At 42.6% G+C, this 144179-nt stretch overlaps 1 protein-coding gene and 1 pseudogene across 1 annotated transcript; one reads left to right on the forward strand and one right to left on the reverse strand.

Moving 5' to 3' along the window:
- Positions 1-48827: 48827 nt before the first annotated feature.
- On the reverse strand, positions 48828-92021 carry LOC145400709 (ATP-binding cassette sub-family C member 10). The gene is made up of 28 exons (XM_080273145.1): positions 91680-92021; positions 88687-88902; positions 87391-87518; positions 86099-86282; positions 82435-82720; positions 81941-82038; positions 80780-80902; positions 79594-79705; positions 77846-77971; positions 76725-76850; positions 75292-75434; positions 74327-74620; positions 71150-71267; positions 68944-69037; positions 67144-67282; positions 66215-66404; positions 65088-65281; positions 61789-61973; positions 59384-59531; positions 58688-58879; positions 57816-57948; positions 53747-53957; positions 53123-53292; positions 52089-52311; positions 51439-51630; positions 50230-50473; positions 49771-49910; positions 48828-49016 (listed from the first exon to the last, which is right to left on the reverse strand). Exons 1-28 carry the CDS (start codon positions 92019-92021, stop codon positions 48914-48916), a joined length of 4854 nt encoding a protein of 1617 aa, XP_080129271.1. The 3' UTR covers positions 48828-48913.
- A 7531-nt stretch (positions 92022-99552) lies between these two features.
- Positions 99553-99671, forward strand: LOC145400857 (5S ribosomal RNA; annotated as a pseudogene).
- Positions 99672-144179: the final 44508 nt, after the last annotated feature.

Genomic DNA, 144179 nt, shown 5'->3' on the forward strand with positions numbered 1-144179 from the left:
TTTGTGGGCAGTGATATGGCCAGAAGGCCCGGCGGACCGGGTAATGTCTTTCCCGAGCGCACAGGCACGGCAAGCTTGAATAATTTCCTTGGCGAGGGTGGAGGGGTTCAGGGCCCAGTAGATGTCATTAAATACCTGTAGCAATTTTTTGGTGCCCAAATGGATGCTGTTGTGGGCGTGTAACTGGCGCAGGGTGTCACGTGCCGCATCGGGGGCCAAGAGGATGTGTCCGGACGGGGTCAAGAGGTGGTCGCCCTGTCGGCACAATTTGGGAAACAGGTAGGCTGGGATCCAGGGGGGGCGTTCTTTGTGGTGCCAGAGTTCTAGCAGGTCCTGATCTGGTTGGACGGCGCGGATGGGAAGGCGGGAGAGGGCATCTGCGTTAGTGTGGAGCTTCCCGGGTCTGTACGAGATTTCATATTGAAATTCCTCTAGGGTGTCACGCCATCGGACGGTTTGGGCGTTCTGGGAATCCGATTGTCGCAGCCACTGGAGTGATTGGTGGTCGGTTATTATAGTGACTTGGGTCCCAGAAAGATAAGCTCTAAAATATTGGAGGGACCAGATTATGCCGAGGCATTCTCGCTTGGTGGCGGCATAATTTTTCTCTGCCGGGTTCAGTGTGCGGCTGGCACAAGCAATAATGTGTTCCCGACCGGCCTGTACCTGGGCTAGAACAGCGCCAATGGCGTCCAGGGAGACGTCCGTGTAGAGGCGAAAAGGGAGGGCATAGTCGGGAAAGGCCACGATGGGGGCCGAGATAAGTTTGTCTTTCAGCTGTTGGAAAGCGGTTCGTCGGTCCTCTGTCCAGAGGAAAGGTTCTCCTTTCCTCGTCAGATCGTGAAGAGGTTTAGCAATTTGTGCAAACCCCTTCACGAAGCGGCGGTAGTAGGATGCGAGCCCCAAAAAGGCACGAATGCCGTGAACATCTTACGGAGGTGGTATGTCCGCTATGGCGCGCAGCTTATCGGGGTCTGGGGAGATTCCTGCTTGGGAAATGGTATGGCCTAGAAACGCGACGGTATTTGCGGCCAAGACACATTTGGCTGGATGTAACTTGTGGCCTGCCTGGTGAATTCGGGTGAAAACTCGGCGGAGGCGCTGCAAATGATCGGCCCAAGTTTGGCTAAAAACGATGACATCATCAAGATAGGCCAAATAGATCTCCCAAGTGAGGCCGCTTAAAACAGATTCCATCAGCCTGGAAAACGTGGCTGGGGCATTGCAGAGGCCGAATGGCAGGACATTAAACTCATAATGTCAGCCATTACTGGTAGAGAAGGCCGTTTTGCCTCGATGATCCGGGTGGACTGGGACCTGCCAATATCCAGACTGGAGGTCAAGGGTAGAAAACCAAGACGCCCCATATAGGGAGTCTAGGGAATCGTCGATGCGGGGAAGGGGAGTGGCATCCTTAATTGTGATGTCGTTCACGCGGCGGTAATCGATGCAAAACCGCATCGTGCCGTCTTTTTTTTTTTACTAGAACGACGGGGGAGGACCATGGGCTGGTGGAGGGGGAAATAACGCCCGCCTCTTCCATTTCGCGCACTTGGCGGTCTTCCTCTTCTCTCTGTCGGGGGTTCTTCCGTCGGGAAGGCTGTCGTATCAGGGGGCCTGTCGTATGGATCTCGTGAGACAGGTATGTAGTGTGTCCTATATCTGCGGGCCCTGCCGCAAACAAATCCTGGAACTCCAGGAGGCGGCGGCGTAAGGCGTCTGACTGTTGGTCGGAGAGATGGTCAGGGATGGGGGGAAGGGGGGCGGGGCATTGGGGGGGGAAGGGACGCAGGGCTCGGCTTCTTCCATCTCTCCGACGATAAGCCCTTTGGGAAGGGTGAGAGGGGATGGTGCGAGATTGGCGATGCGAATGGCAGCGCGGTGGGGGGGGAGAAAGGTAGGGGAAACGAGGCAGGTGGAGAGGGGTCCGGCAGGGAGGAGGGGGGAGAACAAAACGGATTGGCCTGAGGGCCTGTTCAGGGGCACCCAGGCCTCGTGGTGTGAGGGGATGGTAACGGCGGCGGAAACGGTGGCAGGGAAGGAGGGGGCAAGAGTGGGGTAGGGTTGCGCGGGGGAAGGGGGAGGCAAAGAAGGGGAAAAGAAGGAGTGCGAGGGGGTTTTTTTGTGTGTGTCCTCCGGCCGGGGTTGCGGCGTGCAGGTACAAACGGCTGGGGTGGAGCGGGGTAGGGGGTGGAACTGGAGTTGTCGGTTGCGACAGTCTATAGTGGCTCCGAGTTTTTGAAGTAAGTCCAGCCCTAAATAGCCGTTATAGCTCCGGCAGGAGGAATAAAAAATGATGAAGGGGTGCTGGGTAGATACTGGTTGGTGGGTGTCGAACCGTAGGGCCCAAGTTTCCCCACGGATGGGCAGGGGGCCATCCCCCGCATCTATAAGGTGGGTGGTAGTGGGGCGGAGCGGGCCAAACTGCGATTTGTAGCGGGAGAAATAATGGCTGTAAAGACAGGATCTGGCTGCTCCCGTATCGACTAGTAGTCTGGCCTTCACGCCGTTGATTTTCATTTTGTGGTACACTGGGGGGCAATACTTAGGGGTGATGGACCCCGCCACCGTGGGTTGGTGCGGGGGCGGGCCTAAAAAATCCAGCTGGTTAGGGCTCTTGTGTTCCTGTTCCTGCTCTAAGTCTCCTGGTGGGGGATCGTCCGCTGGCGCCAGCTTGTCCCCTGGGGCCTCGCCTTCTAGGGCGGAGACCTTACGCGGACCCGGGGTTGGGCTTTTGCGGCAAGCAGCTTTCAGCTGGTCCCGTACGTCATGAAGGGGGCAACGGGAGTTGCAGGCTGTGAATTCCCACGGGTTGATGAGAATTAAGTTTGGGTTTTCTCGTGGGGCGGGGCGCCGACGAGAGGGGTACGCCCTGGGTGGGCTAGGCGTCGGGGTCGGGCTGGTGTGGGGCAGGGGCGGACATGGTGCGGCTGGGGGAGCCGGGGGCCGAGTGGGGAATTTCTTGACAACATTGATTTGTTGTGGAGGAGGGCAGGCGGTCAGGAGGCGTTGTATCAGCTGTATATCCCTATCCATGTCTCCTGTCGGATCGTGGATAGTAAAGTGTTGCTTCACAACACTTGGGAGTACTCGGAGCAGAGTATTGAAGGTGTGCTGGTCCCGGGTTTCTTCGTCTGATTCCGGGTAGGCAGCAGTAATCAGGCTTCTTGCCTGCAACAGGGTATTTTCTAAATCCCCGTTATAAGTAAAGCTATCCAACTTGAATAGAGCCACCACTTTCCCTAATGATGGGGTGATGGCTTGGACTGTGAACTTGGTAAAGTTCTGCCAGGTGAGTTCTGGGACAATTTTTGGTGCAATGTTAGCTGCGGCTTTACCCAGTAGTGGAAGTGTGACTGCAATTTTTTGTTGGTCATTATCGAAGCCAATATCCAATAAGGGTTTAACTATTGCAAGATATGTTTGTATGTCATACTGGTCAGGGTCAAACATGGATAACTGGACGTGCGGTTTAGTTGCCATTTTTCCAAATATTTCCTATTTACCTCTCTTCTACGCTCGGATCTAGAACCACCGCTGGCCACCAGTGTAATGCTGAGTAGAATTTGGCTCGACCTCTCGTTCCAAATCAACTCAACACTGAGTGGGGTCCTCTTTCGAGACCGGAGCTAGTGCAATGAAGAGAGGCAGGACATAAAAACTTTCGGCAACACCATACACGTATATTATTTCAGTTAGACACAAGACATTTCAGTAGACATTACATCACAATATAGAGCAATACAAAACCTTATTTAAAATATTGTGTATCTCGCAGGATACTAGCTTCTTAGATATTAATGACAATACAACAAATCTTAGTACTAGGAGTACAGTAAATACCCGTGCGCGCGGAGCGCGGGAGGGGAGAGAGGGGGGGGGTTTGTGATTTACCAGGAAGGGGAGGGGGGAGGTAGGGAGACACGGAGAGTGACTTAGAACGGCGAGGGAGAAGTTATGGTAATACTTAATGAGGCCCGATATTAACAAGGGAGTTTAGGTGTTTTCTATTGGCAAGAATTCTTTGATAATTAACTCTGGTTCTTATTTGGACTTCAAGAGCGGGGGTGAGGAGTGGGGAGGGTTTTCAGGGATAGCGTGCAGAACAAGGGAGTACAGTTATCACTCGCGGTCCTCGTAGTTTTGGCAACACTAGATTTCCGTCAGCACAACTTATATACTACACATCTCCCTGGTAGGTTATGTAGGCTCGCACTTCCCAACGCGTAACAAAGTCGGAACCCTCGTAAATTCTATTCCACTGTATTACTCAGAGTTTAACCAATAGCACTCTAATGATGTATTATCCTTTCCTTGGGCTCTAGAGAGAAGTCCTTAGTAAACTTGGGATGACACTCGCACGTATCTTCACTTGGGGTCTCTACCCCTATTCTCGCCCGTTAATGTAGCATTATGTCCTGGGTTACCCCAGTGGAAATTACATGAAATCACTGCACTAGTCTTATTCTAAGAAAAAAGGAGTCACACTTAACCTACTTCACAATTGCGGATCCTCGTATCTCTGGTGGAGAGAAACACAGTTACCTCGGCGATGATCCGGTCGGGCTGAGGGTGTCGCCAGGGTAGGGCGAGCCGGGAGGGCACGGGGCGACTCACTAGGGCGTCCTCTCACGTCCGGGGGCTTCCGGACTGGGGCCGAAGAGGGCTAGGAACCTCTGGGTCAGGTCCCGGCGTCGCGGGGGCGTGGTGAGGTCTCGCCCGGGTGTCCTGGGGCGGGCCGGAAGAGGCGACGGACTGCGGTCTCCTATGGGCAGGGGCGCCGGCAGGGAAGGACTGCGGCAGCGGCTGTCACGTGGGCCCGACAGGTGGGTCTTCTCAAGGGCCTCGCGCAGGGAACAGAGGCCGGGGGAGACAGGGAGGTCTTTCCTCCTCACTATACCCTGGGAGCGACCGTCGATCGTCTCCACCGGGGTGCTGAGGGAGCGACTGTTGATCGTCTCTACCTTAGCTTGCAGGGAGCGACCATTGATCGTCTCTACCTGATTTTGTTGTGAGCGACCATAGATCGTCTCTGTCTTTTCTTTATGGGAGCGACCATAGATCGTCTCTACCAGTGTGCTGAGGGAGAGACCGTTGATCGTCTCTACCTTAGCTTTCAGGGAGCGACCATTGATCGTCTCTACCTGATTTTGTTGTGAGCGACCGTAGATCGTCTCTGTCTTTTCTTTATGGGAGCGACCATTGATCGTCTCTACCTTGTTGTGGAGGGAGCGACCGCCGATCGTCTCTACCTTGCCACTGTTAGAGGGACCATAGATCGTCTCTGTCTTTTCTTTATGGGAGCGACCATTGATCGTCTCTGCCTTGTTGTGGAGGGAGCGACCGCCGATCGTCTCTACCTTGCCACTGTTAGAGCGACCATAGATCGTCTCTACCTTAGGGGTGCTGTCTGGAGTACAGTTTCTGACTCCACCCCTAGCTAACTCGGTGATTCCGCCACGCGAAGGTAGTGTCTTTTTCCTACGGTGGTGGCGGCGCGGTGGTTGCGTTTCACAAGGGCGCACGGCCTGGGCTGACGTATGCCGCTGTTGCCCGGAGTGGTGGTGGCTGGTGGCGGGTACCCCGGGGAGTCCGAGTGGGGGTGTCGGCATTCCTGAGGGCAGACTCCACTGCTCCTGGTCCGCCTTGATGTCGGGGAGACTGCGGTATTCTCCGGAATATTCCGGAGAATCGATGCGGTCAAACCCACGCATTTCACATACGCTATTTTCTTAATAGAAATAAATAAGTTAAAACACTCACGAGTGGCAACATCCAGATCCATTGGAGGAAGATTTAAGCTTCTGTCACGTGCTTCCACTGTTCACTTTCTGTTATATATATATAACTTAAATTATATTTATAACTTAAATTAGTTTGTCTTTACACACACACACACACAAGTGGGTGAAGTCATGTCAGGCCAAGTGGCGAGGTGTGACCGGCGAACTCTAACGGTGTCAGGTCAGCCACTAGCCAATCAGAGTATAGGAAACAAGGCAACGCTGTACGCCGGGAAATCCCCGGCTGGACTCCACCCAAACCTTGGTTTTAGATTGGTGAGACTTTAACCTCACCGGTGTGTCCTCCTGGGGTGGTGGTGGGGTGGCGGCTCGGTGGTGGTGAGGTGGGAGGTCCTGCGGCGGGCATTTTAATAAAATTAGTTAGGTTAGTCTCAAATAGGTAACGTTAGGAAAAATAAAGTTGGGTTGTTACGAAAGTTTAGGTTAGGTTTGTTTAATTAGGCCTGCAAGGGTAATTTCGATCGTATGTGGCGCTCTAAGATGGCGTCCATCGGTCTTCATGCACAGCAAGATAGTGGCTGTCCATGAACAAACACCGCTTTTTAAAGCACTTTTTACCATATTTAAAAGAAACAAAAAACACCAACTTGAAAACACAATTCGAGGGTACATGAAAATTCCATGAAGAGCTAAAGCAAGGAAAAAAGCCAAAATAAGGTGGTCCTATGTCTCCTTAACGATTACCAAGAATTATGAATAGAATGCTGCTGATATATAACAAAAAATGATATAAGAAAATGAAAAACAGTTTGCGGTGCCTGAGATTAAAACGCAATGATGATCCAATGCTGGCACGACGCTTCATACAGTAGTTTGGCCTATGAGCGAAGAACAGTAGTTTGGCCTATGAGCGAAGAACAGTAGTTTGGCCAATGAGCGAAGAACAGTACCTTTCTCGTTACATATATTAACGTATATTATTACCTTTTGCATTGACTGAACGTTCTATATTCAGTTAAATCACATGAGTAACATATAAAAGTGGTTTATACATGTCAATTTTAGGATCTCGTCTACTGTCAACTACTCTTAAAAAAAAGGACAGTGCGTGTCTCCGCCAGGGCAGAGACGGACCCGGGTTTGACCTACTACTCGGTAAGGTACAGCCCGCGTGTTTAACCAACGGTTCAGTTCCCGTGTATGTTTGCATTGCACTTTTAGCAAGATAAAATATTTTTTATATAAACTATTTACATTATTCTATGCGTTCTGGAGGTACAGAGTTACTTTGTTACGAATAATAAATGTAGGGTTTGCGAAAGCCAAGCATTCCTTCCCTTAAAAAAATGTTGGAACAACCCTACATATTGAGGGAAATCTTTCCCTACTTAAACTTTTAGCATACTGTTTTGATATAGGGCCCTTAGGAAAGGCCCTAGATTAGCTTTAAGCATACGGCCGTAAGTGCTTTAGTTATTGTGCAGTTTATATATATATATATATATATGTATATATATATATATATATATATATATATATATATATATATATATATATATATATATATATATATATATATATATATATATATATATATATATATATATATATTTATATATATATATATATATATATATATATATATATATATATATATATATATACATACACACAGTACATCCCCGCGGCAGAGGAAGTTGCGTACTAGGAATTCACGTACTGTGACTACATAAACTTATGGGAAAAATTACATAGGGGCGGCACCCTCCTTCATGGGCAACCATTGAGATGCCTTTCAGACCTAAGTATTGTACTATACAGGGAAACTATCTAAGACATATTACCTAAGATAAAGTAAACCAACAAGATTATGACTTTACTAAATCACTGGTGGTAGGTGGTGGCGACCATCATCCACTCACTTGATGTAGTCCTGCCTACTTCTTCCTTATCCTTTTATCATTCTTTTTCTGTGCCTGCCCTCCTCTCTTCCTATATCTCCCATCTTTCCTGTCACTTCTTATTGCTCTTCTTTCCTCTACAGGTGGCTTTACATTGACAAGCCAAATGGTTTCCTGTAAGCCAAGAAACCATTTACAATGGTGGGTGGTAACCATATAACCAACCCATGCGTGCTTCCTGCGTGTCAACAAGTGGGTTGGTGGAGAGTTAGTGCCTCGCCAGAAAACCAATAACTGAAAGTCAAATGGCCACCCCTTAAGGGATTATGGCGTCTGGCAATAGATAGATAGATAGATCTTTACCTGTTATCGCTTCTTGGGGGGGCAATGTCACGTACCTGGGGTAACTTCGGATTTGAGCCACTCTTTGCTGCCAGTCTCGCTTACTAGTTCAATCGCGTACTTTAAAAAAAAAAAAAAAAAAAAGGTCCTCACATACAAGGGGGATCGCGTACTCGGAACTCGGAGTGTGGACATGTATCATGTGTGTGTGTGTGTGTGTGTTCTTACCTAATTGTTCTTACCTAATTGTATCTTTACAGGAATGAGTCAAGCTCGTATTGTCCCGTGTCTTAGACCATATTTATCGTACATATCCTTAAATTTGTGAATTGTTTTGGCACACACTATTTCATTCGGTAGTGCATTCCATTGATCAATTGCTCTGTTTGGGAAACTGAATTTCCTTACGTCTTTATCACCTCTCTTCTTATGCAGTTTTTTGCAGTGTCCTCTTGCTGATGCTTCTCCATATGTTAAGTAATCATTTATGTCTATTTTCTCCTTTCCTGATATGCACTTATATAGCATTATCATGTCACCTCTTTTCCTTCTCTCCTGTAGTGTTGGTAGATTCAGTTTATTTAGTCTTTCTTCGTAGCTTAGGTCCCTTAAGCTTGGTATCCATCTTGTAGCGGCCCTTTGAACTTTTTCAATCTTGTCTATATGCTTTTTGAGATGAGGACTCCAGACTACTGATGCATATTCCAGGGTTGGTCTAATGAATGATGTTGTTATCCTTTTTAGCATGTCTTCATTTATGTATGTGAATGCTATTCTCATATTTGCAAGCAGTGTATACATGTTCCGTACCTTCTCGCTGATGTGGTCAGCCGGAGATAGTCTGTTATTGATAATCACACCTAGGTCTTTCTCTCTTTCTGGTGTGTATAGGGTTTTATTTCCTAACTTATAATCCCAATCAGGTCTTTTTCCACTTTTACCAAACTTGATTACATGACACTTGTCCACATTGAATTCCATTTGCCATGTACTACTCCATTCATGAAGTTTATTTAATTCTTCTTGTAGCTCTTTACAAGAGTCTGTGTTAGTAATTCTCCTTTGTATTTTTGCATTAATTCTTCTTGTAGCTCTTTACAAGAGTCTGTGTTAGTAATTCTCCTTTGTGTGTGTGTGTATATATATATATATATATATATATATATATATATATATATATATATATATATATATATAACAATGTGTGTGTGTGTATATATGACATGGGGTAATAAAATCCTGAGAGAGATACTGGCACTGAAAGGTTAACACTGTTTTACGATTTAAGTTCATGATAAATACAATTTATATGTAGAAGTGTAAATGTTAAACAGATATTCATAAGGAATAATAAATTAAACGTATGCCATGCAGGATTATTTGTACCACATTCAAAGCCAAAGTGATGAAGTTCATAGTCAAATTTATCCTTTGACTCAATTTGGTTTATCCTTACTTTGAGTACTCGCACTGTACAAACTGACAGTAACTGGATGTTGTGCCCAGTGTATTTATAACTGGCAGTGAAAAGTTTGAAAGCTTTACTGGTACCAGAAATTTTTACTGCCTTGGAAATTTTATTGAGCAAAGTTGCCAGTTTACATTACCAGTTGTATGGATTTTTTGTCCGATAACATTGGCAATGAGGATTTCATGTACTTGGTACTTATTTGGTGTATTCTAATTTCACGTCAGTCGTGTGTGTCTTTCCAAGTTTACAATAATTTGAGGCGTTAATAGATGCAACTCATTTCTTGTGAATGTGACTTGTGGACTGTAGGTTGAACTCAAGTTGTATAATTAGGGACCTAGATGTTACACTGTTGGGCAATGATTGATTCAGCCTTTATGACTAACATTAAACAGTAAACTTTAACCTAATAGTGAAGATGGCCACAGTTGAGGAAAAAGGAGAAAAGGCAAACTCATCAAGATTGGTAGATGCTGTGAGGCATGAAATTAAATGAGCCATGCATTGTATAAAAATCAGTGACGTCAGTTAACTGCATTGAAAGGGATAATGTCTGTCAGGTTAATATTAACTTTTACAATGATGAGAACTTCACTGCAAGATTTAGAAACAACATGGTTTATCTACAACGAATTTTATGAAACACAGTGATGACCGTTCATTTGTTAATGGTTATTTTACTGAGCTTCATTATTTAGTTGTGTAACTAAAAATTGTCAAGAGTCCAAGATACAGCCCATGTCCAAAAATGTCAATTTTGAGTTTGATCCATGAAACCCCATCTAAATGTGATATACTTTTGTGGTATGTGTTACTGTCTATTCCCACTGGTTGAACTGACAGTAGACATTGTACTGGCTTTGCAGTTCAGTCAAAATCGGTCTTGCTTATCCTGATAAATTTTTTGGATATTGGCCGTTTTTGCATTCACCTGGAAATTTAAGGCAAAGAGTAACTAGAATTAAGTCCTCGATACAACTGTTTTGATGTTCCACTTTGTTATACAGAAGTCATTGTTACATGTGATAGGTTTATTTTATACTTTAGGCACTTCCACCCAGGTACAGTACCATTTGTATGGGAATGTCGGTATTTTTAAACTGATAGATTGGCTGTATTTTTCAAATGTCCTGTCACTCTTGATGCTGTGTGCATTTGAGTTACAGTAGTATTAAAAACATTTTCTAATGATGGTACACTGGGAAGCAAATTAAACCTGAAACTGAACCAATGGTTTAAGGTCCTGGGTGTCCCCCCCCCCCATTGTTCCTTGACACTGAGTGTAAATTGTAACCTATCTTCTAGATTTTCATCAGACTGCTGTTTTTGCATTACAACATTTTTCAAACCTGAAGAACTAACTCAGGCACACTTGTCAAGAATGGAAGGCTTATTTGCAAAGTGTTTATTTAAAGCAGTAAATGATGAAAATGTGCAGGGAGAGTGAACATGCTGCAGTGTAGCTGTTATTGTAACAATGCTATTCCAGGTAAATCATTTGCCCTCCTAATTGCTTATGTTCTGTTGCCTTATGAGATATACAGCCGTTACATATACCCCTTCAGCTTCAGGCTGAGTAAATTTTATATTAAGTACAATAAGTTAATGACAATAAAAGCAAATCTGGTGATCCTTGTGCTAATACCACCCCCTGCTGGGGCCTGTGAATGCTGTCTTGTTAAATGTCAGTAATATTAATCTCCAATAAAACCTGCACCGGAGAACAAGTTTTTTTTTATGTACCTTGTACAAACATTATGTATTGTGACAAGTTTTTGCATTAATACGTAAGTTGATATATTTACTTTCCTTACCCATGATATTTATGTAAAAAAGAAAAAGTGGAAAAAGAAAAAAAAGAGGAGCAGAGGTGGATGAGCTCGAGAAGCAGTACTGGAGGAGGCAGGACAGGGTGGGCAGCAGGGGAGGGGTGGGGCAGCAGGGGAGGGGAGGGGCAGCAGGGGAGGGGAGGGGCAGCAGGGGAGGGGAGGGGAGGGGTGGGGCAGCAGGAGAGGGGAGGGGAGGGGTGGGGTGGGGCCGGGCCAGGAGCAGGGGGTGGGGCCGGGCCAGGAGCAGGGGGTGGGGCCGGGCCGGGCCGGGCCAGGAGCAGGGGGAGGGGCAGGGCAGGGCAGGGCCAGGTGGGCAGCAGGGGGCAGGGCAGGGCAGGGTGGGCACCAGGGGACAGGGTAGGGCGAGCAGCAGGGGGAGGGGCAGGGCAGGACGAGCAGCAGGGGGTGGGGCAGGGTGGGGCAGGGCAGGGCGAGCAGCAGGGGGTGGGGTAGGGCAGGGCGAGCAGTAGGGGGTGGAGCAGGGCAGGGCAGGCCAGGGAGCAGGGGCCAGGGCGGGGCCAGGGCAGGGCTGGCAGCAGGGGCCAGGGCGGGGCCAGGGCAGGGCTGGCAGCAGGGGCCAGGACAGGGCAGGGCTGGACAGGCAGCAGACCAGGGCAGGGCAGGGAGAGGTAGTGGAGGAGGAGGTGGAGGGGGAAGGGGAGGTAGTGGAGGGGTTGGCAGTGGAGGAGGTGGAGGGGGAGGTAGTGGACGAGGTGGAGGGGGGAGGTAGTGGAGGAAGTTCAGGAGGAGGTAGTGGAGGAAGTTCAGGGGGAGGTAGTGGAGGAAGTTCAGGAGGAGGTAGTGGAGGAAGTTCAGGAGGAGGTAGTGGAGGAAGTTCAGGGGGAGGTAGTGGAGGAAGTTCAGGGGGAAATAGTGGAGGAAGTTCAGGGGGAAATAGTGGAGGAAGTTCAGGGGGAGATAGTGGAGGAGGAGGTGGAGGGGCAGGCAGTGGAGGAGGAGGTGGAGGGAGAGGTAGTGGAGGAGGAGAGGGAGGTAGTGGAGGGGCAGGCAGTGGAGGAGGAGGTGGAGGGGCAGGCAGTGGAGGAGGAGGTGGAGGGAGAGGTAGTGGAGGAGGGGGAGGTAATGGAGAAGGTGGAGGGGGAGGTAATGGAGGAGGAGGTGGAGGGGGAGGTAATGGAGGTGGAGGGGGAGGTAGTGGAGGAGGTGAAGGGGGAGGTAGTGGAGGAGGTGAAGGGGGAGGTAGTGGGGGAGGTGAAGGGGGAGGTAGTGGGGGAGGTGAAGGGGGAGGTAGTGGAGGAGGTGAAGGGGGAGGTAGTGGGGGAGGTAGTGGGGGAGGTGAAGGGGGAGGTAGTGGAGGAGGTGAAGGGGGAGGTAGTGGAGGAGGTGAAGGGTGAGGTAGTGGGGGAGGTGAAGGGGGAGGTAGTGGAGGAGGTGAAGGGGGAGGTAGTGGAGGAGGTGAAGGGGGAGGTAGTGGAGAAGGTGAAGGGGGAGGTAGTGGGGAAGGTGGAGGTAGTGGAGGAAGTAGAGGGTGAGGGGGAGGTAGTGGAGAAGGTGGAGGGGGAGGTAGTGGGGGAGGTGAAGGGGGAGGTAGTGGAGGAGGTGAAGGGGGAGGCAGTGGAGGAGGTGAAGGGGGAGGTGAAGGGGAGGTAGTGGAGAAGGTGGAGGGGGAGGTAGTGGAGGTGAAGGGGGAGGTAGTGGAGGTGAAGGGGGAGGTAGTGGAGGAGGTGAAGGGGGAGGTAGTGGAGGAGGTGAAGGGGGAGGTAGTGGGGGAGGTGAAGGGGGAGGTAGTGGAGGAGGTGAAGGGGAGGTAGTGGGGGAGGTGAAGGGGGAGTTAGAGGAGGAGGAGAAGGGTAAGAACATGACGATAATTGGGAGGTAGTGGAGGAGGTGAAGGGGGAGGTAGTGGAGGAGGTGAAGGGGGAGGTAGTGGGGGAGGTAGTGGAGGAGGTGAAGGGGGAGGTAGTGGAGGAGGTGAAGGGGGAGGTAGTGGAGGAGGTGAAGGGGGAGGTAGTGGGGGAGGTGAAGGGGGAGGTAGTGGAGGAGGTGAAGGGGGAGGTAGTGGAGGAGGTGAAGGGGGAGGTAGTGGAGGAGGTGAAGGGGGAGGTAGTGGGGGAGGTGAAGGGGGAGGTAGTGGAGGAGGTGAAGGGGGAGGTAGTGGGGGAGGTGAAGGGGGAGGTAGTGGAGGAGGTGAAGGGGGAGGTAGTGGAGGAGGTGAAGGGGGAGGTAGTGGAGGAGGTAGTGGGGGAGGTGAAGGGGGAGGTAGTGGGGGAGGTGAAGGGGGAAGTAGTGGAGAAGGTGAAGGGGGAGGTAGTGGAGGAGGTGAAGGGGGAGGTACTGGAGGAGGTGAAGGGGGAGGTAGTGGGGAAGGTGAAGGGGGAGGTAGTGGGGAAGGTGAAGGGGGAGGTAGTGGAGGAGGTGAAGGGGGAGGTAGTGGGGGAGGTGGTGGAGGAGGTGAAGGGGGAGGTAGTGGGGGAGGTAGTGGAGGAAGTAGAGGGTGAGGGGGAGGTAGTGGAGAAGGTGGAGGGGGAGGTAGTGGGGGAGGTGGAGGGGGAGGGGAGGTAGTGGAGAAGGTGGAGGGGCAGGCAGTGGTGGAGAAGGTGGAGGGGCAGACAAAGGAGGAGGTGGAGGGGCAGGCAGTGGAGGAGGAGGTGGAGGGGCAGGCAGTGGAGGAGGAGGTGGTGGGGCAGGCAGTGGAGGAGGAAGTGGTGGGGCAGGCAGTGGAGGAGGAGGTGGTGGGGCAGGCAGTGGAGGAGGAGGTGGTGGGGCAGGCAGTGGAGGAGGAGGTGGTGGGGCAGGCAGTGGAGGAGGAGGTGGTGGGGCAGGCAGTGGAGGAGGAGGTGGAGGGGCAGGCACTGGAGGAGGGGTAGGCAGTGGTGGAGAAGGTGGAGGAGTAGGCAGTGGAGGAATGTGGAGGTGGAGGGGCAGGCAGAAGAGGAGGGGGTGGAGGGGCAGGCAGAAGAGGAGGGGGTGGAGGGGCAGGCAGAAGAGGAGGGGGTGGAGGGGCAGGCAGTAGAGGAGGGGGTGGAGGGGCAGGCAGAAGAGGAGGTGGTGGAGGGGCAGGCAGTAGAGGAGGGGGTGGAGGGGCAGGCAGTAAAGGAGGAGGTGGAGGGGCAGGCAGTAGAGGAGGGGCAGGCAGTAAAGGAGGAGGTGGAGGGGCAGGTGGTGGAGGAGGAGGAGGTGGAGGGGCAGGTAGTGGAGGAGGAGGAGGTGGAGGGGCAGGTAGTGGAGGAGGAGGAGGTGGAGGGACTGGCAGTGGAGGAGGAGGAGGAAAATTAAGGTTGAGATAAAAGGAATGGATGGTAAGAGGGAAGAGGAAGGTGAGGGGGAGGATGCAAATTTAAATAATAATAATAATAAACTAACATATTTACATACAGGGTGTCTCATAAGTTTGTAATGACAGGGAGAGAGCCACTGCCTCCCATTTTTAGTTATTTATTTAAACAAAGGCTCAAAAATACTGACTGGGTATCTCATTTGAATTTATGAACCAGGAATAATGGTGGACCTGTCGGAAAATCTATAAATAAATGCTTTTTTGTTGGTAGTTCTGACTTCAAACTTGTGCACCACCCTGTATCTATTAAAAAAAAAAAAAAAAAAACAATTAAAGCTTCCATAATTATCTACACTGATCAGTTCCTCTTAATTACTATCCTGCTATGATGCCTATTTGTTTCCTTGCTACTTCCAGACTATCTATCTATGTTTATCTATTTGCCTGTCTACCTATCTTAATTTTAAACCTCCTTAAAAAATCTCTGTTCACTTCCTATTAACCACTACTGTCCAATGATGTATATTTATTTTTCCCCAATATAGCCACTCTATTTACCTATCAGTTTGTATACCTGTCTCTCTCTTAGTTATATCTATATGCCTGTCTATGTTTCAGTTCAGTAAATGATGACTTTTACTGATTTCCTACAGCATACTGTATTAACGCTGCATGTAACCATATCAGTTAAAGCAAGTGAATGAAGTACTGCTATGCAATACAAAGTCCCCTACTGGATTTTTTTTTTTTTTTTAATGACAATAGAGGAGGGAAAAACAAATAAAAATAAATAATCCATACACCAGATAACCAGACAGCCATACAAATGTACTGTGTATCAATCTGGGTATGATAGCAATGCGCATGTTACAAAGCGGACATGAATGTACTATAGGTATGGTTGTTAAGTATGACAGCACCCAACCTTGTCTGACCCCCAAGTGTGACACTGACCCTGGGAGTAGATGGCTGGTTGTTGCATGTGACACACCATCATGGTATTGGGAACAATTGTGTGAAGTTATAGTGAAATCTGTCCATGCATGAGGAAATTACAGACACGAAATTGCAAACAGACTGATGGAACTGCGCAAACTTATAGTCCGTGATCGGTTTGACTGGTAGGAGACTAATAAGCCTCTCTGATTTTAATGAACTCCTCTGGGGATGCCTACAAAAAAAAAATAATAATAATAATAATAATAAAAATAACAAAATCAAATAATAAAAAATAAAATAAATAAAACGCTTCGGGTGAAGCTATTAATGATGATAGCTCTGAAGGGAAACAACTAAAGTATAACTGACAACCAGCTCTATGTGACAGAAAATCCAACAGCCACCTCCTGGATGTGAACCTTTGCATATAAACCCATTTTTTCACCTAACAGGACTGGGTCACTCGAGTAAAATATGATGAGTCCTACTCACGAGGTAGGAATGAATCTCCTTAGTTACTAGCCAAATCAACCCTCCAGTCTGACTACATTTGGCCATCAACTGAGCTGAGGTTAGGGATCTTTGTCCCACCTAGGAGTGGGCAAGAAGATCTGCATGATGATGATGATGAATGTAATAATAAGGACTAGAACGCCATAAAATTGTCCAAGGATAATTATGATGCAGAAAAACTTCCCACAGCCATTGCCTATTAGATGCCGAGCCATAAAGGGACCTCGAGGACAAGGTCACTAATCTTGTGCCTGTCACCTCAGGTTATTGCAGTCGATAAGTCCACGAACTCTGATGGCTCTAGCTTTCATCCTTCAGGGAAAATTAGCTGACATCCAGAATACTGGGAAAGGTTCCAATTTTTTACCCCAGGCGATCTCAGAGAATAATCAACAGATTGGAGAACCATACTCCCCTCCGGCTACATCCACCTTAAGGCTATTTTGAAGTAAAATTTCAGCTTCCCAGCTTAATCGGTTCTTGGATTCACTTTTCTGTGTTCCTGATAATATCCATAGAGCTGGTGTGCAGATTGCCACCATATTTTGCCAAAAGCAGTGGACTGCTGTCTAACAAAGTTGATCAAGGTTGAATCCTCGAGGCCAAATAGCCTTTGAAATATTGCAACTTTAAAATGAGTAGTAGTAGTAGAATTAATAATCTATCTATCTATTGCCAGACGCCTCAATCCCGTTTGGGGTGGCCACAAACAAATCGCCTCCAAGTCGCCCTGTCCTCCACCATTTCACTGCCCTGCTCCCAACTCACACCCCTCTCTCTCATATACCTCTCCACCCCATCTCTCCATCTCATCCTCGGCCTCCCCCTCCCTCTTCCCCCTTCCACCTCACTCACATACACTCTCTTCGTCCGTCTTTCACCCTCCATCCTCTCCACGTGGCCAAACCACCTCAGTGTGTTCCTCATAACGCTTCCTATCACATCCACATCCACACCACAACGCTCCTTTATATCCTCATTCGTCAGCCTGTCTCTCCATGTGACTCCACAGGCTCCTCTTAAATAACTCCTTTCCACCGCTCTCACTCTTGACTTGTGTCCTTCCAACAATGTCCAAGCTTCACTTCCGTACGTTAGAGTTGGTATCACAGTACTGTCATGTAGTAACTTTTTCACTTCCATGCTCACTTCCCTGTTTCTTATCACTGCTTTCAAAGAACCAGCAACCTTTCTTCCCTTCTGTACCCTTTCAAGCACTTCACTCTCCAACCTCCATCCTTACTCATCACACTACCCAAGTACTTAAACGTACTCACATTTTCCAATTCCTCACCATCCAACCTCGCTGTACATTCACTGACTTCACCTCTCTCAAAGACCATCACTTTACTCTTCCCTACATTCACCTTTAGATTCCATTTCTTACACACTCTCCCAAACTCATCCACCAAGCCTTGCAGCTCCCCTTCGTCTTCACTCAACAACACAGTATCATCTGCAAACAGGGAGTTTCCAAACACTATCCTCTCTCACCAGGGCCACTCCAACATCCACTACCCTACCTTGTACCTCTTTTATTACCCCATCCATGTACAGATTGAACAACCATGGAGACATGACACATCCCTGTTTCAACCCAACTTTCAAAGAGAAAAATTCACTTAGTTCACCATCCACACGCACTGCAGCCTTCGCACCAACGTACATACTCTTCACAGCATTCAACAACTTCCCATCTACTCCATATATTCTTAACACTTTCCACAATCCTTGTCTATCCACCCTGTCATATGCTTTCTCCAAATCCATGAAAGCCGCATACAACTTCTTTCCCCTCTAGAAACTTTTCCACTAAAGATCTAAGAATGAATATCTGATCTACACAACCACTTCCCTTCCTAAAGCCTCCCTGTTCTTCAACTAATTCCTCTGTTCTTTCTCTAACTCTGTCTATAAGTATCCTACCATACACTTTTCCTATTATACTAAGAAGACAAATGCCCCTGTGATTACCACACACTTCTTTTTCCCCTTTTCCTTTGTACAAGGGAATAATTATACCTGACTTCCAATCCTCCGGGACTCTACCTTCCTCCCAGGCTAATCTGCACATCTTCCACATCCATTCTAGTATTAATAATAATAATAATAATAATAATAATAAAAGAAAAAAATTCCCACAGGGATGTGGGGTTTCAAAAATAATAATAAACTGATAAAACAGTAATAATAATAATAATAATAATAATGTTGCCACAAGGCTTGATACTTTACGAGGAAAAAAATGGTCGCAATTTATAATACCTGTCTCTTTTTCTACTACCGTTAACTATCTAAAATTTCCTACCTCTATCTCTTCTGTCTAAAATTTCCTACTTCTATCTTTGACTTAAAATTTCCACCTCTATCTCTTCTACTTAAAATTTCTTACCTCAATCTGTTTTTAAATTTCCCACCTCAATATCTTCTACCTAAATTTTCCTACCTCTCTGTTCTACCTAAAATCTAACATGTCCTACCTATCTCGTCTATCTAAAATTTCCTACTGCTTTCTTCTAACACTTCCTACCTCTTATCTCTTCTACTTCATGTCTTACCTCAATCCCTGCTGTCTACAAGGTCAAATCTCTTACCTCCCTATATTTCTTCTGCTAGGTGGGTGGTGGTGGCAGGTGTGTGAAACGTGGGTGATATTGCTCCTGATCCAGCAATGTAATCTTGGCTAATACTGTACTGCTGTTGGTCTTGTAATGTGGCAGACAATTACACATACTGCAAAGGGCCTGGAAAATATCACATTTATTAACAGTATATTCTTCAGGAGACCTAGATACATGCATATATACAGACATACACAAGATATCATACTTCCACTTTACGAATTTTAATACCAAGGTTGGCCATGGCACAGCTGATGTTTTCTATACACTGGAAGCTAAACCTAGTGCAAAAGCCAGCCAATTACTTTTATGCTGCAACCACTGGGAAAAAGAAATGTCAGCTATTGAAGTGTTCAGCTCTTCTTCCTTAATTCTGCCTATTAGAGTTTCTTGGTGTCTTCTTTATATCAATACATAAACTGCACAAATAAAATACAAAACTCATCCATTCTTTGCCCCATCAGTAGCACAGGGGTCCAGGGCTAGGCAATTCAGGCCAAGGCAAGGGTGACCATCCTCACTGGCTACTGACAGATATTATGAGGGCAATAAACTCCAACTACCTCTCAGATGTGAACCCTTACCAGCCTCATTCACTTGGAACACATTAATCCATTATGGCAGTATTGTACAGTAAATTATTTCCTGAGACACAGCAACCATTTGGCTTATGGTATGGTCATCACCCAGCATAGTAAGTGTCTTCCTGGGCTTGTCACTCAGTGCAGTCACTTATGGCAGCACTACATCTGATGGATGGCACCTACTCATGCCTTAGAAATTGTTGGCACTCAGTGTAGAGGCAACCAAAAGCAGCATAACACCCACAGTGAATGACAGGTGCCCTCATAATAACTCATTAACACACACACACACACACACCAGCAAGGTAGAAGTAACATACAATTTTAACATACTATACACACACACTTGTAGAGCCGAAGTGCTAGAGTACCTCCTTCACACCTTGAATCTGCTAACACTGTATATACTGTATTTATCTGTTGTTGCTCCTATCATCACCATATCCCAACCAAAGGCAAGTTTTTCTCAGCTTAAAGTCTCAAGTAGTGAAGTAATAAGACTACTGTATTTCTAACACACACATACACAAATGTAAAATGAATACAACTGTCTATAGATAGCAAAAATAAACTAAAAATTAAATATCACAGGGTTGAAGGGGTTAACTGATGAGAAGAATGACAAAACTTATGAATTACCTGCTCGTACATTTTTTTGTCGATGTTGTTGTCATTGCAGCGGCTGTCATTACTGCCGCTGCTGTTCTTGTTATTGTTACTGCTTCTGTTAATCAAGTTTTTATTCCTGCTTCTGTTCTTGTTCATTACGCTACTGCTGTTCTTGTTCCTGCTTCTGTTAGTCATGTTTTTGTTACTGCTTCTGTTAATCAAGTTTTTGTTACTGCTTCTGTTAATCAAGTTTTTGTTACTGCTTCTGTTCTTGTTCATTACCGCTACTGCTGTTTTTGTTACTGCTTCTGTTAGTCATGTTTTTGTTACTGCTTCTGTTAATCAAGTTTTTGTTACTGCTTCTGTTCTTGTTTATTACCGCTACTGCTGTTCTTGTTACTGCTTCTGTTAGTCATGTTTTTGTTACTGCTTCTGTTAATCAAGTTTTTGTTACTGCTTCTGTTCTTGTTTATTGCCGCTACTGCTGTTCTTGTTACTGCTTCTGTTAGTCATGTTTTTGTTACTGCTTCTGTTAATCAAGTTTTTGTTACTGCTTCTGTTCTTGTTTATTACTGCTATTGCTGTTCTTGTTACTGCTTCTGTTAGTCATGTTTTTGTTACTGCTTCTGTTAGTCATGTTTTTGTTACTGCCTCTGTTAGTCATGTTTTTGTTACTGCTTCTGTTTTTGTTTATTACTGCTACTGCTGTTCTTGTTACTGCTGTTGCTGATGTCTTGCTGTTGCCAATGTTACGATGGATGTGGAGTGCCATTCTTGTTTGCTGGATGCCAAAGTATAAAACACAGTCACAACCCTGGAAACACACAAACACAATACATAATCATCACCATCATTACCTTATTTCCCACTGCACACCCAAAGTGCATCTCCCTCTCATCATCATCATCATCATCATCACCCTAACCCCACTTTCCACACCTGACTAGGATGGGTAGTGTACAATACAAGGGAATCATAATGGCATGATAGCTACCAAGAGTGGCCAGTGACATGGCTCACACACACACACACACACACACACACACACACACACACACACACAGGATATGTATGATAAAAATGGTTTAATACACAGGACAGTACAAGCTTGACTCATTCCTGTAAAAATACAATTAGGTAAGAACACACACACACAATGTTATATCCCTATCATCATCATCCTACCTCCATTCCCACTAGTAAATGACATGGGTATGGATACATGAACATGAATGCATAAGTGAAAGAAGAACATTGACCAGACAGCATACATCTCTATTATTATCATTATTATTATTATTATCATTCACTCACTAATCATTAAAACTACTGGTATAATTGGCTCAAACTCAGACATACGTTCTACCATCATCATCATTACCATCATCCTGACCTCTTTTCCCCACAATAGGATGGAGTGTGGGAGGGCCCAGAAAGCATGGTAGAAAAGACTGAAATGGGTCACAGACTCACTCACTTATCCTTCAAGTCCCTGGAATCCTGACACTACTTTACAGGCCTAAACATATGGACAGACAGTTTTTGTTTTCTAGACTTTTTTTTTATTCTAACTAGTTTCTTTATCTTAATGTGATGGAGATTTCTGTCCTCTGGCATTTCCTCCAGCTTAATGCCAGAATAATAATTAAAGACCTCACCATCATCATTATTATTATTATTATTATTTTTTTTTAAGCTGCAGTGAGGGAGGAATCAGAAACAAAGTGAGAAAGTGTGGCCAATATTCTTGACAGTTCATGATGCTCCCTAACATTTATTTTTCAAGCAATTTATTTTGTTTTACACTTTACTGTCCCCTTCTGTGTTATATACATCCTTTTAGTATTGTCATTCTGCATCACAATGTACACAAGGATATTATTCAGCCATGTTCAAAAATAAATCACTTAGGAAGAGATGTTAGTCTCCTTGGTTACTAGTCAAATCAAGCCTCCCACATGACTACACCTTACCATTAAATAAGCTCAGAGGGAGGTTAGAAATCTGTCAGGTTAATAAAAACACACTATAATAAATTTTTCTGGTGTCTGCCTTCCTGTGCAGCAACTACATCATATTTTCACCTGACAAAACTGGGTTACTCCCACTACTTCAATACAGACTCATGGCTTTAGGAAATTCTGAGCCTTAGCTATGAGGAAGGAGTGAGACTTGTCAGATCCATCCCTCCAGCCCACTATACATGGACAATAAATAAGCCAAAAGGGGTTAGGGAACATTGCTGGTTACAGGAAACACCTGTACACTATAAACTTACCTGGTTGTTAGCCTTTCTGTGAGTCAGCCAGGGTTGTGATGAGGTGAAGGCTTGGATGGCTGGGTGTGTGCCATGGCTTGCTGCTGTGGGTGTTGTGCCACCGACACAGGGAAGTCAAATGTGCTGCCCATATTCCACATCAGGTGACAATCTGCATTGGGATAAAAGCTTAGATGAGGTGATGACCTGGGTGAGCTGTGGAGTGTTGTGGTGTGCTGCTGTGGGAGTCTTGTGATGCCTCCATAATACATCTGAGAGGTAGTTGGGATTTATTGCTCTCAAGCAACGTTGGGTCTGGTTAGTACTTGGATGGGTGACCGCCTGGGAACACCAGATGCTGTTGGCATCCCTACGTGTCAAGTGGGGTTGGTGGAGGATTAGTGCCCCTCCCTGTAAAACAATTAACTCTAAGCCATTGGCCACCCCGTCTGGGATACATGGCGTCTGGCAATGAATGAATGAATAATACATCTGAGAGGTAGTTAGGGTTTATTGCTCTCATAATACATATGAGAGGTAGTTGGGATTTACTGCTCTCATAATACATCTTAATGGTTGGTGGTGTCGACCATCATCCACTCACTTGATGTAGTGCTGCCTACTTCTTCCTTAGCCTTTATCATTCCTTTTCTGTGCCTGACCTCCTCTCTTCCTTTCTCCCATCTTTCCTGTCACTTCTTATTGCTTTTCTTTCTTTTACAGGTGGCTTTACATTGAGTGACAAGCCAAATGGTTTCCTGTAAGCCAAGAAACCATTTACAATGCTGGGTGGTAACCATATAACCAAACCATACGTGCTCCCTAGAGTCCCTACGTGTCAACAAGTGGGTTGGTGGAGGGTTGGTGCCCCTCCCCGTAAAACAAATAAGTCAAATAGCCACCCCTTGCGGGACAGTGGCGTCTGGCAATAGATAGATAGATAGACAGATATTTAATTGATGTTAGGTTGTTAGACCAGGCTGTCATCTGAAAAATTTGAAATATTGCTTTTCAAACACCTGCAACACAAACTGGCCAATTACATACCAGTACCCATTTATGAAACAACCAGTACTTTATTTTAAGCAAGGAAAAAGGAACCAAAGGCCAAAAGCCCACAAGATTGATTCCTCCAAGATAAAAGCAAGAAAACAGAGGGCCAAATTCATGATCTGTTATTTCGAGATGCCTGGACACACGGCGTTTGAAATGATGGGGGTCACAAGCAATGGGAAATAGAGAGGGAGACAATTCGACTGAAACAAAGAATACCAAAAAACTGCATGCCCCCCTCTCCCTTTCTTCTCTTACCTGGCCCAGATTTTAGTTCTTCTGCAGCTAATTCCACATAGCTCAGTGGCAGAAAAAGGCAATATTGCAGAGCGACATCTTTTCCACTGCAGTTCTTTGTGACAATATCTATGTTTGTCACTAGTAACATGTCCTAATGTTAATCTGCTGTGACTCAAATTCAAGATGCAGCCAAGAAAAAATAAGAACTAGCAAAAACATACTGACTGCTAATACAACTGCTCAGAATTCATCACTATATTATCACCCGCCAAATTCAACATTCAAAATATCAGTCCAACAGTCACTTCAACATTAAATTAACACTACACATGTAATTCCATACATTATGCTGGTAGACCCAAACATATTCCAAGCACCTTATGTTTGATCACTATTTAAATTTTTCCGATAGAACCTGCATAATTTACTTACCTCAAATAACAATGCATGAAAGTCAGCCGCCATTACTGGCGAACGAGCGGTTATTCTAACAAATTTCTTTAAACAGCAACTCCCTCATCAGCAGCTTCACTTGCCTGGTTCTAGAATTCATTATTCAGTAATTTTCCTCAAACTATTACGATCATATATGGTTTAATATTTTAGATGAGCTGCACTCCTCAGTAGTCTAGAAAGTTTATTTTCGAGCTAGTTTGAAACATTTATTTGAGGGAGCTCATGTGGGATGACGAGAAACACATAACAGAGGGAAAGATGCTGGGTCCTTTGTGTTGCAGTGGATTGACTCGGACTGATGATGATAAAGATGATGGATGTGTGAACCATGACAAATTTTAGTAAGGTATACTAACGTAAATCAATTCAGCGGAGAGAGAGAGAGAGAGAGAGAGAGAGAGAGAGAGAGAGAGAGAGAGAGAACCTTAAGATTATGGGAAGTTAATACAGCGTTTGAAAAAAAAAAAAAAAAAAAAAAACGGCAATGATGTGTATCAGTGTTTGGTGTATTATATAGTTTAAATGTCACGAATACTGGAACATCAGGGATGCTGGATGTTTTCTGGCATGCCTTTGAAATTGTTCCCCTTTACTGATACAGAATTCTGGTAACAATAAAAAGAAACTGGTACCATAACTCAAGTATAAATGCAATGGGTGTATAATAACGTTTTTCCTAAGGTTTTCAAACTTTAAAAGAGTTGTACGTACCCGAATGAGTGCACGGTCATCGTAACAATACGAATACGAGAAAGCAGAAAGGCCGCACTTGCACTGGCCTGGCGAGTGACTTCCATTCTTATACCGTGTCCGATTTTCATGATGAACCATCGGCGCCGGTGATCTCCCCAGCTTGAAGACATCACCGAAACCTTCCTTCTGAGGTGGCCAAGGTTTCTCTTCCACCATGCACTTATTCGTGACTGGTTGGCATCTGTGGGGGTGACCTATTTCTTTCCTGCTGGGCGGAAATGTCAACGACCGCCGGTTGCAACAAAGCGTCCAATGTGTTGAGGTACTGGAACGAATGTCACTACGTTAGCACAGCAAAGTATGTTATTATTAGCTCTTACTGCCTCAACTTCATCTGAACGTGAACCCAGTGGGCTGCAGGTTGGCCTTCCTCTTGCAGCCCACCATCGTCCTTTCGGGGGATAGGGATATAGTTGAGGGATTTTTTATTACCGGGCAGATCAGCTTGGTTATATCAGTGTCATCACGTGAAAGCACCCCTTTCCAACACCACATTAAAATTAGGTTATTGGGATGGGTTAGGTTATGTGGTTTAGGCTCTGTACCACTTTTCTAGGCAGTTTTGGTTCATACTTAACCTCATGTAATATATATATATATATATATATATGATGTGAAGCCTCCTGCGGCACCTTGCGATAAACAGGTCTTGAAGGGAAACCTGTAAAAATGAGATAAAGTGTATTAATTTTATTATTTAAATATGTATTCCCAGGAATCCTGTGGCTTGAATGACGATTCAATGAGTGTATGTTTCACTTCCCTGGGCATGCTGGTGTTTCATTGTATCTCTCCTTGCTTTCTGACCTTACCCCATCTGTATGTGGGAAGAGAGAGAGATGATGATGATGATAATGGTACTGCAGTTGTGATGGTGGTGATTATAGTAATGTAGTTGTGATGGTGGTGATTATAGTAATGTAGTTGTGATGGTGGTGCTGATACTGCAGTTGTGGTGGTGGTGCTGAATTAATGTTGTATATTTTTACAGGTGTGGAGCTGACGACCCCAGCCAAGCACTAAATCCCACAGTGTTTTGACAGCCACAGGAAGTTTCTCGGATCCTCAAGAGTACACTCAGGATTCACACGCCTCGGTTAATCTAGTGGGATTTATTGCGAGGTTTGACTGTCTCTTTAACACCTACCATACCCATTGCATTTTTTTTTTTTTTCTTTTTACATAAATGTTTTCTATTGTAAAAAAAATAAAAAATCAATTTTTTATATTCTGGACTTAAGTAATTGCATTTTTTCTTGACACTGTGAACATTAGTTTCTCTTTTAAAAATAATATAATTTTTAAACATATAAACTGTGGTCTTCCATTACATATATAACTTAACTTTCTTTGACCTGTATATGTACGGTATGGTATAGTAGTTTCACAGCAAATCCTCACCCTTGCTTACACTCTCCATACTATCAAGCCCATAATTAGATGCTGGAAAATTGACATGCTCCATTGTTGACTAGTAAAGCCAATATGAAAGTTACCAAAATTTACCAGACCAGGATCGTAAGCACATTTTTTAATAAACTTGTTTTATAACACTTGGAAACATTTGTAACATTTTTTAATGCTCTGGGAAATGTTTGCAGTATTTTAAAATATACTTGGAAGCATTTGCACTATTTCAGAAAACATCATAGCTTATTAATGTCAGTTATGTGGAACTATAAATTATTAATATAAGATATATGTATGTATGTGACTTGTATTTTTCAACATCACTTATGACAAGGACTGTGTCTATCCGACTGAGGTTTCGGAATACTTACATAAGGTACTTTTACAGTTAAATCTTATAAGGAACCTCATATTTGGGAAACTAAACCCACGCTCTTAATCATTATTGTTTTCCTGCTGTCTTGAGGTGATTCTGTGCAGCTTTGTGTGAATAATGAGATGGATATAGTCTACATTAATCCCTTGTGTGCTATGGTTGAATAAAATAATATGGTAGTGTGAGTGAAGTGTAAATAATTGTTACTGAGTGGTAGGGACAGAAGGGAAAAGAAACTCATTCATAACACCTTGTAATGAGTTTCAGGTAATGAATTAATCAGTGTGTATACTAAAATTATAGTGATGAAAGACAGCACAACCATAGATGGCTTACAGAACAGGCTTTGGTGGTGAAAAGGAATATATTAAAGTAATTACTGTGCAGGAAAAAGAATCTGTCATACCAAGCTTAGATTACAGAAATTAAAAAGAAAGTATGGTATACCGATAAGGTGATGAAAAAGAATATGCATAAAGTGATGATGGAAAAAAAAAAATACAATAAAACCTTGTATAAACTGTCAGCTTATGTTTCTTTCTGGTATTAAGTCCAAGGTAAATTGCACACAAAAGTTATCAAAAAATTCCACCAATACCTATAAACCTGAGTAGCAACCTTCCCCCAGTTAACAGTACCAGCCTGACTGGAATAGATGTGGTTTTTTGAAACACAAATAACATAATCAGGATTGTCAGTAGTCCCATCATACCAGTCTCAAAGTAAGGAAATTGCAGGTCAGACTAGGAAATTTCAGTGATACAGTAACAAGAGAAGTACTGTCTTGTTTTACTCAAGTGACAAAACTGAAAGGACAAATTAAGAAATTTCAGTGATGAGAGATAAAGTGGTCTTATTATACCAAAGTGAGGATCAAGGTGAGACTGGAAAATCTCAGTGATAATGAGAGAAATACAATAGTTTTATTGTACCAGCCATAAAGTGAGGACAATACAGTAAACGCTGCCACGATGGAAGTGGATTGTGACGACAACATGGAGGTGGAAACTGACAGCCTGAATAAGAAATTTCAGTGCATGGAGTGTGGCAGCCACTTCACAACAAAGGGCAACCTCACCCAGCACATGAAGATCCACACAGGCAAGAAAAACCATGAATGTCAAGAGTGTGGCAAAAGATTCATGCACAAGAGCCACCTCAACCGACATGTGCTAACCCACACGGGGGTCAGGGACTTTGAGTGTAATGACTGTGGCAAGACTTTCAGCCAGAAGCAAAACCTCATTGAACACACGCTGACTCACTCCGATATCAAAAATTTCAAGTGTAAGGAATGTGGGAAGACATTCAGGACCAAGGGCCAACTCAAACGGCATGCACTCTCCCATGAAAAGGAGTACCAGCTCAACAAGCCTCCGGTCCAGAATGAGAAGAAATTCAAGTGCATAGAGTGCGGAAACGTGTTTACGTCTAAGGGTAACCTGACCACACACATGCTGATTCACTCAGGTGTGAAAAACTACCAGTGTCCCTTGTGCCAGAAGCTTTTCATCATTAACAGTCACCTCAAACGACACATGCTGACCCACGTGGGGGTGAAGGAGTTTGAGTGTGAGCTGTGCGGCAAGTCGTTCTCTCAAAAGCAAAACCTGGCACAGCACAGACTGACTCACACTGGGGAGAAAAACTTTGAGTGTGACGAGTGTGGGAAGAAGTTCAAGCTTAAGAGCCACCTCACCCGTCACCATCTGACTCATGTAGGTGTGAGACAGTTCGAGTGCGAGCTGTGCAGCAAGTCGTTTTCTCAAAAGCAAAACCTAGAGCAGCATAGGCTGACTCACACTGGGGAGAAAAACTTTGAATGCAGCGAATGCGGGAAGAGGTTCAAGCTTAAGAGCCACCTCACCCGTCACCGGTTGTCCCACCAGGGGATCAAGAAATTCCGGTGCGAAATTTGCGGCAAGGGGTTTACACAGAAGAACAATCTTAATTGCCATATGAACTCCCACACTGGAACAAAGAAATTTGAGTGTGGAGAGTGTGGGAAGACGTTTATGGAAAAGCGCAGCCTAACGGAACACGCTCACATCCACACAGGGCAGAGGAAATTTGAGTGTGACCAGTGTGGAGAGTGTTTTAAGAGTAAAGATGCCATCAGAAGCCACATACAGAACATGCACAATTTTGAATCAAGACAAAAAAGGCGGAAGGTTTTGAAAAGAGCATCAAAAGCACCTAATACTGGAAGTACACAATCTGAGTTTGGGGCTACAACGTCATCAACATCAACAGATAATTCTGAAAGTGAAGATGAGTGGTGGGCTGCATTATCATCCACATCAACAAATAATTCTGGAAGTGAACAAGATGAATCAGGTGCAAAAACTTCATCAAAAACACCTAATTCTGAAACAAAACAAACAGAATCTGGGGCTACAGCAACAAATAATTCTGGAAGTGAAGATACATCCGGTGCAATGACAACAGCAGCAGCAGCACATGTTGAAGAGCCTAAAATTACAAAACCTGAGCCTGGAAGTAAACTAGATGATGGTGAACAAGAAAAGCCTGAGGAAACAAAAATAATAAAGAATGAGCATGGATGTGACCCAGATGTTGCTGCTGCTGATGATGAGCAAGATATGCCTGAGGAAGCAACAATAATAAAGAATGAGCATGGAAGTGAACTAGATGATGATTATGATGATGAACCAGATAACTCAGGGGCCACAACACTAAAGCAAGAGTCTGGAAGTAAACAAAATGATAATGATGATAAGAGAGATGAACCTGGTGCGACACCAACAACCCATGATGCTGGAAACGAGTTAGATGATGATGATGAACTACATGATCCTGGGGCTTTTGCAACAGCACATTATTCCGGAAATGACTCAGACGAACCTGAGACCACAACAGCAGATAGTTCTTAGTACTGTGGAACTTTGTATCTAGAAGTAATTTTTCAGGTACCAGATTCACAAATAGACTTACAGCCCATTCCCTTCTGCCTCCCAGAACTACATTTCACAGACATAAAAGCACAGCCAAACACCCAGTAGTTCACTCCACACTCAGTCATCATCCAACACTATGCTTTCCCCACAGTCCATTTGGTTCACATCCACATGAGCCTGGAGACACAAGAACAACAAATCTAGGATTTGATCTTGTTGGAAAAAAGTGACATGGCAAGACTCTATACTTTCCTAAATCTGACATCAAATTGTCATGCATGAAGAGTTGTGGGAATAGATTAACATAAAATGAGATGCTATCCACAAAGAAATGCTATGGAAAGTATATAGGCACAACATTGCCCTTATCTGCTACAGCTATGTGGAATAAGCTGCAAAAGGGTGAAAATCTGGGCCAAGTTAAGGTGAATGAAATTAACATGTCCTTCCTAACAATAATAATATTGTGAGGGAGGGTAAGGAACCATACAGGGTAGAGATGTATGTGCTATGAATGTGGGATGTGTTGTTCAGGGTGAGGATGGTGTCAGAGACCATACAGTAAGCAGACCTAGCACTACACCTACACACTATTATTGCCCGGTCTCCATGCTCGTGGTTATATGATGATGATTATTGTTATTGATGGCAGTTTAATAATAAACATTTATACAGTACAAAGTGATGCATTTTGTTATCATCATCATCTAATCCTGTGTTACCCTATGGGAAGCGTAGGAGCCCTGGTCTAGGCAAGTTGGTCCCGACATTTAAGATGACAGTGACCAGCCTCACACATCCGAGTGGCATTACATGAGCAAAAAACCCTAACCACCCCTTGGATATAAACCTAAACAGGCTCAATCCAGTTTGAGTGCACGATTTACCCACTAAAGCACTAGGTGCCATACACTGATTATATTGTTACCACCCAGCTTAGTAAATAATTTCTTGGTGTACAGGAAACTTATTTTTTTATTACTATTGGCATTGCCAGATGGGGGTAGCAAATGTGTACATATTGGTGCTTTTTTTTATTTATTTTTTATTTTTTATAAACTTGGTTACTACCAGGTCCCATTTTCTGACACTGTTTTTAGCTATTACCTTAAAAGTACAGAAATATTGCCCGCTGATGTTCCTCTGCTACTTATAAAACTAAGTTGCTCTACTCTTCGCTTTAACTTGGCCTAATACTGTTCTTTCTCCATCTTGATTGCCAAGTTGTAATGACATTTACATAAGAATGGTGCTAGTAATGAAGAAGTGCTGTGGAAAGGATGTAGAACTGTCAGTTTGTCACCCAGCTACATGAAATAAGCGGCAAAAGGACAAAACTCTGGGCCAAGCTTTTCGAGTTCAGCTTTCCCAGTTTACTGTATAATACCACCTGTGTACAAAAAGTAATTTTTTTTTTTTCATTTATTTTCTTTTTTTTACCCTACTGTAAAATGATGTTTGCTGTATAAACATCCTGAATCAGAAATTTTATATTATTATAAATACCAAAAATACTGTACTAAGGATAAATATTGCCCATACACCAGTGCTTGTACCTAGTGATGTGGTTGGTAAGTGTGCTGGACTCCAAATCAAAATGCACCAAGTTCAAGCTTGCTGTGTGTCACACTGTTAGTGTGGGGGAGGTTGGGTCTTACCTATATGTTTAGCCCAAGTCCACTATAGTAAAAGACCCACAAGGGTTCAAAGCTTGGGATGAAGGACCGTGGAACAGTGCTATGTCTGTGCATTTATGCATGAAAGCCTCTTTAGGCAGAACTGCAGCTGGTGGCTGATGGTTCCTAAAAACCAATGCTATGTCTGTGAGGCTTGGTAGTGTCAGTGCTCTTTAGGATTTTATACTACAAGCCAGAAACTTGTCTGTAGAGCTGCACCCTCTTACCCACCATTTCAGACTTGTTATACATCAGTGTAATATTTATTAATATTATGAACATAGTGTGTGACAGAAATCACTTTGGTAACAGGAGTAAAATTTCTGTTGCTAAATAAAGGGTGACTGATAGGATGAGGTGTGAATATAGGGACAAGTTGACTGGTGCAAAGTATAACTTAAGAGTGTATATTTTACTATACATCAGAATGTTTTGTATGGTAAGGGATGTGATACTTGTTCTGAGGGGTGTATGATGGTGACTATTATTCAGTTACCAGATCCATATACATATAAAAAATGGGTTTTACCTGTACTGTAATGCAATATATATTGACACGGCATTTGTCTAAGTAATGGCTGTATTAATTTCCTAATAAGGGGATGTTGGTGTAATTTTAAGTGAATCAGTTTTGTTCCCTCCTTCCCTTTAGTATGTCCTGTCTTAGCCCTATTTTCTCCCTCTCTTCTCATGCTTTGTTTGTAAAGGCTCCAACATGCTTGGATGTGACAGCCTTGTTCACCCACTGGCAGCCCTCCACACTACTTGATCTCTGGCAGTCTCTCTAAGCTGTCCCTGAACCATGATGACATACTGTATGACCTCATCATAAGGCTTTGGTCTACCGCTTGCAACTCTACCCTCAACATCCACACCTCTCACCCTCTGCACTCCACCTCCTCACAACACTTACACATTCAAGTCTCCTCCTTCCTAGCAACTCTTGATTTGTAATCCTAATCCTGTCCCAGGCCTGTCATTCAGGGACCCACAACACAACATACAAGGGAATGTTAAGAGAGAGACTGTGAAACCTTTGCCACTTACACAATGAGGCTCAGCTGTAAATACTGAGATATAATAAACATCCAGCACTAGGCAACAGAAACCAAGTGGCACTAAGGCATTATTGATACAAACTACATCCTTTTTACTTTAACTTGGCTGAAAATTGCCACCTCTCCATCTTGCGTGTGAAACTGTAACAACAGATTAACACCAATATATGGTGCTAGTCACGCAGCAGTGCTATGGAGAAAATGCAGAACCATATAGTAATGTCTTTTTCTGTCACTGAGCTATGTGACATAAGCTGCAGAAGAACAAATCTGGACTGTTTAAATGAAAAGGGTATAATTTTATTGAACCAATCTAAAAGTAAATATAAAAAAACACTAAAAGAGGCAGAAAAAAAAAAAAAAAATGCAAAAGGAATGCTATGGAAGCAAGAAGATGGACATGACCAAGGAGGGACATGAGGGAACCGGTAAATAAAATGACACAGCAGTAAATAAAGCTGGAGGAAAAAAATATATAAAAGACATAAAACTGCCCTAAATGAAACTGGTTAGTGGCATAAAAAAAAAAAAAAAAAAAAAAAAAAAAAAAAAGAGGATGGACATAAGGGTAAAAAAAGACAACCCTAATGGATGCAGTGAAAATACTGAAAGCTATTAAACCTTAAATGGAATGGGTTTAACGCATGAGTAAATAAACCGAGACACTGAATACTAAAAGGGCTGGTTAAACAATATATATGATGATATGATTCTGTAATTATGATGGTAGTGGTGGTGGTGATAATGATACTGTAGGTGTGATGGTAATGATGATATGATCCTGTACTTATGATAGTAGTGGTGATAATGATACTGTAGGTGTGATGGTGGTAATAGTATGATACTGTAATTATGATGGTAGTGGTGGTGATGATGATGATACTGTAGGTGTGATGGTGGTAATGATGATATGATACTGTAATTATGATGGTGGTGGTGATGGTAGTGATGATGATACTGTAGTTGTGACTGATGGTGATGGTGGTGGTGATTATGAATTAATGTTGTGTATTTTTTTCAGGAGTGGAAGTGACAACCCCAACCAAGCACTGAATTCCAGAGCATTTTCAAAGCTGCAGGAAATTTCTCAGCTCCTCAAGTCTGCCTCCAGGAATCACAAGCTTCAGTTAATCTAGTGGGATTTATTGTGAGGTTTAACCATTTCCTGCTTAAGCTCCACCCCTCCCCCCCATGTGAACATTCTTTTCTTGCAGTAAATGCATTATTTTTTAAAACTGTGAACATCGTTTTCTTTAAGATATATATACCTGGTACTGTATATATTTTTTACATATAGTATTGTGGACTTCCCCTACATACATACAGTACCTTAATTTTTTGCAGTCTGTTTATGTATGATAGTTCCACAGCAAATCCTCTCCATTTCTCACACTCTTTATACTATCAAGCCCATAATTGGATACTGGAAAACTAACATGCTCCAGTGTTGACTATTAAAGCCAGTATGAAAGTTCCCAAAATTTACTAGATCAGGAACATTTGCAAATTTAAAAATAAACTTGTAAATATTTGGAGCATTATATGCACTTGTAAGTTTTTGAATAGGTATATGGTACTTTTACACATCTTATAAGGGAACTCATTGGTAAACTAAACCCAAGCACTTTCATTATTATTTTCTTGCTGTCTTAAGGTGATTTTGTGCAGCTTCAGATGGGGTGGATGTAGCCTACATTAATCCTTTGTCTGCTATGGTTGAATGAACTAGTATGGTATTGTCAGTGCAGTGTAAAGATTGTTATCGAGTTGTAGAGGTCAGACAGGTTAAAAGAAACTCATTCCTAACAGCTTGTAATGAGTTCCAGGCAATGAATAAAAGAGTGTATACTGAAATGATGATGAGGGGAGAAAGCATTATCATACATGATTTATAGAACAGATTTAGTGGTGAAAAGAGTGTACGATGAAAAGGCTTTAGTGATGAGGAGGAAAATATTAACAAAGTAATTACTGTACAGGAGAAAGAATCTGTATCATACCAAGCTTAGATTATAAAGATGAAAGAGAAAATATACTGATACAGTGATGAAAGTGAATGTGCATACGTGATGAACACTTTAGTGATGATGAAAAAAAATACAGTAAGACCTCTAACATAAACTGTCAGTTTTTCTTTTTAATATTACACCCAAGGTAATTAACAAGGAAGTTACCTTCCTAAAATTCTGCTGATACCTATAAACCTGAGAAGCAACTTTCCTCCAGTTAACAGTACCAGCCTAACACACTAGAAAAATTCTCATGATGGAAGTGGATTGTGACAACAGCATGGAGGTGGAAATTGAAGGCCTGAATAAGAAATTTCAGTGCATGGAGTGTGGCCACCTGTTCACAACAAAGGGCAACCTCACCCAGCACATGAAGATCCACACGGGCGAGAAAAAATACGAATGTCAAGAGTGTGGCAAAAGATTTGTGCACAAGAGCCATCTCAACCGACATGTGCTAACCCACACGGGGGTCAGGGACTATGAGTGTAATGACTGTGGCAAGACTTTCAGCCAGAAGCAGAATCTCATTCAACACACGCTGACTCACTCCGACATCAAAAACTTCAAGTGTAAGGAATGTGGGAAGAGATTCACAACCAAGGGCCACCTTAAACGACATGCACTTTCCCACGATGAGGAGTACCAGCTCAACAAGCCTCCAGTCCAGAATGAGAAGAAATTCAAGTGCACAGAGTGTGGCAATATGTTTACGTCTAAGGGTAACCTGACCACACACATGTTGATTCACTCAGGGGTGAAAAACTACCAGTGTCCCTTGTGCCAGAAGCTTTTCATCATTAACAGTCACCTCAAACGACACATGCTGACTCACGTGGGTGTGAAGGAGTTCGAGTGCGAGCTGTGTGGCAAGTCGTTCTCTCAAAAGCAAAACCTGGCACAGCACAGACTGACTCACACTGGGGAGAAAAACTTTGAGTGTGACGAGTGTGGGAAGAAGTTCAAGCTTAAGAGCCACCTCACCCGTCACCATCTGACCCACCAGGGCATCAAGAACTTCCGGTGCGAAATATGCAGCAAGGAGTTTACACAGAAGAACCACCTTGATCGACACATGAACTACCACACGGGAACAAAGAAATTTCAGTGCGAAGAGTGCGGGAAGAAATTTACAGAAAAGCGCAGCCTAACGGAACACGCCCACATCCACACAGGGCAGAGGAAGTTTGAGTGTGACCAGTGCGGGAAGTGTTTTAAGAGTAAAGTTGCCATCAGAAGCCACATAAAGAACATGCACGATTCTGAGTCTAGGAAAAAGAAACGGAAGGCTGCAAAAAGAGCCTCCAAAGCACCTAATACTGGAAGTAAACAATCTGAGTCTGAGGCTACAACAACAACATCAACAAATAATTCTGGAAGTGAACAGGACGAGTCTGATGCAAACATAGCATCACAAACACCTAATTCTGAAACTGAACAAATCGAATCTGGGGCTGCTACAACAAATAATTCTGTAAGTGAAGAAAGTAAGTCTGCTGCTATGACAACAGCAGCACATATTGAACTAGACAAAACAACATCAAAACCTGAGCCTGGAAGTAAACTAGATGTTGAAGGAGAAGAAGAAAAGTGTGAGAAAACAACAATAATAAAGAATGAGCATGGAAATGAACCAGATGATGATAAACAAGATAAGCCTGGGACCACAACACTAAAGCAAGAGTGTGCAAGTGACCAAAATGATAAGAGAGATGAACCTGGGGCGACTTCAACAACCCATGATGCTGGAAGTGAACTAATGGATGATGATGATGAACTGCACAGTCCTGGGGCTTTTGCAACAGCTCATTATTCCGGAAGTGAATCAGATGAACCTGAGGCAACAACAGCAGATAATTCTTAGTACTGTGGAACTTAGTATCTTCATGTAGTTTTTCAGGTACCAGATCCACAATTAGATTTACAGTCCATTCCCTCTTGCCACCCAAAAACACACTTCACAGATATACACACTCACACACCCAGTAGTTCACTCCACAAACATATACAAGCAGTCATCACGCTACACTACGTTTTTCTTATAGTCCGCTAGGTTTACATCCACATGAGCCTGGAGCCACAACAACAGAGTAACTAGAATTTATTTTTATAGGGAGAGAGAGACATGGCAAGACTGTTCTGCCCCATCTTTGTCCTTCCTTTCACCCCTCGGATCTTTTTTTTTTTTTTAAAGGTGATTCCATGTTCTGTAATTTTTTCCAGCTTGAGATATAATGCACAGTGCCCAGTCTGTTTTTCTCTCTGCACCCAAACACCATATTCCTGTAAGGGATGGCCACAAACAAATCACTTTCTTGTCACCCTGTTCTCTACCATTTGGTTGCCTGTCTTCCAACTTACACACCCCTTTCTCACATACATCTCCATTCCATCGCCGCCCATCTCATCCTTGGTCTCACCCTCCCCCTATACCTCATTCACATACACCCTCCTATAGTCGTTCTATTTTATGAAGGCAGTTTGGGTGGGACGCTCTGGGACGTCACACTGTTAGCTCTGTTGTCACATCGCCGCCGACACACGTGTAATTATTTGTGTTCACCTCTCTCTATCTCTCTCTCACTCTCCTATTTTAAGCTAGTAACTACTTATAAATGAATTTTAAACACTCTGTATAGATGTAATTCAATAAAAAAGCTGTAGTATAGTATACATCTCATAAGACTTGTCAGCGTTGCCTTTGAGACATTGTCAGGTGGTGACACGAGGAACAGCCCTGCGTGAGTGGGTCATAATCGGTCAGTCTTCCGCCATGGAAGCTATTAAAAAAAAAAAAAAAAAAAAAAAAAAAAATGCACCTATAGACTTTTACCTCAGGGGTGGTGTGGAAAAAAAGTCGAAAACAAGAGAAAAAATTAAGAAAATACAATAAGTAGTAGTTAATATATAATATGAGAGAGAGAGAGAGAAAAAGCACGTGTGTGGCGACGATGTGGCAACAGAGCTAACAGAGTGAGGTCCCAGAGAGCCCGACCCAAACTGCCTTGATAAAATAGAACGACTGTAGTCGGTCTCTTGTTCTCTATGTGGCCAAACAATAATGCACAGTAAAATCTGCCACTAGATTCCACAAGGGCTAAAACGAAGTCCTTATAGCTCAAAAATATGGCACATTTAAGGACAGCATTAGTTCCCCATGACTAACTTGGCACAAAATTGCCGTCTCTCCATTTCTGAGAGTTGATGTGTAACAACGGATTTTACACAACCATATGACGCTAGTCATGAAGAAGTGCTATTGAAAGGATGTATGGCCATATGACTGCCCTTCTCTGCCAATAAGCTACATAATCTTCAAAAGAATGAAAATTTAGACAAGTTAAGGTGAAAGTACCGCAGCAGACTATAGCTGGAGGGGTAAGTGCAAAAGTGTGGATGTGGATGTTTGTGGCTGCAAGGTGTAGTCAGGATTGGAAGAGCTTTATTGGCAAGTAAAGGAGTGTGTGGATCATTTATTTAGGCAGACTTTTTGACAGTTATCCTCCATTTTCTTCCTTTTTTTTTTCTCTCTCTCTCCAGTACACTATGTCATCCCATCCTTCTGTGGGGAAGTGGTTGAGATAGTGGTGATTATGTTATGTATATAGCTTTCATTAGCCATTCCACAGCTATACCTACTTAACTTTAACTTGGCCAAAAACTGCTCCGAGAAGAATGAAGTAGCACCATATCAATAGATTAACAGTAGCATGTCATCCTGGCCACAAAGAAGTGTTATAAAAAGGATGTAGCCACAATATTGTCCTTTTCTGGGGAGCTATCTGCAATAAGCTACAAAAGTTAAAATGTGGCCCAAGTTAAGGTGAAAGAACTATAGGTGCCCTTCCTAACAAGAATAAAATTGTGTGGGAGAGTAAGGAACCATACAGGGTTTAGAATTGTACATGCTGTGAGTGAGAGTGAGGATAGTGTCAGAGACCTTACAGTAACCACACCTAGCAGTATACATATGCTATTATTATTACTGGGACCCATGCTCATGTTAATGTGGCAGTGATGATTATTATTAACTGCCACTTCATGATAAACACTGGTTATACATTTTGTTATTTTTAGTACTACGGACATTGCCACAAGGGGTAGCTATTGTGTGGGTACAGTACTCCTGGTTAATTCATTATTATTTTTATTATTACTATATTCTTGCTGTTTCCAGAACAGGGTATCTATATGTCTGTATTGGTGTTTCATTTTTTATACTGATGACCTGCCATAAGATTTATATATCTGTATAATGACTTAATCTTTATATACTCTGTCCCATTCTCTGACATTGTTTTTAGCTTATGTTAAAGGACCGAAAAATTACCCAGTGAAGTTCCTTTGCTAGTTGTAACACTAAGTTGCTCTACTCTTTGCTCTAACTTGGCCTAATGCTTGTTTGCTGCGTTGTAAAGACATTTACACAAAAATGTGGCGCTATTAATGAAGAAGTGCTGTGGAAAGGATGTAGAACTGTTATGTCTGTCTGTCACAGTGCTACATGAAATAAGCTGCAAAAGGACAAAAATCTGGGCCAAGTTAGGATGATAGTCTAGTTTTCCCAGTTTACTGTACAGTACCACTCATGTAGAAAGAGTACATTTTTTTTTTTTTTTCTTACCCTTATGAAGAATGATGTTTGCTGTATAAACATCCTGAATCAGAAATTTTATATTATTATAAATACCAAAAATACTGTACTAAGGATAAATATTGCCCATACACAAGTGCTTGTACCTAGTGATGTGGTTGGTAAGTGTGCTGGACTCCAAATCAAAATGCACCAAGTTCAAGCTTGCTGTGTGTCACACTGTTGGTGTGGGGGAGGTTGGGTCTTACCTATATGTTTAGCCCAAGTCCACTATAGTAAAAGACCCACAAGGGTTCAAAGCTTGGGATGAAGGACCGTGGAACAGTGCTATGTCTGTGCATTTATGCATGAAAGCCTCTTTAGGCAGAACTGCAGCTGGTGGTTGATGGTTCCTAAAAACCAATGCTATGTCTGTGAGGCTTGGTAGTGTCAGTGCTCTTTAGGATTTTATACTACAGGCCAGAAACTTGTCTGTAGAGCTGCACCCTCTTACCCACCATTTCAGACTTGTCATAAATCAGTGTAATACTTATTAATAAATATGAACATAGTGTGTGACAGAAATCACCACTTTGGTAATAGGAGTAAAATTTCTGTTGCTAAATAAAGGGTGACTGATAGGATGAGGTGTGAATATAGGGACAAGTTGACTGGTGCAAAGTATAACTTAAGAGTGTATATTTTACTATACATCAGAATGTTTTGTATGGTAAGGGATGTGATACTTGTTCTGAGGGGTGTATGATGGAGACTGTTATTCAGTTACCAGAACCATATAAATAAAAGAGGGGGGAGGGATCTGTACTGTAATGCAATATATACTGACATGACATTTGTCTACGTACTGGCTGTATTATTTTCCTAAACAGGGATAGATGGTGTAATTTTAAGTGACTCGGTTTTCTTTCTTCCCTCTTTCTTATCCATATTTTCTCTCTCTCATGCTTTGTCTATAAAGGCTCCAACATGCTTGCATGTGATGGCCTTATTCACTCAATGGCAGCGCTCCTCTCTGCTTGATCTCTGGCAGTCTCTCTATTCAGTCTCTAAACATGAGGTCACACTTTACGACCTCGTCCTGTCTTTCAGTCTACCTCTTGCAACTCCACCCTCAACATTCACACCTCTCACCCTCTGCACCCAGCTGCCATCCTCTCCATATGCCCAAACCATCTCAATCTACCCCTCCTCCTCCTCCTCACAGCACTTACACATTCAAGTCCCCTCCTTCCTCACAACTCTTCACTTGCAGTTCCAACCCCCTCCCAGGCCTGTCATTCAAGGACTCGCTACACAACATAACATACAAGTGAATGTTGAGGTATAATAAGCAGAATACACCCAGACCCCGATATCCGGCAGTGTTGAGTACCAGTGGGCATGCTCGGTCAGCGAATATGTTGGATATTGATGCAATTTTCCCCATAAGATACTGAAGAAACGTCAAAGATGCATTCCAGACCCAAACCCAAACTCTCATATACCTTACTCAATCAAGAGAGACTGACACAAACACCACAGGTGTTGTTATCCTCATAAACAATACTATTTCTAAAAAATGGCACATCAAACATCACATGCAGGAGGGTAGGCTGGTGGCACGTGTGGTGTTGAAAGGCTTCAGGGGGCAACTAAACAGCCAGGCAGGCAGCTGGCAGTATGCCAAGTGGGGGTTGGGGGACAGGGAAAGAGACAAGATAGCCAACCTGCTCTACTACCTCTCCCCCCAAGTCTCACTCACTCTGTCACTCACTCACCACTCTAACTCAATCATTCACCATTCACACACATGGGATACAAGCAGGGGTGGGGAAGGGCAAGGGGACATGGAGGGATATATGCATGGCAGTGGTGGGGGATAGAGGAAGAAGAAAAAGAAGACAGGGGATGGAAGGAGGAAGGGAGGACCGGGAGAGCTTTGTTTCAAACCTAGGGAGAGGTGGAGTGTCGGACTGGAGAGACGAGGTGTCGGACTAGCAAGATGACGGACATTCAAACTGTTCGGATTGTGGGAATGTTCCCGTTTCTTGTGCTCGATCTAGTGAAGTGCCGGTTATAAATGTGCCCCCCCCCCCTTTTTTTTTAAGTGTCCGACTCTGGGCAAAGGCTCAGAGCCTATTTCTTGGGGGCAGTGGCCTATCCCAAGGCCCAGTAGTCCTCCTACACCTCCACATGTCACCACTTCGGCGCTAACACCCACCGTCCATATTGAATACATGCTAGGGCTGTCTCATACAGGACTGGTGTACTGGTATTAGCAGGGGTACTTTTACGACATGTCGGCGGGTCATCTGGCAGATCAGGAAAGTCTGCTTTTATTTTAGGAAATTCAAATCCTTAAACTGTTCCCTGCCCCAGCCGGGATTCGATCCTGGGTCCATTAGGACTGCAAGCCGCCTCTCTACCGATTCAGCCACTGCCTCCCCCAAAATAACAAGGTATGGGTGTAAACAGCTTACAAAGAGGCACTATGAAACCTATGCCAAAGACTACGAGGCTGAGGTGTACATACAGTACCAGGATAAAGATATAACAATCATCCAGCACTAGGCAGCAGAAACCAAGTGGCAACAAGGCAAAATTTAAACAAACTACGTCCGTTTTACTTGAACCTGACTAAAAATTGCCACCTCTCACTTTTGACTGTGAAGCGCCAACAACAGATTAACACCAGCATACGATGTCACAATAAATTAACACTAGTTAATGATGCTAGTCATAAGGCAGTGGTAAGGAAAAGATGGATAGTATCACCTTTTTCCGTCACTGAGCAACGTAAAATAAGCTGCAACATAACAAATCTGGACTGTTATTGTGAAAAGGGTATAATTTTGCTGAACGAATTTATTGCGCTCCAATCGGACTGAGCCGGTGAAGGTTTATGTCCAAGGAATGATTGGGGTTTATTGCTCATGTAATGCCACTCAGGGATGAGTGAGGCTGGTCACTCTCATCTTAAATGTCGGGTCCAACTGCTTAGCCACGGGCTCCTACACTCCTCATATGGCAATGTAGGACTGGATGATCGATGGATGGATGGATTTAAAAAGTAAATATAAAAGAACACTAAATGACCCAGGGGGAAAAAAATGCAATAAAAGTAATGATATGGAAGCAAGAAGATGGACATGGCCAAGGAGAGACATGAGAGTACCAATAAACAGAATGACAATGAATAGACCTTGGGAGAAAAAGTAAAAGATATAAACAACACTAAATGAGATGGACTAATGGCATAAATTATAAAGAAGAAAGAGGATGGACATAAAAGCAAATAAGACATAACCCAAAAGGATCCTGTAAAAAAATATGTGAAGATATGAAAACACTGTACAGTATAACAGGTTAAAGGCATGAGTAAATAAACCTAGATGCTGAACACTACATCAAGTGAGTGGATGCACGCTGCCACCACCTATAAATAAAAGAGATAGTAAAATAATAAATAAAGGGAAAAAAAGAAGATGAACATGATCAAGAAAGGACACAAGTTGAGCAACATGAAAGAGAGAGAAATGTCCAAGAATAAAGGTATGACAGAGAATAGCTGAGAGACAGAAACAGAAAAGCATGACTATAGTCGCGGCACGTGACTGAGGTTGTTATTATCGTGCTCTGGCAACCTACCATTCAAAAGCGCGTCTGATTTCGTGTATAATACGAGACGCATGTGATTCGTGTATAATACGTTCGTGTATAATATATTTGTGCATAATAATATGATTCGTGTATAACATGACATGAAATCGGACGCACGTTTGAATGGTAGGTTGCCAGGGTACGATAATGACAACCTCAGAGTCGTGCACCGCGACTATACCACCAACTATTACGCATCTACCTCCCTCTCCTATAATACTGGATAGGTCTTACTACTCTCTACTACTATCTACCCATCTTCCTCTCCTATACTGTTTTGGATAGGTTTACTACTACACTACCATATACTATTATGTATCTACCCCTCCTTCATGGTCTTCTATTAGCCTACTACTTCATGTACTACCATTTACAAGCACCATTATGTATCGACCTCTTCCTTATTATATTGGATTACTACATACTGTACTACCTTCTACTACTATCACCCACCTACTGTTGCCTATCACCCACCTTCTACTACTGTCCATCATCCACCTTCTACTATTGCCCATCATCCACCTTCTACTACTGTCCATCATCCACCTTCTACTACTGTCCATCATCCACCTTCTACTATTGCCCATCACCTACTTTCTACTATTGCCCATCACCTACTTTCTACTATTGCCCATCATCCACCTTGTACTATTGCCCATCATCCACCTTGTACTATTGCCCATCATCCACCTTGTACTATTGCCTACCATCCACCTTCTACTATTGCCCATCACCCACCTACTATTGCCCGTCATCTATCTTGTACTATTGCCCATCATCCACCTTCTACTCTGTACTATTGCCCATCATCCACCTTCTACTACTGTACTATTGCCTATCATCCACCTTCTACTATTGCCTATCATCCACCTTCTACTACTGCCCATTATGCCCATCAACCACCTTCTTCTATCACCTACCTTATACTATTCCCCGGCTACCATCCACTCATTTAATGCGCCACCAGAACAGTAGAGACCATGGGTAACATTCTCAGCCCTGACACTGTAGATGGAAATGACAAAAGGGGATGGCCAGTAGGGTACATATCAGACACAATCCTAAAGCATCCAATAAACAATTTTAAAAAGCATGAAACCTATCTATCTATTGCCAGACGCCTTAATCCCATAAGGGGTGGCCACAAACAAATCGCCTCCACATCGCCCTGTCCCTCGCCATTTCCTTGCCCTGCTCCCAGCTCACACCCCCCTCTCTCATATACCTCTCCACTCCATCATAAAGCCTGAAATCACTAACTTGAATAGGTTTAAAGCATAATAAATAAACTAAGATACTGAATACATTGTTTTGAGATGCAAGTCCCAATCATTCCTTAGATGTAAACCCCTGGAGAGAGAGAGAGAGAGAGAGAGAGAGAGAGAGAGAGAGAGAGAGAGAGAGAGAGAGAGAGAGAGAAAATACAGTACTATAATTATGAGGAACAAGACCCAATCATTCCTTAAATGTAAACCCCTGGAGAGTGAGAGAGATTACATAACAACATGCTATTGCTTCTCATATGATTATTACCAGACACTGTACCTATAATGGGAACCTTGCTTATAACTGGCTTGTTCAGTGTCACCAGAAGAGCACTACACTGTGTGAGTGGATGGAAAGCAACACCCCCTCCACCATTTTTTTTTTTTTTTTTTTAACAAACAAGGAATAGATTAGAAAAAAATTACTTCAATGGGTATTGTATTTATAGTTACTTTTATAAACAAAATACAGTATATATTTTGACTGTGAAAAAATGCCACTTGTTATTCCTATATGAACATGTTTTGCTGCTAAATTCAGTGGAAAGTCATCTGTCATAATACAGTAAAGTTGTTGCTGTGACCCAAGTTTAGCTGATGTGTGAACCTGGTGGACTGCAGGCTTAAGCTGCCCCTTGTCCTGCAGTCCATCACTCTTACTAGGGTCAGGGAACTATTGTGGGCCATTTGCATATCCAGGCAGTTGAGCTGAATGTTTATATCAGTGCCACCACATGAAGGCATGGCCCAAGAAAAATGATAATTCAAAACACTGCAGTAAAGGTTTATGTATTTTATGTATAACTCCTCTCAAGGTATACAGGGTACGTAAATATGACCACTTTTATATTATTCTAACTTTTGTCTATGGGTCTAATTCTACTTGATTTTGCAGATATTGTTACGCCTCTTCTTTAGTACTTTATCCTGCAGATTACACCTCAATATTTTGTCTCATTTGTAAGGGCTCCAACAATCCAGCATGCATCAGCCTTGGTCACTTTTTTGTAATAGTTAGTGCAAATTACGCTGATACTGCAGAAGGACAATTGGCACAGAAGAGAATATTAAGGTGCAATATACTAAACAATTAAGGAAGAGGTGGTATGAAGGCTCCCACGTACACCACCCTGAACATGAATATGAGGTTGTATGTGGATGGCGCAGCACAAGTGTCAGAACAAAAACTATGAAGGCGTGAGTGAGGACATTCATGGCTGTGAGGCAAAGTCAGGATTCCAGGGCGTGAATGGTCTGTGAATGTTAACTGGGCAAACTTTTGATACTTTACTATTATTATTTTTTATTATTACTGTTTTTCACCCCCCTCCCCTCTCTTCTCTCTCTTGATCCTACCTTACCCTGATCTTAGGTGGTGAAGGTAAGAATGATGGATGATGATGATGATGATGATGATGATGACGACGACGACAACGATGACAATGATGATGGTGGAGGTGGTGGTGGTGACTACTACTCCACAGGCTTGCCTTCCACTCCTGTCTGCCTTTCCAAATTCCCTAGCCATACACATCCCATTAAAACAACAGAAAACTGGACTATGATGATGACTCTACACTGAATTTTAGCATAAATGTTTAACTTGTCCCTACAAAAAAAATGCACAGAAATAAATACAATAATAACACTGCATAATATAAAAATAGGCATTAAATGTACACCAATAAAAGGACAAGGACTAAATAAACTGTACTGTACACATGAAAAAAACAAGACAACATAGAGGTGTACAATAAAGGACAGCGGTATACATGTAGCCACATGAACCCAGTGGACCGCAGGCTGAGTTCCCCTCCTAGAGCAATCCACAATCCTCCTTTAGGGGGATAGGAAAGTTGCTGTGGGATGTTGGTATAATCAGGTTGTTGGGCCACCTAGTTAAAGCAACTTCACCACATGAAGGCCTCTCTCTCTTCTACCTGCTTCCTCTGTACTTCCTGACCTACATATTCAACTGAGTCTCCTGATAGTGAAAGAATTAATACAGGCTACAGGATACTACAAAATGTGTAAGTGTAGATGTGTATACCTGTGAGGTGGGTGTCAGGATTCCGGTGCCTTGAGTGGTGAGTGAGTGTAGCCTACTTAACTGGGCAGACTCTTGCTAGCTCTCCTCCTTTTTCTTGCTCTCTGGACCCAACCTCACCACATCCTTAGGTGGGTAAAGAAACCTAGATGATAACTGACTGACTGACTGATTGATGATGACAGTGATAATGATACCTAATGTATTTAACTCATCTCTCTAGGCTGAATAACATCTGAGGGTAACAAGAATATCAAAACTACATCCTAGGGTTTAAAGTACCGATTCTCACTGCTAGGGAGTCATTTTACATTCCCTCTAACATCAGATAAATCCTTGGGGGGGGGGGTCAAAAAGCTTAAAAATTCTCCTTACTATGAACACACATAGTACAGCTGATCAAAAAAGTATGATCACCCTAATATTCAGATCCTAAAGTTCTCCAAGTATAAAAAAAAATAAAAAATAAATATAAATATAATCGGTGCAAACTTCACACAAAACTAAGACACTAGATGATGGCTACTGCAAAATCCACGATGATTCTTCCCATTTTTAATATAACGCCGTTTACTCTAAACTGGCTGCTTTATATTTCCTGAGAGAGAGAGAGAGAGAATGAATGGTGAAATATCATGGGTTAGGATATTATCAGTCTCCTGTGCGTAATACATTAGTCAGATCAACTGTACTGGTATCATGGGGTCTTGCTGAAGGTTCTGTACCAACTGGCATTATGAATATCACACCTTAACACCACGAAATACCTTTCTAAAATTATAAATCCTAATCTAACAATTTTATTCTCCTCTGAGGATATCTCTTAGTGAAAGTATTACCCTATTCTGCTACTTTGCCTCTTCTGTGCATAAAATCCTAATCTACACTAACGATGAGATTCACAATGCTTCAACTGTAAATTTCAAGGTAACGTATCTTGAGCTGTATCTGTTGTGGAAAGCACGACACTGGATATGATGTTGAGAATGATGACCATGATGATGATGACGATGATGATAATGATGGAATGTGTGTAAATTAGTAAAGAGTATAATATGAAATGTGCTGTCAGTGTTGGCTTTGAATCCTTCGAGCTTTCTAACACAACTGTCATCAAATTTGCATCCATGTGGAATGCACTCACACACTCCAAGGGATTCAGTGCAGATAATTTATAAAGCAGATTCCCTCACACTGAATAAAATTATACAGTTTAAGCAAGTGTGTGAAAATTTCTTTGCTGAATAAAATTATAGTTTAGGCAAAAATTATGTAAAAATTCCTTCTCACTAAATTAAATTATATAGCTTATGCACAAATGACTTAAAAAAATAAAAATATACAAAATGTTAAAGTGTAGTAAAACGTTTTTGGCGAGGATAGTCGACCAATCTTTGTATCACAGTAAACCTAACTCACACAACCCAACAGTCACTCTGGGCTGTTATGACACTGCTATGGCCATCACAGCTAGGATCTCCAGTGTGGAATGAGATGGTACTTTAACACCTGCTTGTGGTGATGCTGTTATGTTCAATCCACTGTAACCCACCTTTTGTGGTACGTATAGCTAACTGATCATATTTATTACTCTGCTATACCCTTTTTACTCTAACTTGGCCCAAAACTGCCATCTCTCCATCTTGAAGGCAGATTCGTAACAACTGATTAACACTAGAATATTCTGTAGTCAAAAAGAAATGCTGTGGAGAGGATGTACAGCCACAGTAATGTCTTGTTCTGCCAGTGACCTACAGGAAATATGCTGCAAAAGGACAAAATTTTGAGCCAAGTTAAGGTGAAATGGGTACATGATATCTGTTGTTTGAGAGGGACCCTATTACATGTTGGCAATGATCTTATTAGCAACTCCTGTTATACACACATCCCTCACTTCCTCCCTAGTCCCTGTGAGGAGGATGGTGCACTGTTGGACATCAGCAGGAATACAAAGTTAATTTTGTCTTCAGGCTGATGGACTTTAAAAATACCACACTATACTCTTTTCACTTTAACTTCACCTAAAACTGGCATCTCTCAATCATGATGCCGAGTTTTAACAACAGATTAACACTAGAAACAAGCACTAGTTATGAAGAGGTGCCATCGAAATGATGCTGAGTTGCAGCATTGTCTTTTTCTGTCGCTGAGCTACATAAAATACTCTGCAAAAGGATGAAAATGTGGGCCAAGTTAAGGTGAAAAGAGTATCCGTCCACAATGAAGTAAACTGCAGTCCTAACTGTACCACTCTGTCATGGCCATTTCAGTCAAACTCTCAGGAAACGGAATGTGATGGTAGCAGGTGAGAGACATCCTGCTGAATCCAGACTGAAGTAGCCGCCAACCCTAAGTCACTGTCATGGCCACTTCTACTAAGCTCTCACGATGGCAACCACCGAAGAATACCACGCTGTATTCACATACTCCAACTGCAGTTAACACCACAATAAATGCCAACTTTGTCATGGTCACTTTACTGTGTTTCTCGGCAAGTGGATTTATTCAGTAGTGAGTAAAATATATCCCACTACATTTCCACACTATGTAGAACCAATGTTATGTCACTCCATCACAACTGCTCCACTCCAGCTCTCAGTGCCTGGCACGAGTCCACTCAATGTAACACATAAATTAGATAGCCACACACTAAGTGGCAACCAACCCTAGAAGTCACTTTGTCACGGCCACTTTACTCAAGCTTTTTAAGATGCTGAATGTGAAAGTAGCAAGTAAAGAAAAAAAGTATCCCTCTCTGTCTGGCCACTAACAATGGCCTCTAATTGTCCCTTTATACTGGCCACTTCCTTTAGGCTCTCCTGCAAAGTCCCCATGGCAGATTACCAACCCACCCTGGAAGACACTCACAATTCACCTGAGCTCTCGGGGTTGGGATGGGATGGCGGCCACTGAAATAAATTCTGCCAAGGAATATACTCATGAGAGGTATTGAAGGTTTTGTATTACCTCTTCCTTAGCAATCTATTTTGCATGTAATACCTGAATGTTCTCCTGCATGACAATGATACAACTTGAAGTTGATTCCCTTTAACTTGGCAGAGATTTTTGTCCCTTTGCAGCCTACTGCCTGTAGCTCAACACCAGAATATGTTACTATGTCTTTGTACTCTTCCCGCAACACTTCACCATGGCTAGCACTATATTCTAGTGTTTATCTCTTGCGACAGCTCAGCAGTCACAATGGAAAGACGACAATTTTAAGCCGGGTTGAAGTGAATACAGAGTACATTTCTTATATACACAACATACAAGGGAATGTTCAGGTGTACTATGCAAAATAAATACTGTAACTAAGAAAACGGTGTGAAGAGACCTGTAATGCCACCTATATTAAAGCTATGTCTCATGTGTCACTGAGACTGGAGGATGGAGTAGAAGTGGGAGTCCTTGTCCGAGAGCAGCTCTGAGGGCCGGCCACACTCCATCACCTCACCTTCACTCATCACAACAATCCTGGAAGGCATAATTAACAGATAGGATGCCTGTAATGTACTTATTTATGAAGACTCCAACATGTTTGCATATGTTAGCTTTTGCTACCTAATGGCAGCCCTCCTTACTGCTCCATCTCCAGGAGCCTAGCTATTCAGTCCCTGTCTCCAGTCACATTTTATGACCTTGTCCCTAGTCTTTTCAGCCTGCCTCTGACGACTCCACCCTCAACGTTCATACCTCTTGCCCTCCACACCCAGCTGTCATCCTCCATCCTCTCTACATGCCCAAATCATCTCTATCTACCCCTTCTCATCACATCCTCCCATCCTTCCTCTCAACTTTTCAATCACAGCTCTAGCAAAAACACAAGACTAGGCCGACTGGAAAAACTTTTAACACAGGAGTATATGGCAAGGGTTTGGCATCTGTTTTTGCCCAGTGAAGTTACAGTCACTGGACTGACTCTAACTGACAGGTAAAAAGAAATGCATGTGGGGATGTTTATTCTTGTGATACAGAGTCAGGATTCTCGGGGCTTTAACAGGGAGTGATCACTACTTTTAAGCTATTCACACACCTGTCACAATTTTGTACACTGGAACTCTTGCTGCACCTCCATGGCAGACAATACTATGGCTCTACATCATTTTCATAGCACTTCTTTATGACTTGCATCATATTCTAGGGTTAAACTATTATTAAAACGAAGCATTTAATGTGAAATCTTAGCCAAGTTAACGTGAAAAGAATATACCATATGTTATCCACACACCTGTCACAATCACGTACGGTGTGGACCCTGTGTGCTATGATGATGAGGGTCTTGTTCCTGAAGGCACTGCGGATGGTCTGCTGGATCTGCTCGTCTGTGCGGTGGTCCAGCTGGGAGGTGCCTTCGTCTATGCACACAATCTGTGGACAAAGGCCACCTTACACCATCATCATCCCAACCTCTTTCCCAATCTACAAGTAACGCTGGGGAGGGGGAGAGAGTGGGAATGTTTGGACTCTGAATCTGTGACTGTGTAACATGATTCACTGTACTTACTTTCTGGCACTGAGTATCTACAAAGACTATGAGGGATGGTGCTGGAGAGGAATGCCTCCACATGGTGGTTGCACAGCTGCCCAGTTTTATGCAACTCAATGTTATTCTTCCATCTAGGTGAACCCAACAGTTTAATATGGCTAAAAATACTGGTAGACTGTGACAAAGCCTATATCCACCAACCTTAGTGCGACACAGGAGGGCCCGGGCAAGGCAGAACAGCTGCCTCTCCCCTGCTGACATGGTTCTGCCACCCTCGTCAATCTTTGCCTCCAAGCCGCCCAGTGAGTGTACAAGGGGTACCAGGTGACAGGACTCCAGTGCCTGCCACACCTGGCTGTCTACACTCTCACCACGTGGGTCCAGGTTCTCTCTCACTGTACCACTGAACAGGAACGTGTCCTGGGTCACAATTGCCATGCTGGACCTGGGACGAGCAAAAATGAGATGAAAGAAGAAAAGAGAAGATAGAAGGCAGGAAAAGAATGATGAGGACTGGAAAAGAGGGGAGAGGAGAGGAAAATGATCAGGAAATGAGAAGAGGAGCTACACAGACAAACTCGATCACCATAAGGGTTCATCTTCTTTTGTACCATGCCACGGAACAGGAATATATTCTGCATTACAATGGCCATGCTGTATCTGAGGAGAGAGAGAGAGTGAGTCCACACACATCAATTGGGTTCAAGTTTTCTCTCACTGTGCCACTGAACAGGAATGTGTTTTACAATGGCCAAGCCTGACCTAGGATACAGATGAAGCAATTTGAGACAAGTGAGCTGGGGGGAGGGCAGTCAAATGGTGGGTAAGAGAGCAATTTGGAGGCGTTTTGTCGGCAGCCACCTTTTGCGGGATTAGGGCTTCGGGCTATAGATAGATAGATAAATATATAGATTGTAAACACCTGGTTGTCTACTAGCCTGATGCAGCATTTGGGGCTTCTTAGTTTCGATATGCATGAAATTCAAAGTCTGGATCCTTCATCAAGTTTCTGAAGTTTGGAAAATATAAATCTATCTATCTATCTATAGCCTGACACCCTAATCCCGCAAAGGGTGGCCTGCAGACAAAACACCTTCAAGTAACTCTGTCACCCACCATTTGACTGCCCTCCCCCAACTCACTCCCCTCTCCCTCATACGTCTCTCAACTCCATCCCTCCACCTCATCCTCAGTCTTCCCACCCCCTCCACATCACCTACATACCCCTCTTAGTCAGTCTTTCATCCTCCATTCTCTCCACATGTCCAAACCACCTCAGTGTAAATAAATCAATATAAATAAAACAAAATAAACATGCAAGCACACACATAACTGAATTTTCGAAGTCAATACACACATAAGAGGTTCCTAAGTTTGGATACACAAGACATTTCCTAATTTTGGACACACCTGAGTTTCTTAAGGCTGAGTTTGGAGATGTCTACATTATCCACAAATATATGTCCCCTGCTGAGCTCCACCAGCCTGAACAGCGCCATGAATATCGAACTCTTGCCAGCTCCTGTACGTCCAATGATGCCAACCTTCTCCGACGCCCCCACCTCAAAGCTCACCTTCCTCAGCGCATAGGGGTTGTGGTCACTGCAGGCATGGTGGGGGAATAGTAACTCAAACATGTGAACTTAACCAGATAAAGATCCCTAACCTCTTTCAATTTAGTTCATGGCCAGGTGTACTCAGACTGGAATACCGATTTGACTATAGTCGCAGACACGACTCTGAGGTTGTTATTATCGTGCCCTGGCAACCTACCGTTCAAAAGTGCATCTGATTTCATATCATATTATACGTGAATCATATTATTAAGCACAAATATATTATACGCGAATATTTTTATACATGAATCACTTACGTCTCATACACGAAAAGGGACGCACTTTGAAATGGTAGGTTGCCAGGGTATGACAATGACAACCTCAGAGTCATGCACTGCAACTACAGCATCAAAAACTTCTTAAATTTCACTCAACCACTATTCTGGACTTAATATGTGGGAATAATCCAGTTCTCTCAGACAGATAAAAGACAGACAGACTCACTGGTATCTAAGGTAGACGTTGTGGAACCGCACGGAGCCATGAGACACCCAGCCGAACGTAGGGAGGATGGCCCCCTCTCTCTTCTCCGGGTGTGCCCCCTCCAGGTACTGGTTGATGCGCTCCACACTGATCAGCTCGCGTTCCGTCTCCGTCAGTGAGGTGACCACGGAGTTGAGGAAATTGTTCACCGTCAGTGCATAGGAGATTACAAGACCCACTAAACCTGTGAGAGGGGTAATTTACTCTATCTATCTGCCTGTACTGTCAATCTATCTATCATTCTACCTGTCCTGTCAATCTATCTATCATTCTACCTGTACTGTCAATCTATCTATCAGTCTGCCTGTTTTATCAATCTGTCTATCAGTCTGCCTGTCCTGTCAATCTATCTATCAGTCTGTCTGTCCTGTCAATCTATCTATCAGTATACTTGTCCTGTCTATCTATCAGTCTGCCTGTCCTGTCAATCTATCAGTCTACTTGTCCTGTCACTCTATCTATCAGTCTCCCTGTCTTGTTAATCTATAAATCAATCTAGTTACCATATTAAGTCTGTTACATTTCTTAACTATGCTTCCCCCAGTATATATCTATCTCTTACCAATCTATCTATCTAGGCATTATCTTGTATATGCCAATTTATCCATTTATCTATTTATACAGTCACTGCAGTAAGTCTATCACATCTATCTAAGCTTCAACCCCATCTACAGTGTCTTGTGGGACAGTCTATGCGGAATTTGTTTACATGGGAACCTCACCCCCATATCACCGGTGTAAAACGAGGGCTGACTAAGAGAGTGTATGTGGGTGAAGAGGGAGGGAGAGGGAGGGGAAGATCGAAGATGAGGTGGAGGGATGGAGTTGAGGTATATGAGGGAGGGGGGAGTGAGCTGGGGGGAGGGCAGTCAAATGGTGGGTGACAGAGTGACTTGGGGGCGTTTTGTCTGCGGCCACCCTTTGCAGGATTAGGGCATTGGGCTATAGATAGATGGAAAACAAGGTCCCACTGTAAATACTATGACTTATTGTACCTGGATCAACACCACCCAGTTGATGTTGTCCCAGTGCAAATATAGCCACGCCGGTCAGCATGCCAAGTCCAATGAGCTGCAGGCGGAGGTTGAGCCACTGAGAGGCAGCCTGGATGTCAAACTGGGCACGCTGACTCACCTCCACCAGGCTGTCTGCTCTGGCAATGAACCTGGGCAAGGAGGAGGAGGAGGAGTAAGATTAAAAAACAGAGAGTGAAAAATAAAGAAAAGAATGAAAAAATATATATATATATAATAATTAATAAATGTTCAAAATTGTTATAAAAATATACGCATAGAGGATACCTGGAGAAAAAGTTGGCTCGTAAAGTACTGCATCTCATTTCAAAAGACAGGGTGTGGTGCTGGCGAAGGAACCCTTCACACAGTGGTACAGAGAGAGCAAGAGAGAGAGAGTGTGTATGGTAACTATAAATGACAGCCATAGTCTTCCTGTTCTCTTTCTTGAGGAAAAAATTAGAATAATAAGAATGCTATCAGGCTGATTTGAAGTTGTACCTGGGGGTAGAAGGGCTGAAAAAGTTTAAGTACCAGTGCTCTTGGCAAAGTTCTCTCATCCCTATCCCTCCTGACTCAACCTATTCACTCTATCCAGCAACTCACCTATGGACAGCTCTCATGCCCCTGATAACAGTGAGCCCCTGGAGAGTCTCGGTAAAGTGTGCGTACAGTGGTGAGAGCGAGGTGGCATGTAGTCGCTTCAGGTCCCTGGACGCACGACGGTAGTACACCTGTACATTGTAGTAGATCAGCCCCAGTGGCAGGTACAGCGTCCATATCCACGGCAGCCCATACATCGTGACTGCAATTGATCCTGTGAGACGGAACTGGGGTTAGTTTTTTTTTTTACTTTTTTATTTTTTTTTTTCATTGCAAGAAAGAAGGAACCAAAGACCTGGAGCCCACAAACTGTTCCTTCCAAGAAAAAAACAAAACAACACAAAAGACAGCCAAATTCAAGAGGGATTATACTCTTCACTGATTACTCCAATATGTTATTCACCATACTGCCTTTACCTTAATCTGGCCCAAATTATCATACCTTGGCAGCTTATTTTACCTCACTCACCAGCAGAAAAAGACAATACTATGGCTGTGTATCCTTTCCATAGCACTTCTTCATGACCAGCATCATATGCTAGTGTTAATGTACTGTTATAAATCAGCATTCAAGAGGAAGATATGGCAGTTTTAGGCCAAGTTACATTAAAAGAATAAAATCATACCTCGCTTTTCAAAGTTTCAACATTGACTGGCTCCAGTTCTTCACAGATAAGTAAACCACCACAATCACAGGGTGGCCCATGTATAAACCTGCTCCTCTACTCCACCGGGCAATTTCTGGAGTGTTGTGGGGATGACCCATTCAGCATTAGTAACACTATTATTAATACTCTACTCTGCAATATCTATTCATTTTCTACTGCTAAACCCGCCCACACCAGTAGACTGGGCCATCCCCACAACACATATCACCAACTGAGTTTCTAGTGGAATGCTCTCTATGGACCACCCTATGCAGTAGGCTATGGTGTGCTGTACAATGAAAATACAGTTTAAACAAGTACAGTACAACATAACATTTTTCCTCTTAACCCCTACACGCCAGGAAGCAGCATATGCCACGGCAATATGGGTGGCTGGGGACCACCGGATGACAGAAGGAGCCACTAATGTATTCCCGGCATCATCTGAACTGGCCTCCATTTGATCTCGTCACCAAAGGGTCAGGAGAGAGTCCTGCCACCACACATGAGTGTGAGTCAGTCTGTCCCGCACCTTTGCCAAGTGTAGAATGTCAGTCTGTCCCGCACCTTTGCCAGGTGTAGAATGATGTCTTCAGGTTCCTCCTTGTCCGATTCCATCCCTGTCGCCCACAGCCCCTTGCATCACCCACCGCTGCCAAGCCTCTTTCCAAGGATACTAGGAAAGGGCTTAGTGATAGTGCCATGGGGCGTGCCTTGGACGCAACTGTGTCTAGTTTATTTTGTAGTGAAACTATCACATTGAAAGCAAAGCCAAAATTGGGGCTCTGAGCATATGCATAAATACATCCTGCCTAGAGCACCAAAAGTTACCCAACTTCATCACATTCTTACTCATTGATGCAACACCTGCACACCTGGAGATGCTTTAATTCACAAGAGGAAGAGCTGGTGGGTAATATGGTCATTAATTTGTTTCCCTAGTTGCTATACTTTTCCAGATATGAAAGACTGAAAACAGGCTATTTTGGGAGAAACGCCTGTTGTGAAAGCACACCCACTTCAAAACAATGCCGGCGCACAGGGGCTAAGGAGTTCCTATATTGGGGCTGACAATGGCACAGCTGAGTTTTTCTATGCATTTGGAGCCAAACCAAGTACCAAAATCTGCTAATTACTCCCCAGCAGTTGCTGGAAGCTGTTTTGAAAAAAAAAAAAAAAAAAAAAAAAAAAAAAAAAAAAATGTAGTAAGACATTGATAGGGTTAGGCATATGACAGAGGAGCTAGTTGGAGAAGAACAAGGGGGATTTAGGAAGGGAAAAGGGTGTGTAGATCAGATATTTGTTCTAAGATGTTTAGTGGAGAAGTATCTAGAGAAGGGAAGGAAAGTGTATGCTGCCTTCATGGACTTGGAGAAAGCTTATGACAGAATAGATAGGCAAGGTATGTGGAAGGTATTAAGAATATATGGAGTGGAGGGGAAATTGTTGAGTGCTGTAAAGAGTATGTACGAGGGAGCTAGGGCTACGGTGCGAGTGGAATGGTGAGTTGAGTGAGTTCTTTGATCTCAATGTGGGACTGAAACAGGGGTGTGTGATGTCTCCATGGCTGTTTAATATATATATGGATGGGGTTGTAAAGGAGGTGCAAGGTAGGGCAGTGGATGTGGGGCTGGCCCTAATGAATGAGGGTGAGATTTGGAAGCTTCCGGTGTTGCTGTTTGCTGATGATACAGTATTGTTGAGTGAAGATGAATGGGAGTTGCAAGGTTTGGTGAATGACTTTGGGACAGTGTGTAGGAGGAGGAAGCTGAAAGTTAATGTAAACAAAAGTAAAGTTATGGTGTTTGAGAGGAATGAAGTAACAGAGTGTGCAGTGAGGTTGGATGGTGAGGATATGGAGAATGTGAGTGCATTCAAGTACTTGGGTAGTGTGATGAGTAAGGATGGAACTTTGGGGGATGAAGTACGTGAAAGGGTACAGCAGGGAAGGAAGGTTGTTGGTACACTGAAAGCAGTGATGAGAAATAGGGAGGTGAGTATGGAAGTTAAGAAGTCACTACATGATAGTATTGTGATCCCTACCCTGACGTATGGAAGCGAGGCGTGGACCTTGCAAGAGGGGAACAAGTCAAGAGTGAGAGCAGTGGAAATGAGTTACTTGAGAGGAGCATGTGGAGTGACATGGAGGGACAGGTTGACGAATGAAGAAGTGAAGGAACGTTGTGGGGTAGATGTGGATGTGGTTGAGAAGATTAGGAGAAATACACTGAGGTGGTTTGGACATGTGGAGAGAATGGAGAATGAAAGACTGACTAAGAGGGTGTATGTAGGTGAGGTGGAGGGAGGAAGAGGGAGGGGTAGACCGAGGATGAGGTGGAGGGATGGAGTTGAGAGGTATATGAGGGAGGGGGGGGGGGTGAGTTGGGGAGAGGGTAGTCAAATGGTGGGTGACAGAGTGACCTGGAGGCGTTTTGTCTGCGGCCACCCTTTGCGGGATTAGGGCGTCGGGCTATAGATAGATAGATAGAAGACTTACAACAATGCAAGCCACAGCCTGGGCTATTTGACTATGTGCAGACACTCAGAAGAAACATCACTGCATGATTGCCTAAGAGTGATGACTGTTTGGATGGATACCAAGCTTGTAGCCACATTTTACTCTCACAATAGTACCTCCCACGGTCCTTGGTAGCTATCCATCTCCTTCCTCACAAAAGACGTACAGTATAATGTAAAATGGTGATGCTCTGGGGTACTACAAAGGGTTTCTAGGGCATTACATGGTTACAGTATGACTTTTTAAGGGTTTCATTACTATCAGAAATTTATTTTTTGTGGGCATACGTGTTGCCTAACCCCGTAAAAAAGACGAGGGCTTGCTATATTTTTCACTGATTGACATACACCCTTTTTACTCATAATCAGCTTAAAATTGTCATTTCTCCATCTTCAATGCTAACCTGTAACAAGAAATTAACATGACAATATGATGCCAATCACGAAGAACAGCTCTGGAATGGATATAGAGCCATAGTACTTCCTCGTGCTGCCAGTGACCAACTTGGAAAAGCCACAAAACAAAAAACTAAGTCAAGTTAAGGAGTATGCTACATTATTAATTTACATATGAAGAAGTGGACGAGAAGAGTGTATATGTGTGAGTTGGGGGGAGACAGAGGGCAGCGGAGGCCTCGGATGAGATGGAGGGATGGAATGGAGAGGTATATGAGAGGGGGGTGTGAGCTGGGAGCAGGGCGGTGAAATGGCGGGGGACAGGACAACGTGGAGGTGACGTGTGTGGCCACCCCGTATGGGATTATGGCGTCTGGCAACAGATAGATAGAAGCTCTCAATCCATTAACAACCCCTATACGCTCACTAATCTGCTCTAATACATTACTCACTAATTTCCCAACAAGTAGCTTATCAATTCAACTATTCATTAACAACCCCCAGACACTCACCAATCAACCCAAACATCTGTGCAAGGAATATGTTCATCTGGAAGGGCAGGGAGTCGTCGATCATAAACATGTCCGTCGAAAACCGGTTCAGTAAGCGTCCAAGTGGGTTGTTGTCAAAGAATGATATTTTGGCCTGTGGGAGGAACATCCAGGAGTTGTAGGAGTTTGGTTGTACAGAACATCACCACCACCACCCAAATGTCTAAACACACTTCATATTTTAATGTCAGGATATAAAAATCACAAGTTATACTGGAGGGCCTCATGTGACTATCCTGCCCGAGGTCCCCCAATGTGTAAGGCCACTGCTGTAGGAAATTTTGATTCTATGGGTGGGTCACAATTTCATACAATGGAAAACTGATCCAGGCAACTGTTCCACATTCTCTGGGTGGGTCGGAGTTCTGTAGTATGGAAAAGTGACCTAGGGAACAATATTAATTTATCTAACCTTATTGTAAGTCTTAATGTAAAAATAAACTATCATTCACATACAGCACAGAACCCAGCAGCCTCTTATGTAGTGATCAGGTAGCTTGAATCCCTATCAACAGAGAAAGACACGTATGAGAGTGGACAAGGTGTTGGAGGCAGCAAGGACTTTGTACACAACCTAACCTACCTTGACCTCATTCAAACTATGTCATTTACCCTAATGCCACTTTTAAGCAAAATTAACCAACCCTAATGCCACTCTTAAGCTAAATTAACCTACCCATACTTCATCTACACTGGCCTACCTCTACCTGAACTCCATGTAACCTACCCTACCCTCCCCCACCTAACCTGGTCTCATATCATGGAACCACAACTTGCACAGCCTCAATGAACCATTCCAGGAAGCCACAAAACAATAGCAATTAACTACTCACATAAAGCACAGCATCCAGTAGCCTTTTATGCAGTGATCGGGCAGCCTGAATTCCTCCGTACGCAAAAAGGAAAGCACGCACAAGGGTGAACAGGGTGTTGGAGGCCGCAAGGACACCGTACACTGTCAGATAGAACTTGGTGCTTGAGTCAGGTCCGGAGTCTACCTCAGGAAGGGTCTGGGCTGCAAGAAACTGTTGAGGAAAAGTTGGTTAAGTTTCCTTTTCCTTCAAGAGTTTGGTAAAAAAAAAAAAAAATTATAATAATCTAATAGTCGTGAGTCATCCATCCATCATCCAATCCTACATTGCCCCATGAGGAGTGTAGGAGCCTGGGGCTAGGCAGTTAGTCCCGACATTTACGATGAGAGTGAATAGAATAAACTAAAAATGCCATTGTACTGTGATCTGAGCCATTCTGAAGGCCCATCCGTGATCAGTGGGCATCTGTGGATTACTCGTCAGTTTAATGGGGCCAGAACAAGCTGTACTGTAAATCTGTAAACAGTGCAAGATGATGCTTCAGGTCATCACATCTACACAAACATATCACATACAATCTCTATTATGTCATGCTTCAGTTCATCACATCTACACAAACATTTCACACACGTTTTCCACTATAATACTCCACTACCACAGGCGCCCAATGACTGTGGTTACCTTCTTGTAAGTGCTCTCAAAATCACACCCACCTACCTGATGTATGGGGTAGGTAGGGGTGAGCCACTTGGGCATGTCGGCAGGGTGTGTAGGTATGATGTGTGGGTCGGAACCAGTGCCACTATCCAGCCACATACTGCCTCCACCACTGCTCATCCCATCCTCCAACACCAGCCCTGGGGTCCTGTTGGGTAGTATGATTAGCTCATTCCCAAAAATGATATGTTCTTGTCAGTGTATATAACATCCTGCCTAGTTGTACCACATGTATGTTTGTATTTACTTATCTTTACTTAATTACTTACACAGAAGAACCCTCTATAAGTAATGGGATAAGACTCGCTAACCCCTCTAGTCCTAAAACCTCTCCTAAGCTGAATAGGTACATTTGGTGTTTGCAGGAATTAAGAACCATCGCTGGATTGAAATGGCTAACCCATGATGTGGTGCATCAAGATTTTCCTACCAACCTGTGGTGTGTGGGGGGTCCTGACATTACAAAAAATGAGTACTTCCTAGATGCGAAAAAGAATCAAGCATGGATTGTCTAATATAAAGTCAATCTTTGTCACAGTCTGATCACTTTGCAACAAGGTTCAAGGGTTTCTTCTGTCAAAATGCAATACATAAATATATTTCATAATATATATATATATATATATATCACAAGTTTTTAGCATGATGGGAAAAAAGACCATAGTCTAGAGTACGGGGAATAAAGCTTTAGATTAATATTCTACCTACATCAGTCTACAGAGCACGCGTAAAAGATGAGATGAGAAAGTGACTGATATAAACTCCCAATTTCAGGCCATAATCTACTTCAAATCAACAGTGCCACCTATGAACACCAAGCTTTCATATAAATACTTATGTATGATGTGGTTTATGGTTCTCTGAATGCAGGTGACATCTGTTTTTAACTGACTGTTGCTGTTATCATGCAATTTAATCAAATTAGGAAGGTAAGGGTAGCAACAGGCAGACCCCCCTACCCCCCCCCCAAATAAAAAGACCTGGGAAAAGATCATAGTACCCCCAGGGTTAAGGGACAGAATAGGGAGGCTGCTGGAGATCAAGCAGCATGGAGAGCAATCATTGGGTGACCAAGGCCAATGCATGCCAGCAAGTTGGAACCTTTATAAACAAAGCAAAAACCAAATGAAGCCAAGGAGAGCCCTCTCACACTGAAGGGTCTACTAAGGCTAAATCTATCCTCTCCACTTCAAAGAATCTACCAGCTACACTGCAATTTTCAATTAGGAAAGCCCTTTCTTACTGAAGTGGTTTATGAAGACTATACGGTATTTATCTTCACTCCAAAGTCTATCTTAGGCTACATATAATCATCAGTAGACAGCAGGAATATGATGGAAAATACATTCAAACTCAGAGGTTAATCCCTTCAATCAAATGATGCATTTTCAGTTTATTACAATAACCTGTGGACTATTCTGTTCATATGCTGCAAAGGTCATATACAGCATCATTTACCACTTCACCACTATGAAGCTTTTCTAAGCTGAACAGAATCATCTGGAGGTAGCAAGAATTAAGCATAAAAATACACCACTGGAGTGAAAGGGTTCAAGAAATAGTCTGCTGACTTGGGAGGGGGGATGATCCGAGGCTGAGACATGAAACAATACAATAAATGACTATGATTAAAACATACATTTCTATCATTTATAGGACAAACTTACAGATTATAAAAACATGCCAATTAATAACATTACACCATCATAAATGAGACAGCTATAGACTGTTTACATTAATGTGAAAGTGTGTCACACACAGGGCTGCTGGGCCTCAGGGAATGTTTATACCCTTAATCAGACATAATAATAATAATTTAAAAAAAAAGTGAAAATGAAAATAAATGATAATCTTTTAAAACATCCATACTATGTATCAATGATAGGTTGTTGTTGTTGATCAACCCAGTCTGGCTGAGCAGACCCATTAACCACATGCAAGCAACTGCCCCTGCAGAGCTGTCCTGTGCAGTGAACTGATGTTCCCATGCAGCCGACAGCACCTCACCAGTGCAAAGCACGTGGAGAAGTGTGGATGTTTGGTTCACGGATGGATGCTCAAGTATTTGCATCTCTCCACCCAGGTAACAGGGGCACCGCAGCAGGCTCCACTTGACTCCATAATCTGGTTTTATGAATACCACCTAATGCTGTAAATGGCTCATCAGCTACAGGAATTAATCATGCTTGTCGCTTAGTGCACAGCCACCTGAAGTGGAAGGAAGTGATAAAATGTGACAGGAAGGGAGGAGAGCTGACACAGAATGAAAAAGGGGAAGGAACAGGCAGCACTACACCATGAGTGGATGACAGTCACCACCAACATCCACCTCAATGATAGGTAGAAACTGTACATAAATAGACAAATACAGGTAAATGGTGTACATGTGGGTACAGCTAACTTACCCATTACTTGCAGTGGCATGTGACACCCAATAAGCCAGCCACATGTCGGTGAGATTTCGTGAGGTTTGCATCAGTACGAATGAGGCGAAAATGCCCAGTGAAAGTGCCATCCCAATAGCACTCCCATACGTCCATAGAACACTGAGACTCACTTCACCATACGCACGCTCCTCATCACTGCTCATCTGTGGATGAGATAATGAGGTAACCTATACTGTACCTTGGTCAACATTTCCATCCTTTTGCAGCTTGTCACACAGCTCAAAGGCACAAAACAAAAATGCTATGGCTCTACTGTATAACCTACATCCTTTCCATGGCACTTCTTTATGAGTAGAAACATATCCTAATAGTTAACTGTTACAACTCAGCATTCACGAAGGGAAGATGGCAATTTTAGGTCAAGTTAGAGTAAAAGGAGTATAGCATAACAATCATAATAACTATTTCATCCAAAGAACATAGTTACAACTAGAAGGATATTTATGTGCTGCATGTGTATTATGATGCTCCAGATTATTTGTTAACAGATGAAGGTTATATTGTATACTGATATTACTGATCATTCATTCATTCATCATCCAATCCTGTGTTGCCCCATGAGGAGTGTAGGACCCAGGGCTAGGCAAGTTGGTCCTGACATTTAACCCACTGTGTGCCGGCCAACTTCGGACCGTCATGGAGCCTTGGTGCAAGCCAATTTTCTTTTTTTTTTTTCTAGATAGGTTAGGAACGATGAGGAAACATGGTACTCACAGAAGCCTAAATGGTCGATTTTGAGGTCCACTTGTTCTCGGCCATCAGCTTAAATGTTTGGCCCAAAGTTGAGGTAGAAGGTTCGTGTTTTCTTCTAAGGTAACTATCTCAAATGACCAGGAACACTCTCAGGAGGTACAAAGATGATGTGGGAACTGTCCCCAAGCATAATGATGTGCAGGGGTGCATCACGACATGCAAGTGAGTGGCATTTCTCAGGTAAATGTTCGTAATTTCGGAGTTAGTATTTTACGTGTAAAAAAGTGTTTGCATAGCCTTGATCAGCATCATCATCAACTGGTGAATCACTTTCACCATCAATGGGGACCATCAGAAAATTGTCAATATCATGTTCAGAAAGACCTCGGTGCAACATGATGTTCACTCACTCACAATCAAAGTAAGACTGAGGAGACGGCTACCCATATGGCCTGATGGAGGTGTGGGTGAGTCACAAGTCGGTACCAGCCCTTCAGTGGTGAAGAACTATGTTTACCAAAAATCTCCCGCCAAATTTGAATTTTCCATTTTTGGCGACTTTTTCAATTGCAGACCATGTATTTACAGCTGTGGCAATTTGTGCACACACATGGCAGACCGTATATCTATGACTGTGGCAGACGGCAGGTTGAGGTGAGAGTGACCAGCCTCACTCATCCCTGAGTGGCATTACATGAGCAAAAAAAAACAACCATCCCTTGGATATAAACCTCCACTGGCTCAATCCAATTGGAGTGCCTTAATTACCCACTAAACCACCAGGCACCATAACTTGGTTACATGATTACCTTCCAGCATAGTACATTGTTTCCTGGTGTACAGGAAACTATTTGGCTTGTCACTCAGTGTAGAGTCATCCGTAGACAAAAGGAAGAGGAAAGAATGAAGAAAAGAAAGACAGAAGAGGAAGGAAGGAAAGGAGGAGGGAAGGAAGGAAAAGGCAGGGTCCCGAGACCAGCACTACATTGAGCGAGTGGATGCTGAGCACCCCCACCTACCCCGAAGACAATACATAATATCATTATACACGGTTTTAATAATAATGACAAAAAATAGTAATAGTAATAATAGTAATATTATTTAAAAATCATTATCATAATTTAGTACAGTAGAAGCTGCAACTCAACATTCAGGATGGGGAGATGGCAATTTTAGGTCAATTTAGAGGAGTATAGTATGGTATAAATGCAACTGTAGCCTCAGTTTCATCTGAAACATTAACCTGGCAGACTGTAGGCTGAAGCTGTCCTCCTCCTGCAGTCCATCATCCTCCTTTTGGGGTCCAGGGAGTCAAGGGACATTTGCATAACCAGGCCGTGGTGCCACATGATTATACTGGTGCCAAAACGAGGTCAAACAAGGTGACCTCAGGGATAAAGGTCTGGACAGAGGGGCTGATAGAGATGGAATAGTATGGAAAGCCACCATTAGGTGACCAAGACTGACATATACAAGCATATTAAAGTCTTCATAAATGAAATAAAGAAATGATGGACTTCCTCTCAAGCACCTAAGGTTCCACAAGATGGAGTGATGTGTGATCATTTGTAAAGCCATCATTAAGCACAATATGACAAGTTCTCCTGCTTGTAAAGTCTGTCTCTGTCTTTAATTTCTACATCACTATACAGCGTTAGCAGTGATAGTGGATCATGTCCATCTGGTGGCACCGATATGACTGGACAGCTCCACTGTCCGGTTACACAAACATTCCTCAGTTCCCTCCCTATCCCTCAGAAGGACTGTTTACTGAAGGAGGGGGAACTCAGCTGCCTGCATTCAACTAGGTTCACATTTCAGATGAACCTGGGACAATGACAACCACTATTACTACTGCTATCTAAATGTATATTCTTTGTTCAACTACTGGAGGAAACAGCAGGTAGGAAATAGTATCGTTGCTGAAGCAGGGGGAGTGGCTCACAATGTACTAGAGGCCACAGCAGTGTATACATGTAAGTGAAGTGAGCAAAAAAAATCAGTGTATGGCACTGCAGTCAACATGTTTCTTCCCAATGGAACTTCAGTACTACGGCATGGTTGCGTGCATTTCATTGAACCACGAGAAAAGAATGACACGCTTTGTTCCTACTGTCTTTTTACTCTGAACTTCCTAAAATTGGCATCTCTCCAAGTTCCATGCTGAGTGATAACAACTGATTATTACCAGAACATAATGATAGTAAAAAAGAAGTGCCACAAAAAAGGGTGTAGAGTTGCAGACATTTCTCCTTATTCTGCCACTGAACTGTGTGAAATAAGATGTACAAGGGCACAAAACTGGGCCACGGCGATAACAGTATTGTCAAATTAACCCACGAACCTGACTACATATGGCCATCAACTCTACCGAAGTGAGTTTGGGATCTGTTACAACAAATGCACTACAGAGCAGTTAAAGAAATAAATGTAACAATGCAATCCAATTGAGCCTACTGAAACCACCCAAATCTACATTAATCTAAACCAATAAAACCTAATCCAATCCCATCAGAACCTGACTCATAAAAATTATGTTCAGTACATAGTAGTTACAACCATACATGATGTGTGTGGTCGGTGGTCTTGTGTGTGGTTGCTAACACATCCAAGGACATCTTGCGACTTCTGGCCCCGGGGCTGCCCCCACCAATGGCCCCAACACCCCCCACTGCCTCAACACCAGCATCATCCCACCAATCTCCAGACAGCTCCTCCCCAGGCGACACCAGACTCGGGAGGATGGCATCTGGTGGACCTGTACAGATTGAGTTGTACGTGATAATTAAAGCCATATATCAAAAGTTTTATTTTGCTTATGCAAGGAGAAGCACACAATAAGAGTTGTATGGGAGACTAATAGCCATACACTGAACTCATCCGGCTACCACAAGGCCCTGCAAGTATTACAGCTGTACATGAGGATTATAGCCATATATCAGAATGTTGTTTGGGTACTGTGGCGATACAGTTGCTCTGGCCTAACTTCAACCTTCCTCAGGTTTTACTAAAGGTGGAACTTGCATGAAATAATGAAAGGGAGAGACAGAACTTACTGTATAAGTCACGGGAGGAAGGAAAGGGGAATTACTGATCACTTTCATGTAGGTTATCATCATTCAAGCTGTAATTTTATTTACTTCTCTTTTGTGGGACATGACGTAAAGGATTTGGCATCTAATCAACTAATAGGAGAGATGAATATAGTAGAAATCTAGGTATCCATTCAATGTACCTTTTTTTTATATTACTTTTTTTGTTACTTTGATACCTAGTAGAATATGATAGCATGGAGAGGGAAATTAAGAAGCAAGGATAAAAGGAGGCAAAATGTCAGGGAAGGAAATGGAACAGAGGGGAGGGGAGAAGAGAAGAGAAGGGAAAGAAAGAGGCATGAGAAATGAGAAAAGGGTAAAGGTTAAAGAATGGAGTGAATGAAAGGGGGGAAAGAAAGGAAAGAGGAGAGGAGAAAAGAGAAATGGAATGAAAAAGAGAAAGAGGAGGAAGAAGGAAAGAAGAGGGAAAAGGCATGAGGAGAGAGGAGAAAAGAGAAGTGGAAAGAAAAAGAGAAATGGAGAGAAGAGAAAGAAGGAAAGAAGGGAGAAAAGGCATGAGGACAGAAGAGCTGAATGAAGGAATGAGGAGAGAAAAGGCATAGAGAGAGAAAAAAATTAGATAACTCTTTACCTACCCTGATTTTCAATAGTGCCATTCTTGACACAAATGACCCAATCGGCACGTGTCAGAAGGGAGATGGAACTGGTGGTTAAGATAACAGTCCGGCCAGTCAGGAGTCCATGTACACAGTGTTGCATGATGTGTCGTGCCACGGGACCGTCAACGCTGGATAGCACATCATCTAGGAGGTATATGCTCTTGTTCTGTGGAGTTAGAGTTAGAGTTGAGAGGGAGAGAGAGTGAGAGATGTAAAGAACAGATGATATTTATCATTCATTCATTCATCATCTAACCCAGTGTTGCCCCACGAGGAGCATAGTAGCCCAGGGCTGGGCAAGTTGGCCTTGACATTTAAGATCAGTGACCAGCCTCACTCATCCTCGAGAGGCATTACATGAGCAATAAACCCTAACCACTCCTTGGATATACACCTGCACCAGCTCCATCTGGATGGAATGCCTTAATTATCTACTAAACCACCAGGTGCCATGATTTGGTTATATGGTTACCACCCTGCATAGTAAATGGTTACGTGTTAAACAAAAATACAACAAAGAATGCATTTAAAATCTTTATCTCAACCCTATTTCCCATCTAAAGTACTATGGCCTCTAGCATCACAGAAATTAAACCTCTCCACACCATGTGAAAGAGAACAAGTTGCTATAATGATGAAACTACTAGTGATAATGACTGACTACCATTCAATGCATCTAGCTATCTATAGCCAGATGACAATCTCATAAGGGGTGGCCACAAACAAATCATGTCGTCCTGTCCTCCTTCAAAACCATGAAAATGATAAGTGACAAAGTAATACTGGTAAAGATGATGCTACTGTAATAATGATTTAAAGACCATGACAATGCCAGTATGATAATTGAGATAATAATGAATATATAAAACAATGATAAAAATGGTGCATGGAGTCAATCACAGCACCTGGTATACAGCACGAGCCAGAGCCACCCGGGCCTTCTGTCCTCCACTCAGCGCTGCCCCATTTTCACCACAGGGTGTGTTGTCTTTGTGTGGCATCCCAGCAAGGTCCTCATCTAATGCACATGCCCACAGCACCTTCCTGAAATGTGGGGGAGAGAGAAATCCTGTGACACTGGGGTTTTTGCACAGGTTATGACAATACTATTCCATTCCAAATTAGAATTATACTTAGCTATGACTTGCATCCTTCCACAGCTGAAAATAATCCCTCACCCTAACTCCACCACCTGCAAAAAAAAAAAAAAAAAAAAAAAAAAAAAAAAAAAAGGAATTATAGCAGTGATCTCTCCCTTTCCAGATGACTCACAGACAAGCCAAATGGTTTCCAGTAACCCAAGAAACCATTCAGTGAAGCAGGTGATTACCATATAACCAAATAATGCCAGGTGGTGTAGGGGGTTAGGGCACTCTGACTAGATGGAGCCTGTAGGGGATTTCAGCTGAGAAGCAGCAGGGGTTTATTGCTCACATCAATGCCATCCAGGGGCAAGAGATGCTGGTCAACGCTGCCTTAAATGTCAGGACTGAGTAGCACAGCCCTGAGCCCCTATGCTCCTGATGGGGGTAAATGAGGATCAGATGATGGATGGATGGTTAATGATTACATAATAGACAGTTAAGGTCATATTCTAAGCTGCAATGGAGGTTTTATAACAACCAATGGCAACTCCATCACCACTACGCAGTTCAATATGGAAATACAGTCCAAATAAAATCAAAGATAGAATTCCAAATATACTGAGGCGGGGTGAAGCAGGATGTGGCAGGGGGATAATAAGTTGGTTATGTAAGTAATCCCTCAATTATCCAGACGTCCCCTATCCAAACAATCCATTATCTACTGTAGACACTGTGATCTGGCTGTTCTAAACCACTGATCGTACATTTTTCCATTTTATCCAGACAAAATGGTTGCATCCAGGTGGAAATTATGGCTGAGCAAATATTTCCTCACCTGGCAGGGCTCCCCCCCCCCCCCACTGGAGGGCATGGCCCTGCAGTTGTGACTGCTTGTCTTTGGCTGATGGCCCTGCTTGACCATGGTAACTGCATGACTGGTTTATAGGTCTGCTTGACCAGAGTAGTGTAAAACACCAGGAATAAGTGTTGTACAGTGTACTGTAGTGGCCTGTTACAATGGCTTACAAAGTTAGGGTATGTACAAAGGAGGACCAGGGAGAAGTCCATTATCCCAACGGATCCACTATCCACACATGCCTTTCGCTCTATTACATCAGATAATTGAGGAATTACTGTAATATGGCTGATTTAAATGTTCCTGCAGCAGGTTTGAGACAGACTGAAAGAAAGACATAGACACAGACAGATACAGTATATAGACAAACAGGTAAGGGTGTCAGGATGAAATAGGGATAGTATATTTCAGCAAGAGAAAAGCTGATTTAAGTGTACATGTGGCAAGTTAGTGTCAGGAACGTATACAGATAAGACAGGTTGATAGACAGACAGACAGATGAACAGGGTGAGGAAAGATGAGGCAGTTAAGGTAGGCTTAGATATGAATAAGGCTGGTTAAAGTGTATCAGTAAAAAGTTATGGTCAGACAGATCGATAAACACACACACAGCTACAGACACATGGTAGATTTAGACAAGACTATAGCTGGTTAAAGTGGTAGATTTAGACAAGACTATGGCTGGTTAAAGTGGCAGATTTAGAGAAGAATATGGCTGATTAAAGTGGTAGATTTAGACAAGACTATGGTTGGTTAAAGTGTACCTGTAGCGAGTGATGTCCAGACTGCTGCCAAAGAGAATGTTGTCCTGGATGGAGCCATTCTGTATCCAGGGCTGCTGCGTGGCCAACCCAAAACCTGGTACATGAAAGAAAGCAGCTCCAGCTTCATCATTCCAGTCCAAAGGATGCCCATTTTAAAATACTGTATTCTTGCTGGTACTAATCACAGTACTCAACTAAGAAGGCCTCTCATAGTGAAAGAGTTTAGTAAGGCCATATCTTACTCTTCCAGTGTGAGAAGTTTATCTTAAGCTGAATAAAATCATCATGAGATGGCAAGAATAGAATGAAAAGATAATCCCAGCTCAGAAGCAGAGCAACCAGAGCCGTAACCTAGTTAATTTATTATCTGTAGTCCAAAACCATATCACCTCTATTCAGAAGTACATCCTCAATATTACAAACAGTACTATATCAACAACTGCTGTGCAGAAACCTCATATGTTGATTAATAAGACAAAACTGAATTTAAAATATGGTGACCGATTATTGCAGCACTACAATGCTCAATGCAGTGTGTAGATTTGGGGGAGGAGGAGGGATCTTTACTCAGGTGATGGATGGTTTCACAAGTGTTACTGCTGCTTGTCATTTTTTGCAAGCCAAATATTTCTGAATGTGCGGTATTTTTCATATGCTGTAAAAAGTTCCTTCTTCGTGATGTACTGGTAAAAGTGGGCATATGCAAACATGACAATGGACTGGAGAATATTTTTACGCTTTATATCCACCATTTCACAATATATGAAACAAGAATTTAAGCGTTTTTTTTTTTTTTTTTAAATCAAGTGTATAGTTAATCAAATAAATACTGCACGAGAGGTTCAATGATATCCTGAATGCTCATCAATGTTCATGATTCTCTGAGGTGACTAATTTAACAGGACTTGAATACAAATAAACAATACAAATAAACAGACACTACTGACTAGGAAATAACAAGTAAGAGATACATATGGTATCATTACAAATCCAAGCTCATTAACATAAAGTGGATTCATCTGGGATTTTGCAGCAGCCATTGTCTGTTTTGTACAAAGTTTGCATATACACTTTTTTTCATCAATTGTGCATCAAATAACAAAGGGAGGAGAAGCAAGACATTGGGGCAACTGTACACTATGTGCACCATCACCCCACGCCATACACCACACAGCATCTCAAATGTACACACACACATGAGAGAGAGAGAGAGAGAGAGAGAGTCTAAAGAAGAAAGAAAAAGATACTAGAGAGAGAGAGAGAGAGAGAGAGAGAGACTAAAGAAGAAAGAAAAAGATACTAGAGAGAGAGAGAGAGAGAGATACTGTAAGTCCCTTAACCCCTTGCATTCCATGATCTACAGTATACAGGGTGACCTACGTATAATACTCCACTTCCACTCTGCCAGGCCATTTCTTGTGTGTTGCAGGAACAGCTCAGTCAGCATTACCAGTGTCTACCCTGCATCATTTACTCATTACCTATTCCTACTGCCACACCCATGCCCACACCAGCAGACTGAAGTTATCTATGTAATACACAGGAATATGGCAGAGGATTTTTATACTCTTTTTAAATTTTCATGCTGAGCTGTCATAATGAATTAAAAGTAGACTATGATGCTAGTCATGAAGAAGTGTTAGGGAAATAATGTACAGCCAGGATTGTCTTTCTGCCACTGCACTATGAAGCTAGTCACAAAGATGTGCTACAGAAAGGATGCAGAGTTGCATCATTATCTTTTTCTGCCACTGAGCTACAAGAAATAAGCTGAAAAAGAATGAAAATCTGTGCCAAGTTAAGGTGAGGGCACTGTTCCTCCAAGTGGCAGTGGCTGTGACCCCAGGCTCGTCTGGATGTGACATGCAAGAAACTATACTCATTTTACTCTGACTTGTTTAAGATTTTCATCCTTTTGAAGCTTATTTCACATAGATCAGTGGCAAAAAAGGATGATACAGCAATTCATCCCTTCCATACCACTCTTTGTGACTAGCATCATATTCTAGGGTTAATCTACTGTTAGGACTCAGCATCAGGATAGACGGCAATTTTAGGCCAGGCTTGTGTGAAGGGTATCATTCTACACCCCATTATCCTCCTTTTAGCAGGTTGGGGAGAAGAGGTTAATGGAAGTGCATCCAGGCAGGTTGTACGTCCAAGAGTACTGAAACCACCGTTGTACCTTTCCAACCCTCTAACTCACCAGTGTGAAGCGACGCCACAGCCACAATTCCTCGACACTTGGTCATCTCACCCAGGATGGCATTGAGAAGTGAAGTTTTACCCGACCCAACCTTACCCACGATGCCCACCACCTGACCCTAGAAAGAGAATATCAAACTAAAACAAACAGTCTTAACCCCTGAGCTGCAGTGACCCTAAACATTTCCTATATCTGTGGTGTGGGAAAATCGTTAAAAAAAATTGCGTTTTCATCATGTGTTTTGACCCACGTATACCTAACCAAACATAACATTTTAGTCAAAGTTTACACTCCACACTGATGAATCACGACCCACTCATCAAGCACAAGCAAGCAGTAGGCATGAAAAATGACCAAAAAGCTCACAATATATCACGTGGTTCTTCCGGAATATGCGATGCAGTTTACCGATTGGCATTTCCAGAATGCTATACACAGCCGAGGGGTTAATCCCAGAAAGGGTGGCCACAAATGAAACACCTCCATGTCATCTTGTTCTCTGCCATCAATAAACCCTCTATCCAAATTATATCCTCCACCCTCTTTCATGTACTGTTCAATCCCATCCCTCCTTCTCATTCTTGGTCTCTATCTCCCCTCACCACCTCCACCTCACCCACATACACTCTCCAAGTCAGTCTCTCCACATGGGCGAAGCATCTCAAAGTGCTTCCCCTAATGCTCTCCAGCACATTCACATCAACACTGCTCCACTTCCTCATTTACCCATCACTCAAACAGATTATCACCATGGGGTAGTGATAATTTCCCAACTGTTTCCAGCAACAGTTGGGAAGTAATTACACTCAAACCTCAATTTAAGGGCCTAAATGGGGAATCAACTTGTCTTTTACTTGAAAATGTCCGTTGTTTTACCACATATAAAGACAATGTTGTTATGAAATGCAATGACTGTTTCACTTATCTTTCTTATTTATATGATTATGAATATTATTTCACAGGTACTGTATAAACAAACATACAATATTAAAGTTTCAAGCAGCGGACTTTTTGAATGGTCCTGTCCGTTTGTTAGGTAGAACATGGAGTCCCTTAACCTGCGGCATCCCGTCGACGTGAATTAACGTCCACATGTTTTGTCACTGCCAATCCCGTCGACGTACATAAACGGGAATCAATTGCAAGGTCTCTAATTTGCACAATTTTCAATTTTTGAGTGATTTTTGGTACGTATACACATGACACCTTCCTCAACTAGATGCCAGGCAGGGACAATGCCTTACCCAGCATGACCTCCTCCCCCCTGCATACCATTGTCTCAGCAATTCACCTGTTATCAGTGACCTGGCCAGTATAGCCATGTCATGCCACGGTACGAAATTCAGGGCCAGAGTGATTCCCCAATCAATGACAATGTGGAGGACAAAGTTTACATAGCATTAGAGGAAGAAACAGTTAGAAATGATGATCAGGTAATGTGGCAAAAGAAGGTCAGGTATGGTGATGAGTTAGTGAGTGAAACAATGCTTATAATGCCTATATTACTGTTTGAAAACCAATATACTCTTGTACTACATATAAATTCGTACCAAATAAATAAATAAATACTGTTTATGAGTGGTGTGAAATAGTTACCCTCCCATAGAAGTCGTTATCTTTGGTGCCAGCCTGATAGAAAACCCAGCAAGGTAAGGAGGTACTGCTACCTGGATCGAGTATTTTAAACCTCAGGTGAGCGATTTCTCTATGAATTTTCGATGTTTCTCACCAAAAGCGGAGGTTTGAGCGAGAAAAAAAAAAAAAAAAAAAAAAAAAAAAAAAACTGGTCGGGATTGGGGGGTCAGTGGTGAAAAAGTGGTCGGGATGGGGTGGGTTAAATCCAAAATCCCTTAAATGGAGGTTTGAGTGTATTTGGTTTTGGCACTTGATTTTGTTTCTAGTTCACAGGAAGCATCACCTGTGACATTGCCAGCCTTAATATGTGGATTTCTTTACAGGATGCATGGCAATATTTCATTTCATTTCAATGGGTAAGATGAGGTTGTGTGAATGGCATGGCCAGTGGAATAGGCCTAACATTATGCAGTACACACACTCAAATCCTTAAGGCTCAAGTCCAAAGACTTTACAGAAAATTGAATTTTTTTTTTTTTTTTTTTTTTTTTTTTTAAAAAAAAAAAAAAAAAAAAACCTCCAATACCATGAACAGTAAATGCAATGAGGTACTTTGTATCAGTGTATTTCATGTGTTGTTATACAGTCCTTGTCCACAAATAAACTTCTGACTCATTTATGCACTGACTGTGTGAGGACAAATTATATCACCTTCCTATTACATGATTATTATCATTATTTTTTTTATATATTATTTTTTGAAAGCGAAGGTTCTTGGAAACCAAATTACTGGGTTTGGGAAGTGGTGCTGTATTAAGGTGCAAATGCTTATCCTGTAAAGACAATATCATTATGCAGTGAATTGGGTGATTTGGTAACATCTTCCTTAGCAATGTACTCAGCACATTACACCTCAACATGTTCTTATATGTTTTTTATTCAATGTTACTATTAAAACATCAAAGAGAATATTATGGTGTAATATGTAAACTAAACAGCTGCAGAAGAGATATTATGACCTCAACCCCATGAGTTAAAGCAGCCAGGAACACTGCCTGCGTATGGTATATGCTGTGGGATCATAATGTGTACATTGTGGTATGGTCCTTTTTCATAATTTGCATTTATCTTACAAAATCTGCTTCAAACTAACACACACTTAAGAGTACCACCACACTCCATCACTGTATTGCATATCCTATACCACTGAGTTTTACTATTACTGTACTGGTTTACACACAATAGTACTGTACTGCACACGTACTCATTACTTGAGTATTGTGAAGACACACACACACACAACTGCAGCAGTACTGTGCATTAACACAAAAACACACTACTCTGGTATATTCTATCTATCTATATACCTAGGCTGCTTCCCCCAAGGAAAGGGAGGTAGCCGAGACACGACGACACACTCCCCATTTACTCATCCATTCAAACACATTCATTCGCATCTTAGCCCCAAAGGGGAGAACAGACAGATCCTCACCGCACCACACCACACAAGGGTCAACTGCGCAATGAAATCAGTGACATCTGCAGGCCACCATACCCAATAATTACAGTTTCTCTCTCTCTCTCTGTCTCTCACAAACCTACATGTAGTATCTGTAGGTTGATATTGCGAAGTGTTGGCAATACAGGCAGATCCTCCCCTTCAAGACTATCCTGTGGTGAATCACTGAGGAGTGGCACCATTCCCTCTCTTCTTCTCCACCCTCCTTCCGCTCCCTCCACCTTTACCCCATCATCATCCCCATCCCCTTCCTGCTCCGGTACTGCCACGTCGTTCCAGGTGAAGGCAGCGTTGGTGATGAGGGTCTGGAGTTCTGAGTCACGCTGAGACATCTCCGGCACCACAGTATAGTAATTCAGAAGGTCTTGGTCATGCAGCTGTGTGGATGAGAAGGCAGTCTGATGTAACTGAATGCCAGTCACAAAACTTTATGGAGGCAAAAATGATATACCTTTTGAGTCATCTATATCTCACAATACAAAAGCCTGACCCCACACACATTCAAGCATTCCCATCCACACATATACACACACTCAGGGAAAAAAGTTTGCCTTCTGATCCACTGTGTCTACTTCACACACAAGGCACATCTGTCACTCTCCTCCCTGATGCATCACATCATTACTTAGGACTGAGAAATATACCAAACCTCTTTCAGCTTAGAATTATTTGTCACAAGATGAAAATGAGAAGTACAACAGTGGGTGTAAAGTGCACTCACTAGTTTTGTGCCTAATTGGTACCACAATCGCATTGTGAAACTATGTTTTGAGTCATGCGTACACTTTGCACGTAATGTGGTCATTGGTTCTGGAGTTAGCCACCTCATTCCCCCTTATTTACCCATTAATGACACAATACCCCTACTACAAATTACATACAGTTAATCGGACATAAATTATATTACTGAATCATAATAATAATAATGACTTTACTTACACTGACACATAGGTTGAACTGCTTGATGAGGCTTCAAGATGAGTTCCGCACATTTCTTACTCTCGTCAAACCAAACTACATCATGCACCCTTCTCTTTCATCCACTTACCTCCATAAGCTTCTGCACCCGCTTGAGTGAGACCCATGCCTCAACAATACCATTCAGCACCCAAGGGAAGGCATTGAGAGGCATCACCAGCATGTTGAACAGTGCAACCGCTGTAAACACCCGCGCTGCATCCAGGGGGTTGCCTGTGGGAGGGATGAAACCTCTTAAATGCCAACACAAAAACCTATAAACATAGGGGGAGGTATAGTTCATTCGCTCTAAACGCACTTCTTTAACTTAACTTGGCCAAGATTTTCAGTAATTCGCAGCATATTTCACAGTGTTCAGCGGCAGAAAAGGGCAATGCCACAGCCGTACATATGCTTTCCATAGCACTCCAACTTCACCAGCATCATATTCTAGTGTTAATGAGCATTCACAACTCAGTATTCCAGATGAGAGATGAGTTTAGGACAGGTTGGAGTGAAAAACAATAAAGGAGGAAATTTTTGTCTTTTTAGCAGATTATTTCCCATAGCACACTGGCAGAATATTCAATACTGTGGGTCTACATCCTCTCCACTGCACTCCCACTTGACTAACATCAAATTCTTGTGTTAATATCTTACAACAGCTCAGCAGTCAAGATACAGAGAAGGCAATTTTATGCCTTGTTAAAATCAATGCAGCACTGGATCAGAAACAAAGGAAGAGTAATGGCAGTTGCAATGCCCACACTCATCTGGATGTGAACCCCATGGACTGTAAGATGAAGCTGCCCTCCTGCAGCTAACCATCCTTCTTTTGGGAGGATAAGGTGGGAGCTGGGTGATGCTTCTATAACTGGGCAGTGCAGCAGCTTGGGCATACTGCTGCAACCACAGGAAGGTATCCCCGTCATGTATAAGAGTGGGATGACTATCAACAACACACCCAGTTAAATGTCCCACAAAATCAAAGTATCTGGAATCCTGGCTCCACTTCACTAGCACAACCATCATCACATTTTCTGGTATCCCTAACCTTGAATTCAGTTACTATTTTCCAAATATTCCACAACAAAGAGTACTGTTTTACAGGCTGGTACTGCTGAGGGACACCTTCTTGCGGTGGTGCTAGCATAACCAGTCGGCTTTGTGGCCCAGTTATACAAACATCCTTCAAGTTCCTCCCTCCCCAAAAGGATGGTGACTTGCAGATCAGCTTAAGCTTGCAGTCCACAAACTTCATATTTCAGATGAACCTGGAGCTATGACTACACAAGCTCATGAACAATTTTTTACATCTCAAATTCAGGTGCTTCACTGGTTCCTAAAGATCTAAAACCTACTGTTACAGAAGAAAAAAAGTCTGACTAGTTAAATGGGATACATTCCTTCACTCACCATTCAAATAACCTGAATCCAGAGTCCACGCTAATGACACAAACATCCACACTTGTGCACTGTACACCACTTACTACAGTACAGTACCTAGACTGCTCACTGACTTACCAAGTGCAATGTATACAGTGAAAGTGGCAATGGGGATGAGGACGGGGGTGGTGGCCCAGAAGTATACACATGCTGCATCCAGATATTTGCGACCAGACAATGCTTTAAGCTCACCATATCGCTCATCTGTAAAGGTTTAAGATACAGGATTATTAATAGTGTTTAACACACACATAGACAGAAGAGGGAGTGTAAAGTCACCTGTAGGCAGAAGGGTGACTTTACACTCTCTCTTCTGTCTTTCTTTCCTTCCATTTTTTCCCCTTCCTTCTGCCTGTGGGTGACCCTACACTGACTGACAGGCCAAATGGCTTCCCAAACACCAGGAAACCATTTATTATGCTGGGTGGTAACCATGTAACCAAATTTTGGCACTATGTGGTTTAGTGGGGTCTAATCAGATTGAGCCAGTAAAGGTTTATATCCAAGGGGTGGTTGGGGTTTACTGCTCACATAATGCCACTCAGGGATGAATGAGGCTGGTCACTCTCATCTTACCGGGCTCCTACATTCCTCATGGGGCAAAGTAGGATTGGATGATAGATGGATGGATGGATAAAAATTAGTCATCATCCAGACCTCCTTTTAAGAGCGCAAATCAACATACAGAATGCTTGATCATTACACAACTCACCATACAGCTTATCCTTGAAACTGGCCTCCCGTGCATTAAGCTTCAACAGCATTTTCTTGGCCAGCACCTTGACCATGAGATTTAGGTGATGGCCTGTGTACATCATCAAATTGGTTTTACAATGAATTCTGAAGCAAGCCAAGCAGAGAATGTGACTGTCTAAGCTTTCTGTATCCTTGCTAACCACCATACTCTCCCTGCAATGTTCAACACCAGCTGATCACATCCAACATCTACGGGTGTTCCATACATGTTCATAAGGAATTACAGAGGTCCTACTACCTTCATGCACCCAGTTTTAATAACACAATGGCAGAGATTATACTAATGTCTCAAATCCCAAACTCACCATATATCCTGTGCTTGAACATTTACACATGTTCCATACATGATCATAAGGAATTACGGACGTCCTTCAACCTTCATACACCCAGTTTTAATAATACAATGGCAAAGATTACACTGATGTCTTAAATTCCAAACTCACCATATATCCTGTGCTTAAAGGTGGCCTCCCATGCATTCAGTTTCAGCAGCTTTATCTTGGCCAACACCTCGCTCATGAGGCTGACACGACGGTCCTTGAAGGCCATCATCTCCACACTCAGAGCACCTGTGTGTTGTAGATGGGGTGTGAGGATGAGATGGCAGGAAATACAATGGCTGGTTTCAAGGTGTGCGGGGATGAAGCGGGATGAGGAATGCAAGATGTGGAGTGAGGATGAGGTGGGATGAGGTGTGTGACATTTGGTGTGAGGATGAGATGGAAGGAAATACAGATTATGAGTGAGGATATACAAGGCCTGGTTTTGAAGTGTGTGAGGATGACATGTGCGAGATATGGAGTGAGGATGAGGTAGGATGTGTGTGAGATGTGGAGTGAGGATGAGGTAGTATGAGGTGTTTGAGATGTGGAGGGAGGATGAGGTAAGATGAGGTGTGCAAGATGTGGAGTGAGGATGAGGTAGGATGAGGTGTGCAAGATGTGGAGTGAGGATGAGGTAGGGTGAAAAGCATGAAGGATGAGAAATGGAGTCCGAGGATGATGCAAAAGATAAATAATTACATCATCCTTGGCCTATGTGGGAAAAAAGTCTGAATGATGAAGATAACAATAATGATGATGACAATGATGATGATGATGATGAGGGAATGGAGGATGAGGTACAATGAAGTGTGAAGGACTGTGAGGATGAGACAGGGTGAAGTATGAGATGGAAGTGCGGATGAGGTGGGGTGACGTGTGACTGATGAGATGATGTGTGAGTATGAGGCAGGGTGAAGTGTTACTGATGTGAGATTCAGTGTGAGGATGAGGCAGGCTGAAGTATGACTGATGAGATGATGTGTGAGGATGAGGCAGGTTGAAGTGTGACTGATGAGATGACGTGTGAGGATGAGGCAGGTTGAAGTATGACTGATGAGATGACGTGTGAGGATGAGGCAGGGTGAAGTGTGACTGATGAGAGATGGAGTGTAAGGATGAGGCAGGGTGAAGTGTGACTGATGAGAGATGGAGTGTAAGGATGAGGTGGGATGAAGTATGGCTGATTGGAGATGGAATGTGAGAAAGAGGCAGGGTTAACTATGAAGATGCAAAATGAGAGCAAGAGGAAGGATACAATATGGTTAAAGAGATCTTCCTTCTCTCTCTCTCTCTCGCATTCCTCATTCTCGCACTTCATCTCTCTTATTTTCAAAACTGCAAGCGTTTTTCATCTTCCAACATTGGACTGAACCTCATTTGTATTTAAAAACCTTGGCACTCAACTGCTATCTCACCAAGTACTTTTTTCCACCCTCTTCTAAACCATACATAGTTCCCCTTCTCTCTCTTTTCCACATCTTTTTTCTTTCTCTCTTTTCCACACCATGAAAATTCCGTCTCTCTCTCTCTTCCAGCCCATAAAGTTCCCTCCCTCTCTCTCACACCATAAGAAATTTAATCTTTATCTCTTTTCCACACCATAAAGTTTCTCCGTCTCTCTCTCTCCCTCACACACACACACACACAAACACACACACACACAACCACACGTATAATCTTCTTCCCCCTCCTCCTCACTCTTCTCTCTTCTCCAAACAGCACACACTTTTCCCCCCTTTTCAAACAGCATGCGTATGTGTTCCCTCTTCCAACCTTACCCTCCATCTCACCTTTAGAGAATGATTCAGGCAACCAACTACTCCCATTTTCCGCTGGCACGGTAAAATATGAGTAGAAGCCAGACTTGCCTATTTTGTTAGCCAGCCACCTGTTGATGGGGATGACGATTAACGTGATCCCCACCCCTGCCAGGAATGCGATGCCAATTTGCCGGTACAGTAGGTACAGCGTGATGCTTAACTGTGGGGTGGGAGTATGAAGGTGGTGGTTAGTTTGGTGTGAACTTCAGTGCAGGTGGTTTTCATCAAATAAGGTGTGTTCAGGAAGTATCAGGAACCATTATGCAGTTCAAGGTCTACAGCAAGCAGATGGTTGTGGCCTGTTCACATATTAACACATATTTAGGCATGGCATGGCATGGGTTGACGTGGCTGTGTTACATCATTTTGCTGTGGTATGCCAAGGAATCACGACAAAATGTGAGGCTGTAATGAAGCAAGATGTCACTGAATACTGTGTAACATGGCAGCATCATTTTTTAATATTAATAAAGCAGCCAGTGAAACTATTTGATTTACCGAAAACAAGCAAACAGGGGTGTTCATATTGGCCTTTCACCAGTTCTGAATGGCAGTGGTCATTTTAAAAAAGAAGAATATCCATAAAATGTGACCAGCATTCTGGTCAAATCAATAACTGAGGAAACTGATTGCAAATGTTGATACCCTCATTCAAAATGATCACTGATATACCAATAATTTTATCAGTTTTGAGTGGAAATTTGATACACACCACTGCTTGGTATTATACCACCGTGCAAATCACCATGACACAACCACATGCATTACTGTAATTCCGTGGCCTACCACAGCAAATTTATATAACACAGCCACCAGCCCCCCACACCACACTTTGCCCAGACACATACAAACATGTCAGGCAGGTTGCACCTTACTGTTGGCCTTGAACTATACCATCAGTCCAGATACTTTTCAGAACTAAACTTGTATACTGATGATCGCTTTCAAATCATTAAAACTTTCCCCAACACAACTGTGGAGAAACCAGTGAATCAGATTTATAAGGATCTGGAGAACTTTAAATATGCAATGTACAGTAAATGAACTTGTGGTCTTGCTGAAAAAAAGAATGTCAAGCAAATTTACACATGGTTTAGATTTACTGTACTGTATTAACGGTACCAACATAAAGAAGTGGATCAACTGCCTCATGACACACGAGTGGGGTGATGTAAGCCTGCAGTCCACAAGGTGCATGTTTTGGATGGACTGTTAATTGAGCCATAAACCTAACCTGCAGTGGTAGGCTCCAGAGGGCGTGGAAGGACTGACAGGCGTTGACAACGCGGTCGGTATCGGTGCTCATCATGTTGACTACTTGCCCTGTTGAGAACCGGCTCAGTGTTGCCCAACTCACCTGATGCAAAGAGATGGAGGTCAAGGATGAGGCCAAGCAAAATGAATTAAATATGAGAGATGGAATGTAGGGATAAGGGTGGATAAAAGAGAGACATTACTGGAAGAGATGGAGCAAAGACGAGGAAGGTGATACAAGAGACAAAACTGAAGAAAGTTGGGCATGCACACACGCACACACATAAAATTCCACCTCCAAGCAAATCTAATTTCAACAACAGCAATGCAGTATAGGTCTTGAGAGAGAGAGAGAGAGAGAGAGAGAGAAAGGGGGAGAGAGAGAGAGAGAGAGAGAGAGAGAGAGTGTACAAACCCAGAGAACAAACAAACAGCATGGCTAGTACAATCAACCACATAATCCTTCAACCATCATTCAAGATGCTGATTCTCTCTCTCCAATGGAAAGTACTTTACCTTATCCCAGGCTATAAGGAAGCAGTATTAATGATAAAATGGTCTACACACCTTTCCACGGAGAATAAAAAATACATTTGTTTATATAACCCTGAACTAGGCAGTTTACAATGGATTATTCAACAGGCTATGCACCTCCATCATTCTCATACACACCAATAAAGCCTTGCACAACACTCCCAGGCGGGGAACTCAGCAACATTTACCAAGTGGTCAAAGTCCGGGCTGAGACTACCACTTGTGAAAACCTCCTACACACAGCTCACCCACCTGGGGGTATGCCTCCTCCATTTTCCCTGCACCTCACCATGTGGAAGGACCTTGCTCCAACCCTGGCAGAAACTGTCTGCCACAATATGTCTGCTTGCTTGTGGTGGATGGGTCTGCTCAGCTGGACAGACTAGGGTAGAGACACAACAATAACACACACACACACACACAAAATATAAAGTAAAAATATCCATCCATCCATCCATCATCCAATCCTATGTTGCCCCATGAGAAGCGTAGGAGCCCAGGGATAGGCAAGTTGATCCTAACATTTGAGTGAAAACATATAAAGAAGAAAAATATAAAGTAAATATATAAAGTAAAAATAAAAAGAAGAAAACTGTTAAAAGCTCACCAGAAGGACTTTCCGGTACACTGAAGAGATAAGGGCAGCACGCATTCGGAGATTGACCTTGGCCAGCTGGTAATTAAAATGGGTCGAGCAGAACGTTGCTGAAAAAGAGATGAATTGTAAGGATAACACAGGGATGGAAAAAATAAATAAATAAACAAGAAAAGAGGTAACCAAAACTATTTCAACGTTACACCTGAACCCACCAAAACCCTCATTTAAAAAAAAAAAAAAAAAAAAAAAAAAGAGAGAGAGAGAGAGAGAGAGAGAGAGAGAGATTCTCATCACTCTGAGATGCTCCCTAACATTTTCCTAAGCAATTTATTTTACTAAACCCTGCTGCCCTCGTTACATAAATCCTTACATCATCTACATACTTTGCACAAGTAACATACGAAAGGACATTAACCACCCATATACAAAAATAAATCACTAAAGAAGAGATGCTGCGAGCCACCTTAACAAAAGATAATATGCACCAGAGACAACTCCCTTACCTACGAGTGCTGCAATACACAATCCAGCAGCCAAAACCCATCCTCTGTAACTGTCCTCCTTCTTCTCGACATAGCTGACCAATTCATGCAGAAGAAGAGGCCCAGCAAACCCCAGTAAGTCTCCTGCTAATTTCAAGAGTCCAATGGCGTAGAACCGGACGCCAAAGCAGCGGTGGAGGATGCGCAGGAAGGAGGGGGTCCTGGGGGGCTCCACTGGGGCTGATAAGGAGGAGGAGAATGGGACTTCACCTTCTAGGGGCCGGCTCAGCATTATGGTCTTGTCCACCTGGTGATGGTATGGCAGACAGTTAGTATTTAAACTCTTAGGCACTTCTGTCAATTACTGTATTATCTTTACTCTTATTATACCAAAGCAGGAGTAGCCTGTAGCACCAGTTGAGCAGGGCAGTACTCCCAAGGTGGATGCAAAGCTGATGACAGGGAGAGCTAGAGCGCCCGTTTCATCAGCCCTCAGGACTTGCCAAAAACCTTTCTAACAACTTTACTTCGTTTATGTTCAGAACACAGATTCAACCTAATTTTTCATGTCTTTTTTTTTTTTTTTTTTTTTTTTTTTTTTTTTTTGATAATACATTTACATGTGTATTTCATTAAGTGCATGCTGAATGAATAAGAATGATGTTACCTAAAAATATACACCAAATTATTTACTACCTGTGCATTCAATCACTCATTCATCATTTAACCCCTTAACCGCAGGGCGTCACTTTCGTGACGCTTGGGAGCAAGGGATCATACCGCGGGGCGTCGCTTTTGTGATTCTGTGTTATTTTGAATTCACCCGGGCTTTCAAGTGGGGGCTTGTATCATCTATCAGTACTGACAATGTCCAACACTAGTCAGCACTCCTAATCTCATCTGTACTCCCATCCATTGTTGACAATTTAGCCATTTCTCCCCGTTCTTGACTCCCCTCCCTACCCCCCCTCCATTACCCTATCCTCTCGCCTGCCCGGCCGTGCTATGCTAAGTAAATCTTCCCTGGAACTTTTCACTGATTTCATCCATTGAAATAAGCCCTATGTCCTATTCTTATACCAAATAATATATACAAGAAAGAAATAAGGTAAGTGAGAGTGCCATACACCTGGAATTGGCTAATTATCACCTGACAACACCTCACGTGCACTCGTTCGCTAATTTTTGCTGTTTTTTTCCCCTTGAAATATGCCGTATAATCTATTTTCGTAATAAATATACATGTAAGGAGGGAAGGGAGAAGCCAAAGTGATATTTACATTCACCTGGAACTACCTAATTTATAATGTATTGTCTAGATTTCCTGCCAATCATATCAGTGCTAGACAAAGCTGTTTCAAGATCTAACATTGGTAGCTCTGAATATATATCTCCTAAGTAGGCCTCTAATCTATTTTCGTAATAAATATACATGTAAGGAGGGAAGGGAGAAGCCTAAGTGATATTTACATTCACCTGGAACTACCAAATTTATAATGTATTGTCTAGATTTCCTGCCAATCATATCAGTGCTAGACTTAGCTGTTTCAAGAACCAATATTGGTAACTCTGAATAACCCCTAAGCAGGCCTCCACGCTGGCCCTCCGTTATCAGTTTACTCTCATCTTCCGAAGCGAGGGTACATATGTTTCTTCTTGCTGACTTCAAGGCCTTTTTTCACCCCCATGCAAATGACCCTGTGACCTTTACTCCCTACTAAACCTCGTGTGGAAAGAGGTAAAGGGCTGACAATTGATAAAAGGGTGACTACGATCGTTCTATTGAGTAAAATAGTGCAAGTGGAATTGTAAATAATGTGTAAATAATGTGTAAACAGCAAGTGAAAGTAATGAATGTAAATATAGGTGAACAATGGAAAATAGTTTTATAAGTTATTTCAAGTGACAGTGCACAACACAGTGTAAATAAAATAGAAATGTAAATAACGTAAATAAAATAGAGAACGTAAATAGAAATGTAAATGAGTAGTATTATAAGAATACGAGTATATACCCTAGGAGTAATGAAAGTGAAAGTTTCACTCTAGCATGTCTGAATGCTATGAGTTATGAGAGTGAAGATGAAAGTGACATTCACTCTCAATGCCAGTATACAGGACGAGAAAGTGAATGCTACGTATTTTACTGAAAGAAATTGAATCCCTACAGTGACAATAAACTAATACTACTGAAGGAAACTTATGGATAAAGACTGTAGATATATATAAGTGTTATATAGTAATAGAAATATAAAGTGTGAGGGGTTTTATGAATAATAAATGACAGAGTAACAAAAGCGAACTAGTGCCAGTGCGACGATCAGACGCGCTCGTAATTTCCATTGCTTTCACAGTGTTTTTTTTTTTGAGTATGGATCCCAAACTACTTGAAAATTGTAGAATAGTGTTTATAGTGTTTGTATCTGGCTGTGGTAATCATATTACGGGTTGTCGGGAAGTGTAAAGTGGAGACTTCGTTACCCTACTTCAGAGGTCTCCACAAGTCCTACGATAACCGACGAAGGCTCAACAATCATTCCAGGAGAAAGCTGAAGGTATGTGCCATAAGCATATGTAATTTTATTATTCTAGGACTAATAACTGATTTTTGGCAAATATTTTTTGAGAGTCTGTCGGAGCCCAAATAACCCCGCGGCACACGCAAGTCATTGGTAAACAAGCCCGCGGTGTAGGGGTTAATCAAACTTTCAAAAATTTTGAAGAAATTCTTAAAAGTTTTACATGCATTAAGAAACACAAGAATAAAACAGAAAAGGAAAACTTGGTGGAATGGCTCCACATGCCGTGTCCTGGGCAATATACATAGAAAATTCAATATCTGTGACTTAGACATATGGCAGAAATCCACCAATTACGTTGAGGCCTTTGAAGACCCCACATGGCATTCCAGGTTATGTTTTCCCACCTGGTGTACGATGGGTTAATTGGAAATAAAATAATTATTTTTATAAAGCTGCATAACATCTAGCAGTCTGAAAAGCAGCCACCAGGTGACTAAGGCTTACACATGCTATATGGTACTTAATGCCAGTAAACAGTTCCATAGCACTGCACCCTTCACCCACCATACGAGACCCTTCGAAGGTCAGTGTAGTAGGTACAGGAGTATTAGTACTAGTAGCCACAGGCTTATCTGATAGGTGAACTCAGTGGACTGCAGGCTTAAGTTGCTCTCCTGCAGTCCACTGTCCTCCTTTTGGGGAATATGGAGGGAGCTGAGGGACATTGGCATAACTGGACGGCTCCACTGCCAAGTTATATCAGTGCCACCACATGAAGGAATCCCTCCGCAGCACCAAAGGCCACTGTGAAACTTATGAAGCTGTGAATATACTATGAAACACAGATAACCATTTTATGTACAGGAAATAGTTACCTTAGCCAATTAGAGGTAATTTAGGAGGTGTGATTCTATAGATACGTTGGCTGCCATGAACTGCAGCATTCACCAAAGTAAAGTCACCTAAAGGCTGCACTACATCTAATGAATGGACAATGGGATGGATGGATATCATGGTAAAATCATAATCAATGCAGTACTGAAATGCCATCACCCTTTTTTTTTTTTTAATTACTAGTTTACTACTTCCAAACAAGCAATCCCATGACAACTAAATGAATCAGAATCCACCCACGGATAATATTTCACTCTCTCTCTCTCTCACCTGGTGCGCTATAACGTCGGTGCGCAGTGGTAGTGGCAGGTCGTGTAGGTCATCCCAGGTTTTGAGTTGGCCTTTGGAGCCGTTTTCAATGAGGGCGTTGACCCAGTGGAAGGTAAGGAACGAAAAGCAATTGATCCGCTCCTCAGCGATGCCCAGATGGTAGGGGTCCGCAGCTTCATGGAAACTGTGAGAGAGAAATGAGTCAGAAAGGAGAGGAGTGGAGATGGGAGATAGGGGAGAGGAGGGGAGGACTGGAGAGAGGGAAGGGGGGAGGAGAGGAGAGGAGAAAATGAGTTGGGAGGGAAGGAGAGCAAGAAGAGGAGAAGAGAGAAGAGCAGAAGGGAGAGAGAAAAAAGCGGGCGGGGGAGGGAAGAAAGAAAAGATGAAAGGAAGGGAGGGGAAAGTGAAAAGTGAGGACAGACAGATAATTCACCCTCTATGCAACTGCCAGGTGGTATGGGTCTACTGCTTCCTGGAAACTGTGCAGGGAAATAAATAGGTAACTACACACAGGAGGGAGGGAGGGAGGGAGGGAGGGGGGGAGAGAGAGAGAGAGACTCTCTCTTGCAGAGAAATCATTCAGAGAAAAAAAGGATTTTGGTAAGCAGAAGCTGTGCAACATGACAGCATGATGGTCATGAGCACTACCAGATGCCCTTGTAGCACAAGGAATGGCATGGACAGATGACACAATGGAAGAAATTTCAACAGAGCATGTACTATAAAAGTATCTGTGAAATTACATAACAGTGTGTATGCTTAACCCTTAAACATTGTGATATATGACACAAAACTTATTCCCTAATACTTTTTGGTCTTCTCCAATTCTGCCACAGTTTATGTGACAGCTCAGCTCTAATCCTATTCAGTCTTGGCAGGACCAGTAAACACTATGGCCAGCCTGCTGTTCTGCAACTTTAGAGACCATCTAGTTTCAATAACTGCTTTTTCCCCTGCATAACAGTTGCTGCGTACTAAATTTTAACTTGTTGCAACAGGAAGATGGCAAAACCTACAGAGGTGTTCTTATACGCGGCACCAGGAAACTTGCCTCTTAAGCCCTGCCTCTCATCCACCATCCATAAAGAGGCTTAAGAGACAAGTTGCCACACAACAGGTATAGTATATGCCTGCAGACAGAAAAACTAGTTTTATGATCCTAGTTTTACAACATGCCTTCAATGAGGGAAAAAAAAAAGAAGGGGGGGGTGTTAATTTGTTCACAGTTTAAGGGCTAAATTGTTAGTTTGTTTACTGTTAATCTAAACATACTGACAGACAGAGATACATACCCACTGTAATCATGGTAGGCAGCCTGGTGCTGCAACAGTGGAGTGGTTTCAGTGGGTGGCTGGTGCAGCTGCTGGTACTGTGACACCCTGGCCCTTCCCTTGGGAAACATTGTTATGCAGTACACCAACTGCAATGGAAGGTGGTGGTCCAGTAGTCACTGCATGTGTCTTGCTGAGAAACCCTACTGTGTAATCATTTAACTTTAAATGACCTAAAATTGTCATTTTCTTCTTCTTGAATCCTAAGTTACAACAAGAGATCAACACTAAGATATGCAAGTACAGTAGCCTAGTTACAAAGAAGTGCTTTGGAAAGGCTGCTGAGTTTCAGCAATACTTTATTCTACCACTGAGTTAGATGAAACATGCTGCAAAAAAGAAACAAAGAGGCAAAGTTAAGGTGAAAAGATTACAAGTCACTTAACTGTAACTGGAGGTGGTGCCAATGTGGCTAGAGCAGTGTCCACGTTTATCATTGCTATACCAAACACACACTCCTGAATCACTACCTCACTCAAATGTAACATATGATGGTACAGTGGTTAGGGTAGTGTGCTGTTTAAAATCATCATCTTGCCCTCTTCCCCCCCCCCCATCCAACACTGTGACAAGATACTATTCAGAAAGCAAAAAGAAAAATATGGTAGAGAAGGAAGCAAGCAACAGCATTCTCAGTGAAATGGACAACACATTCACCATTTAATCCCCCGGATGCATGACTCCATTCCAATAAACCACTAGTTCATTCCCACTCTGCACAATTATACACAAATTATCAATACTCACACACACCCACACACCATCCCTCCCTCTCTCTCACACCATCATCAAGGTTGGCCACCTTTGACGATGATGATGATGATGATGAACGTAACAGAAATGAAGGAAGAGAGGAAAGGGCAGCCCCAAGAGAAACACTACGTCAAGTGAGTGAATGGTGAGTGCCCCCACCTACCTCACAAAATGGTTCATCAGATGACTGTAACAGGATGCTGTACACAATTATACCTGGGTGCAGTGGTAGTTTGCTCTAAGTGAAGATGGCACCAGAGTGGTGAGGGATGTATATAGTGATGGTGGTAATAAACAGCAGCTACTGTAAGGAATGCATTGTAAAGGCTTAAAGAACTGAGAATGATGGTTATGTGAGGAATATTAATGTAGAATGAACAATTATGAGGAATACATTAATTTGGAATCAATGACTATGTGAGGAATACTGTTCATGTGAAGGAATGACTGTGTAAGACTTCAATGTGACATGTTCAAAAGAGGCAATAGTACCACTCAACCCACCTGTACTGCCATTTGTGAGCACACGATGCCCTTCCACACCTGCAGCAGCTTGCCACCCATCTCTGGCTTTGCGTACATGGCGGTGCGTGCCAGGTTAACTATTACCAGTAGCGTCAGCACCCATGCAAACACCACCATCCCTGGACCCCTTGTACCGACACTAAGACGGTTACGCAGTGATGCCAGATACCCCAGGTGTATGAGCAGAGATAACACCTGCACACAAGGATAGTATTGTTATAAGTCCAGTCTTATTCAACACTAACTTATTACATTATTATGGTACCTATACAAGTATCACTAACACTCGGACCTACAAATACAATTCTGAACGTTACTGTTGTAACGGTGATAACATCTGAATAAACATACAGTACTGTTATCCCCCTTTTAACATTCTACACTGCGATGCTATTAACCCCCACCACACTAATTCCTATCAACCCAGTTACCTTCTCTGAGTCATTGTTTTCAAACTTTTTATTTTTAATATTAAGTTGATTTTTTGTCATCATATCAAGAGTTTCTGTGCTCAAACTCTTTATAACCCTCGTCTTTTTGTAATTTACGCCTCTTGGGTGGGTGTGACGGTGGCGGTTGCCAACAACACAGGAGGTAAATGGACGTGAGTCTGCCACTGCTGGGCTACAAATGAGAACTGAATTACTAAATATATGTTATTTGGAAACTGTGGTGTGACAGGGCTTGGCAACTGCTGACAGTGTTGAGGGAGACTCAACTTTCCCATGGAAACTACTGAAGCTTCCTCATGCTTGAATTATGGGGCGGAGACCCACTGCCTCATATGAAGTGATAAGCGCAGTCAGCGGTGGCCTGCACAACTGAATTACTAAATACAGGTATGTGGTATTTGGCAACTGTGGTGTGGCAGGGCTTGGCAACTGCTCTGATGCCGTAGAGGGAGACTCAACGTTCCCATGGAAACCAGTGATGCTTCCTCACTTAAAATCATGAAGCAGAGACCCATCGCCTCATATGAGGCAATGAGTGCAGCCAGGAGTGGCCTGCATATTGCCTTATATGAGGCAATGAACACGGCAGGGGTTAAGATCTGTATATAAACAGCACTAACACTTGTACCCATATACTGTACATGTATACAATACTGCATGTTGGTTATGCAGCAAGGCCAGATACCCCAGGAGTATGAGTAACAACAACACCTGGACACAGATAGAAGTCCTGCTTTACTTAACATTCTATACTGAGATATTAGTAACTGCTTAAATCCGATGATGCCCTTTTAGTTTACTGTAGCTACCTTTAGAAAGTTTTACTCAACTTAGGAAAGATCTCTCTAACTTAAAAGAGTTCATGGAGACTATATCTCACCCCTTCATGATGAAAAGTCTCCCCTTTATATAGAGGCAATGCTCAGTCACTGAGCTGCCACATCCAGCCACTGAGTTATGCAAAACAAACACCATCAGAATGAAAACTGGGGCCTATAGTATATGATCATCTACCATTTTATACATAATTTAATCAAATTCTACTTTCATTAGGTCTACTCAAAAGGTGTATACACTACTGGAATATTGTGTATACACTACTGGAATATTATCATGTTACCTATCCTTTGGTCAACAAATATTTCATTATTTCAATTCAAAAATCATTTGTATATCAATATTTCATTATTCTAACTTAAAAATAACATCATTAAATTCTGGAATTTACATTCTTTTTTTCTTCATGAGAATGTGGATCCGAACAAGGTGTTTGTTTCAGCACATGACCCTATTCCTTATATTATCACTTAACTCTACAACACTATATTCCATCTATCCATCCATCCACCTATCATCCAATCCTATGTTGTCCCATAAGAAGTGTAGGAGCCCAAGGCTAGGCAAGCTGGTCCTAACATTTAAGATGAGAGTGACCAGCCTCACTCATCTGAGTGGTATTACAGAAAAAAAAAACACCCCTTGGACATAAACTTTCACCGGCTCAATCTGATTGGAGCACCTTAATTACCCACTAAACCACCAGGTGCCATAATCTGGTTATATGGCTACCACCCAGCGTAGTAAATGGTTTCCTGGTATATAGGATACCATTTGGCTTGTCACTTAGTCTAGAGTCACCCATAGGCAGAAGCAAGAGGATAGAATGAAGGAAAGAAAGACAGAAGAGGGAGTGTAAAGTCACCCATAGGCAAAAGGAAGAGGAAACAATGAAGGAAAGAATGACAGAAGAGGAAGGAAGGAAGAGAGGAAAGGGCAGACAACTAAAGCAGCACTACATCAAGTGAGTGGATGGTGAATGCCCCCACCGTATTCCATCTACTGTACATTAACCTAACCCAACTCCACCATTATATACCTTAACCCTATTAATGATTACTGTACCTGGTATTAATTTCCTAAATTATTCCATCACCTATATTATCCAAGCCCTATTCTACAATCATTCATATAATAATAATAACGTGGGGGCACAAACCATCCACTCATTCAATGTAATGTTGCTCTTGGGTGACTGCCCTTTCCTCTTTTCCATCCTTCTTTCCTTCCTTGTCTTTCTTTCCTTCATTCTTTCCTCTTCTTTTTGTCTTCAGGTGACTCTACACTCCCTCTTCTGTTATTTTTCCTTCTTTGTTTCCTCTTCCTTCTGCCTGTGGGTGAGTCTACACTGAGTAACAAGCCAAATGGTTTCCTGTACACCAGGAAACCATTTACTACACTGGGTGGTAACCATATAACCAAATTATGGTGCCTGGTGGTTTAGTGAGTCATTGAGGCGTTCCAATCGGATTGAGCAGGTGAAGGTTTTTATCCAAGGGGTGATTGGGGTTTACTGCTCACGTAATGCCACTCAGGGATGAGTGAGGGTGGTCACTCTCATCTTAAATGTCAGGACAAACTTGCCTAGCCCTGGGGTCCTGCGCTCCTCATGGGGCAGCGCAGGATTGGATGATGATGATGATCATTCATATAATAATAACAACAATAATAACAATCACTAACCATCACTCCTGTCATGAGACCATCTGCCCAGTAGATCTTCCCATGTGCCACAAAGTAGATCAGAGTTGGCTCCAGGACAGCCAGAATGAGTGACAAGACAGTGGCCACCATACGAATGTGAATCCAGGCCAGATGTTTCTTTCGGCGTACAACCCACTCGCTCTGCCGCCCAATGTAGTATGCAGACACCACGGCCAGTAAAGCATATGTCGGTGCCACAAGGAGGGACTTTTGGAAGCATAAGCCGAAGTTGAACTTGCCTGCATCCCATGGTGAGATGTCGTTGGGCCCGCAGAATGCTGTGATGTTGAAGAATATGGAATCTGTGGCTGGTGGATCCATGTCTGACGGATGTGTAGCACGTTAGTTTATGATTTGGTTGCAGTTTAAGATCCCAGTGTGATTATAAACCACATAGCCAGTGATTTAGGGCTGTCATATTGATAGACAAATGAATGGTACACTAGATAATGGTACAGTGGCAGTTTATAATACCAACAAGATTAAAAACAGCACAACCAGACATTTAAGAATGCCACACTGGTATAGATGGATGAATAGTACAATAGTTAACACCTTTGTGGTGGTTTAAGATCCCATTTGACAGACTGATTACACACAGCACTGCAACTGGCTTAAGAACAGCACTGATAAAGGCCAGTAACTGTCAGAATTACAGTGCTTGACAGTTTGATGCACCAGCCAACAAATACAGGGATGACAATGCATGATATATGAAACACTCTTCTACTCCGATAGTCATTATTGAACGCAGTCACAGAGATTACTGATTCACACTTTCACAAGCTTGGAACAGTGGGTTACGGAGATCATCATTTCACACTTGAACGAGCTTGGAACAGCAGCTTATGAACAATGATAAAATAGCAAATGTTCAAAAAATATAAATTTCCGAGGCATGACTTACAAACACTGATGGAGAACTGGTAAATTCAAGTCAATAAAACACATGGTCACTTCCAAAGCAACTTCTCACTGGGTTGGCACATCATCTTCCACCATTCCTTCACTTTTCAATTACAGAAGTACGCTTAAAAATGCCAGTGTTCTAGAAAAATATACGCATAATATTTACAGTCACCTCCAAACTAATCTCATGACGGACTGGGACACACACACACACACACATCTCTAATACTGCAGGTGCGAGGCAGCTTTTGTGGAAGAAATAGTGTTCTGCAAAAATAACTGTACTTCACTATGTTCTGTAAAAATTGATGAAGTTATCACATTATTATCATGTGTTCAAAATGCCCATTATGTGGCTATCATGGAATGGCCTCATGGTTCTATAAGCATAACTTCACTATGGTATGTTCAGTACAAATGGGGAATGCACAAAACAGCATTATCTTACAGTGTCTGGCTATAGGGATGCACAGACTGTCTAGGAAGATGTCTGGTTATAGATAAAAACAAGAGATACGAAGACAGTTTTAACATATCCGATGTTCACTTGTCATGGAATTATGGTGCTGGAAAACACTGTATTGCACTATGCTCTATAAGGGTTGGCACTGAACAGCATTTTCTTCTGCAGATTAATACTTGTATGGCTTCATTAGAGTTGGCACTGAACAGCACTCTCCTCTGTTGATTAATACTTCTATGGTTCATTTGATATTGTTAGAATACTGATGTGGATGAAAGATCCTGCTTGCAGGTACAAACAGGATGAGGACTGCAAGCCACAGTAAACCACCTTGCTGTATCTATATGCAGAGAATAACATCCAGTGTCCCCTATGCCTGGTTTCAATAACTTCTCACCTTATATCTCATTTTGGTTCAGCCTGTAAGAAAGACAAGATTTTAAATGTTTTTTTTACATCAAGTATGGTAATGGTCTCGCTGCATCCATACACACATTAAGAATATCCATGGTCCCCATCAACTTCAATGTTTATGTGTTACTTTGGTTTTACTTGTAGACAGGAGGGAATTTTTAGAAGGGCTTTTACTTATACAGTACTCATATTTTTGACTACATTACTTGTACAAACGCTCAGATAAGAAATGCTTGGTCCCAAAGACGTATGGAAAAAGGAATACTTTGGAGATTCATAAAGACGAATACGAGAAAATCCAGCAGAAAACAGCCAACAATACCTTGAACAGTAAATGTAAAGGAGTTATAGTAATAAATCATCTAATGTTACACTTCTCCACATACAGATCATATAGGTAGACTCTGGCCTCATAACTGCACCGATAGTGGGGACAAAATCTGATACCAACATCCCTCTACTGCAATAAAAAAATATTTAGGAAAACAATGTTCAGACTTGGGAAGCTGTACTGCAGTTTGAAGCTTTACCATATTAGCTACATGAGTAATGTCATTCATTGCAAACTCCTCCAGGCAGAATCTAACAAAGGCATGAAATAGTACTGTCCTTAAATCCCTTCAGTCAGATGATGTAGTTTATATTCTCAATGTATAAGACTGTATGCAGCTTTGGGCAAAATTTTCAAACTGGAGGATTTAGATACAGCCTTAATTGACTCATTCAGAACTGATCTTTCATAAATTTAATATCATCATCTGAGGATAGAAATAATAGGTTATAAAAGTCACCCAACTGAAGAGTCAGCAGTGGAAAAGAAGTCTCTGATTAGTGTGAATCCCAAACTAAAATTTGCCTCCAGTCACAGGTAAGAACAGAGAGTATGTAGAAATTACGGGTCACGAATTTCTATCAATCTATCCACTGCCAGACGCCTTAATCCCATAAGGGTTGGCCACAAACCAATCGCCTACATGTCGCCCTGTCCCTTGCTATTTCACTGCCCTGCTCCCAGCCCACACTCCCCTCTCATATACCTCTCCTCTCCTCCCCTCCACCTCATCCTTGGCCTCCCCCTCACTCTCCCCCCTCCACCTCACTCGCATACACTCTCCTCATCAGTCTCTCACTCTCCCTCCTCTCCACATGGCCAAACCACCTCAGTGTGTTTCTCTTAATGCTTCCTATCACGAATGTACCATACACTAAACATTTTTAACTCCAAAATAACTAAAATCAGTTTGTTTTCAGCTGATGGAACTGGACCATCCAAACAACACAAGTACTAGATTGCGCTAGCAAGAAATTCATTAAGTTTTAGATACCAGTATAAAACAGAGTTTCCTTGGTTACTAGTCAAATCAACCTTCCAATCAGACTACTGTATACTTAGCCATCAACTGAGCTGAAAGGGGTTGTAGATCTTTGTCAAACAAGAGTAAATATGCTATAGGGAATAATGATCTAAATTGAGTACACGTGTTCAATCATCAGCCATCCATCCATCCATCCTGCTTTCTCTCCCTCTCTCTCCATCCATCCAATCTGAACCTTCACAAAATAACCGAGAAATTATATGGTATAGTATAAGTAGTATACACTCTTACCAAAACTGTCCTCTGCTTCAGTGACCAGTGGGATGAGAGGAGCAGAAGTGTGTGTGTGTGAGAGAGAGAGAGAGAGAGAGAGAGAGAGAGAGAGAGAGAGAGAGAGAATGCAGGAAGAAAAAAAGGTTGTGTGTGTGTGTGTGTGTGTGTGTGTGTGTGTGTGTGTGTGTGTGTGTGAGAGAGAGAGAGAGAGAGAGAGAGAGAGAGAGAGAGAGAGAGAGAGAGAGAGAGAGAGAGAGAGAGAGCAGGAAGAAATGTGTGTGTGTGTGTGTGTGTGTGTGTGTGTGGGTGAGAGAGAGAGAGAGAGAGAGAGAGAGAGAGAGAGAGAGAGAGAGAGAGAGAGAGAGAGAGAGAGCAGGAAGAAATGTGTGTGTGTGTGTGTGAGAGAGAGAGAGAGAGAGAGAGAGAGAGGATTGTGACACCTGAAACCTTACTCATGAGATCTTGACTGACCACCACCTCCTTCCCTCTTCCTCCTCCTCACTTTTTCCTCCCCTTTTTCTTCCTACCCCTTCCTCTCTTCTCGTTCTCTCCCATCTTTTCCTCCTTTACCCATTCTTCTTATAAATTCTCTCCTTCCCTTTTCTCTGTCCTATATTCCTTTATTTTTATCCTCCTTTCCAATCATCTCCTCACTTTACCCTCTCACTGCCTTCCTACTCTACCTTCTCTTACTGATTCTCTCCAATGTTTTTCTCCTTTTAATGTATTCTCTTCTCCTTCTCCTCCTCTTCAATCTTCTCTCCTCCTCCTCCTTGTTTTACCCTCCCATTTCCTTCCTATCGTCTTCTCTTCTTTTCTTTGTTTTTCTTTTTAGCGTATTCTGGGCCCACGTTGATCAACATTTTCACTAAAAATCTCAGCCTACTCATTACAGTAGTATTCAGTGCATCAAATTCCAGGAAGCCCTGTATTTAAAGAAGACACCTGTTGGGTGGGAGGGGCACGGTAATATTAAACGCCATCACCATCCTGAAAGATGAGACAGTTTTTGTGAACAATTACTCCATCCACAAATATCACTAGAAAATGGCCAGAGTAAAATACAGCATACAGTTCATTCACTACCACATGACAGAAGTTTTTGTCCTTTAGCAGTCTGTTTCTCATAGCTCAGTGGTAATATAAGACACTACTATCTATCTACAGTATCTATCTATTGCCAGACGCCTCAATCCCGTTCGGGGTGGCCACAAACAAATCGCCTCCACGTCGCCCTGTCCCCCGCCATTTCACTGCCCTGCTCCCAACTCACACCCCCCTCTCTCATATACCTCTCCACCCCATCCCTCTACGACTGCTCTTTATCCTTGCTATTGAACTTGTCACCTGCACTGCATTCTTCTGCTGATAGGGAATTTTGTTACGGCTCAGCGTTCACGATGAAGATGGCAATTTTATATCTATGGTTCGTTTACACTAACTTGGTCCATGATATTTTTGTCCTTTTGCAGCTTATTACATGTAGCTCAGTGGCATAAAAAAAACAATGCTGCTGCTCTATACCTTTCCTATAGCACTTCTTCATGACTAGTGCTACAATCAAGTGTTATTCTATTGTTACAACTCAGTATTTAAGATATGTCAATTTTAAATCAAGTTAAAAGGATATAGTTAAAGGAAACAGAGTATTTAGTAACTAGCCTATAACACTGTAACTGGGTCTCTGGCTATGTGGGATTTATTTTTCCAAGCTGATTAAAATAATCTGGCATTACTGAAAAACAAACACTTCATGGTTTACAAGCTCAAAAGTTATCATTCTACCTGTAAGTGGGGATATCCATAAGAAAATACTGAAGAAGGCTACATTTAACCCCCTGAGGGGAGGGGGGGAACTATATTCATCTACAACCAGACACCTAAAACCTGTTAGGGGTGGCCTCAAACAAATTGCCTCCATGTTGCCCTGTCTCCTGCCATTTTGCTGCCCTCCCCCAACTTACACTCCTCTCATATACTGTACTCTATCCCTCCATCTCATCCTACGTCTCCCCCTCCTTCACATATGAGGTCTGTTCAGAAAGTAGCTATGCAGTAAAAAAATAAATACAGTAGTTAACCAGTTGAGCTAGGACACTAATCCCCCTCAAACTAAGCCCCTTCTGGCTTGGCACACATGCCCCAGCATTCTTTCCACCGCCTGAAACATTTTTCGAAGTTGGTTTTTGGTATCTCTTACAGGTGCTTTGTCGCATTTGTCATGATCTCTTCTCTTGTCTCAAATTGGGTACCTTTCAGCAGAGTATGAGCTTGGGGAATGACCAAAAGTCACATGGAGCCATGTCTGGTGATAAGGGAGCCTGCCAGACCTGCAGGATGCTATGCAAGGCCAAAAATTCCTGAATCAGCTTAGAAGAATGGGCAGAGGCATTGTCATGGTGCAGCTTCCAACTTGCCATTTTCCAGAAGTCTGGCCTCTTCCACTAAACTGCATCACAAAGACAAAGACCAATGTCAACGTAGTAATGTCCACTGACAGTTTGACCTGGTGTGTACGGTATTTACGATGCACAATACAATGGTAAAAAAAAAAAAAAAAAAGTCCTGTATTTCACCTTGCTGTGGACCTGTCATGTTTTTCTGAACCGAGGCAATCCTGCATACTTCCACCGGGACAACTGCACTTTGGTTTTGGGGCCATAACTGTACACCAGACTCCCATCTCCAGCATTAAGTCTTCAGAAACTCTGGATTGCGATTTGCACACTCCAACATGCCTTGAGCAACGTTCATTCACAGAGCTTGTTGTTCACATGAAAGGAACTTTGAACAAACTTGGCGGCTACTCTCTGCATGCCCAAATCATCCGTTAGAATTTTCTGTGCTGATCCATCGCTGATTCCAATTTCATTAGCAATTTCTCTCACAGTCAACCAATGATTGTCCCATGACCAAATCACAGACTTTCTTCACAGTTTCAGCACTCCTGCTTGTTGATGGCCTCCCAGGACGTGGATCACTCGACTGACATTCGGCCATTTTTGAAGCAACTGTACCACTCCCTTATTTGCATCACCCCTATGGCTTCATTCCCAAAATGGGCTGGATCTTCCTGATAGTTTCAACTTGGGTATCACCCAGTTTTTGGTTAAATCTGATGCAGTAACATTGTTTGACTTTATAGGTCATCATAACATCATCATGATAACGTGCGTAGGGAACATGACGCATGTAGGGTGCACGATCATGAGCACAGACTGACTGACAGCCACTAACTCACTCGTGACAACTGGTATTAACCCATACCGCACGGGGGGAGGGGGGCTGACGCTCCTCTACACTGGCCTATTTTAGATTTTTTTCTTTTCCTGGCTAAATTGGCTTAGTACATCAATACAAGATCCCTGGCACACTTAAAAGTACTGTAATCACTAAAGCCAGAAAAGTTGGTTGAATCGAGTTGGGTTAGTGCCACTCTACCTCTTAAATCTTCGAGGTTACTGAGAGAGCAGAGCATCTGTGAGCTTGTGAACCGATTTTATTTTATTTTTTTTCCAGGTTAAATGGGCTTAATACATCAGTATAAGATCCCTGGCACACATAAAGGTAACCAAAGCCAAAAAGTTGGTTGAACTGAATCAGGTTGGTGCCACTCGACCTCTGATACCTTCAAGGTCACTGAGACAGCAAAGTAGCTGTGGGCCTGTGAAGACTCACTCGCCTCCCGTGCTCCTAAACCAGTGTTGTATGCATAGCGGAAAAATGTCTGAAGTTTGTGAGATACGTTGTTACCTTCCATTTTACTTCAGTTGCTTGCGATGACTTCTCAATGCTACAGGACGCAGATCTACATCACTAGCATTTTAGAGAGGGACATAGATCTACGTCACTAAAGTGGTACGACTTAATCATGCATGCGCACGAAGGTCCTACATTGCACTACACAAAACCCCATCCCTATTCTCCAGTTGGTTGGGGGGGGGGTCCAATACTTTCAAACCATCTCACTGTATTTCTCCTAATGCTTTCTATCACATCCACACCACAACGCTCCTTCGCTTCTCACTGTCTTTCTAAGTAACTTCACATGCTCCTCTCAAATGACTAATTTCCACTGCTCTCATCCTGTCCTTCCAACAAGGTCCACCCTCCACTTCCATACATTAGAGTGGGGATCACAATACTGTACTTGTACTGTACTATCATGTTGCAACATTTTTACTTCCATGCTCACTTCCCTATTTCTTATCACTGCTTTCAATGATGCAGCAACCTTCATTCCTGTTGTACCGGTACTCTTTCAAGCCCTTCATCCTCAAAACTTCCATCCACACTCATGACAATACCCAAGTACTTAAATGTACTCACATTTTCCATTTCCTCATTATCCAGCATCAACGTGCATTCAGAGGCTTCATTCCTCTTGAAGACCACAACTATACTCTTCCTTACATTCACTTCTAAAAAGTTACACCTCTGCAAGTGGCAAGAATCAAGAGTATTTTTGAAGTTTTACACAGTTAGGCATGCCATGTTGAGTACACCGCTTCCCGTCCAATCAGCAAAGTTAAGCAACGCTGGGTCTGGTTAGTACTTGGATGGGTGACCGCCTGGGCACACCAGATGCTGTTGGCATAACGTTCTCCCTACGTGTCAAGTGGGGTTGGTGGAGGATTAGTGCCCCTCCCTGTAAAACAAATAACTCTAAGCCCTTGGCCACCCTGTGTGGGATACATGGCATCTGGCAATGAATGAATGAAAAACACAGTTAGGCCTGTTGGCTAGGTCAGATTAGTTACGATATATTGGTTAGGCTGGGGCTCATGAGATAGTGTAAGACTACGAAATATACAAACCTAAAATGCCCAAACTACTAAATTAAGAACAGCAGGTGCCTGGAACCAAATGTCTGACTCTCTTCTTCTTCATTTCTGCAACATTCGCGGCCTTTCCTCTAACTTTTGCTTTGTTGAGCACCATCTCTCCTCCTCTAAACCTCACCTTCTTTTTCTAACGGAGATTCAGCTGTCTGAGGCAACTGACAGCAAACCCTTTTCTGTATCCTCCTACTTTCTCTATACTCATTTCAAAGCCAAAGGTGGCTGTTGTGTATATATACGCAACGACTTATCTTGCTCTCGTGTTCCTGAACTTGATTCTTCTGAATTCTCCACACTCTGGCTTCGGCTTTCCTGTCATTCTCTGACTAAATATATCTGTGCTGTTTACTTATCCCCTAATTCTACTGACTATCAAAAATTCTTCGACTATCTTACTTCTACAATGGAACACATTCTATCCATTTCTCCTTTCTCTGAAATCTCCATTCTTGGAGATTTCAATGTTCACCACCACCTTTGGCTCTCCTCTCCTTTCACGGATCCACCTGGTGAACAAGCCTACATCTTTTCTATCCTTAATGACCTAGAGCAGCTTGTACAGCACCCTACCCGTATCCCTGACCGCCTTGGAGAGAGCTCCAACATACTTGACCTCTTCCTCACAACTAATCCTTCTGCTTACTCTGTTAATCTTTTCTCTCCGTTGGGCTCCTCCGATCACAATCATATTACCTTAACCTGTCCTATCACTCCAGTACTGTCTGGACCCTCCAGGGAAACGTCGTCTGTGGCATTTGGAGCCGCAGACTGGGAGGCCCTCAGGCAGTACTTCTTTGATTTTCCCTGGAATGATTATTGCTTCCATGGCCGTGAGCCATCTGAGTGTGCCTTGCGCATTACGGAGGTTATTCTCTCGGGCATGGAAGCATACATTCCTTTCTCATATCCTTTGACTAATGCAAGAAAGCCTTGGTTTAATCACGCTTGTTCTAATGCTGTCCGCAACAAGAAGAGGGCCTACAAAAGGTACCGGAGCCAACCCACCCCTGAATCACATCATCTTTACGTTTCTGCCCGGAATCGTGCTAAGTCTGTTCTTCGCTCTACTAAAATTAATTTCATCCATACTAAATGCTTTCAACTCTCCAACTCGAATTCTTCCTGCTCCTTCTGGCATCTTGCCAAAAATCTTTCTAACAACTTTATCTCATCATCCTTCCCTCCTCTTTTCTACTCTGATGGTTCTGTAGCTATTTCTTCTACTGATAAAGCAGATCTCTTCGCACAGACTTTCTCCTCCAATTCTACCTTAGACGATTCCGGTGCCGTTCCTCCATCACTTCCCCCCTCTGACTTCCTCATGGCTGACATTAAAATTTCTTCAGTTGATGTATTTTCTGCCATCACTGGCCTCAGTACTAACAAGGCATATGGGCCTGATGGGGTCCCTCCTGTTGTTCTCAAGAACTGTGCTTCTGTGCTTACACCCTCCCTAGGCAAACTCTTTCGTCTTTGTCTGTCAACTTGTACCTTTCCTTCTTGCTGGAAGTTTGCTCTCATTCAGCCAGTCCCAAAGAAGGGTGACCACTCCCAACCCTCCAACTATCGTCCAATTGCTTTAACGTCCTGTATTTCAAAAGTTTTCGAGTCAATTCTTAATAGAAAAATTTTAAGGCATCTTTCCTATCACAACCTTCTTTCCGATCGCCAGCATGGGTTCCGTCAGGGACGCTCCACTGGCGATCTTCGCACCTACCTTTCAGACTCCTGGTCATCCTCCTTTCGGGACTTTGGCGAAAGCTTTGCCATTGCACTTGACATCTCAAAGGCTTTCGATCGAGTCTGGCATAAATCTTTAATTTCCAAACTGCCCTCCTACGGTTTCTATCCTTCTATCTGTGCCTTCATCGCTAGCTTCCTTTCTGGTCGTTCTATAGCCGCTGTTGTAGACGGCCATCGTTCTTCTCCTAGATCTATCAACAGTGGTGTTCCTCAGGGCTCTGTTCTATTACCAACTCTCTTCCTTTTATTCATCAATGATCTTCTAAGCTGTACATCTAACCCTATCCACTCATACGCTGATGACTCCACCCTTCACCTTTCCATTCGGTTCCCGCAACGCCCATCTCAACAGTTACTTCAACAAACAAGGGATGAGGCTATGGCACACTTAATGTCTGACTTGGCTCGTATCTCTGACTGGGGTAAAAATAATATGGTTGTCTTTAATGCATCTAAGACTCAGTTCTTACACCTATCAACCCGACAAAATCTTCCACAGGTATACCCAATAATGTTTAACAATATTCAGCTTAATCCTGCATCATCCTTGAACATGCTTGGGGTTTCATTTACTCGGGACTTATCTTGGAAAGAACATATTACATCTCTTGTAAAATCTGCTTCCAAGAGATTGGGTGTGCTAAGCCGACTCCGCTCTTTCTTTACCCCTGCGCAATTGTTGACTCTATACAGGGGTTTTATCCGCCCCTGTGTGGAGTACAACTCTCATGTGTGGGGAGGCTCCCCACATACAGCTCTTCTCAATAGGGTGGAGTCAAAGGCTTTTCGTCTCATTAACTCTCCCCCTCTTACTGACTCCCTTCAACCTCTGTCTCTTCGCCGCACTATTGCATCTTTATCTCTTTTCTATCGCTACTTTAATGGTCACTGCTCCTCCGAACTGTCTGCTTGCATTCCTCCACCTCTACGACGGGCGCGTGTGCGTCTGGCAGCAAACTCTCATCCTTTTTCTGTCCAACTCTCTAATGCAAGAGTTAACCGTTACTCCCAGTCTTTCATTTATGTAACAGGTCAGCTCTGGAACTGTCTCCCTCTGTCTGTATTTCCTGCTGCCTATGATCTCCAGTCTTTCAAACGCAGTGTGTCCAGGCATCTCAAAATGATCGGATCTTGAATTTGGCTCTATATTGTATTTTGTTTTTCTCTTGGAGGGAACTGTTACTGCGGGCTCATGGCCTTTGGTTCCTTCTTCCTCGCATAAAAAAAAAAAAAAAAATCAAAGGATCAAAGGTTAGTTACTTAATAACTGGCTTAATCCCCCTCTCCCATTCACATACACTCTTCTATTCAGTCTCCACTCCATCCTTTCATCTTATCCTAGGTCTCCCCCTCCACTTCACATGCTCATTATGCTCTTTTAGTCAGTCTCTCATTCTCCATCATATCCACATGGCCATGCTTTGGAATATTATACAGCCTGGTTGGGGCAGCACGCATCTAGTGTTAAAAGGAAGTGCTTGTATCCTTCACATATCCTAACCTGGCCTGTTCTTGTTTATTTTAGGTGACCTATTTATCCTACAGGCACAGAATAGGCTGCATATTCGTTGTAAGTTATCTAAAATGTAAAACTCAGACCATCAAATCCTTCCATTAAAAAAATGACGTATATAAAAGCTGGTTTAAAAAGATCTTAAAAAAAAAAAAAGAAAATACTTTGTAACAATCAGCTGACCGAGTTTAACGTCATACAAACTTCGTAACTACACCCTTCCAACATCAAAAACACCTTATCTATTCATACCAGCTGTTGGAGAATATACTCATACCCAATCATGGCACTTCTACACTCCATAACACACCTGGTACACAAAATATAACAGGAAAAGTATTACCCTGCAAACACACGACCTTCCTCTCCCGCGCCGCGACCACACAACGTCACGGGCACCCAAACCTAGTACAAGTTACCCTACAAAACGCATAATTAGATTTATCACGTGTTCCATTCATTCTTCACCCTTTCACTACGATGGCGCATTTTTTCAGGTTACAGAGGACTTTAATAAACGACCTTTTTCTCCCAAACCAAAATTACCCAAACCAAGCATGTTACCCTAAAAGCGCAATACTGCCTCTAACAACTCCATAGTATTTTTTCACTGATTACTCAGATAATTATTTAACACACGACCTCATTCTCCCACTACACAACTACCCAAATCAAGTACAAGTTACCCCACAAAACGTCATCACGTGTAATCTTAAGTTCGTTCTAAACTATATAGTCCACAAACAAGGCCAAAAGGCTTACCACGACCTATATCTGGCCGTGCACTCGTGTTCGTATATTAAAGGGGGCTATTCAATAATAAATATCCCAACGGATCTCTAAGCTACCCAAAACTTTAAAAAAATCTGCAAGTAACGAGCAAACGACGAACATGCAGTCCGGAAAATAACGACCGGCGGAATACTTTTGAGATGTCTGGAGATGTGGAGATCGAGAAAGGGAGGCTGACACGATCGGGGGAAATATTTTGTAAAAGGTACAGAGCACACATACAACAAAAGGTGGTGGGTCTTGCCACACACTTTGTTACATTCGTGGGTGTGGCCACACCGTGGTTTTTAGGGAAGGTGGATATGGGACCGAAGAGGATTTGGAAGAAGGTGAACAGGAGACAGAACGATTTGGAAGGATAAAATGGATAAATATATATACATCAGAGTGGGGGCGTTGGAGAAAGGTCCGCCATTATGACGAAGGGCAAGGTGACATGGACGTGATGGCCACCCCCTACGAGATTAGGCGCCTGGCTATGGATAGAGGATTTGACTCAAGGAATTAACAAGGACGAGGAAAAAAAAAATCCGTTGACTTCAAACACTCAAGTACATTTCCCCAAACTGTATAAATGGTAGTGAAACTAAGAGTCTTCCCTCACCTGCACATTTAACTTACCCTTCATCACCTATATATACGTACATAACTGCGGAGGATGCTTGTCACCAACACACAATTTCCTTATCATTTAGTGTAAGAAACTCCCGCTAATGCTTAAACTCCTCAAGCCTGTAAGTGTCCAAAAACCTCCAGCCAATGTTCACATTACTGAAGCTATATCCTTTTCACCTCACCTTAACCCATATTTTCATCATTCTGCTGTTCATTTCATGCAGCTCAATGACAAAAAAAAATATTACAGCTTAACATCTTTTTCACAGCACTTCATCGTTACCAGTACCATGGTCTAGCATTAATCTATTGTCGCAATTTGGCATTCGGGGAGAGGTCAGTTTCAAGCCACATTAGAGTAAAGGGAAGTGTCCCCCCCTCCAAAAAAAAAAAAAAAAATCACTTGCACCAATTACTGCTTCAATTTTTATTTTAAATAGTCTGCAGGATTTTAAATTTAGGTTTCATACTGTATTAAAAGTACATTCACAATAGCTCCCTCCAACTTCCACGCAATTCCCCTGAAAACAGTGAATTATGGGAGGGGGGCAACTTCAGACTCTAGTCAACCAGGTTCACGTTCATATGAGCCTGGGGCCACAATGTAACTTAGGGTGGAATCATACTGTTTTTGATGCGGTGTCTCCAATCCCATTCTTTCGCCCCAACATGAGGTCACACTGTACAACCTCATGCCTTTTTTTTTTTTTTTTTGAGTCTGCCTCTAGTAACTCAACCTTCAACCATCAAACATCTCAACCTTCACACCTAATCATTCTCATCTCTGTACATCTGAGCCTATGAATATCTTCCTTTAATGCCCAAGTCTCACTACCATACAGCATTACACTCAACACATGTACAGTAGGCTGGGATAAAAAGTAGTTAAAGAATGCCCTACTTTATTATCTTTCTGGCCATCCTCTCTTGCTATCATCTATATTATGTCTGGCAGGGTAACATCTTGTCCAGAATAAGAATCTATAAAATATATTGTTCACATTAACTAGGCATAAAACAGCCATTAGATGATGTATGTATGTATGTTTAATTTCATAATTTGCAATGCTGGATAAGTGATTCATGTTATTATATGGTACTAGTCACAATGAAGTGCAGTTGTATTTTCTTATTCTGTCATTAAGATACATGAAATAGGCTGTCAAAAGACTAAAATCTCTGCCAAATGAAACTGAACAAATTTGCAAGTATTCTTTAATTTTTCATCACTACAGCACTGACATGATTGAACACTAACATGATTGACTCCTGCCTCAGTGTCAAACTACAGTACATTAACACTCACCTTTCCATGAATTAGCAAAGTGAACTAAAATTATGTAAAACTTGAACTTGTGGGTACAATACTTCCATTTAAGAAAGTAAAGCACAATGATACAAAACACACAAGGAATAAACATCAAACTTACTAATATACTTGCAGAGAAGATGATATTTACCTTAACCTGGGTCCAGTTGCAGCTGCTGATGCCCCATTCTAGCCAGCACTCTCAACAGCAACAGATCCTCCAGGCCCCCTCTCCAGTCATTGTCTGCCTATTCTATGTACTGGGTGCGGGAGAACTGCTTTCATGGAGTAGCACCTGGGCAGCTCCACTGCCCAGTTAACCATCCATAAAGGAGGATAGTGGACTGCAGGAAAATGGAAACTTCAGCCTACTGGGTTCACAGTGTGATGAGCCTGGGGTCACATCATCATCTACCATCCAATCCTCTATTGCTCCAACAGGATCAACCGGGGATTGAAGGTGGCTACCCAATCCAGACATTCAAGACCAGCCACTGAGTGGTGCAACATAAGCAATAAACTCTCCTTGAATGTAAATGCACAAGGGTTCAACATTAGGTTGGCGTGCCTGAACCCACCAGGTGTCCATTTGGTTAGGTAGTCAACACAACACAAAATGGTTCCTAGGCATCAGAAACCACTTGGCTTGTCACTCAGTGGAGTCAACTGAAGGTTGCAGTACATCAAGTAAATTGGGGGGGGGGGGGATCCTTCACTCACTTCCCTTGCCTACCACCTCCTTGTCACTATCCTCTCTCCCTCCTTTATTCCACCTTCATCCTACATGACTAAGTCTTAATTATATAACTTGTCAATTCATTCCCATCCCTTCTTTATCATCTCTATCCCATTCCCCAACCACCCTAGCTAATCTCCTTTAGTATCTTCTCTCACATCCTGCATGACTCAATCCCTTCCTCCTTCTCCATCCAAATTCTTGGTTCCTACCCTGCCATTTCATTACCTCCACCAGTGAAGTTGGAGGAGATTATGTATTCACCTTCATTTGTCCATGTGATATCTCCAAAGTTCTCAATGAATTTCAGTGAAATTTTGTGGAAGTGTGGGCCATGGGACAAGAAAGAAATTATTAAATTTGGGGGTGGATCCGGATCCTATGTATCCCACACAATATCCCCAAAAGTTCTCAAAGAATTTCAATGGAATTTTGTGGAAGGGTGGGCCATGGGCCAAGAAAGAACTGAATAAATTTGGGGGCGGATCTGGAATTGGAAGAGGTATGTGATCTCTGAATGCTTTCTGTTTTCTTCCGTTTTCCCTCCTTTGCATCTCCCCCCCCCCACTCCATCCTGGCCTATTCCGTCTCTCCTCTCCAATCTAATGCCCTCTCACACTACCCTACCATCTCATCTCTTCTTCCCTCCTATCTCATCCCTTCCTTCATTCGATTTTGTATCCCTCCTTCCTCCTCCATTTTAAGTCTCACTCCCCTTTTCCCCTCCATTTTGACTGCACTTTTCTTCCCCACCATCTCAACTTTTCTTTCCTCCTCTGTCACTTATCCCCCTTCTATTTTCTATTCATCCCTCTTCCACAACTCTAATTCCCTTCATTTCTACCTCCCTCTTCTGCTGTTCTCTCTCTCCCCCCTTGTTCCCCATGCAGCCTTATTGTCTCATCTTCCATCTTTCTCCCTTCTCTTTTTTGTAACTCTTCTTTCCCCTCCATTCTGGTTATCTCCTTCCTTCCCAACCTGATGCCTTCCCTCCTATCCCATCCACCCCTCTTTCCTAACAAGAATCCCCCCCACCCACCCACACACACCTTCCCAGCCCACCAGACTCCTTTCCATCATCTCTCTTCCTCCTTTCTGATATTCACCTCTACTTCTTCAGCCTTCCTTTTTTTCCTCCCCCTCCCTCCTTTCTTTCCCGAAGCCTCACTCCTTCACCAATTCTCTCTCTTCTCCCTTCTTTCCCACTATCTCTCTCACTGCTTATTTTCCCAACAATCTACTATCCTTCCTTTGTACCAACTGAACCTCTCACTCTACAAACTCTACTAACCTTTCACCTTTCCTTCCTATGCACTTCTTTCTCTCTCCTCCTCTTTTTCTCTCCAAAATCTCTCCTCTCCTTTCCTCCCTCACCATCCAACTTTCCCTCCTCTGTATCCAATCTTTCTCCTACCCATCCCTGTCATCCAGACTGTTCTCCTCTCCTTCCCTGCTGTCCTAATTCTCCTCTCCCATTTTGTTTCCTTCTCCCTCTAGCTTCTATATCTCTCCTTTACCCCTCTGCCACTGTATTTCCTCTGCCCTCTCTTATCCATCTCTCTCCTTTCCTCCATCCCCTTCTATCTCATCTCTCCCTTCCTCATCTGCCACTACATTTTTCTCCATGCCATATTCTCCTACTTCTTACCTCCACTGCTATCTCATCTCCCCTCTCACCCTCCTTATTTCTCCTCCATTTACTTTCTTCTCTCTCCTTCTCCTTCCAACTCCCCACTACATGGTGCTACAGAGGGACAATTTAAAGTAGCAGGGCAGCTCCACTGCACAGCCACACCACTCCCTCTCTCACCATTACAAAGAGGGTGGTAGACTGCAGGAGAAGGCAACTTCAATCTGCATTCCACTCTGTTCACACCTAAATGAGCCTGGAGCCACAACAGCAACAGCAGCACACCATCATTTCAAACTCAGCAAACTGCCTTCAACCATCATGCTGCAGCCATCCTGAGGGAGAGATACCTGGGAAAAAAGAATGTATTATTGGTGTTCATGGCATATTCTTGGGTGACCTAACATCCCTATCATGGCCCTACCAACAGTGGGATGCCAACACTCACCACCCACTCCCTGAACGGGGATGATATCGAAGGGTGGCTCCAATGAAATATTCAACACCTGATCCCCAGAAGAGAAGAGATGCTCCAGTGAAGTGATGCCATGATGAATGGTACCTTACCTGAGAACAAGGAAACCATTTAGGTCATTCTGTCTTATAATAATCCAACATCACGCTATCCTGTACAGGTATATTTCACACCAGCCAACTTGTCTCTATTTTTGCACCAAACAGTCACCTCTCATCGGCTACTGTACAGTACTTTTTTTCCTATTGATGAAATGGTGATGAATACCTGCCTGTATATTCTGCTTGTAAATTTTTATTCTGATCCTCCATGAGTCTCAGATGGTGGGTCAGTGTGTGGATCTACAGACAAGTAGGCTGATGTTGAATACATGATGATATAGGCTACTCTATCATGAAGAAAGAAACCCTAAAACCAGTGGTTATAAACTGCTGAATCCTGGGAGTTAATCTCTGACCCAATGTTCCTCTGCTCAAACTGCATCACTTGTCTTATATTTATGGTACTACAAATAAGATGCAACTTGAAGAAAAAAAATCTAAGTTTATTAAACACAGCAATGCATGGTGACGAAGAATGATACATTCCCAGAGTGGCACTGACATGGCTGGGTAGAACTTCTTGGTTACACAAATGTTCCTCAACTTCTCTATACCCTGAAAGGAGGATGGTGAAGAACCTCTTAAGGACAACTTATCCCAAGTTTATGTCCACAGGAGCTTGCAGTCACAACTAAACAGTAAGTATTAAGCTGTTTTTTTTTTTTTTTCTTATTTACTAATATTTTATCCATAAGCATCTTTTACTGTTTTCATTTATTACCGTACTTCTTTTTTTTTTGTCAGCCTGCGTTTTTTGTCTTTATTTTAATTTTATCTAAATCAAATATTGGTTCATTGCAGGCCTAAATCCTCTCCAAGGAGGGAGAGGGAGAGAGTTAAGGTAACCCCTCCCATGGTGAAATATGAATTGTAAAGGAGTGTCTAATGAGAGCAATGCATCTCAAAGTTCAAGAGGATGTTTGTCTGTCATAAATGTGAACTGCCAAGGTAAAAACATGTGATGGGACATACTGCCAGCACTGAACTGATTTTCACCATGGCTCACTTTGAAGCCAACTCAGTCCCCACAAATCTGGATACAGGTGTGCTACAATGGTGATATATTTTTTTGAAAATATGTACAGGTTACAGAATTAACAAGCAGCTAATGAAAATTACTACTTCATGCAATAAAACATTCTATCTATCTATCTATTGCAAGACGCCTCAATCTGGTACGGGGTGGCCACAAACAAATCGCCTCCACGTCACCCTGTCCCCACCCATTTCCCTGCCCTGCTCCCAACTCACACCCCCTTCTCTCATATACCTCTCCACCCCATCCCTCCATCTCATTCACTTCCTTTTAAAATTCTAACATCGGCAATGATACCAAGACATCACCTACAACATATTCTGTACCAGCAGCATCATAGTGGTGCATCAAATTACTACTACATCAAAATGCAAAGCAGACATATGGCTGCCACTCTGTTTCTCAAATTATATAACAAACCAGTGCAGTGTGATGCTAGGAACAATCACACCCAATTATTGTACAAAATTTCACAGCTTATTCATAGACAACCTTGAGGCCAGTTTCACAATACAGTACAGGTATATACAAGGCACAACCATAATGATGCATGACAAGACTGACACAAACCAAAACTTCATTTCAAATCCTAAGAAGTACTGTACAACTAGCCATTAAGCAACATCCACTGTATTAGTAAGACATCACCCAGAAAGTACTGTAATTAGCAGTAGCTGCCAGAGGTTTGTATTACTTGACGGAACCAATACAATACGTTTGGTCAACAAGCTGAACTGTACACAATATTTTACCAGTTCACACTTGTTAATAATCTTGCTGTAGATACCAGTGGACAAATCAGTCCTAATGCAACTGCCCCTCTCTAACTCACCATCCTATTCTTGTCCAGCTGTCAGTGCCCTTCATGCAGATTCACAGGTGCTTTTCAGAGTCAGCGTATCTTCTGCAGCTTTTTTTTTTCCTCTCATAACATATAGAGTCAAACACATCCAGGGGCATCCAAAGGGGAACATGTTAAATGTATGGGACTAACATGACACAAGGATAATGGCAGTTAATCATCATCTGATTCAAGGGGTTACTGTCACATTCAGGTGACATTCTTTTTTAGTTTACCTTTCCTCCTATTGTATCATATCATTTACAAAGGCCCCATCATGTTTGTATGCACTGCCTTTGGTCACCCAATGGCAGTTCTCCATGCTGCTCAATCTCTGACAGCCTCCCTATTCAGTCCCTTATCCCTTGAGGTCACATTCTATGACCTCGTCCCAGGTCTTTATTGGTCTGCCTCACACCTCTAACCCCCAACGTTCACACTTGTCACCTTCTACACCAAATTATCATGCCCCATCCACTCCTCCCTCCCAAACCATCTCAAACTACCCTCCTCATTACAAAACCAATACATTTCAGTCCCATCCTTCTTCTTAACTCTTCCATTATAAACCCAGCCCCCCCAGGCCTGTCATTCAAGGATGAACTGCACACCCACCTAATCACTGTTATTCCTGTACGTTTGAGCCTTCGAATATCATCTTTCTTCACTGCCCGGGTCTCACTACCATACAGCATTACACTCCTAACACATGCTGCATACAAAGATCCCTTAGCACAGAGGGTGGGCAAACTCAATGTCAGGAGAGGCAATTGCTCCCTGAAATTCTTCCAACCATTCCTCAATCAAGCCACTGAGGTAGCTCCAGCCCCACCTCCACCACATAACATGTCTTCCAAGTAACAAAACTCTTCCACACACTCAAGAGACTCACCAGCAAGATCAATCCTATCACACATGACAATCTCCACATGCTCTCTCCGACACATCGTACACATGAAGTCAGCATTATCTCACAGCCTACCTTTAATACCACTACATCTCTTATGCATCCCCTTATCACACACACTGCCTAAGATGAAATTACTTCCCAAACCCTTGTGGCAAACTGGATATGACCACTCACAATCTTCTTTTACAGTACTGCCACCAACCCTAGATACTGTACCATCACCTTTCTCTACATTTACTCTCAGTCCTTGTGCCTCATACCATCTCTCCATTTCCAGAATATTTCCTCCACCTCTCTTTCACTCCATGCAATCAATACCAAATCATCAGCGGTGGCTGAATCGGTAGAGAGGCGGCTTGCAGTCCTGATGGACCCAGGTTCGAATCCTGGCTGGGGCAGGGAACAGTTTAAGGATTTGAATTTCATAAAAAAGCAGACTTTCCTGATCTACCAGATGACCCGCCGACATGTCGTAAAAATACCCCCGCTAATACCAGTACACCAGTCCTGTATGAGACAGCCCTAGCATGTATTCAATATGGATGGTGGGTGTTAGCGCCGAAGTGGTGACATGTGGAGGTGTAGGAGGACTACTGGGCCTTGGAATAGGCTACTGCCCCCAAGATATAGGCCCTGAAGCCTTTGCCCAGAGTCGGACACATAAAAAAAAAAAAAAAAAAAAGCACACAACAACTCCCATGAGGGTCCATTTCTGAAGTCACATGAGAGGGCTTCAAGTACCATGATAAACAATAAGGGGCTCAAAACTGACCCTTGACACACACCAACATTCATGGAAAATTCATCACTTAAATCTCTATTCACTGTCACCTGGGTACAAGCATCCACATACATTTTGTTAGTTATTTATTCAGAGTATGGTGATATTACACAATTTAAGAGATAGAAGAGGACGTCACAGTGCAATAAGCACAATAATCACTAAGGAAGTGATATTAACGAGCTTCCTTAACCGACGAGGATATAGGTCCCTATCACTAACTACACCCAAGACTACTGTACATTCTAAGTGGCATATTATTACTTCTAAAATTACGAACACCCTAAATGTTTAAAATTTCTGATCACCGAAATCAGTTACATATGAAACGATGAAATCCGTCACTTACTAATGACCTAAAGTAAATCAGTTACTTAAAAATCCCAGTAAATCAACGAAATCATACATCACGAAAAGCAGTAACGAAGAATCCTAGTACATTACCAAAATCAGTTACTTAAAGAATCTAACCAAATCACCGAAATGTTTTATCTATCTACTGCCAGACGCCTCAATACCATAAGAGGTGGACACAAATATATCACCTCCATGTCACCCCGTCCAACACCATTTCACTGCCCTGCTCCCAGCTCACACTCCCCTCCCTCATATACCTCTCCACTCCATCCCTCCATCTCCTCCTCGGCCTTCCCCTCCCTCTCCCCCTTTCCACCTCACTCGCATACTCTCCTCGTCAGTCTCTCGCTCTCCATTCTCTACACATGGCCAAACCACTTCAATGTATTTCTGCCAATGCTTCCTATCACATCCACATCCACACCACAATGTTCCTTCACTTCCTTATTTGTCAGTGTCTCCCTCCACGTAACTCCACATGCTCCTCTCAAAGAACTCATTTCCACTGCTTTCACTCTTGACTTGCGTCCTTCCAACATAGCCCTAGCTTCACTTCCATACGTTAGAGTTGGTATCACAATATTGTCATGCAGCGACTTGACTTTCATGATCACATCCCTGTTACTTATAACTTTAAAAAAAACAGTATAACCTTTCTTCCTTGTACCCTTTCAAGCACTTCACCTTCTGATCACATTATCCAAGTACTTAAACGCACTCACATTTTCCATTTCCTCCTCATCCAACCTCACTACATTTAGTGCATGTTTCATTTCTCTCAAAGACCGTAACCTTACTCTTCCCTACATTCACCTTTAGATTCCATTTCTTACACACTCCCAAACTCATTCACCCAGCCCTGCAGTTACCCTTTGTCTTCACTTAGCAATAAAATATCATCCGCAAACAACAGTGCAGGGAGTTTCCAAACACTGCCCTCCGTTTTGGGTCACTCCAACATCCACTGCCCTACCTTGTACCGTACCTTTTATAACCTCATCTATATACAGACTGAACCACCATGGGGACATGACACATCCGTTTCAATCCAACATTCATTTAGAAAATTCACTCAGTACACCATCTACACGCACTGCAGCCTTAGCACATTCATATGGTATTCAACAACTTCCCGTATACTCCATATACAGTACGGTACTACATTCCTAATACTTTCCACGTTTCTTCCATCCAGTCATGTGCTTTCTCCAAATCCATGAAAGGTGCATACACCTTCTTTCCCTTCTCCAGAAACTTTTCCACTAGAGAACTAAGAATGAATATCTGATCTACACAACCTCTTCCTTTCCTAAAACCTCCCTGTTCTTCTCCAGTTAATTCCTCTGTTATTTCCCTGTCAACATGTATCCTACTACATACTTTTCCTATTAGTACACATAGAAGAAAAATGCCCCTACGATTACTACACACTTCTTTTTCTCCTCTTCCTTTGTACAGGGGAATAATTATTCCTGACTTCCAATCCTCCAGGGCTCTACCTTCTTCCCAGGCCAATCTGCACACCTTCCATATCCATTCTACTACTATATCCCTCATGCTTCAGCATTTCACCACACACTCCATCAATTTCTTGGACTTTCCCCACTTTGACTTCTTCATTCCTTCCACTACTTCCATCCTACTGATTTCTTCCTCTCTTCTCACCTCGTTCCTCCTCCCAGCTGGAGACCCTACTGGGTCTCTAATCCCAGCCACTTATGCCTGCATTACTTTCATTCTCTACGTTCAGCAATTTATTAAAGTATTCTCTCCATCTGCTCACATATACCATTTTTGTCTTTCACTCCTCGACTTCCTTGTCACCATCAAACTCTCTTTACCTCTTTCTAAAACATTTTCTTACATTCTCTCCCCTTTACAAAGTCCTTCCAAATTCCTCATCCACTCTCTTCTTACTAATCTTTTCCCCTCTCTTCCACTCTCCATATACCACTCTTTCCATATCTCAACTTCCTCCACGCCCGTTTCTTTTCCACTCACTATAGCCTACCGTATGCTTTCTTCTTTTGCACCACAGCCTGTCTCACCTCTTCATTCCACCACGCTGTTCCTTGCATCCCCTTTCGTTTTCGCTTCACCCCACACACCACCTCACATGCTGCACAGATTTCTTCTATCTTGCACACACCCTCCACATCCCCCATCTGCTCCAAATCATATTTACCCAATCGCTCGTCCACTTCTTTCACATATTCTAACTTTTTTCCATCTTCTTTCAACCTCTCTACTCTTCTTGTATGGACTACTTGTCCTTCCCGAAAAGTTACTTAAATGGCCGTGATCCGCTAAAAAACTATATAAATTTGAGGCTAATATAGTCAATTCAGTACAAATAATAAAACTCACCCATGTGAAAATACAACTCGCTGGCTGATACGCGGTGACAGTTTGCGAACTTGAAACTAACCATCAAAATCATAACATTACCACACTCTCACCACTCAAAAACTCAACTGTTTTAGACACGCAATTCAATTGCATATAAAAATATTCGATATTAATGCAAATAACGGTAATTCACAGGTGTATCTAAACCTGTGCCCGCTGGAGGGCGAAGAGAAGGAGGAACAGCAGCAGCAGGAGAGGTTACTTTGAAACGCGAACCCCATGGACCGCAAAATGCAGCTGCCCTTCTGCAGCCCACCATCCTCCTTTCGAGAGATAGAGAAGAAGCCAAGGGGCATTTATATAACCTGGCAATAGAGTCGACTGGTTACTTCAGTCCACATCAATGCCACCGCAAGGCGTCCCTATTCACCGCCGCAAATATAGAGGTGACGACGAGATGCGCTAGGTGAACCTGTGCCGGCTTACAGGTACGCCGCCGGTGACAATGGTACGCTTAACTGGCGAAAACCTAAAAATTTCCTACTTAATACTGCCAACAAACAAAAGTACCTGCTAAAGACCAGTAATATAGTGGCAAAAATATGAAAAGCAATCAAATATACTAATACAATAAAGGTCATTCTCCAGATTACAAGACGTGCCGGATGATAGGTTCCCCGGTGCTTTCAAAGGTGAGCCAAACCGTCGAAAAATCTTGTAAAATGCCTTCTTCAACTACCTAAAATCAATCCTAACTGCTATATATAAGTACTTCATGTGTAAAAACATAAATTCAATTATATCAGTGCAAATAAAGGGAACTCACCAGTATCTACAAGAACTCGGGCGCGTACACCCCCTACCAAGGCTGAAGTGCGTCTGAAGATGGGCATGGGAGGCGCCGACTGTAAGCAGCGTGGTGCAACTTGGGACCCTGCAGTGAGGCTAGGCAAGACAGCGCGTCTCAACCTCCTGTTCCCCTATTTTAGACAAAATCGGATATGTAGCATTAATCTATACACCTCCACAATAATAATACACTTTAATATAATTTTATAGTTCGGAATTCATGTCAAACCCTCATACAGCAAAGAAAACTGAAAACTGTACAAGAACCGGGACTAACGAGGCTGAGATGACGTAACGAGAATCACCGCAATCTGATTGGTCGAAGGATTTGTGGTGGTGACAGGGGTACTGGAGGTGTCAAATTCCTTTTAAATATTAATTAAATCCTAACAAACAAAGGCTTTCCATCGACCTATCTCTCCGCCACCTTTGCTGTATTGTAATTGAAGTATTTTGGACTTAATTAAAGGACTCTAGCAGCTAAGATTAAGCCATATTTCCCACTATACGTGATGCACCATTTGGACGAGAAGTAGGGGTACTCAGTCTATCACCTTCCTTTTAAATATGAAATGCATCTCCACAAATCAAGGTTTTATTATAAGTTTCTCCATACATACTGCTTTTTACATTGTAATTTGGATATTTTGAAGTTGATTAATGGCATGCAGCATAAAAAAATCAAGCCGTATTTACCCACTTACTCATACGTGCTTACCTCCCACCCTCCCGCCACCACCTTCCCTACCACCGCCATTTTCCTTCCCACCTCCAAATCCTCTTCAACACGAAGATGTAGTGTTTCCATTAATCTTGCCACTTCCAGACGATTTTTGTTAACTTAGGGGAAAATTTTTTAAAACTGGAAGCGTTACAAACAGCCTTCATTCACCCTTTAAATACGAATTCTTTACCATAATCGAACCTCCATTAGAAAGGCACCAACATTACGACTACCAGTACCAATATTTCTATACCTAACTACCACTGCTTCTACCACAATTCACACCAATCCTTTCTACCAAAACTACAACCATTAACTCGGGTACCACAATCACCACGATCAAAACACCATCCACTCCATTTTGAAGCCACCAACAGTATCATCCCTATATACCACCACTACCACAGTTCACATCATTCTCTTCTGCCACCACCACCACTACAATCAATTCATAGCTACCCTCATTTCCACCACCACCACAATCAAATCATTCCTACCACCATAGCCACCACCACCACCACAATCAAATCACAGCTACCACCACAGCCACCACCACCACAATCAAAACTACCAACATTACCGGTATCTAAACTTAGCTACCACGACCACAGTTTACATCTGCCACCTCCAGAAACTACCCACAACGACCACCATTGCTACCGCCGCATCACAACTACCATCACCACAACCAACATTACATAACTACCACCATTATCACAATCCACACAACCTCTTCTACATACCATTACCACCATTCTTCCCATTTCGAAGTATGTTTTAATCTGACAGAACAGGGCCATTCCAGCAACTCAAATATTGTTGTGATGGCGTTAAAACTGATGAGCCTTGGTTATCGGGTGGGAGTGAGTCGCCTTGGTTACTACTCAAAATTTTCCTCCTGTCTGACATTTAAGGGATTACGAACGAAAAACCGACTAGTTTTTTTATTCAATTCTCACTGTCAGTTAATTTCAAAATCGTCATTTACTGGTTAATAATCTCGAAATTCAAAAACTGGATGATACGGAGCTGAAGGCAGGAATGAAATTTAAACACCTTGGCCTCAGGCTTACCGGTACGTATTTACCCAGAGAGAGAGAGAGAGAGAGAAGAGGGATAGTGGACTGGTGGTGGCTGTGATGAGGGCGACTTGGACGGCTAATAGTGAGGTTATGAGGAAATATACTACCTCAGAAATCTAATCAAGGTAGACTACTTGAGAGAGAGAGAGAGAGAGAGAGAGAGAGAGAGAACGAATGTGGTTTAAAATGGCGGGCGAGCTGGATGGGTGTCAAGATCAGGCGCAAATCTCTAGTTTCAAAGCCTAAGCTGGCTTATTCCAATGACGCCCATTCATATCCTACTAATCCTAGCTACCGTAAATTGTTCAGCACAGGAGGAGAAGGAGATGGAGAGGAAGGAGGAGGAGGGAGGACGTGGAGGAGGAGGGAGCATGTGGAGGATGACGGTGGATGGGTGACGGAGTGAGGCTAGGTGAGCAGCAATGTCTATCCTGGACAAATTCTAACACCTAACTACTTGGATTTACCACATGCAATGGAAATTATATGAATTCAACGTGCATAAGGCATCGAAGTGCTTTTTAATGCATCAAAGACTCAGTTTTTGCACCTATCAACCCGATAAAATCTTCCACAGGTATACCCACTTATGTTTAATAATACTCAACTTAATCCTGCATCATCCTTGAACATGCTTGGGGTTTCATTTGCTCGGGACTTGTCTTGGAAAGATCATATTACATCTCTTGTAAAATCTGCTTCCAAGCGATTGGGTGTGCTAAGCCGACTCCGTTCCTTCTTTGCCCCTGCACAATTGTTGACTCTATACAGGAGTTTTATCCGCCCCTGTGTAGAGTACAACTCTCATGTGTGGGGAGGCTCCCCACATACAGCTCTTCTCAATAGGGTGGAGTCAAAGGCTTTTCGTCTCATTAACTCTCCCCCTCTTACTGACTCCCTTCAACCTCTGTCTCTTCGCCGCAATGTTGCATCTTTATTTCTTTTCTATCGCTACTTCAATGGTCACTGTTCCTCTGAACTGTCTACATGCATTCCTCCACTTTTACGACGGGCGCGTAGCACCCGTCTAGCAGCAAACTCTCACCCCTTTTCTGTCCAACTCTCAAATGCAAGAGTTAACCGTTACTCCCAGTCCTTCATTTATGCAACAGGTCAACTCTGGAACTGTCTCCCTCTGTCTGTATTTCCTGCTTCCTATGATCTCCAGTCTTTCAAACGCTGTGTGTCCAGGCATCTCGAAATGAATGGATCTTGAATTTGGCTCTCTCTTGTATTTTGTTTTTCTCTTGGAAAGAACAGTTTTGCAGGTTCATTACCTTTGGTTCCTTCTTCCTCACATAAAAAAAAAAAAAATAACTGAAAAAACACTAGTCACTCTTCCCCGTCTAACATATTTTAAATTCCACCTTGGGAATTCAACATGTGAGTGGGAGAGGGTCGTAATACCTCTTCCTCAACGATTTAGTATGAACATGCCTTAGTATCGACCTGTATGTTAACTTTGGTATTTTATGTTGATGTTAAAACGAAAACAGGTCAAATGTTAGTCAGTAATACGCAGAATAAACCACAAATCGCTAAGGAAGAAGTGCTACGAAGCTTCCTGTGTCACCTAGAATAAGGTTCTTAATTCCTTCCCTGCTACAGACACAGGTAGATATTTTATTCATGTTGATACCACACGATTTTCATCAGTTGAGTGTAATCTTAGGAGTGAGGGGGTTAACATTATCCAGAAGCCCGTACTTAACCCCTTCACTATGAAAGTCATTTGTAGGCTTCATATGCTGCCTCCAAACAATCACACTTACCTTAGAGAGATGTTTCGAGGTCTATCTATCTATCTATCTATAGCCCGACGCCCTAATCCCGCAAAGGGTGGCCGCAGACAAAACGCCTCCAAGTCACTCTGTCACCCACCATTTGACTCCCCTCCCCCCAACTCACCCCCCCCTCCCTCATATACCTCTCAACTCCATCCCTCCACCTCACCCTCGAGGTGCAGGGGTTAAATATAGTCTTCATTAACACTTTCAGGCACAGATGGAGGGAAGAGGAAGGGGAAGCTCCAAGTATAACTATATGGTCCGTATTCTCGTCAGCTGAGGTGGCTCCCTAGCACCTCTTCCTTAGCGATTTATTTTTGGATATTGCTGGTTAACATCCTTTTGTCCGTTACCTATGCAGAGGATGGCGATAATGGAATGATGTACAGTATATAACACGGAGGAGAGTAAGGTGTAATAAGTCACTTAGAAAAAGGTGAATTCCCTCTGTCTGTATTTCCTAATTCCTATGATATCCAGTCTTTCAAACGCAATGTGTCCAAGCATCTCGAAATTAACGGATCTAGAATTTGGCTCTCTGTTGTATTTTTTTTTTTTTTTTCTTGGAACGGTGTGCGGGCTCTTCGCCTTTGGTTCCTTCTTCCTTGCATAAAAAATAAAAAAAAATCGCTTAGGGAAAGGTGTTAGAAAGCTTCCTTACCCAACGAGACCTATGGCTCATCGATTTTCATGCAACCACGACTATTTAAATTGTAAGCGTTGCCCAGTTCCCTCAGGCGAAAACAAACCGCCTTTTGCTACCGTCAAACTGCCCTCTCTCAACCTTGAATGCCGAGACAGAAGAGATGAATACCAAAATATGGTGCCAATCACGAAGAAGTGCTGAGGAAAGGATGTAGAAGTGCAGTCTTTTTCCGTCAATGAAGTGCAATATGATGCTAGTCACGAAGAAGTGCTATGGAGAGGATAGCGTTGTCCTTTTCCATCACTGAACTACGTGAAATGAGCGGCAAAAACACGAAAATCTGGGCCAAGTTAGGGTAAAGGAAGTCAACCTAACAGCATGATGCTAGTCACGAAGAAGTGCTATTGAAAGAATGCAGAGACGTAGTGTTGTCTTTTTCTACTATCAAACTACTGTACGTGAAATGAGCGGCAAAAGGACGAAAATCTGGCCCAAGTAAAAGGAGTAAACTTAATAATTTTGATGCTAGGCACGAAGAAGTGCAATGGAGAGGATGTACAGCTGCAAAAGAACGTCTATGAACTGACAAAAACAGATAGATGGATAGATAGATATATAGATAAAACTTGGACTGAAGAGGATGAGTAAATGATAATGCATTCGTTTACGTCTGACCCTCAACAAATTAAGTGCTGTGTTACTACGAGGGTCGCTGAGAGAGAAAGAGAGAGAGAGTATGTGTGTTCTAACAATCTGTAAACAGTATAATACGAATTAACTCAGATGCAAATAACAGGGGTACTCTCTCTCTCTCAGCAGGCAAGATAACCGCCAGCTGTCCAGTGCATCGCAATTTATAAACTAATCTATATATGACACGAGAAAAATTATAAAAACAAATTTCTGAACAAGGTCTCTTCAGATTTTTTTTTTTTTAGACAAATTTCAGGTAATTTTTGGGTTGATTTTAAGTAGGAAATATTGCATCGTCCACTCACTTCATGTAGCACTGCCTACTTTTCCCTTCACCTATAGCATTCTGTTTCTGTCTGCCTTCTTTTCCTATTTCCTCCCATCCTTCCTATCACTTCTTTTCACTAATCTTTCCATTTCTGGTGACTACACTGAGTGACAAGTCTAATGGTTTTATATTACCTAGGAAACCACTTACAACGCTGGGTGGTAATCATATAACCTAGTAAAGGGATGGAGTGGCGTAAATGCGGCGTCTGTCCGGGAACCAAACCTCCATAACTACTACTACTACCACCACCATTACAACTACCACTACTACTACCACCACTACTACAACTACTATTAATACAACGGAAAAAGGAAGTGTTCCCCTGAGCTGGGCCTTATTAGGTCATACAGTCCTGCTGGGTGACTGGAGGACGCTACCCCTTCAGGCATGGCAGCTACCAGTCGTGGCTCGAACTCACGACCCCCGGTCCTGAGTCCCACGCTCTACCACTAAGCCACTCCGTCCCCTACTACAACGGATGTACAACTATCGATGACAAATATAGGCTAATCGGCTCTTTTATCTGACGGAACTGGAGAGGGACGCCTTCACGCGGTTGCACTGATATAACCGGGTGGCTCTACAGCCGGGTTATACAAACATCCCTCTACTCCCTCCCTATCCCCTGAAAGAAGGATGGTGGTGGACTGCAAGGACTCCAGTCACTGTGTTACGCATCAGGTTAACCCGGAACACGAAGAGCAAGACGGTGGTAGTAGTAGTATAGTAGGAGTTGTAATAAATAGCAGTACTGGTAGTAGTAGTAGTAGTAGTAGTAGTAGTAGTAGTTGTTGTTGTTGTTGTTGCTCCAGGTTCATCTGAAACGCGAACCCGGTGGACTGCAGACTTATCTCCTGCAGTTCATTCTTTTTGGTAGGATAGGGAAGTGAGAGGCATCTGTATAACCAGGCAGCTGAGTGACCGGGTTATATCAGTGCCACCACATGAAGGCGCACCTCTATCACCAACAAGCGAAGCGAAGGCCAGTACTCCCTTGGCAACGGCGGGGTGTGTACGTGCGGTTGTGGCTCTCAGCGCGGCTGCCAGCTCTATACTCCTTTCACACGAACTTGGCCCTGATTTTCATCTTTTTGCACTTTATACCACGCGGTTGTGCCCCCCCCCCCCAAAAAAAAAGACTGGTTCCCTCCCCCCAAAAAAAGACTATCTCGCTTCGCATTTCCCATCCATAGCACTTCTTCGTGACTGGCATATAATCGTGATAATCTAAACTTACTTCTCAGCACTGAAGATGGGAAGGTGGCAATTTTAGGCCAAGTTAGAGTGAAAAGAGTATATACAGCATGAGAACAGGCCACGATATGCCCCGGAGTTAATTTAGTGCTTAATTAGTTCACCCTCTCTCTCTCTCTCTCTCTCTCTCTCTCTCTCTCTCTCATTAGACCATTTAGCCTACTCTCATCACCTTTCCACACCTGTAATAACACTAACCTAATTACTGTTCAATGTTCACGGAATTAGCACGAAAAAATATAGCGTTCGTTGTAAGCGTGTTTAATTACGGTAGAGCTGAGTATATCTTTAAGTGGCTGTGGTATTGTGTGGTGTGGTGGTAGTAGTAGTGATAGTGGTGATAGTAGTGATGATGGTGTAGTAGTAGTAGTAGTAGTAATGGCGGTGGTGATGACGGTGTTGTGGTGGTGGTGGTGGTGGTAATAGTAATAGTGGTATTGGCGGTGGTGGTGTTAACAGTAGTAGTAGTAGTAGTAGTAGTGGTGGTGGTAGTAATAGCAATTCCAAGATCATATCGAACGTAAACCCCGTGGACTGCAGGCTGAAGTTACTCCTCAGCAAGCCACCATCCTCCATTCGGGGGATAGGGAGGGGGTTGAAGATCATTTAAACACCCACGCAGCTCCAACGCCCGGTTATATTAGGGCCACCACGTGAAGGCCTTCCTCCAGCACGAGGAAAAACGTTACTACAGTTTGTTCACCTTAACTTGGCCCAAACTATCCTCCTTTTGCAGCTTATTTCACGTGGCTCAGGGGCGGAATAAGACTACGGCTCATGCATGCTTTCCATAGCACTTCTTCGTGACTAGCACCATATTAGTGTTAATTTCTTACAGGTTTAAGACAATGACAATACTGTACAGCTTTCACACACTTTCCATAGCACTTCGTGACTAGCATATGTTAATTTCTTACAGTTTGAGACAATATTACAGAGCACTTCTTCGTGACAAGCCTACTCTAGGGTTAAATCCATCGCTACAAATCAGCATTCAGGATGGAGGGGTGGCAGTTTTAGGCCAAGTTCAAGTGAGGGGAGTATAGCAGAAGTTTGTCTGGGTCAGTAATATCTTTACAGTAACCTTCATATCGGTTATCTCCCTATCTCTTACTGCATAACTCTCTCTCTCTGTTTATCTGGTCGTCAATCCATCGGTGTCTATTTTCCACTCCCTCCCTCTCTCGTCACCCACACTTCTTCCTCATGCTTACACTGACATTCTCTCTCTCTCTCTCTCTCTCTCTCTCTGTACAGTAGTGTCCCACCCCCAGTGACAAATTTTCAACGGACTCCCTCACCGAACTTTCCTCACTAATCGGTTTGTTTTCATCTGAGGGAACTGGTCAATTTGAATTAAAAGTTGTGGTGGCGTCAAATTCGATGAGTCAGTTATGAGGAAGGAATCGTCTCCTTGGCTATTAATACCTTTTTTTTTTTTTTTTTTCCACAGCCTAAAATTGTCGCCTCTCCATCTTGCAACTGAGCTGTAACAGCTGATCAACACTAAAATATGATGCCAGTCACGAAGCAGTGTTAAAATATGATGCTAGTCACGAAGCAGTGTTATGGAAAGAATGTAAAGGAGTAGTATCCTACGATTTTATTGTCAGGGTTATATGGAATGACCTGCAAAAGGACGAAAATCTGAGCCAAATTCACGTAAAATTACTACAGTCGTATCTAGCTTCGATTATACCTGCCCATTTTACATGAGCTACAAAGGGAAGGGTTATCGTCTGACAAAAAGACTATATACACTCTAATTATTTCCTTCTCATGGCTCAGAGAGCAGAAATTATTTGGCACTAGACTAATTTCGAATTAGGGTTGATTAAAGAAGGGATATGCAACTATTAAAGGTCCCATACACGGTCAGCCATGACGCGAAATCATAAGTGATCGTGCGTTCACTGGCTCCGGCCATACATTAGCAACGAGGCAGCAGTCTTCAGTTATCGCGTGTTGGGTGTGGCGCACCCAGTAAATATAAGCACTGACTACTGAGGCTGCATGCATAGCAATTCTGGCTGTAGGGACCACAGAGTCCAAGAAGAAAAGAAAAAGTGGAGGGCAGATGATGTACCGGCATAAGGAAAGATAAAAATTTACAGAGACCGTGATTACACACATTCCCATACACCACCAAGCATGATCGCACATAAATGTCATGACTGATGTAACCAAGATGCTAGCCTTCTATCACACCCACACAAACCCGTTATGCCAGCGCAATTATTACAATGCGCAGTCATGACGACTGTATATACACTTGGAACACAAAAGAAATACAGAAAAAATGGAAGAAATCAGTTCTCAGAAAAAATACGTGACCGGGTAAGGAAACGCAAAAGAGGGCCAAGATTCATTGAAAATAATGAAGGATAGGCTGTAAGAGAGAGAGAGAGAGAGAGAGAGAGAGAGAGAGAGAGATTTATGAGTTTTTCAACGCCATTTTTTTTCCTACAGCCACAAGCTTCAGCTCAGCTTGTGAACTCTGTGGCTTTTCGTCGTCTATACGAGAAGTGACTTACAAATATTACGTGAAAATTTGGGAAAAACAGTACTAGTAAAAATTTATATTGCGTGAATGTTCTGAAGTTGCACAAAGAACATTATTTCGAATTTGCGACAGAACATGGCGGCGGGAAAAACCAATGTGCCGGCTAAGGAATTAGTTGAAAATGATGTTAATGATGATGGGGCACTTTTAGATGGTGAAAACTGCGTTAGTATTGACTGCAAAACAAAGAAAATTGAAATGATGGATGTTGGCGAAGGTGATGCACGAGGAAATGACGCTGAAAGTGAGGATGACTTGGGTGAAGATACAGACTTTCAAAATCCTGCTGTTAACATTCAAAATACTGTATGTAATGTTGAAAATGCTACCAGTAATGTTGATGATGCTGACGTTGATAAAAGATGCCTTGAAAAGTTTGAAAATGATGATACGAGGAGGCGAGACGAAAATTATGAATTTTTCGTACAGAATACCGGTAAAGGAAATAAGTTAGTGAATAATACCAGCGAAAATGCCCTGCACGGGAATAATAACACCAGTGAAAATGGGGAGTTCGTCGGAAATACCACTAAATATGTGTCCCTAGCCAGTAATACAAGTGCCCACGTGAATAGTACCAGTGAAAATGAACTAATGATTAAAGCCGGTGAGACTGGAATAGACATCACAAATACCAATGAAAATGACCAAGACGTGAATAATACCAGTGAAGCTCCAGACGGGGGGTGGGGGTGGATGGTGATCGTAGGCTGCTTCGTCATCACCGTGAGTTTATGAAGGAGGGCGGCTTGATGTTGTACCCGGACACTGATATAATATTCTCATTCCCTCAGGCTTAAATACTCACATACCCACTTTAACAGGCAGTCGTATTGTAAGTGGCTCTGATTCTATGGCGATTTCTTCTGGGCATTGCTATCTATTGCCAGACGCCTCAATCCCGTAAGGGGTGGCAAAAAAAAAAAAAAAAAAAAAAAAAAAATCGCCTCCATGTCGCCCTGTCCCCCGCCATTTCACGGCCCCTCCCCAGCATCCCGGCCCCCTCTCATATACCGGGTACTTCTCCACTCCTTCCCTCCATGTCAGCCTCCCCCTCCTCATTCCCCTCTCCACCCCACATACTCTCCTCGTTAGTCTCCTGCTCTCCATCCTCTACGTGGCCAAACCACCTCAATGTAGCCTATTTCTCCAAACGCTTTCTATCACATCCACACCACAACACAACTCTCCTTCACTTTCTCATTTGTCAGTCTGTCTCTCCATGTAACTCCACATGGTCCTCTCAAATAACTCATTTCCACTGCTCTCACGCGACTTGTGTCCCTCCAACAAGGTCCAAGCTTCACTTCCATACGGTAGAGTTAGTATCACAATACTGTCATGCAGCGAATTTTACTTCCATGCTCACTTTCTGTTTCTTATCACTGTTTTCAAAGAACCAGCAAACTGTCTTCCTTGTTGTACCCTTTCAAGCACTTCATCCTCCAAACTTCCATCCATAATCATCACATTACCCAAGTACTTAAACGCACTCACAATTTCCATATCCTCATCATCCAACCTCACTGTGCATTTGGTGACAGTTTCTGTCGAAGACACTGCCCATTAATATATTACTCATTACCTCAGTTTTAAATACTCACATACCCACTTTAATATGCGCCCGTATTGTAAGTGGCTCAGATTTCGTGACACCTCTTCCACAGCAATTTATTCTGGAAATAGCACCTCAATTATCCACCTTCTGTCGATATTAAAACAATATAAATGATCACAAAAGAGAATGGTATGGTGTATTGGACATGGCAAACCGCTTAAGTGTAATGCTACGGAACCTCCCATGTCAGTTTACGGCCCCCAGGTCTACCCTCTAAAGTTGTTTCGTCCAAGCCTTCGGTCATCATTTTAATTCCAGATGCAGTTACCCGTCTTACTCCTGCTTCTGTTATGTTGGCGCCGCTTCGGGATCCTCTGCTCAACGCTTCGTCTCCTTATCAGTCCTTGCATCCATCCATTCATCTAACAGTCTGTCTACCATAAAATCCATCTAAGTACCTAACTATCCATAATTGCAGATGTTTCTACCCATGTTGGCGCCATGCTTCGGGATCCTCTACTCACCTCTCCTTTTGAGTTTGGGCGCCTCCTCCGTCTCAGTGGCCTGGGTGTTCAACTTGTTCATGTTGATGTGGAAGACGACCGTGGTGCTGGTAAGGCCTATAGGCAAAGAAGTAGGGAGGCGTAGGGTAGCGGTGGCTGGCGCGTTAATGGCGGCCGCGTCGGTTATGTCAACAGCATTTGCGACGTCGGTGATCCAACTCAGTTTATGCTTCTCTGTTATGGCTGGTAGGTGTTTTGTTCATTTTTTTAACATTTTTATTTTCATTCATTTTTCGCTGACTCATTTCGTTGTTAATTAATGTTACTTTAAATACTTTCATTACTACCTCACAATTTTATTCATTCTCATTCGCGACTCTTTCTTTCCTAGCAGTGGGTAGTTATATTTATTAAGCTGATATTCATTTTTTTTTTTTTTTTTTTAGCCCATATCATTCTTATCCCAGTGTTAGTTATTTTATTTTCTAGCCCTTAACTATTATCATTTTTATTCCAGGTAATGGTACAGAAATTTTATCTGCAACTTTCATGGTACAACCCAAAATATGGATCTCTGTTTTGGCAGGCGATGGGCAGGGTGTAGAGAGGTGAAGTAAAAGAGATCAGTTAAGGGTGGCCAGGAAGTAGAGTGGAATAGGTTATACAAGACGATGCAGAGTGTTAATGTAGTATCTGCATCAGAAGAGAGTACGTGAAGGTGAATGGGAGAGGAGAGTGCGTGAATGTGATGCAAAAGAGGACTTTTACCCTTTTTCAGGGTATTTACGGTACTTAACTCATTCTTTATCACCGACTTACGAGAAATGGGTTTAGTACGTTGTTGCATTAGGCTACTCCATAAGGCAGGGATGATCACCAAAACATCACATTTGCATACAACTATACACCTTTCACCTTAACTTGACTCAGACTTTCCTCCAGTTCCAGCTTCTCTTACGTGGCTCAGTGCCACGGCCCCACATCCTTTCCATACCACTTCCTTCTGACAAGCATCACATTCAAGTGTTAATTTATTGTTACAACTCAGTATTCAAGATGGAGAGATGACAGTTTTAGGCCGTTAGGTAAAAAAAAAAAAAAAAAAAAAAAAAAAAAAAAGTATTGTGTACTGTAAATCGGGGGTTGGCAATTCTTCATAGGCAGTAATGGAATGGCACATTGTACTGAGGATGTTTTAAATTTCTCCACTTGGTGCTGGTTCTGATCAGTCTACCGGTAGCTGGTCTCTCTCATCGTGGTTCTGGTATGTGTATCGGTAACTCCTCACATTCTCTTTCTCTGTCTGTAACAGTATTTTCCACAGGTGCTGGGTCTGGTCTGTGCATTGGTTCTGCCTTCCCCACATTGGCCGAGTATTTCCACAAGCGACGTGGGATGGCCAATGCCTTTCTGATGGCCGGCATAAGCATGGGTCAGCTGGTCAACGCACCAATCATACGTTACCTTCAGCAGCAGTACGCCTACCCCGGTGCCACGCTTATCGTAGGCGCCATCATCCTGAATGCATGTGCCGGTGCTGCTCTGCTCCAGCCAGTGAAGTGGCACATGAAGCGAGTCACCAAGGAAAGAAAAAGTCTAGTTGAGTTGCCTCCTAAAGATGATTACAATAAGGATGTGTCTGTGCAGAGGAAAAGTCTACCCAAGGGGTCTCCTGGAGAAGATGAAGTTGGAAGTCTAACCGAGATGCCTCCTAAGGAAGACTGTGAGCATGGAAGCCTACTCCAGCTGGCCTCTAAAGAAGAATACAAACATGGACATCTGAGTGAGGTGTCCCCCAAAGTATATGAGAACAGGAGAAATATTGTTGAGTTGCTTCATAGGACAAATTGTAAACATGGGAATCTACAAGAGGGGCCACCTGGAGAAGAATTTGATGACAAGAAAAATCCGTCTGACTTGTCCACTAAGGAAGAATATGAGGATAGAAGTGGTCTACTTGAGATGTCACCCAAGGAAGCCTGTGGACATACAAGTCCTGAATTGGCACTGAAGGAAGATAGAGAGCAAAAGAGAGATTTAACCAAGGCACCCATTAGCCCTGCAGTATGTGAAGGTGGCTACTTGGGAGTGATGAGACGTGTGTGTTGTGGCACTGTCAGGGACCTTGGGATCCTCAGACAGCGGAGGGCATTGGTCCTCGCCCTCACTGGGATGTTCTCCATAAACTCCCATTTCAACTTCATAGCCATGGTGCCCTTCGCCATGCAGGACGCAGGGCACTCGCTGTCTTGGGCCGCCTGGACGATATCAGCGACTGCAGTCACAAATACACTTTCTCGTATCGCTGTGTCACCTATGGCGGATCATCCAAGGTTTCCCTTACGCGGTGTGTACATGGTCGGGGCAGTTATTGTGACGGCCATGTCAGCTGGTGAGTAAATAACAACTAGTCTTGGTGAATGACTTTAGTGAATATGAATGACGTTTGCCACTGTAAGCAAATAATAACTACAGTAGTCTCAATACTGTGGTGAATGGATTTGTGACTGAAGGACACTATCTTTGTGAGTAAATAACCAACTACTCTATATCCTTCCCTCCCTGCAGTGTGGATTTTAGTGATGAGCAGCAGCAGGTGGATTGGTATGGTGGTGATGGTGGTGTGGGGTGGCGGTGTGGGTATGGTGATGGGCCTACACAACCTGGCCATGGCACAGGCAGTAGACCTGAAGGACCTCACAGCCTTGTATGCAGCCAACAATGTCTTAGTCGGCATTGGCTTTGTCACCGTTGGGCCCCTAGTTGGTCAGTATGGACTAGAATGAATTCATGTTTTCTGTCAGTCAGCCAATCAGTCTGTCTGTTTGACTATCTATCTATAGCTAGATGTCTTAATCTGTCTTCATTAACCCAATTATAACCTATTTAATATGACAAAGATCCTTATCCCTTTCCAACTCAGTTGATCAAATGCAGTCAGATTGCAGAACATTTGAATACACAGTACCCTGTTCAATTTATCATCATCATCCATACCTCCTTTCCCACCCTAGGGCAGGGTGAGGAGTAGCAACATCCAGACAGCGTAAGTTTGCCCAATTCAATGGGCCATGCTTCCATTCATTCATCATTCAAACCCACGGAATCCTGGCTCCATCAGATAGAGGAAAAAAAAAGAAAAATCACCACATTCAATTTAACTATGCATGAAAGTGTTTGTGCTCCCTGAATGACCCTCCTGTAGTCCCTCTAGTTACCTGTCTCCTTTGCTGTATCAGGAGTGTAACGACCTGGGGCTTGGCCACTCAGTCCAAACCTTGACATTCAGTGTAGAATCATCTAATGGTAGCAGCATCCTGTTGAGTGGATAGTGGTGCCCTAATCTAAGCCTTCTTCACCTTCAACAGGCATGGTGCGTGACCTGACGGGGAGTTACCGTGTCAGCATGGGTGTGCTATCGTGCATCATGTCACTGTGTGTGCTGCTTTTGGCACTGCTGCCCAGAGCTGTGGCATACGACACCAAAAAGAAAGCCAGTGCAGAGGCTACACTACCATAACACCTGCTTGAATGGTTGTAACCATGTCATACTGTCATTTCGTCATTTCACAAAGCCAGAAGAGACAGTGTACATTTACAGGTTTACAAAGACTATGGGACAACAATCCTGCTTGCATGATTGCAACAGTATCAGACAGATTTTATAATCATTCCAGTGCCAAGAGGAATACATTTTTCAAGCTTACGGCACAACAACACCTGCTCGTATAACGGCAACCATCTCACATCATTATTATATTTGGACACTCCATGACACCAAGAGAGACTCCTGCACAGAGTCAACACAAAAGAATGCTTGTATGGTGCAGGTGTGTCAAATAGAATTTATGTCATGCTATGATGCCAAGAGGAATTCAATACCTGTACAGAGATGATGGCACAACAACACCTGCTTGTATGACTAAAACTGTATCATACAGTTAGTATAGTTTTTTTTCCTTCTTTTTCTGTCTTCAAGCATTTTACAATTTTATTTCACTCCTTTATCAATTCATTTCAAACGTGATACACTTGTCCCGTGGGTAAATACCTCAAGGCACCTTCTATATACAATATACACTAAATCCTCGTAAATCGAGGCAATTTGGGTCTGGACCACTGCCGCAATTTACAAATTCCATGGTTTATAAATAATATCTCTTATGTGAAAAATGAATTTGGGTCTGGACTTTGGCCAACCACCCCCCACAGCACCCTACCTACACCTATCTAGGCACCATCAAACACAAACATACAATTTTAGGAATATTCAGTGCATGTATTTAATAGAAATAAGCCATGTTAAGGGATCCCACCTTAATCCTATGAAGATATTGCTTAAGTGAATGAAGTGGGGTGGTGTTGGGAAGAACTTAGAACCTCTCAGCACGAGGTGGGGGTGCTCCCTTCTCAACATGACAAATGGGCTCCAAACGTTGACTGTACGACAACGGCGGCTGCTCCTTGATGCCATACTGCTTAGAGCGCTTCATCGGGGGTTTGGGAGGGGCCATGGAAGGTAGGAGGCAGGGGGGAAAGGTGCACAAAAAAAGGCAGGTAGCTCTCATACTCCACGGTGATGGTCTGTAGTGTGCAGACTGACAGGACAAGAACAACAACAATGTGGCGGCATTAGTATGCACACTTGCCACCAAGGACGGGTGGTGATTGGTTGTTGGGTCGCGATTTTCAAATTGAATGCCGCGGTTTACGATTCTCCTCGGAAAAGACCCACTTCGGTGCCTAGGTCCGCGATTTTCGTGACTTAACAGCAACTTAAGGGTACCGGCAGTTTGACAGCCACTTAGCCGTGATTTACGAATCCATGATTTATAAACACGCGATTTACGAGGATTGTGTGTTTATATATACTGTATATCATTTAAGCATTTTAAATAATTTTAAGGAATCAAAGCTTAAACCCCACAAACTCACATAGTGAATTGTGCCAACACAAATCCACAGAATATACTGTATTAACTTCTGCAGGATGGTGAGTGCTACAACTGTTTTTGTGGAGATGATCTTGCATTCCCTTGGGAATGTGACTGTCTTTAATTTTGAGCAGTCATTTCATAGTACTATGAGCAATATCTATGAAACTAAATCAGAGTCTTGATAACTGCGTCCATATTATCTATCAGTATATCAACAGCCAAACACTTACTTTCCAAAGGGGTGGCCACAGTCTCATCACCTCCATTTCATCCTGCCCTCACTCCAACTCACACCCACCTCTGATGTTATACTCATTGCAGTACAGTATATACAGCCATTCCTTGATGCAAAAATTATCTGTACAAATACTGTGACACAACAGCATCTGCCTATACAGTATGACTGCTACCGTATCATGTACTAATTTTAGTGTTATATACAGTTGTAATACATGTCCTTACTGAACAGTCTGTGTATCATCCAGTCCTTTACTGCCCCATCAGGAGTGTAGCATCCGGGGCCAAGTACTCAGTCAGGGTATGTAAGACGAAGGTGATCGGTTGCTGGCCCCACATTGCCATCATGTGAATGATAAACATCAACCATCCCTCAAGTGTAGTCTGTCACAGGCCACATGCAACTGGAGTGCCTTAACCCACTATTGCAGATCATCAGGCATCCATTTGGTTATATGGTTACCATCCAGCACAGGAAATGGTTTACTGCAATACAAGAAATCATCTGGCTTGTCACTCATTGTAGTGACCAGAAGGTAACACTACACTGATTGAGTGGATGGTGGGTGTCCCCACCCACCACTTATACTATTTTGAACATAGAAATAGCTTCAGAATACTGTACTTAGCTTATGCCAACCATAACATTAACTGCCAAAAGTACATTTAGCATCCTCTGCTTATTAAAAAAAAAAAAAAAAAAAGTACCGGCATACAGCTGTATTCTGTTTTCAAGTACAGTATTTTTATTAATACTTTTATTATTATTTCACTGAAGTATGTACAGTTATTGTTGTGACCCTAGCCTCATCTGAACATAAACCCAGTGAACTGCATCCTTAATCTGTCCTTCTCCTGCAGTCCACCATCATCCTTCCAGGGGACAGGGATGGTGCTGCAGGACATCTGTATTACCAGGCAGCTATGCCACCCAGTTACATTGGTGCCACTGCATGAAGGCATCCCTCTCCAGCACCAGTATATACAGTATAAGGATATATTCACAAGCCACCGGTTCTGCAGTTCATAATTATTTTCATAGACAATATATTTCAGATTCTACTACATAGTTCCCAATGTGTCATTGTGGAAAATAAGGGTCGCTTATCTTTTAAACTTCAGATATAAGCATTTTTTCCCACCAATAACTTAAATCTGACAGTTTATGGAAGGTTGAAAAACACTTCTACAAATTCTATTAAGTATCTAAACATGTATGAAAGCAATTTACTCAAGATACAAAAAAGTATCCAGCTATTAGGTTGAGGAATTCAAGTTTTTGGCGGAAAATTCGAACCTGTGATGAAGCCAGTCGAAGTTTAGAGGATAAGACAGACAAACACAGTATCATACAAGGGATTCACCCAATGTGGGAATGCCATGTCAGGTCTCTACTGCACTAGAGATAAAAATTAATATCATACATTAAAAAAATAAAATAAAAATAATAATAATAATAAACCAGTCGACAAAAAACAACAACAATGGTACCCTAACGATGACAAAGGGTGCAGAGAACAAAGTAACTACAGTACATAAATTCAACCCCCTTCAGGTAGATTATGTATTTATCACTTAACACTTGCTGTCTTTAGATGCCGTATTTGCACTGGGGTGGATTTTGTAATGGATACGATTCTGTATAAGCTTCACCTACCCCTTCTGTGCTGGGGAGGGATGCCTTCACGGGATGGCACTGATACAGCAAAGTGGTGGAACTGCTTGGTTATAAAAACATCCCCCCAATCCTTCCTGATCCTCTGAAAAAAGGGAGGATGGTGGATTGCAGGAGGAGGGAAACTTCAGCCTGCAGTCCACTGGGTTTAGATTTCAAATGAACCTGGAGCTACAACTACTACAGGTACAAAAACAATAGCAAATCTACTACTACTGGTGCTAACTCCTACTACCACTACTACTACTCCAGCTACTACTACTACCACTACTAACTCATTCTTCACCTGAACACAATCTCCTAAAGCGCAGCAAGAACATAATGAAAAATACATTCCAACAATGAAGGGGTCAGAGTGCTTCCCTGCCTGTAATGAGTGAGTCTATTTTGTTATACATCTTGGACAACACAATTCCATGCTTGACAAATATCTCTGTTTTAACTCCCAGGACCTGAACCCAAACCCAACACACAACAAGCCAGAACAGTCACCTCTGCTGGAAGAATTATACCCTCCTATAGAACTGCTGTGTTGGCTGGGCTGTGAATAGAATGCTTGAGTTAAAATTACAGTGTATAAATGTGGCCAGGTGGGGAAGATGGAGAGTGAGAGACTGATGAGGAGAGTGTACATGAGTGAGAAGGAGGGGGGGAGAGGCCAAGGATGAGATGGAGTGGAAAGGTATATGAGAGAGGGGTGTGTGAGCTGGGAGCAAGGCAGTGAAATGGCGGGGAACAGCTCAACATGGAGCCGATTTGTTTGTGGCCACCCCTTACGGGATTAAGGCGTCTGGCAATAGACAGATTGACAGACAGATAAATTACTAATGGTGATGCAAATAATTCTGGTACAAATGTGACTGCAAGTGTTTAGAACCTCCCAGTGACAGCCAGAGGGGCAGCAGCAGCCATCCTGGAAATTTCTGAGGTACGCCCTTGGACCCCTCTCACAATTTTTCTTTGGGCTGAATTAAACTTGGCCGCTCCTTGGTATCCACATTTTTTTTTTAAATCCTAGGTACATAGACTGATATAATAAAAGCCAAAAAATTTTGAAGGCTTGTATGATGGGTGTATATTTCATTTCTGTCAACATACACACACACACACACACACACATGCAAATCTGTGTTCAACTCCTAGGAGATATGACAGAGATATTCTTTATACACTACTGTACATATCAACACTTACGAACTGGAAGGTGCAACAAGAACACAGCGTAATGATCCACGACGCCACACCCTTCCCTTTACACACTGTGGCTGCACCCAAGTATAAATATTACAGTTTAGGAGTGAAGGAGTGACCCTGTGGTACATATAAAAGGAGATGGGTAACTTCTAACACTGTAATGCATATGCCAGCTGTCTAGCCATATTTGTAAACATTCAGCTCTTGGAAAAATAACAATAATAACAACAGCATTCAGCTCTTGGAAAAATAATAATAATAATAATAATAATAATGTATACACAGTTGGTTTAACTTCTTCAGTATGATGACAAACTTTCAAATTTACTCTTGCTGGTATCAAAAGAATTCAACAGGAAATCTCTCTCGCACTGAATGGGTTAATGAAGACTGAGTGGTATTCTAGTTGGCTAAGATAGCTCCCTAACACCTTTGCCTATGCAATTTATTTTGGTTACTACACCTTACTGTCCTGTGTTACATAAATCCACCTAATATTGCCACAGCATAAATAACATACAAAAGGCTATTTACCAGCCATATCCAAAAATAAACCACCAAGGAAGAAGTGCTAGGGAGCTTTCTTAATGGACAGGAGGCATATATCTAACCCCTCCAGCTGAATGTCTCTCCCAAGCTGAATATGATCGTCCAGTCACAAAAATATTATAAAGTTATGTCATCACCCTGAAGAGTTAATTTCATGGCCTCTTGCCCTCTTTTACTCTAACTTGGCCCAGATTTTCATCCTTTTGCTGCTTATTTCACACAGCTCATTGAGAGAGAGAAAGAGAGAGAGAGAGAGAGAGACAGACAGAGGGAGAGAATGGACCTACAGCCTTAGGAGAGAGAGAGAGAGACAGACAGACAGACAGAAAGAGAGAGAGAGAGACAGAGGGAGAGAAATGGACCTACAGCCTTAGGAGAGATAGAGAGAGACAGACAGACAGACAGAAAGAGAGAGAGAGAGACAGACAGAGACAGAGGGAGAGAAATGGACCTACAGCCTTAGGAGAGAGACAGACAGACAGACAGAGAAAGAGAAATGGACTTACAGCCTTTCCATACTATTTCTCCAATACCACCAAATTCTACTGTTCATTTATTTTTAACAACTCAGCACCCATGATGGAGAGAGGGAAATTTTGGGCCAAGTCAGTGTAAAAAGAGTACAGTTACACAAGCAAGGAGTTGTCTAATTCAATTCAAAACAGCGCATTAAAACACAGGTTTATGGAAAGCTCGTTAAGGGCCTACAAGTACGGTACAATATTTAAATGGAATGCATCGAGTCAGGAGAAGAAGCTAGAGGATGGGCAAATGAGACGCTTAAGGATACAACAACAAGAAACTTAAAGCGAATGCAATGGACGTCAGGTGAACAACAAATAATAATAATAAAAATAATAATAATCATCATCATCATCTTAAGGTTACAACAACAAACTTACAGCGAATGCAATGAACATCAGGTGAACAACAAATAATAATAATAATAATAATAATAATAATAATAACAATCTCCTCCTTCCCCAAAAAAGCTCAATGGAAGGCAAATGGGTAATGATGAAATAATAATAATAATAACAATAATAATAATAATAATGATAAGCTCTTCCTTCCCAAAAAGGCTCAATGGAAGGCAAATGGGTCACCAAGCTTACATTGCTGCCCCCCCCCAAAAGGGGGGATCTGAGTCACTTAATTTACACCACCAAAAGTCAATTGAGTCACCACACTTATATACCCCTCCTAAAAAAAAAAAATAATAATAATAATAATAATAACAAACAATAATAATAATAATAATAAATAATAATAATAATAATAATAATAATAATCATGAGAACAGAATGAGTTGTGAGGCTTAAACTACCTTGAAATGAGAGAGAGAGAGAGAGAGAGAGAGAGAGAGAGAGAGATGAGTCAAATAAACCATTGAACAAACACCAAACTTACCTATGGAACAAATTATAGTACAAAAGACAGGAGATTCTTGAGTATCAGTTAACAAAAATAATAATAACAATAATAATAATAATAATAATAAAAATAATAATAAAAATAATACTAACAATGATAATAATAATAATAATAACAACAGCCAAGACGTCAACCTGGACTGTCGGAGAGTAATATTAATCCTATCAAATATACACATGACTTAAACGATGAGATGTTGTAAAGCTTTAATGGGGATAAAATGTCTGCTTCGTTGGCCTTCACCTAACGATTGTTCTCCTTTGCCACACAATCTCTCAGCATCCCTACTCAATCCCTTAACAATGAAGTAATTTTGTAGGGCTCATTCCAAGTCTACCTCTACTTAATCAACCTTATACTTCCATACTCCCACATCTTGTCACACGATTCTCTCTACTCTTCAAACTTGCATTCCTACATCTTTTTCACACTACATTGAGGTGGTTTGGCCATGTGGAGAGGATGGAGAGTGAGAGGCGAATGAGGAGAGTGTATGTGAGTGAGATGGAGAGGGGGAGAGGGAAAGGGAGACCATGGATGAGATGGAGGGATGGAGTGGAGAGGTATATGAGAGAGGGGGGGTGTGGGCTGCAAGCAGGGCGGTGAAATGGCAGGGAACAAGGCGACATGGAGGCGATTTGTTTGTGGCCACCCCTTACGGGATTAAGGCGTCTGGCAATAGATGGATAGATAGATGGTAATTTCATTCTCCGTTCTCTTCACGTCATTTTGTAAGGCCTCATTCCAAGTCTACCTCTATTTCAGCTACCTTCTACTTTCACACTCCTACATCCTTTCACGTGATTTTTTTCTGCCTTTCACATTCACGATCTTCTTTTCACACAAGGAAATACAGTAAACGGATATTCTTGCTCTCCTCTCCTACGGGTTAATATTCGTGATGCCGTTCCTATAATAAAGTATTCCACATTTATATCTCCTGTCCTGCCAATACTCCACCATTCTGTCAGTCTGTTCCTACCTCTTCCAAAATCATCATCACTGTCATCTTCATCACCATCATCATCTTTATCATCACCACTGTCATCGTCATTATCATTGCCATCATCATCATCCTCATTGTCATCACCATCATCATCCTCACCACCATCCTCACTGTCATCACCACCATCATCCTCACCACCATCCTCATCATCATCATCATCACCACCATCATCCTCACTGTCATCATCATCATCCTCACGCCATCATCATCATCAAAAACACATCTTGACATCTGGGCTCATTACACAATTAATTAATGTAATTTAATGTTAAGTTAACCTAGAATTAACCCTAGTCACAGTCAGAGCACAATAAGTAACTTGGAAGTAGTGGTAATAATAATAATAATAATAACAAACATCAAGGTGAAAAGAACAATTTTAAAAGGTAAAAAACTAACTAGGTAATAATAATAATAATAGTAATAATAATAATAATAATAATAGTGAAGATATTAACAAATCCTATCCACTATTCTGTACATATGGGTTGAAACAGGCTTAGAGAGAGTTAGACAGGGTACTATCAATTCTAACAAGAGTCTAACTGGGTAGGTAAAAACAGAACACTTAGTCACATATATTCTCATCAAGTAAGGACACTCCCTAACACCTCTTCCCCGGTGATTTATTTTTCCAAACTACTCATTAATATCCCATGGTTTTTGCTTCTCGTGTCTTTTCAGTACCAACATAGATTGCATGAATAACACACAAGAATATAGTAATGGAGCAGAATTAGAAATAAATCAGTACAGTAATGCAGCAGAATCAGAAATAAATTGGTATAGTAATGCAGCAGAATCAGAAATAAATCGGTATAGTAATGCAGCAGAATCAGAAATAAATCAGTACAGTAATGCAGCAGAATCAGAAATAAATCAGTACAGTAATGCAGCCGAATCAGAAATAAATCAGTAATGGAGCAGACTCAAATAAATCAGTAATGGAGCAGAATAAGAAATAAATCAATATCATAATGAAGCAGAATCAGAAATAAATTAGTAATGGAGCAGAAGCAGAAATAAATCAGTATGGTACAGATTCAAAAATAAATTGGTACAGTACTGGAGCAGACTCAGAAATAAATCAGTAATGGAGCAGACTCAGAAATAAATCAGTAATGGAGCAGACTCAGAAATAAATCAGTGTAGTAATGGAACAGACTCAGAAATAAATCAGTATGTACAGAATCAGAAATAAATTGGTACTGTAATGGAGCAGACTCAGAAATAAATCAGTAAGGAAGAGGTGTCAACAAGCTTCCCAACCCTACCAGAACACCGCCCTTGGTCATATACACTCTCTTACATCCCAATTATATTTTACAAAAGCCTATGTGCTTCATTTTATATATATATACAGGGTGTCATAAGAGATTTTTAGGGGATTCTGGATTATTATAAGACTAATTTCGAGGGGCAAGAAGTGCTATATCAAAATGGGTTCAGTTCCCCATGATGAAGGAGCTGTAATTACTGATGACCTAATGAGGGACACCATTTTCACCCTTAGTCATTAGTAATTCACCATCATCATCACCATGACTACCACCACCATCATCATCATCATTTCCTATACCTCACTCCTTCTTTCGAACCCCCAGACAGTTGATGGCCATAACATAAGTACCTCCAGGCTACCTTATCCCCACACACCTTTTTCGCTCCCAAACACTCTTCTTCCTCTTCCCACTCCCTCAATCACTCCTCATCTCCCTCCCACTCTCTCAACTACCCCTCTTCTTCTTCCCACTTTCTTCAATGTACTGATTCTCACACACCTTTCTCAATCTCTTATACACTCCTCTTCCCACTCTCTCATACACACTTCTCTTCTTCTTTCTACTCTCACACATTCCTCTTCCTTTTCTTACTCTCATACACACTCCTCTTCCCTTTCTTACTCTCATACACACTCCTCTTCCTCCTCCTACTCTCTCACACACACTTCTCTTCCTCTTCTCTCAAAAAATGCTCTTCCTCTTCCCACTCACTCTTCACTGTGCTGTTGTACTTTCTTCTTCCACACCATATAAGGCCTGTCCTACCAACACTGCCCTCTATAACACTCACACACACTCTTTGGCACCTGATTTAAGTGCATTCTTTGTACATGTTCATCAGTAACTGCTGCTCCACAATGGGCAAGCGCTGAACCCACATTAATATAGCAAATTTTACTTAAACTACCCCAAGCATAACCCCCAAAGCTTCTCAAAAATCCCACAGGATACTCTATATGTTATCTCTAAATATATATCTACCATCATATATATACTTTCCATTTATAGGTTAAAAATATTCTGGGAAGGGTTTTTGGGCTACTTCTACGAGAGGTAAACACGTATTACCCAGGTACGACATCTGGGGAGAGACCCTTCATGTGGTGGCACTGATATAACCAGGCGGCTCCACTGCCTGACTATATAGATGTCTCTCAATTACCTATCTATTCCCCAAAAGGAGGATGGTAAGCTGCAGGAGGAGGGCACTTCAGCCTGCAGTCCACCGGGTTCACGTTCAGATGAGCCTGGGGTTGCGACTACCATTGGAACTATGAAATCTACCCATGTGTGGCTCTAATAAGGGTCACAGCTGGTCCATATATTGCACAGCCCTTGCCACAAAGTACAGAGTTCTCGTGTGTTGCAGGGACGGCTCAGTCAGCATTACCAGTGTCTATCCTACTTCCACAAACCCTTCTAAGGCTTTACAAGCCTGATTACTAATTTCATAAAGGAGGATGGCGGACTGTGAAAGAAAGACAAGTATGGGCGGCAGTCCACTGGGGTTCAGATTTAGATGAACCTGGGACTACAGTACAGCTACAAAAACAACTATTATTACTACCAGTACTATTACTACCCTGCATCCTTTTCTGCTTCCCCACACCCCTTCTTATGCTATGTATTCTTTGATTGTTAACCCCACATGGCGGTCAAAATATTCCTGCTCGTTACACCAGCAGACTCAGCCGTCCCAACGGCACACAAACTATGGGAGCACAATTTACATATCACCCTGCACACCCACCATAAGCATCCACATCTCTATAAACCATATACCAACCTCACATTCCTTAACTTAGCTCAGTACATTCCCTCCAAAGATCAGCCTCATATCATTTTAACAGTCTGGTAGGCCTGCAATTCTTATACAGTATATTACCTGTCCTGTGAGGCATCTTGGGCCAGAGGAGTAACTATGCCATTTTAAAGAATATGTGTATTTACTTGACTAACACCCAGAGGAATGCTTAACCTTCAAATTACAGTACAGTACATACAAATTTCACATCTTCGTACCCTAACATTTTCTCAATTGTAACGGTGAATTACAAAAAACTATAATTTGGTACTCATTTTTTTTCATCATTAATTGAATGTGTATTTATCTGACTACCAGACAGAGCAATGGTTAACCTTCAAATTACCATATATACATATTTCATATCTTCATATCATAACATTTTCTCAACTGTAACGGTGAATTACGAGAACTATGATTTGGCACCATCGCCCCTCTGGTCCAAGGTGCCTAACATGTCATTCCACAAGTTTCTGATGCAAGTGTTTACCAAGACAGAAGGAGTCTTGCTGTAACTAGACCAATGATCCCTTCAATCCAATAACATTTTCCTTTCATTATTATCATCATCATCTGTACCTCCTTTCCCACACTACAGTAGGGCAGGGTTAGGAGTAGCAATGTCCAGACAGCCCAAATTTGCACAATCCGATGGGCCACGCTTCCATTCACTCATCATTCAAGCCCCCGGAATACTGGCTCTATTGGATACGCCAAAAACATTCACCACGTTCTGTAGCTTCACATAAACGTATCCGATAGAGTCTCTTCTTATTAATTTTCCTTCTTATTCTTGTTACCACCAAATATATCTATTCATCTTAGTACAATCCTCTATACTCCATTCACTCTAACTTGGCCCAGATTTTCCTCCTTTTACAACCTATTTCATGTAGTTCAGTGGGTGGAAGAAGAAAATGCTACAGCTCTACATCCTTCTCACAGCACTTCTTTGTGACTAGCACCATATACTAGCGTCAACCTTTTTTTCTGCAAGCAAGATGGAGGGATGACAATTTTAGGCCAAGTTAAGAGTGAACAGAGTATGGTAATGATGAGGGGAGACAAATCTTATATCTAACTCCTCTGGTTTAAATAATCACCCCAAAGCTAACTAAACTCCTCTAGATGGCAATACAAGAATATAATACAGTAAATACACATCATCAGAGTGAAGGGAATATGGTACTGCACAACACGCTCACATTTTTCAATTGGGATGCATTTCTGAAAACTGATCATGTAACAAATTCAACATTGTAGTGATTGTATATGTGAAAAAGGGATTGTATAGTGAGAAATCTGACATCACAGTGATCACATATAAGAAAAAAAGAATCGTATAAGTGAAAAAAGTCCAAAATTCTTGCTGAATGTACTGGTGAACGATTGTGTACCAGGAGATATGGAAAAAAGGATGTGCTGAACTTTGTGAAGCATGGGTCTATCACAGTGATCATATATAAGAAAAAAAGAATTGTAAAAGTGAAAAAAGTCCAAAAATCTTGCTGAATATATTAGAGAATGATTTTATACCAAGTGATCGTAAAAACATGGATGTGCTGAACTCTGTGAAGCACGGGTCTATCATAGTGATCATATATAAGAAAAAAAGAATTGTGAAAGTGAAAAAAGTCCAAAAATCTTGCTGAATACATTAGTGAATGATTTTATACCAAGTGCTAAAAAAAACAAAAAACAAAAAAAACAAGGATGTGCTGAACTTTTTGAAGCATGCATCTATACTGTATCAGGCTCTTCACCACATACAGTAGTTCACCTCTGTATCCATTCACCCAAACAGCAAGAGATATCACTGACAAGCATGGGACTTTATCAGGCTTTTCACCACATACAGCAGTTCACCTCTGTATCCATTCACCCAAACAGCGACAGATACCACTGAGATTAAACATTATGCCAGTTCAGACAACAACACTCATCCCCTAAAGTACTCTAGATATTACAAACACAAACAGCAGAATTTGACAGCCATAATTCAAAGGCAATTGGATACCGTCTTTTTACACAACTGCTACGAGTATTAGAACCCCTTTCTTTATTTTACTACGTCCCTGATGAGATAAAATGAACACTGTGCTCACCAAGAAACTTTCCTCCTGCCAAACCCTCTCCTCTATGCTGATCTGGAGGTACAAGCCAGAAAAGAAGTACACTCAAACCTCGATTTAAGGGACTAAATGGGGAATCAACTTGTTCCTTGCTTGAAAATGTCCATTGTTTTACCACATACAAAGACAACCTTATTATGAAATGGAATGACTGTTTCACTTATCTTACTTATTTTACGGGTACTGTATAAAGAATCATATTAATGTGTATAACCTAGACATTATCATTTTTGAATGGTCTTGTCCGTTTGTCAGGTAGAATACAGAGTCCCTTAAAACCGAAATCCCTTAAATGGAGGTCCCTTAAATTGAGGTTTGAGTGTAAATTGAAGGATGTAGTGAAGCCCTTGAAAATGCTCAGGGGGCTTCACTTAGGCTGTCAACATACCCACATTACATCAACAAACACATTATTTTATCAACCTAGGTCATGGAAATATAACCAATTATATTGTGGTGTGGATGTGGATGTGATAGGAAGCGTTATGAGGAATACACTGACATGGTTTGGCCATGTGGACTGACGAAGAGAGTGTATGTGAGTGAGGTGGAGGGGGGAAGAGGGAGGGGGAGGCTGAGGATGAGATGGAGGAATGGGGTGGAGAGGTATATGAGAGAGAGGGGTGTGAGTTGGGAGCAGGGAAGTGAAATGGCGGGGGACAGGGCGACGTGGAGGCGATTTGTTTGTGGCCACCCCAAACGGGATTGAGGCGTCTGGCAATAGATAGACAGACAGACATTATATCTCAGCCTATTTGGTGATAAATGTAATAAATAAAGATACATTATACTCATTGCACCCTATCATTACCAGCTATAATTACCTCACCCTAA

The sequence above is a fragment of the Coenobita brevimanus genome, chromosome 53, assembly GCF_032717465.1.
Source record: "Coenobita brevimanus isolate Jiangsu-jjx chromosome 53, ASM3271746v2, whole genome shotgun sequence".
Taxonomy (NCBI): Eukaryota; Metazoa; Arthropoda; class Malacostraca; order Decapoda; family Coenobitidae; genus Coenobita; species Coenobita brevimanus.

Bases quoted from the DNA above. Each gene is read 5' to 3' on its own strand.
- LOC145400709 (XM_080273145.1), bottom strand. From the start codon at position 92,021: ATGGATCCACCAGCCACAGATTCCATATTCTTCAACATCACAGCATTC. The intron at 80,903-81,940 runs GTGAGCTTTTAA...TCTTTGCATCAG, and splicing joins TGTACCGGAAAGTCCTTCTG to GTGAGTTGGGCAACACTGAG. The intron at 53,293-53,746 runs GTGAGTTGCTGG...CTCCTTGCCCAG, and splicing joins GGCATGAGAGCTGTCCATAG to GTTCATTGCCAGAGCAGACA.